Here is a 142,617-nt window from a genome sequence, read left to right as displayed (position 1 = left end):
GCAAGGATGAAGTTTCAGTGATTTGAGCCAATACAGCTGAAGAGGGCTGTCTGATACCATCCAAAAGCCATTTATAGAGCCAGGCCAGAGAACTCTGACCTTGGGCCCCTTCCACACGTGCTGAATAATGCACTTTCAATCCACTTTAAGTGCACTTTGCAGCTGGATTTTGCTGTGCAGAATAGCAAAATCCACTTACAGACAATTGTGAAAGTGGATTGAAAGTGCATTGTTCTGCATGTGCACTTTATTCTGCATAATGCACTTTCAATCCACTTTAAGTGCACTTTGCAGCTGGATTTTGCTTAATAGAATAAAGCAAAATCCACTGGCAGATTACCTTGCAGCGGATTGAAAGTGCATTGTTCTGGGTGGCACTTTATTCTTGTATAATGCACCTTCTACAATCCACTTTAAGTGCACTTTGTAGCTGGATTTTAAGCTGTGCAGTATTAATAGGAAAACCAAACTTACAGACAATTGTGAAAGTGGATTGAAAGTGCATTGTTCTGCATGTGCACTTTATTCTGCATAATGCACTTTCAATCCACTTTAAGTGCACTTTGCAGCTGGATTTTGCTGCGCAGAATAGCAAAATCCACTTACAGACAATTGTGAAAGTAGATTGAAAGGGTATTATTCTGCATGTGCAGAAGGGGCGATAGAGAGTTCTAGATTAATTCGCCAACAAAGAACTTCAGATGCCACTACCTTATGCCACCATAACACATGTACGTTAATTTTTGCCACCAGAGAGGCAAAGTTGAAGATGGAAAACACACTCTATAGTAATCAAAGAAAGTGTAGTATTGGATATTAAGTTACATTTTATAATATTGAAAACATTGAACTGTTGACAATGTATTGTCATTGAACGCATTCTATTGTATTATTGTTACCAACATTATTTACATTTAAATAAAAACTGCTCTTGAAAATGTTGTATATGTCTGCAGTATATATAGGAATTACCCTTATCGAAGGCTGTAGATTGTCTTTCACAAAAATTGTGATGCTGTACATTTTGCAACAAAACTTGCTCTTGCATTTTGCTCATTTTAAAAAGAAGAAAAAAAAGAATCTTGGGAGCGTATTTTCCCCCAGTGCTTCCTCAAGTTTCCCAGTAAAAAGATCTTAGGAACTGCCAACCGCCAGGTGGGGGATGGAGGTCTCCTAAGATCTCCAGGTGACGGAAGTCAGTTTCCCTGGAGAAAATGGCTGCTGTGGAAGGTGGAGTCTATGGCATTGTATCCCATCGAAGCCCCTCCCCTCTCCAAACCCTTCCTTCCTCAGGCTCCACCTCAATCTTTTAGGTATTTCCCAAACTGGCCATCCTAAGGGGCATACCTGGTTGCCCTAAGGTAGGGGTGGCCAACCTATGGTGCTCCAGATATTCATGGACTATAATTCAAATCAGCCCCCTTCCAGCATGGCTAATTGGCCATGCTGGTAGGGGCTGATGGGAATTATAATCCATGAACATCTGGAGCACCATAGGTTGGCCACCCCTGCCCTAAAGAGAAGATCCCCTGATGTTATTATTGATGTGGAGTGATTTGACCGGATTCATATTCTGCCTTTCTCCATAATGGGGACACATAGGGCTTTTTCGCACACGGTTTGTTCTTGATTTAATATATGAGGTCATCACGGTTTCTGCCTTTTTTTCGCACACACTTGAGCCGTAATGTGGCCCGACCCCTAATCTGCTTTTTGGGATGTACTGAATACGAACGTGAGTGCAAGAAGGCTCATTTCAGCCTTTGTCTCACATTTTTCCTGTCGCTCGATAATTGCGCAACTTTCTTGGCTAAAACGGATTCCCCCCACAATCTGGTGCCTAGGTGCAAAACGCAACTGGAACAAGCGACTGCAAGGGATCACGCCCACTGTGTGATGCGATTTCCTCCAACCAATCAGGATGCAGTAGAGCTTGCCAGTTGCACGTGCACATTTCACTGTTTCGTTTCCATCTCACTCTCCTCCCGCCCCTCCTCGCGGTCACTCATGCAGTGCATTGTTTCCAACGCCGCCCCGATATCTCGAGATAGCGAGTTCTCAACACAGTGGTACGCTGAGATAGTGAAATCACGCTGACTCGTTAGCTCGTTAGCTCGTGATGACGGGAGCCGAGCATCACACGGAACACGCCCTTGGACGGCACAACAGCCAATCGGAACTCTCGTTTGTACTGCATTCCAGGGCAATGCAAAACCAAGGGGTTTCTGAAGCAACAAGAACATCCACAACAACCTGGTGATGTGTGAATGATCTCAAGCGACGAAACAGCAACAAAAAGGTCAGGATGTCGATCCGGATTGCCTTAATTCAAGAACAAACCGTGTGTGCGAAAAAGCCCATAGCTGCTGACATCATTCCCTACCATTCCATTTTATCCGCACAACAACCCTGGGAGGTAGTTTAGGCCGAGAGTTTTTGATGGGCCTGAAACAGAGTGAGGATCTGAATTTGGGAATCCCAGATCTTGTTAGTCTAATGTCCCGCACTAGCATTCAACAATAACATTATGTTATCTTGAATGTAAATTACCATGAATATCTGGTTGAAGGTCAGGGAACAGCTTTTTAAAGTAAATAAAAGCATGATTTCATTGTCTACGAAAGTTGATGGACAAGTTAAAGCGCATACCCAAACAGAAACAAAAGATATTTGGGATGTACTGAATACGAACGTGAAGAATTAGATATTTTACCTACCTGGCATCACAGGATTGTTCCTTGATGAGCAAAACTGTGCTGATCTCTCTCTTCTTTGGTGGCACTCTGCTACCATCCAGTGGGAAAAAATAAAATTTCCTCACTTCTGTCTGGGAAGCCCAATCTCAGCAGCTCTTGGAAGCTAAGTATGGTCAGTTCTGGTTAGAACTTGGATGGGAGACCACCAAGGAAACCCACAGTGGCTACACATGGGCAGGCAAAGGCAAACTATCTCAGAACAGTGTACTGTCAAAGGTTTTCATGGCCGGAATCACTGGGGTGCTGTGTGGTTTCCAGGCTGTATGGCCGTGTTCTAGCAGCATTCTCTTCTGACGTTTCGCCTGCATCTGTGGCTGGCATCTTCTGGGGATCCTCTGAAGATGCCAGCCACAGATGCAGGCGAAACGTTGGGAGAGAATGCTGCTGGAACACGGCCATACAGCCCGGAAACCACACAACATCTCGGAACATCTCTTGTCTTCAAAACCCTCTGGGGTCACCAAAAGCTGGCTGAAACCTAGGGCGCTTTCAACCACTTTTGCACAATGGACAACTTATATACAGGTGGGATTAGCGGCTGAGGGGGGCACAACACACTCACCCACAGGTATCACCCTCTGTCCTCAATAATGTTCCTTGTAAGCTGTGCTGCCATGTATGTTGAGTGGCCACCCAGTAGGGGAGCTCCTGTTGGCAGGTCAGTCCTGCTGGATGACCTTTGATCACTCACAGTTCTCTCAAAACTCTCAGCCTCTCCTAAGTAGGAGGAGGAGCTAGCAGTATGGAGCCGGAAATTTCCAAGGCAGAGGCTGCAGTTCAAGGCTGGCCCCCGCCTGGCCAGGCTCAGTTTCAACTGTGGGCTTTAAGGCAGAGTTAACTGTTTAGAGCAGGGGTAGGGAACCTGCGGCTCTCCAGATGTTCAGGAACTACAATTCCCATCAGCCTCTGTCAGCATGGTTTAGCGCAAGACCTGCCCAAGTGCATCATAAATTGGTGCCCAGCCCTTGAACTCCCCTTGGAATTCAGGGGCAGGCCACACAGTTGAACGCTGGATACAAGCCCAGCCTTGAACTTCACCCCTCCATGTGTCAGGCTCTCGAACGTGGAAATAACAGAGACCGTAGGAAAGTCCTAAAGCAGTTTATTTCTACAACGCGTAGAGTAACAGAGAAAGCTGAATCTAAGCTCTCCCGCTTAGATCCAGAGATTATATCCTTCAATCCTTCCCCATTTGATTCCCGCCAAATGTGTTTCACAAAGTGTATAACATTTGCACTACAGAGCTTCAGGAAACCTGGGAACGTTCGCCCCTTCCCGCAGGAGGGCTGGCATCAGGGAATTGCCAGGGAGGGGAGAGGGAAACAGGAAAGCATTTACAGGAAACATTCGCAATTCTTACACAGCAAGACATCTGGGCACTGACAGGCTTGGACCTGACACCATGTGGAGTTTGGGGGTGGAAGCACAGTTCAATTGTGGGGGGGGCGCGCTCTGGGCTGCCTGGCACCACCCCCACTCAAGCTGCACCCGGGGCATAAGCCCTGACCTTCCCCACCCTAGATACACTAGTACTTCCAAGTACTGACCCTACTTAGCTTCTGAGATCTGACAAGATCAGGCTATAAAAGAGGAAAAATAAATAAGTGGAAGAATTGCATTTAAAGCTCTCCTATGACATTTCAAGCCCCAGGAGTCAAAGGGTGTCCTCTGACATGTCCCCTGCATGCGCAGGTTGGGATTCACCCCCTGGAGCAGCAGTGGCGTAGGAGGTTAAGAGCTCATGTATCTAATCTGGAGGATCCGGGTTTGATTCCCAGCTCTGCCGCCTGAGCTGTGGAGGCTTATCTGGGGAATTCAGATTACCCTGTACACTCCCACACATGCCAGTTGGGTGACCTTGGGCTAGTCACAGCTTCTAGGAGCTCTCTCAGCCCCACCTACCTCACAGGGTGTTTGTTGTGAGGGGGGAAGGGCAAGGAGATTGTAAGCCCCTTTGAGTCTCCTGCAGCAGAGAAAGGGGGGATATAAATCCAAACTCCTCCTCCTCCTCCTCCTCCTCCTCCTCCTCCTCCTCCTCCTCCTCCTCCTCCTCCTCCTCTTCTTCTTCTTCTTCTTCTTCTTCTTCTTCTTCTTCTTCTTCTTCTTCTTCTTCTTCTTCTTCTTCTTCTTCTTCTTCTTCTTCTTCTTCTTCTTCAGACACACGCTGAGTGTCTGAAGTGTGGTTGATGTTCATCTGAACCCTGTCTTCTCTTCCTAAATCCCAGGCAGCAGATCTATGGAGCCCAAAATAAATGTCAACAGAGATGAATGTAAGATTCAGGCAGAAAAAATTGAAATGTGCAGATATAGGATGGGTGACACCTGGCTTGAAGACACTACATGCGAAAGGGATCTGGGAGTCTTAGTAGACCACGAAGTGAACATGAGCCAGCAATGTGATGTGGCGGCCAAGAAAGCCAACTCAATTCTGGGCTGTATCAATAGGAGTAAAGTGTCAAGATCGAGGGATGTAATCGTATCTTTCTATTCTGCATTGGTTAGACCTCACCAGGAATACTGGGTACAGTTCTGGGCACTGCAATTCAAGAAGGATATTGACAAGCTGGAACGGGTCCAGAGGAGGGCAACAAAAACGGAGTCTGGAGTCTGGAGTCCATTCCCTACAAAGAGAGGCTTAGAGAGCTGGGGATGTTTAGTCTGGAGAAGTGAAGGTTAAGGAGGGATATGGTAGCTATATTTAAATATTCGAAGGGATGCCATGTCCAAGAGGAAGCAAGCTTGTTTTCTGCGGCCTCAGAGACTAGGACACGGAGTAATGGATTCAAGGTGCAGGAAGAGAGATTCCACCTAAACACCAGGAAAAACATCTTGACAGTCAGGGCTGTTCAACCTGGCATTCTGGAATACCTGGCATTCCGGGGGTGTTCCAGGATAAGATGGGGGTGTTCTGAGGCAGGACGGGGGGCGGAGGATGCACCGGTGCACCGGGAGCATTTCCCCCTTGCTCCGCCTCTGTCCATTTTGTCAAAAAAAAATTACATTCTAATCCTACATGATTGATTTGTTGTTGTAGGCCAGGGGTAGGGAACCTGCGGCTCTCCAGATGTTCAGGAACTACAATTCCCATCAGCCCCTACCAGCATGGCCAATTGGCCATGCTGACAGAGGCTGATGGGAATTGTAGTTCCTGACCCACTCCCCCCCCCCCCCCCCCCCCCCCCCCCCCACCCCCCCCCCCCCCCCTCCCCCACCCCCCCCACCCCCCCCCCTCCCCCCCCCCCCCCCCCACCCTCCCCTCCCCCCCCCCCCCCCCCCCCCCCCCCCCCCCCCCCCCCCCCCCCCCCCCCCCCCCCCCCCCCCCCCCCCCACCCCCCCCCCCCCCCACCCCCCCCCCCCCCCACCCCCCCCCCCCCCCACCCCCCCCCCCCCCCACCCCCCCCCCCCCCCACCCCCCCCCCCCCCCACCCCCCCCCCCCCCCACCCCCCCCCCCCCCCACCCCCCCCCCCCCCCACCCCCCCCCCCCCCCACCCCCCCCCCCCCCCACCCCCCCCCCCCCCCACCCCCCCCCCCCCCCACCCCCCCCCCCCCCCACCCCCCCCCCCCCCCACCCCCCCCCCCCCCCACCCCCCCCCCCCCCCACCCCCCCCCCCCCCCACCCCCCCCCCCCCCCACCCCCCCCCCCCCCCACCCCCCCCCCCCCCCACCCCCCCCCCCCCCCACCCCCCCCCCCCCCCACCCCCCCCCCCCCCCACCCCCCCCCCCCCCCACCCCCCCCCCCCCCCACCCCCCCCCCCCCCCACCCCCCCCCCCCCCCACCCCCCCCCCCCCCCACCCCCCCCCCCCCCCACCCCCCCCCCCCCCCACCCCCCCCCCCCCCCACCCCCCCCCCCCCCCACCCCCCCCCCCCCCCACCCCCCCCCCCCCCCACCCCCCCCCCCCCCCACCCCCCCCCCCCCCCACCCCCCCCCCCCCCCACCCCCCCCCCCCCCCACCCCCCCCCCCCCCCACCCCCCCCCCCCCCCACCCCCCCCCCCCCCCACCCCCCCCCCCCCCCACCCCCCCCCCCCCCCACCCCCCCCCCCCCCCACCCCCCCCCCCCCCCACCCCCCCCCCCCCCCACCCCCCCCCCCCCCCACCCCCCCCCCCCCCCACCCCCCCCCCCCCCCACCCCCCCCCCCCCCCACCCCCCCCCCCCCCCACCCCCCCCCCCCCCCACCCCCCCCCCCCCCCACCCCCCCCCCCCCCCACCCCCCCCCCCCCCCACCCCCCCCCCCCCCCACCCCCCCCCCCCCCCACCCCCCCCCCCCCCCACCCCCCCCCCCCCCCACCCCCCCCCCCCCCCACCCCCCCCCCCCCCCACCCCCCCCCCCCCCCACCCCCCCCCCCCCCCACCCCCCCCCCCCCCCACCCCCCCCCCCCCCCACCCCCCCCCCCCCCCACCCCCCCCCCCCCCCACCCCCCCCCCCCCCCACCCCCCCCCCCCCCCACCCCCCCCCCCCCCCACCCCCCCCCCCCCCCACCCCCCCCCCCCCCCACCCCCCCCCCCCCCCACCCCCCCCCCCCCCCACCCCCCCCCCCCCCCACCCCCCCCCCCCCCCACCCCCCCCCCCCCCCACCCCCCCCCCCCCCCACCCCCCCCCCCCCCCACCCCCCCCCCCCCCCACCCCCCCCCCCCCCCACCCCCCCCCCCCCCCACCCCCCCCCCCCCCCACCCCCCCCCCCCCCCACCCCCCCCCCCCCCCACCCCCCCCCCCCCCCACCCCCCCCCCCCCCCACCCCCCCCCCCCCCCACCCCCCCCCCCCCCCACCCCCCCCCCCCCCCACCCCCCCCCCCCCCCACCCCCCCCCCCCCCCACCCCCCCCCCCCCCCACCCCCCCCCCCCCCCACCCCCCCCCCCCCCCACCCCCCCCCCCCCCCACCCCCCCCCCCCCCCACCCCCCCCCCCCCCCACCCCCCCCCCCCCCCACCCCCCCCCCCCCCCACCCCCCCCCCCCCCCACCCCCCCCCCCCCCCACCCCCCCCCCCCCCCACCCCCCCCCCCCCCCACCCCCCCCCCCCCCCACCCCCCCCCCCCCCCACCCCCCCCCCCCCCCACCCCCCCCCCCCCCCACCCCCCCCCCCCCCCACCCCCCCCCCCCCCCACCCCCCCCCCCCCCCACCCCCCCCCCCCCCCACCCCCCCCCCCCCCCACCCCCCCCCCCCCCCACCCCCCCCCCCCCCCACCCCCCCCCCCCCCCACCCCCCCCCCCCCCCACCCCCCCCCCCCCCCACCCCCCCCCCCCCCCACCCCCCCCCCCCCCCACCCCCCCCCCCCCCCACCCCCCCCCCCCCCCACCCCCCCCCCCCCCCACCCCCCCCCCCCCCCACCCCCCCCCCCCCCCACCCCCCCCCCCCCCCACCCCCCCCCCCCCCCACCCCCCCCCCCCCCCACCCCCCCCCCCCCCCACCCCCCCCCCCCCCCACCCCCCCCCCCCCCCACCCCCCCCCCCCCCCACCCCCCCCCCCCCCCACCCCCCCCCCCCCCCACCCCCCCCCCCCCCCACCCCCCCCCCCCCCCACCCCCCCCCCCCCCCACCCCCCCCCCCCCCCACCCCCCCCCCCCCCCACCCCCCCCCCCCCCCACCCCCCCCCCCCCCCACCCCCCCCCCCCCCCACCCCCCCCCCCCCCCACCCCCCCCCCCCCCCACCCCCCCCCCCCCCCACCCCCCCCCCCCCCCACCCCCCCCCCCCCCCACCCCCCCCCCCCCCCACCCCCCCCCCCCCCCACCCCCCCCCCCCCCCACCCCCCCCCCCCCCCACCCCCCCCCCCCCCCACCCCCCCCCCCCCCCACCCCCCCCCCCCCCCACCCCCCCCCCCCCCCACCCCCCCCCCCCCCCACCCCCCCCCCCCCCCACCCCCCCCCCCCCCCACCCCCCCCCCCCCCCACCCCCCCCCCCCCCCACCCCCCCCCCCCCCCACCCCCCCCCCCCCCCACCCCCCCCCCCCCCCACCCCCCCCCCCCCCCACCCCCCCCCCCCCCCACCCCCCCCCCCCCCCACCCCCCCCCCCCCCCACCCCCCCCCCCCCCCACCCCCCCCCCCCCCCACCCCCCCCCCCCCCCACCCCCCCCCCCCCCCACCCCCCCCCCCCCCCACCCCCCCCCCCCCCCACCCCCCCCCCCCCCCACCCCCCCCCCCCCCCACCCCCCCCCCCCCCCACCCCCCCCCCCCCCCACCCCCCCCCCCCCCCACCCCCCCCCCCCCCCACCCCCCCCCCCCCCCACCCCCCCCCCCCCCCACCCCCCCCCCCCCCCACCCCCCCCCCCCCCCACCCCCCCCCCCCCCCACCCCCCCCCCCCCCCACCCCCCCCCCCCCCCACCCCCCCCCCCCCCCACCCCCCCCCCCCCCCACCCCCCCCCCCCCCCACCCCCCCCCCCCCCCACCCCCCCCCCCCCCCACCCCCCCCCCCCCCCACCCCCCCCCCCCCCCACCCCCCCCCCCCCCCACCCCCCCCCCCCCCCACCCCCCCCCCCCCCCACCCCCCCCCCCCCCCACCCCCCCCCCCCCCCACCCCCCCCCCCCCCCACCCCCCCCCCCCCCCACCCCCCCCCCCCCCCACCCCCCCCCCCCCCCACCCCCCCCCCCCCCCACCCCCCCCCCCCCCCACCCCCCCCCCCCCCCACCCCCCCCCCCCCCCACCCCCCCCCCCCCCCACCCCCCCCCCCCCCCACCCCCCCCCCCCCCCACCCCCCCCCCCCCCCACCCCCCCCCCCCCCCACCCCCCCCCCCCCCCACCCCCCCCCCCCCCCACCCCCCCCCCCCCCCACCCCCCCCCCCCCCCACCCCCCCCCCCCCCCACCCCCCCCCCCCCCCACCCCCCCCCCCCCCCACCCCCCCCCCCCCCCACCCCCCCCCCCCCCCACCCCCCCCCCCCCCCACCCCCCCCCCCCCCCACCCCCCCCCCCCCCCACCCCCCCCCCCCCCCACCCCCCCCCCCCCCCACCCCCCCCCCCCCCCACCCCCCCCCCCCCCCACCCCCCCCCCCCCCCACCCCCCCCCCCCCCCACCCCCCCCCCCCCCCACCCCCCCCCCCCCCCACCCCCCCCCCCCCCCACCCCCCCCCCCCCCCACCCCCCCCCCCCCCCACCCCCCCCCCCCCCCACCCCCCCCCCCCCCCACCCCCCCCCCCCCCCACCCCCCCCCCCCCCCACCCCCCCCCCCCCCCACCCCCCCCCCCCCCCACCCCCCCCCCCCCCCACCCCCCCCCCCCCCCACCCCCCCCCCCCCCCACCCCCCCCCCCCCCCACCCCCCCCCCCCCCCACCCCCCCCCCCCCCCACCCCCCCCCCCCCCCACCCCCCCCCCCCCCCACCCCCCCCCCCCCCCACCCCCCCCCCCCCCCACCCCCCCCCCCCCCCACCCCCCCCCCCCCCCACCCCCCCCCCCCCCCACCCCCCCCCCCCCCCACCCCCCCCCCCCCCCACCCCCCCCCCCCCCCACCCCCCCCCCCCCCCACCCCCCCCCCCCCCCACCCCCCCCCCCCCCCACCCCCCCCCCCCCCCACCCCCCCCCCCCCCCACCCCCCCCCCCCCCCACCCCCCCCCCCCCCCACCCCCCCCCCCCCCCACCCCCCCCCCCCCCCACCCCCCCCCCCCCCCACCCCCCCCCCCCCCCACCCCCCCCCCCCCCCACCCCCCCCCCCCCCCACCCCCCCCCCCCCCCACCCCCCCCCCCCCCCACCCCCCCCCCCCCCCACCCCCCCCCCCCCCCACCCCCCCCCCCCCCCACCCCCCCCCCCCCCCACCCCCCCCCCCCCCCACCCCCCCCCCCCCCCACCCCCCCCCCCCCCCACCCCCCCCCCCCCCCACCCCCCCCCCCCCCCACCCCCCCCCCCCCCCACCCCCCCCCCCCCCCACCCCCCCCCCCCCCCACCCCCCCCCCCCCCCACCCCCCCCCCCCCCCACCCCCCCCCCCCCCCACCCCCCCCCCCCCCCACCCCCCCCCCCCCCCACCCCCCCCCCCCCCCACCCCCCCCCCCCCCCACCCCCCCCCCCCCCCACCCCCCCCCCCCCCCACCCCCCCCCCCCCCCACCCCCCCCCCCCCCCACCCCCCCCCCCCCCCACCCCCCCCCCCCCCCACCCCCCCCCCCCCCCACCCCCCCCCCCCCCCACCCCCCCCCCCCCCCACCCCCCCCCCCCCCCACCCCCCCCCCCCCCCACCCCCCCCCCCCCCCACCCCCCCCCCCCCCCACCCCCCCCCCCCCCCACCCCCCCCCCCCCCCACCCCCCCCCCCCCCCACCCCCCCCCCCCCCCACCCCCCCCCCCCCCCACCCCCCCCCCCCCCCACCCCCCCCCCCCCCCACCCCCCCCCCCCCCCACCCCCCCCCCCCCCCACCCCCCCCCCCCCCCACCCCCCCCCCCCCCCACCCCCCCCCCCCCCCACCCCCCCCCCCCCCCACCCCCCCCCCCCCCCACCCCCCCCCCCCCCCACCCCCCCCCCCCCCCACCCCCCCCCCCCCCCACCCCCCCCCCCCCCCACCCCCCCCCCCCCCCACCCCCCCCCCCCCCCACCCCCCCCCCCCCCCACCCCCCCCCCCCCCCACCCCCCCCCCCCCCCACCCCCCCCCCCCCCCACCCCCCCCCCCCCCCACCCCCCCCCCCCCCCACCCCCCCCCCCCCCCACCCCCCCCCCCCCCCACCCCCCCCCCCCCCCACCCCCCCCCCCCCCCACCCCCCCCCCCCCCCACCCCCCCCCCCCCCCACCCCCCCCCCCCCCCACCCCCCCCCCCCCCCACCCCCCCCCCCCCCCACCCCCCCCCCCCCCCACCCCCCCCCCCCCCCACCCCCCCCCCCCCCCACCCCCCCCCCCCCCCACCCCCCCCCCCCCCCACCCCCCCCCCCCCCCACCCCCCCCCCCCCCCACCCCCCCCCCCCCCCACCCCCCCCCCCCCCCACCCCCCCCCCCCCCCACCCCCCCCCCCCCCCACCCCCCCCCCCCCCCACCCCCCCCCCCCCCCACCCCCCCCCCCCCCCACCCCCCCCCCCCCCCACCCCCCCCCCCCCCCACCCCCCCCCCCCCCCACCCCCCCCCCCCCCCACCCCCCCCCCCCCCCACCCCCCCCCCCCCCCACCCCCCCCCCCCCCCACCCCCCCCCCCCCCCACCCCCCCCCCCCCCCACCCCCCCCCCCCCCCACCCCCCCCCCCCCCCACCCCCCCCCCCCCCCACCCCCCCCCCCCCCCACCCCCCCCCCCCCCCACCCCCCCCCCCCCCCACCCCCCCCCCCCCCCACCCCCCCCCCCCCCCACCCCCCCCCCCCCCCACCCCCCCCCCCCCCCACCCCCCCCCCCCCCCACCCCCCCCCCCCCCCACCCCCCCCCCCCCCCACCCCCCCCCCCCCCCACCCCCCCCCCCCCCCACCCCCCCCCCCCCCCACCCCCCCCCCCCCCCACCCCCCCCCCCCCCCACCCCCCCCCCCCCCCACCCCCCCCCCCCCCCACCCCCCCCCCCCCCCACCCCCCCCCCCCCCCACCCCCCCCCCCCCCCACCCCCCCCCCCCCCCACCCCCCCCCCCCCCCACCCCCCCCCCCCCCCACCCCCCCCCCCCCCCACCCCCCCCCCCCCCCACCCCCCCCCCCCCCCACCCCCCCCCCCCCCCACCCCCCCCCCCCCCCACCCCCCCCCCCCCCCACCCCCCCCCCCCCCCACCCCCCCCCCCCCCCACCCCCCCCCCCCCCCACCCCCCCCCCCCCCCACCCCCCCCCCCCCCCACCCCCCCCCCCCCCCACCCCCCCCCCCCCCCACCCCCCCCCCCCCCCACCCCCCCCCCCCCCCACCCCCCCCCCCCCCCACCCCCCCCCCCCCCCACCCCCCCCCCCCCCCACCCCCCCCCCCCCCCACCCCCCCCCCCCCCCACCCCCCCCCCCCCCCACCCCCCCCCCCCCCCACCCCCCCCCCCCCCCACCCCCCCCCCCCCCCACCCCCCCCCCCCCCCACCCCCCCCCCCCCCCACCCCCCCCCCCCCCCACCCCCCCCCCCCCCCACCCCCCCCCCCCCCCACCCCCCCCCCCCCCCACCCCCCCCCCCCCCCACCCCCCCCCCCCCCCACCCCCCCCCCCCCCCACCCCCCCCCCCCCCCACCCCCCCCCCCCCCCACCCCCCCCCCCCCCCACCCCCCCCCCCCCCCACCCCCCCCCCCCCCCACCCCCCCCCCCCCCCACCCCCCCCCCCCCCCACCCCCCCCCCCCCCCACCCCCCCCCCCCCCCACCCCCCCCCCCCCCCACCCCCCCCCCCCCCCACCCCCCCCCCCCCCCACCCCCCCCCCCCCCCACCCCCCCCCCCCCCCACCCCCCCCCCCCCCCACCCCCCCCCCCCCCCACCCCCCCCCCCCCCCACCCCCCCCCCCCCCCACCCCCCCCCCCCCCCACCCCCCCCCCCCCCCACCCCCCCCCCCCCCCACCCCCCCCCCCCCCCACCCCCCCCCCCCCCCACCCCCCCCCCCCCCCACCCCCCCCCCCCCCCACCCCCCCCCCCCCCCACCCCCCCCCCCCCCCACCCCCCCCCCCCCCCACCCCCCCCCCCCCCCACCCCCCCCCCCCCCCACCCCCCCCCCCCCCCACCCCCCCCCCCCCCCACCCCCCCCCCCCCCCACCCCCCCCCCCCCCCACCCCCCCCCCCCCCCACCCCCCCCCCCCCCCACCCCCCCCCCCCCCCACCCCCCCCCCCCCCCACCCCCCCCCCCCCCCACCCCCCCCCCCCCCCACCCCCCCCCCCCCCCACCCCCCCCCCCCCCCACCCCCCCCCCCCCCCACCCCCCCCCCCCCCCACCCCCCCCCCCCCCCACCCCCCCCCCCCCCCACCCCCCCCCCCCCCCACCCCCCCCCCCCCCCACCCCCCCCCCCCCCCACCCCCCCCCCCCCCCACCCCCCCCCCCCCCCACCCCCCCCCCCCCCCACCCCCCCCCCCCCCCACCCCCCCCCCCCCCCACCCCCCCCCCCCCCCACCCCCCCCCCCCCCCACCCCCCCCCCCCCCCACCCCCCCCCCCCCCCACCCCCCCCCCCCCCCACCCCCCCCCCCCCCCACCCCCCCCCCCCCCCACCCCCCCCCCCCCCCACCCCCCCCCCCCCCCACCCCCCCCCCCCCCCACCCCCCCCCCCCCCCACCCCCCCCCCCCCCCACCCCCCCCCCCCCCCACCCCCCCCCCCCCCCACCCCCCCCCCCCCCCACCCCCCCCCCCCCCCACCCCCCCCCCCCCCCACCCCCCCCCCCCCCCACCCCCCCCCCCCCCCACCCCCCCCCCCCCCCACCCCCCCCCCCCCCCACCCCCCCCCCCCCCCACCCCCCCCCCCCCCCACCCCCCCCCCCCCCCACCCCCCCCCCCCCCCACCCCCCCCCCCCCCCACCCCCCCCCCCCCCCACCCCCCCCCCCCCCCACCCCCCCCCCCCCCCACCCCCCCCCCCCCCCACCCCCCCCCCCCCCCACCCCCCCCCCCCCCCACCCCCCCCCCCCCCCACCCCCCCCCCCCCCCACCCCCCCCCCCCCCCACCCCCCCCCCCCCCCACCCCCCCCCCCCCCCACCCCCCCCCCCCCCCACCCCCCCCCCCCCCCACCCCCCCCCCCCCCCACCCCCCCCCCCCCCCACCCCCCCCCCCCCCCACCCCCCCCCCCCCCCACCCCCCCCCCCCCCCACCCCCCCCCCCCCCCACCCCCCCCCCCCCCCACCCCCCCCCCCCCCCACCCCCCCCCCCCCCCACCCCCCCCCCCCCCCACCCCCCCCCCCCCCCACCCCCCCCCCCCCCCACCCCCCCCCCCCCCCACCCCCCCCCCCCCCCACCCCCCCCCCCCCCCACCCCCCCCCCCCCCCACCCCCCCCCCCCCCCACCCCCCCCCCCCCCCACCCCCCCCCCCCCCCACCCCCCCCCCCCCCCACCCCCCCCCCCCCCCACCCCCCCCCCCCCCCACCCCCCCCCCCCCCCACCCCCCCCCCCCCCCACCCCCCCCCCCCCCCACCCCCCCCCCCCCCCACCCCCCCCCCCCCCCACCCCCCCCCCCCCCCACCCCCCCCCCCCCCCACCCCCCCCCCCCCCCACCCCCCCCCCCCCCCACCCCCCCCCCCCCCCACCCCCCCCCCCCCCCACCCCCCCCCCCCCCCACCCCCCCCCCCCCCCACCCCCCCCCCCCCCCACCCCCCCCCCCCCCCACCCCCCCCCCCCCCCACCCCCCCCCCCCCCCACCCCCCCCCCCCCCCACCCCCCCCCCCCCCCACCCCCCCCCCCCCCCACCCCCCCCCCCCCCCACCCCCCCCCCCCCCCACCCCCCCCCCCCCCCACCCCCCCCCCCCCCCACCCCCCCCCCCCCCCACCCCCCCCCCCCCCCACCCCCCCCCCCCCCCACCCCCCCCCCCCCCCACCCCCCCCCCCCCCCACCCCCCCCCCCCCCCACCCCCCCCCCCCCCCACCCCCCCCCCCCCCCACCCCCCCCCCCCCCCACCCCCCCCCCCCCCCACCCCCCCCCCCCCCCACCCCCCCCCCCCCCCACCCCCCCCCCCCCCCACCCCCCCCCCCCCCCACCCCCCCCCCCCCCCACCCCCCCCCCCCCCCACCCCCCCCCCCCCCCACCCCCCCCCCCCCCCACCCCCCCCCCCCCCCACCCCCCCCCCCCCCCACCCCCCCCCCCCCCCACCCCCCCCCCCCCCCACCCCCCCCCCCCCCCACCCCCCCCCCCCCCCACCCCCCCCCCCCCCCACCCCCCCCCCCCCCCACCCCCCCCCCCCCCCACCCCCCCCCCCCCCCACCCCCCCCCCCCCCCACCCCCCCCCCCCCCCACCCCCCCCCCCCCCCACCCCCCCCCCCCCCCACCCCCCCCCCCCCCCACCCCCCCCCCCCCCCACCCCCCCCCCCCCCCACCCCCCCCCCCCCCCACCCCCCCCCCCCCCCACCCCCCCCCCCCCCCACCCCCCCCCCCCCCCACCCCCCCCCCCCCCCACCCCCCCCCCCCCCCACCCCCCCCCCCCCCCACCCCCCCCCCCCCCCACCCCCCCCCCCCCCCACCCCCCCCCCCCCCCACCCCCCCCCCCCCCCACCCCCCCCCCCCCCCACCCCCCCCCCCCCCCACCCCCCCCCCCCCCCACCCCCCCCCCCCCCCACCCCCCCCCCCCCCCACCCCCCCCCCCCCCCACCCCCCCCCCCCCCCACCCCCCCCCCCCCCCACCCCCCCCCCCCCCCACCCCCCCCCCCCCCCACCCCCCCCCCCCCCCACCCCCCCCCCCCCCCACCCCCCCCCCCCCCCACCCCCCCCCCCCCCCACCCCCCCCCCCCCCCACCCCCCCCCCCCCCCACCCCCCCCCCCCCCCACCCCCCCCCCCCCCCACCCCCCCCCCCCCCCACCCCCCCCCCCCCCCACCCCCCCCCCCCCCCACCCCCCCCCCCCCCCACCCCCCCCCCCCCCCACCCCCCCCCCCCCCCACCCCCCCCCCCCCCCACCCCCCCCCCCCCCCACCCCCCCCCCCCCCCACCCCCCCCCCCCCCCACCCCCCCCCCCCCCCACCCCCCCCCCCCCCCACCCCCCCCCCCCCCCACCCCCCCCCCCCCCCACCCCCCCCCCCCCCCACCCCCCCCCCCCCCCACCCCCCCCCCCCCCCACCCCCCCCCCCCCCCACCCCCCCCCCCCCCCACCCCCCCCCCCCCCCACCCCCCCCCCCCCCCACCCCCCCCCCCCCCCACCCCCCCCCCCCCCCACCCCCCCCCCCCCCCACCCCCCCCCCCCCCCACCCCCCCCCCCCCCCACCCCCCCCCCCCCCCACCCCCCCCCCCCCCCACCCCCCCCCCCCCCCACCCCCCCCCCCCCCCACCCCCCCCCCCCCCCACCCCCCCCCCCCCCCACCCCCCCCCCCCCCCACCCCCCCCCCCCCCCACCCCCCCCCCCCCCCACCCCCCCCCCCCCCCACCCCCCCCCCCCCCCACCCCCCCCCCCCCCCACCCCCCCCCCCCCCCACCCCCCCCCCCCCCCACCCCCCCCCCCCCCCACCCCCCCCCCCCCCCACCCCCCCCCCCCCCCACCCCCCCCCCCCCCCACCCCCCCCCCCCCCCACCCCCCCCCCCCCCCACCCCCCCCCCCCCCCACCCCCCCCCCCCCCCACCCCCCCCCCCCCCCACCCCCCCCCCCCCCCACCCCCCCCCCCCCCCACCCCCCCCCCCCCCCACCCCCCCCCCCCCCCACCCCCCCCCCCCCCCACCCCCCCCCCCCCCCACCCCCCCCCCCCCCCACCCCCCCCCCCCCCCACCCCCCCCCCCCCCCACCCCCCCCCCCCCCCACCCCCCCCCCCCCCCACCCCCCCCCCCCCCCACCCCCCCCCCCCCCCACCCCCCCCCCCCCCCACCCCCCCCCCCCCCCACCCCCCCCCCCCCCCACCCCCCCCCCCCCCCACCCCCCCCCCCCCCCACCCCCCCCCCCCCCCACCCCCCCCCCCCCCCACCCCCCCCCCCCCCCACCCCCCCCCCCCCCCACCCCCCCCCCCCCCCACCCCCCCCCCCCCCCACCCCCCCCCCCCCCCACCCCCCCCCCCCCCCACCCCCCCCCCCCCCCACCCCCCCCCCCCCCCACCCCCCCCCCCCCCCACCCCCCCCCCCCCCCACCCCCCCCCCCCCCCACCCCCCCCCCCCCCCACCCCCCCCCCCCCCCACCCCCCCCCCCCCCCACCCCCCCCCCCCCCCACCCCCCCCCCCCCCCACCCCCCCCCCCCCCCACCCCCCCCCCCCCCCACCCCCCCCCCCCCCCACCCCCCCCCCCCCCCACCCCCCCCCCCCCCCACCCCCCCCCCCCCCCACCCCCCCCCCCCCCCACCCCCCCCCCCCCCCACCCCCCCCCCCCCCCACCCCCCCCCCCCCCCACCCCCCCCCCCCCCCACCCCCCCCCCCCCCCACCCCCCCCCCCCCCCACCCCCCCCCCCCCCCACCCCCCCCCCCCCCCACCCCCCCCCCCCCCCACCCCCCCCCCCCCCCACCCCCCCCCCCCCCCACCCCCCCCCCCCCCCACCCCCCCCCCCCCCCACCCCCCCCCCCCCCCACCCCCCCCCCCCCCCACCCCCCCCCCCCCCCACCCCCCCCCCCCCCCACCCCCCCCCCCCCCCACCCCCCCCCCCCCCCACCCCCCCCCCCCCCCACCCCCCCCCCCCCCCACCCCCCCCCCCCCCCACCCCCCCCCCCCCCCACCCCCCCCCCCCCCCACCCCCCCCCCCCCCCACCCCCCCCCCCCCCCACCCCCCCCCCCCCCCACCCCCCCCCCCCCCCACCCCCCCCCCCCCCCACCCCCCCCCCCCCCCACCCCCCCCCCCCCCCACCCCCCCCCCCCCCCACCCCCCCCCCCCCCCACCCCCCCCCCCCCCCACCCCCCCCCCCCCCCACCCCCCCCCCCCCCCACCCCCCCCCCCCCCCACCCCCCCCCCCCCCCACCCCCCCCCCCCCCCACCCCCCCCCCCCCCCACCCCCCCCCCCCCCCACCCCCCCCCCCCCCCACCCCCCCCCCCCCCCACCCCCCCCCCCCCCCACCCCCCCCCCCCCCCACCCCCCCCCCCCCCCACCCCCCCCCCCCCCCACCCCCCCCCCCCCCCACCCCCCCCCCCCCCCACCCCCCCCCCCCCCCACCCCCCCCCCCCCCCACCCCCCCCCCCCCCCACCCCCCCCCCCCCCCACCCCCCCCCCCCCCCACCCCCCCCCCCCCCCACCCCCCCCCCCCCCCACCCCCCCCCCCCCCCACCCCCCCCCCCCCCCACCCCCCCCCCCCCCCACCCCCCCCCCCCCCCACCCCCCCCCCCCCCCACCCCCCCCCCCCCCCACCCCCCCCCCCCCCCACCCCCCCCCCCCCCCACCCCCCCCCCCCCCCACCCCCCCCCCCCCCCACCCCCCCCCCCCCCCACCCCCCCCCCCCCCCACCCCCCCCCCCCCCCACCCCCCCCCCCCCCCACCCCCCCCCCCCCCCACCCCCCCCCCCCCCCACCCCCCCCCCCCCCCACCCCCCCCCCCCCCCACCCCCCCCCCCCCCCACCCCCCCCCCCCCCCACCCCCCCCCCCCCCCACCCCCCCCCCCCCCCACCCCCCCCCCCCCCCACCCCCCCCCCCCCCCACCCCCCCCCCCCCCCACCCCCCCCCCCCCCCACCCCCCCCCCCCCCCACCCCCCCCCCCCCCCACCCCCCCCCCCCCCCACCCCCCCCCCCCCCCACCCCCCCCCCCCCCCACCCCCCCCCCCCCCCACCCCCCCCCCCCCCCACCCCCCCCCCCCCCCACCCCCCCCCCCCCCCACCCCCCCCCCCCCCCACCCCCCCCCCCCCCCACCCCCCCCCCCCCCCACCCCCCCCCCCCCCCACCCCCCCCCCCCCCCACCCCCCCCCCCCCCCACCCCCCCCCCCCCCCACCCCCCCCCCCCCCCACCCCCCCCCCCCCCCACCCCCCCCCCCCCCCACCCCCCCCCCCCCCCACCCCCCCCCCCCCCCACCCCCCCCCCCCCCCACCCCCCCCCCCCCCCACCCCCCCCCCCCCCCACCCCCCCCCCCCCCCACCCCCCCCCCCCCCCACCCCCCCCCCCCCCCACCCCCCCCCCCCCCCACCCCCCCCCCCCCCCACCCCCCCCCCCCCCCACCCCCCCCCCCCCCCACCCCCCCCCCCCCCCACCCCCCCCCCCCCCCACCCCCCCCCCCCCCCACCCCCCCCCCCCCCCACCCCCCCCCCCCCCCACCCCCCCCCCCCCCCACCCCCCCCCCCCCCCACCCCCCCCCCCCCCCACCCCCCCCCCCCCCCACCCCCCCCCCCCCCCACCCCCCCCCCCCCCCACCCCCCCCCCCCCCCACCCCCCCCCCCCCCCACCCCCCCCCCCCCCCACCCCCCCCCCCCCCCACCCCCCCCCCCCCCCACCCCCCCCCCCCCCCACCCCCCCCCCCCCCCACCCCCCCCCCCCCCCACCCCCCCCCCCCCCCACCCCCCCCCCCCCCCACCCCCCCCCCCCCCCACCCCCCCCCCCCCCCACCCCCCCCCCCCCCCACCCCCCCCCCCCCCCACCCCCCCCCCCCCCCACCCCCCCCCCCCCCCACCCCCCCCCCCCCCCACCCCCCCCCCCCCCCACCCCCCCCCCCCCCCACCCCCCCCCCCCCCCACCCCCCCCCCCCCCCACCCCCCCCCCCCCCCACCCCCCCCCCCCCCCACCCCCCCCCCCCCCCACCCCCCCCCCCCCCCACCCCCCCCCCCCCCCACCCCCCCCCCCCCCCACCCCCCCCCCCCCCCACCCCCCCCCCCCCCCACCCCCCCCCCCCCCCACCCCCCCCCCCCCCCACCCCCCCCCCCCCCCACCCCCCCCCCCCCCCACCCCCCCCCCCCCCCACCCCCCCCCCCCCCCACCCCCCCCCCCCCCCACCCCCCCCCCCCCCCACCCCCCCCCCCCCCCACCCCCCCCCCCCCCCACCCCCCCCCCCCCCCACCCCCCCCCCCCCCCACCCCCCCCCCCCCCCACCCCCCCCCCCCCCCACCCCCCCCCCCCCCCACCCCCCCCCCCCCCCACCCCCCCCCCCCCCCACCCCCCCCCCCCCCCACCCCCCCCCCCCCCCACCCCCCCCCCCCCCCACCCCCCCCCCCCCCCACCCCCCCCCCCCCCCACCCCCCCCCCCCCCCACCCCCCCCCCCCCCCACCCCCCCCCCCCCCCACCCCCCCCCCCCCCCACCCCCCCCCCCCCCCACCCCCCCCCCCCCCCACCCCCCCCCCCCCCCACCCCCCCCCCCCCCCACCCCCCCCCCCCCCCACCCCCCCCCCCCCCCACCCCCCCCCCCCCCCACCCCCCCCCCCCCCCACCCCCCCCCCCCCCCACCCCCCCCCCCCCCCACCCCCCCCCCCCCCCACCCCCCCCCCCCCCCACCCCCCCCCCCCCCCACCCCCCCCCCCCCCCACCCCCCCCCCCCCCCACCCCCCCCCCCCCCCCCCCCCCCCCCCCCCCACCCCCCCCCCAACCCCCGCGGCACCCCCACCCCCCACCCCCCCCCCCCCCCCCCCCCCCCCCCCCCCCCGCCCCCCCCCCCCCCTCACCTCACCCCCCCCCCCCCCCACCCTTTCTCCCCCCCCCCTCCGGCCCCCCCCCCCCCCCCCCCCCCCCCCCCCTCCCCCCCCCCCCCTCCCCCCCCCCCCCCCCCCCCCCCCCCCCCTCCCCCCCCCCCCCCCCATCCCTCCCCCCCCCCCACCCCATCTTCTTCTTCTTCTTCTTCTTCTTCTTCTTCTTCTTCTTCTTCTTCTTCTTCTTCTTCTTCTTCTTCTTCTTCTTCTTCTTCTTCTTCTTCTTCTTCTTCTTCTTCTTCTTCTTGGGGCGTGGCTGGGCGGGGCATGACGGGGGCATGGCTGGGCATTCCAGGGGCAGGGCATTCCTGGGCGGGGCTGTGGCAAGGACGGGAAACGAGTGCACGCAGGCGCAGGCCACCACGCACGCCGGCGCACCTCCTGCTAGACTGCTTTCAGTTCTGCGCGCTACTGCTGAGACGAGGGGCGTCACTAAGGCAAAACTCACATGGCAAAATCACCCATTAGTAACCCCCTCTCGGCACACACAAATAATGAGTAACCTACTCTCGGGAACCTGTGAGAACCTGCCGGATCCCACCTCTGACCGTGGGCATTTCTATAGCCAGTTAGCTAGCAGGAGTGGGTGTCCTCGTGTGCCTAAATACCTGGCCCTTATGACTACCTGGGGTACCACCTCCCCCTTGTCTTTCTCTTTCTCTCTCTTGCCTCCTCGGTTGCTCCACCCTCAAGGATTGATGGGCAGCAACATCAGCCTGTCGAGTGCAACCGGGGCCTAGTTTACTCCTCCATCCCCACCTTTCCTGCAGCCAGCCTATTGCAGAGGGCCTTCCCAGGGGACGGCTGTTTCCACCCTTATCTAGATCTGCTGTTGGAAGTGTAGGACTTTTGCACCATCTTCTGCCTCAGTGATAGGAGGGGACTGATTAGTGTAGTGGTGGCGAACCTATGGCACGCGCGCACAGAGTTCGTCATGTAGGGGCAGCGGAAGATCACTCCCCACTGCCAAGTGCATATTGTGTAACTTATGTATTGTGTGACGTGTCCTTGGTTCCCAGCCGGTTCGCGCCGAAAACTGCTCTTGGCAGGATGCCTGGGGTTCTGGCTGGGGCGTATTATCTAAGACCGTCGGCTATCTTTTTATGAATACTGACTGTGAGAATATGCCTTGAGAATATGCCTTGTTTTGCTATCTGAGGAGGAGTGTTTCTTACTTTTATATTCTAGCTGTAACTCTGCTGAGCCAGATATTTCCTGCTTTGCTTTCGAATACAACTTAGCCAGTGATTAAAGAACTGTTTGACGTTACTTAGCCTGGACTCAGTCTATTCGTTACACCCACACACACACATATCTAGGCTGGCCTTGCTTCTGAGTAAACCCTCCTAGGATCATGATTCACCCATTCGAAGGCTCATTCCGCACATGCAGAATAATGCACTTTCAAACTGTTTTCACTGCTCTTTGAAGCTGTGCGGAATAGCAAAATCCACTTGCAAACAGTTGTGAAAGTGGTTTGAAAACGCATTATTTTGCTTGTGCGGAAGGGGCCGAAGTGTTGCACAGTTGCTTCACCAAGCTTACTCCTGAGTAAAGCACGCCTCGGAGCAAACCGTTTATTTATTTATTTGTAACAGGCTTCTCTCTGTGAATCACTTTTGAAGATGCCAACCACAGATGCAGGCGAAATGTTAGGAACACGATCTACCAGACCGTGGCCACACAGCCCAGAAAACCCACCACAACCACTTGAATCCGCCCCGTGAAAGCCTTTGACAATACAATGAACTGTAAATGTTTTCATTTATTTCAAATCCCATCTTTGACAAGTTTCCTCTTTGGACCTGCATCACATCTCTCTGCATCTAGCTAGGGTGCATTCACTCATATTGAGAGCACATGCTCAATGGCTGACTGAACCACACAAAGCAACTTTGTATGGAAATAATTTATGTGCCACTGTAAATTATTCATCTGGCCAGATAATTTCTCTTTCAGATAACTTTGCCAATGTCACAGACAGTCAGTCATCACCAAAAATTCTGAAGCTTAGGAAAGTTTTGGAAGATAATCATCTCGCTCAATGACCTTAGTCTGTGATAGGATATTCTGAAGTGCCTCTGGTAAGACAGAATTGCTCTTATGCAATATCTATCTATCTATCATCGATCATCGATCTACCTACCTACCTACCTACCTACCTACCTACCTACCTACTGCTCTACTCTACTGACATCGAAATGAATTTCCGATCGATCGATCGGACCGACCGACCGAATCGATCGGAGTCGGACCGATCGACCGACCGAATCGAATCGCATCGACTAATCGGGACAACGACCGAATGTAATTCCATCGGGATCGGTAGTCTAGATCGACCGAATCGACCGATCTATTCATTCTATATCGATCTATCTATCTATCTATCTATCTATCTATCTATCTATCTATCTATCTATCTATCTATCTATCTATCTATCTATCTATCTATCTATCTATCTATCTATCTATCTATCTATCTATCCATCTATCCATCTATCCATCTATCCATCTATCCATCTATCCATCTATCCATCTGCCTGCTTACCTACCTACCTACCTACCTACCTACCTACCTACCTACCTACCTACCTACCTACCTACCTATCCATCTATCCATCTATCCATCTATCCATCTATCCATCTGCCTGCTTACCTACCTACCTACCTACCTACCTACCTACCTACCTACCTACCTACCTACCTACCTACCTACCTACCTACCTACCTACCTACCTACCTACCTACCTACCTACCTACCTACCTACCTACCTACCTATCTTTTGCCTTTTTCTTCTAAGAAAATCCGCTGGGTTAAAGAAAGAGAACTTTCAACACTATCATTCCCTGCCTTCTTTTGCACATGTCCCTCTAAGAACCCAGAGAGCTGGCACGAATCTGAACGCCTCACCACCCTGCCTCTGCTGCCTGACTGGGATAGCCTCCTTGCCCCAGTTCTTACCCAAGCCTTACCCAAGCCAGGACTGTGCGTGTCAACCAGCCTCATGGACAGCGAGATTCGCACTCTGGACAAGTTCTCGTCTGTGGAATGGGAAGGGTTAAGCCATCTTATACTAAAAAAACAAGACAGCAATTCATATAATTCTGATGTGCATTGAAAAGGGAAAGAGGGATTCCATTTGATCACCCCAAAAGGCTATGCTGGGGATCATTGGACCTGCATGGACATCTGTGTGGGTTGCGGACTGTGATGAGAAGGACAATTGCCACAGCAACGCGTGGCCAGGCCCCGCTAGTTATAAATAAAATTCCACTGAAGGTTCCCTACTAAAAGTCCACTGAGGGGACACTGCCTCAGTGGCTCCTTGCTAAATCCCTGTGATTGGCTGGGTCAGAAGGTACACATCTTGGGTTTCCAGGGTCATTTTAACTCCCCCTGCTGCCCCAGGTGCAGAGACGGAGGGAGAAGGAACTGTGCCCAGGGCACGAACTGCCTACATGCGCCCCCTGCCCTCACCCTGCCTCAGCTCCCATCCCCACACTGCCACGATCAGCCCCTGCCCCGCCCCTGGGAGGGAGGTCTAAGGGGGCGATTTTTCACCCCCACGTGACGCCAATGGCACGCTCCCGGGGCGCAGCACCCCCTGTCCCATTGCAGCTTCACCACTGCCCAGGTGTGTATGAAGCCACACCTACTGGAGGGTAAATGGCAAAAGTGGGCGTGTTTGCCAATCAACTGGAAACAAGACAGAAGATTAGACCAGGCCAAGGGCTGTTAAAGTCAAGGGCGATTCGAAAGGACAGGGGAACCAGCTAAAAAGGGGAGAAAATGTCGGATGCTGTAGCAAGCAGGTTTCTGTGTTATGAATGTCAACAGAGCCGTGGAATCCTCCATGCAGGAAGAAAGCCCTGCTTGTTCAGCTTGGGTAGCTGATGCCGTTCATGTGACTCTCCCCAGTGCTCCACAACACACACACACACACACACACACACACACACACACACACACACACCCGCCTTCCGTCAGTTATAGCCTGCAAGTTCTTCTGGAGAATAAGAATGGGGAGTCATTGCTGCTGCCTCTTTTGTTGGAGGACCCGAGGTCCAGAAGTCTCCCGGAATTACATCTGATTGCCAGGTTACAGAGATGGAGAAAATGGCTGCTTTGGAGGGGTGGACTTTGTGGCGTTCTGTTCCAACGAGATCTTTCCCCTCCCTAAATCCCATCCTCCCCAGGCTCCGGCCCCTCCCAAAATCTAGAAGGAGAGTTGGATTTATATCCCCCCTTTTCTCTCCTGTAGGAGACTCAAAGGGGCTGACAATCTCCTTGCCCTTCCCCCCTCACAACAAACACCCTGTGTGGGTGGGGCTGAGAGAGCTTTGAAGAACTGTGACTAGCCCAAGGTCACCCAGCTGGTGTGTGTGGGAGTGCACGGGCTACTCTGTTGGCATGCAAACCTATAGCCAGATTTGGGGGGCGGGGTTAGGGAAGGGGAGGGATCATTTCATCTGGTCGAGGCCCACCCACCCTGAGAGATGGAGAGGGAGTGGGAGGGGTACAGCATCTGGTCATGGCCTACCCACCGTGGGGGGAAGGGGAGGGTGGGGGAGGGGGTCTGTCATCTGGTCGTGGCTCGCCCACCCTGGGAGGAAGGGGGTGTCCAGTCGTTTCTTGGTGTCATAGGCTCTTCCACACACGCAAAATAATGCGTTTTCAAACCACTTTCACAACTGCTTGCAAGTGGATTTTGTTATTCCGCACAGCTTCAAAGAGCACTGAAAGCAGTTTGAAAGTGCATTATTCTGCATGTGCGGAATGAGCCATAGACAGGCCAGACTCATGGAGCAGGGTAAGGGTAAGATGGATGCCAACCATTATCCAAGAGCTTTGATATCAGGTGGGTTTGCCTGACGCATGCTTTCCCCCTCCCAACTCAAGCATCCACAGCAGCAAACGATGGCTTCCCTGAAGGCTGAGCCACTAACATCTGGATAACAGCAGCACAGGTGTGAGAAAGCACACCTGTCCCCAGACTTGCAAACGACCGCTACCTGATTCCATCAGCAGACCAGCTCCATCGCTCATCCCCTTTTCCAAAATGTTAATTTAATTTTAAACCTCCTGTCCAACCTGTCAGGTCCATGCCTGTCAATGCCCAGATGTCTTGCTGTGTAAGAATTGCAAATGTTTCCTGTAAATGCTTTCCTGTTTCCCTCTCCCCTCCCTGGCAATTCCCTGGCGCCAGCCCTCCTGCGGGAAGGGGCGAACGTTCCCAGGTTTCTTAAAGCTCTGTAGTGCAAATGTTATACACTTTGTGAAACACATTTGGCGGGAATCAAATGGGGGGGGGGGGGGTTGAAGGATATAATCTCTGGATCTAAGCGGGAGAGCTTAGATTCAGCTTTCTCTGTTACTCCACGTGTTGTAGAAATAAACTGCTTTAGGACTTTCCTACGGTCTCTGTTATTTCCACGTTCGAGAGCCTGACACAACCATCAGTAACTTTCCAGAGTTTCTTTCTTGTAACTTTCCAACCTCAACCAGACTTTGAATGCTCCTGGTCTTAATTTCATCCGCATCGCCTAAAACTCATTAAGAGTTGGGTGCTCCAAGGTCTCGTACTGTGTCTGGGAATAGAACTTTCCTTTGCTCTTATCGTAGCCAGAGGGTCAACTTTTCCTATAACAAACTATGGTAATTTACCCTTGGCCTTCTATCTTTGTGCCCAACATTGTTTTCTGGTGAGCAGTGTCGGCCATGCTGGCAGGGGCTGATGGGATTTGTAGTCCATGAACATCTGGAGAGCCGCAGGTTGCAGACTCCCATTCTAGATCTTCTGGATCAGTAAATATTGTCCTTCCCTCAATGGCCTCTTTTATTCCCTCTGTCAATCACCCCTCTCTATATCTTAGGTTTTTCAAAACTCTGTGTGAGTGTTTGCAACTTGTGTGTATTTTTTTTTTGTTATTTTTAATCTTTAGTAAAATTGGAAACATTCTCCTTAATTCTGAGTTTTGTGTGGGTTAGTAAGAGGAGTGACCTTTGTATAAATAAATAGGTGTAAATCCCCTTTTTATAACATCTGTGGACCCTGCCATCCCCCCCCTTTTTTTCTTAGGGGATTTATTAGTAGGACACCATCTGTATATCTGATATTAGGACGCTGCATTTTAATAGGGTTGGTTTTTAACATGTATAGAGCCACTATTTAATGATTTATTTAATTAATTTTGATATTATTGATTTTATTTTGTGCTCTATTTATATGTTCTGTTCACCGCCCTGAGCCCTCCGGGGGACGGCAGTTTATAATAATAATAACAATAACAACAACAACAACAACAACAACAACAACAACAACAACAACAACAACAACAACAACAACAACAACAACTCTCTTACCCGGGTCTCTCAAATCGCAGGTCTGTTCCCAGCTCATTCCCCAACCAAAAGGGAACAGACAGGACTAATTTGGTTAACACCCCTGCCATTTCCTGGTTGATATATAGGCTCTCTCTGTACAGGTCTCCTAAAATGTTTATAAAACATTTGTAAAACATTTTAAATCCCTCCTTTTGTTCTCAGTCACCACCTTGAAATGATTTTGGACCACCATTTTGTGATTTTTTCCCCTTTTTTGAGTTCTGTGTTGAATCGATGCTTCAATACTTCATCGATGCTTCAGTAATTCTATACTTCTCATACACTCAATGCATGGAAGATCCCCCCCAATTAAAAAAAACCCAGAAATGCTGCAAATTAGCAGGCAAGAGGGAACTGAGTGGGCTCAGAAAATGGTGTCAAGGAGGAAGTTCAGGGAAGCAAAGAAGAAGAAGAAGAAGAAGAAGAAGAAGAAGAAGAAGAAGAAGAAGAAGAAGAAGAAGAAGAAGAAGAAGAAGAGGAGGAGGAGGAGGAGGAGGAGGAGGAGGAGGAAGAGGAGGAAGAGGAGGAGGAGGAGTTTGGATTTATATCCCCCCTTTCTCTCCTGTAGGAGACTCAAAGGGGCTTACAATCTCCTTGCCCTTCCCCCCTCACAACAAACACCCTGTGAGGTAGGTGGGGCTGAGAGAGCTCCGAGAAGCTGTGACTAGCCCAAGGTCACCCAGCTGGCGTGTGTGGGAGTGTACAGGCTAATCTGAATTCCCCAGATAAGCCTCCACAGCTCAGGCGGCAGAGCTGGGAATCAAACCCGGTTCCTCCAGATTAGATACACCTTTTTAAAAACCTTTCTACAAGGCCTACAGGCAGAGAATCGCTTTAAAAGGAGATCCATTTAAAGCGCGTTGATGCTGGAAATAAAACGTTTTGGGGGTAAAGACCGTGCAAAACTGCACGGAGGAAACATTTTATTTCCTGCCTTGAAACGTTTTACATGAATTGTGTGGAAAAGCCCATAATGATGCATGCAACGTCTTGCCCCCTCCGTGTCCCTCCCCCTAAACCTCTTGCCAGAACACCTTGGCAACTCTAGCTGTGCACGGTGTGACTGGCCCAAGGTCACATAGTAGGTTTTCATTGCAGAATGGGAATTCAGACCTGGGTGATAAGTGTCCAAGGTGGGAATTTAGCAGCTGCAAAATTAAAGCTAAAGGAGAACTTTGAAAAGCGGGGCTGGAACTTTACTTGCAAAGCTTTGGGACAGTATAGTTGCTTCTAAGCCACAGTAGGTCAACAAGATGCAGTCTCCCTGTATAGACACACTTTAATGTCATGAGGTGTACTGCCTATCATGTAGGTCAAGTAGATAAGATAAACATATCAACAGTGAACAAGAACTTTCCAGGTGAATGGTTATGTGACTGCCACATGCACAGATCCACTGATAGGAGGCTTGCCGCACAAAACCATTCTGTTTTCTGGAGGAACGCTTGTCGAATAGGACGTGGTTAGGTTTTATATTTACCCGTATATCTCTGACGGATAGAAATTAAATGTTTGGGCATTATATAATGTTGATGACAGCAGTGTTAAAGGTACTTCTAAGAATTGGTGGCTTGTTTCTGTGGCCATTTACTCACCTTGGAGTGTATGTTCCTTACAATTTGGATTCTCAGATGTGCAGTGGCGTAGTGCCCAGGGGACAGGGGGGCCTCTTGCCCTGGGCGCGTGCCAGTGTGGGAGAGTGGCATGGCTGTTCTGAGGGTGTTCTAGGGACAGATGGGGTGTGGCAGGGACACAGGGCACACACGTGCCCCGGGCGCAGTTCCCACTCACTCCGCCTCAGAGGATGTGCGCACGTTTTCCCCGCTTTGGAGGCCTCTGCACTCTCAGATCAGAAAATCTCCTCAGTTGCCAAAAGCTCTTGAAGTGTGATTTTTTCTCTCTCCCTCCACAGGAAAGTGAAGGAGATGCATATGTGTTAGGCTCGGGGGGGGGGGGGCACCTGGAGAAGGAGTTGTCTCCGGGCCCCCTCCCCCCCTCCCCACACACACATACGCCTCTGCCTGTTGTGGAGAGAGGGAAGGAAAGAGGTTTGTAAGCCACCTTGAGACTCCTTACAGGACAGAAAGGTGGATGTGTATCTAATCTGCTCGTGTATCTAATCTGGAGGAACCGGGTTTGATTCCCCGCTCTGCCGCCTGAGCTGTGGAGGCTGATCTGGGGAACTCAGATTAGCCTGTACACTCCCACACATGCCAGCTGGGTGACCTTGGGCTAGTCACAGCTTCTCGGAGCTCTCTCAGCCCCACCTACCTCACAGGGTGTTTGTTGTGAGGGGGGAAGGGCAAAGAGATTGTCAGCCCCTTTGGGTCTCCTGCAGGAGAGAAAGGGGGGATATAAATCCAAACCACTACTCCTCTTCTTCTTCTTCTTCCTCCTCCTCCTCCTCCTCCTCCTCCTCCTCCTCCTCCTCCTCCTCTTCTTCTTCTTCTTCATCATCATCATCATCACCATCTTCTTCTCCATTAAATAATTTCCCTTTATAGGAGTGGAACTCATCTGTTTGAAGAGCAACCTCTGCCATCAGCCAATACTCTATGAAGACAGTCATAATCTGCTTTGTGCTGTGATTAAAAAACAAACAAACCACTGTCTGTGGAAAGCAAAAAACTATAGGTTTTCTTCTCTGGAGGACAGTATATAATATTGGATTTATTTGCTATTATCACCCTCCGGTTCTTCCTGCCTTCCTTCATGTACCGCATTTCAGTCTGGATACCAGATTATTGTTCCCCAAATGTTTGGCTTTTTGCAGTTTTTTCCTGGCTTGAAATCACCATAGTTACTGTTTGTACACCTGTTCCTTTCTCCTCTAAGGAATCTGTTGAGTAGGATCAATTCCCATTAGATGTGGAACGACTCTGACAGTTAATTACAATTGGTGCCAGAATAAAATGCATGTTATTTTAGGTGGGCAGTGCCCAACATGGCAGATGTGTGTCCCTCGGTGTTATGATACGTGGCAGGCATTGAGTGTAGTATCTAGATTCAGTCTGCTGAGAAAAATATGAACCACTTCTTTCTGTTTGGAAAAGACACCTTTTCCTATTTCAAACTGTGTGGCACAATCAACAAAAGAGCTTAACATAGCCCCGTCTATGTTGTTATTAAGATAAACTTCAATGTTTTACTACATACTAATCTGGGTAGAGTTGCTCTTAGAGTCCACTGCTCTACACCACACTAGCTCCCAAAGCGTACCTTGCCAGTCATTCATTTCTAGTATAGACTCAGAAGAACTGGGCCACCCTTATAAATAGTCTCAGTGGTGGGATCCAAAAATTTTAGTAACAGGTTCCCATGGTGGTGGGATTCAAACTGTGGTGTAACGCCAATGGGGCGGGGCGGGGCACGATGGGGGCGTGGCCGGGCATTCCTGGGCAGGGCTGTGGCAAGGACGCAGCCACTGCGCCGGTCCTTGGGCGGGAAACAAATGCACGCAGGCGCAGGCTGCCACTCACGCCGGTGCACCTCCTGCTAGACTGTTTCATGTTCTGCGCGCTACTGCTGAGAGGAGGGGCGTAACTAAGGCAACAATCACGTGGCAAAATCACCAATGAGTAACCCCCTCTCGGCACACACAAACAATTAGTAACCTACTCTCGGGAACCTGTGAGAACCGGCTGGATCCCACCTCTGCTCAGATGTACAATACTGAACCCACGCTCTGTCAGACCTCAGGTGATTATTTCTAGTCTTCTCAAGAGGTGATGCTCATGAGAGTTTGAATGTGTGTGGGACCCAGAGGCATAGGGGGGTGGGAAATGGCGCCCGGGGCAACACTTGCTCCGGGCGTGCCCCCTTCCCACTGCCCTGTGCCCCCCCCCCCGCACACCACTTACTTTAGCTAGTGTGAGTAGCCTGGCTGGGCAGCTTCCGCGCGCTCCTCAGCCCCTCCCCACCAGGTTGCTCCTCCGCCAATCAAAGGAGCAGCCTGGTGGGGTGGAGCTGAGGGGAGGCGTGCTCCGGAGACATGTGACCCTACATGTCCCTGTGAGCGCTCTGCCTCTGATGAGACCTTTTTAACAGGGTAGGTGTATACAAGTCACTGTAACAATAACTTCACCTTGGTGTACAAAAGCTCAATACTTGAGTTATAAACAAACGATTTCCAATTGTTCCAATTGATTTATCATTGTGACAATCCCAATTTTCACTAATGATACATCCAGGGATACTTAAATCCAACAGGTAAAGTAACAAGAAGGTTATGTAAAGGCTTATAGAGGCTTAGAGGCTATAAATCTTCCGGATTAGGTTTTATTTCGTATTTCTTTGTCAAGCCAATTGGTAAAAATAAGTATAATACCACAAAATAATTAACTGAACTGTGTTCAGTTCTGGTCGCCACATCTCAAAAAGGATATTGAAGAGATAGAAAAAGTGCAGAGAAGGGCAACGAGGATGATTGAGGGACTGGAGCACCTTCCTTATGAGGAGAGGCTGCAGCGTTTGGAGAGGAGATGTCTGAGGGGGGATATGATTGAAGTCTATAAAATTATGCATGGGGTAGAAAATGTTGACAGAGAGAAATTTTTCTCTCTTTCTCACAATACTAGAACCAGGGAACATCAATTGAAAATGCTGGGGGCGGGGGGGGGGGGAGAATTAGGACTAATAAAAGGAAACACTTCACGTAACGTGTGATTGGTGTTTGGAGTATGCTGCCACAGGAGGTGGTGATGGCCACTAACTTGGATAGCTTTAAAGGGGGCTTGGATAGATTTATGGAGGAGAAGTCGATTTATGGCTACCAATCTTGATCCTCTTAGATCTGAGATTGCAAATGCCTTAGCAGTCCAGGTGCTCGGGAGCAACAGCCGCAGAAGAAGGCCAATTGCTTTCACATCCTGCACGTGAGCTCCCAAAGGCACCTGGTGGGCCACTGCGAGTAGCAGAGAGCTGGACTAGATGGACTCTGGTCTGATCCACCTGGCTTGTTCTTATGTTCTTATGTTCTTATGTTCTAACTTTGTAACATGTTTTAAACATGTTTTTTTAGATGCTCTCCCTTGAAAACTTACTGGATATTGTCAATAGCCTGAAATAAAGTAATATTTCAATTGCAGGCTCTTCTTCTGTAAAGGTAAAAATATTCAGTCAATACACCTCGTCAATAAACCTAGACACCATTATCCATATACAAAAAACATAAGTGATATACAAATACTAGGAAAAGTAAACCGACAAAGACCTAAAGCTGTTCTCTTATGTCAGCAGGTTCTATTCAGAGAGCAAAGTGAAATTGACACAGCAGCGGTTAAGTACTTTCAAATAATAGCCTCTAAGCCTCTATAAGCCTCTACATAAACTTCTTGTTACGTTACCTGCTGGATTTAAATATCCCTGGATATTCATTCGAAGAAGTGAAAATTGGGACGGTCACAATTATAAATCAATTGGAACAATTGTAAATCATTTGTTTATGACTCAAGTATTGAGCTTTTGTACGCCAAGGTGCAGTTATTGTTATTGTGTCTGATGAGACCTTAGCACAATGTAGACCCTTCTTCATCTTTTCCCCTAGTTGAGCTGCTGAGCTATTATTTCAAGAGATATCTTCAGGGTGTGCTTTTCTTAGCCATTGCTGCTCACGTGATGTGTGAAATTTCAAGATTGGCCAGTGGATTTCATCCTTCGACATTTCATTCAAGTGTCAATAATACATTTTTATTTGGGTGCTGGATCCTCTGAAGATGCCAGCCACAGATGCAGGCGAAACATCAGGAGAGAATGCTGCTAGAACACGGCCATACAGCCCGGAAACCACACAGCACCCAAGTGATTCCGGCCATGAAAGCCTTCGACAATACATTAATACATTTTTAATTTTTGTCCTCTCCATCTCTATGTAAGAGAAATAAAATGCTGCTTCGGCCATTACCTACTTCAGTCGTCCCCAGCCTGGGTTACGTATACCTCCAGGAGTACGCGGCAGAGAGTTTGGGGGTACGCAGGACAAAATTACATAATGGGTTTGCTAATAGGGGGGTATAATTTTTGGAAAATGGGCTGTCGAGGGGTTCAGAAGTGAAAAAAGGTTGGGAACCACTGACCTCTTCTGTGGATCTCTGCAATTTAAAAAAAGACCAATTTTTCATCTCAGATCCTGAATCTTGACAGTAATTTCAATGATCCTGCAGGTAGAGTTTTATCTGAAATGAAGGCAAATCATTACTCAGTCATCTCTGATGTTTTAACGCAGTGATGGCGAACCTTTTTGACACCGAGTGGCCAAATTGCAACCCAAAACCCACTTATGTATCGCAAAGTGCCAACACGGCAATTTAACCTGAATACTGGTTGGCTCCGAGGCGTGTGTTACTCGGGAGTAAGCTTGGTGGTAGTCATTAGCTTTGCTTTGAAGCAACCATGCAACTCTTCGAACGGGTGAATCACAACCCTAGGAGGGTTCACTCAGAAGCAAGCCCCATTGCCAGCAACTGAGCTTACTCCCATGTAAAGGATCACACTTTAGTTCCTTGTATGAGAATTAGTGGAGTTTAACAGTGCTTAACAGGGTTACCTACACTGATTCCCCAAAACTGGGTCTTAGGTTTAATGCTAATAATCAAGCCCAGCAGCCCAGGCTAGCCTAGGTGTGTGTGGGGTGTGTGTGTGTGACTCCCCCCCCCCACATGATGAACTCTGTTTGCGCGTGCCCACAGAGAGGGCTCTGAGTGCCACCTCTGGCACCCATGCCATAGGTTCGCCACCAGTGTTTTAACGCCTTCATTTTCCTCCCACTTAATGGTGCATGGCGTTATTGCAAAGGGCCCAATTTTTTTTTTTGTTGCCATATGCGGTTTGTTCGTATCATGCATCTCTTATGCACGTCCCAGTTAGTTAGGTTATCAAGGTCAAATAAACCAGGGAAGGAATTTACGATTACTGATGGTTGCGCAAAAGTGCCCAGATGTGTTCTAAGAGCTCAGATTTCTCGGCCCATAAAATGGAGTGAGTTCCGTAAGGACATAAATTACGATACTAAGATAAACATTCGTGGGCGCGATAAGTTGTGCCATTTGCTATGCAGTGATGTTTAGAGTAAAGGTACAAAGTCCTGAGGATATCCTCTCCGAGGTTCCCATTGGCAGAAGTATGTGCTGCATCAGGGGTGTAACAAGGCAAACTGGAGCCCTGGGCAAAACGTGATGCCCCCCCATGGGCGGCTACCCCACCACAACCAAAAACATTTTTTTGCACCAGGTCATTGGTGCCTTCAGGGGGTGCATTTTTAGACATATCACCACCAAAATAGCAGCGTATCATCAGGAGACTGTCCTTATGCTACCCCCCCAGGTTTGGTGCAGTTTGGTTCAGGGAGGCCAAAGTTATAGACCCTCAAAACTAGCCCCCATCTCCTATTAGCTCCCATTGGAAACAATGGGGGATGGGGGCACCCCCTTTGGGAGTCCATAACTTTGGACTCCCTGAACCAAACTGCACCAAACCTGGGGGGTAGCATAAGGACAGTCTCCTGATGATACGCTGAAATTTTGGTGCTGATATGTCTAAAAATGCACCCCCTGCAGGCCAAAAACGGAAAACCACTAAAAATACCCCAAAACAAACCCTGCATTTTTGGTGCCCCCCACAAGGTGATTCCCTGGGCAGCTGCCCACCTTGCCCAATGGGCATTACGCCCCTGTGCTGCATGCACACAATTTGACAACTGTAAATATTTCTAGGAACTGCAATGGCGACCTTTCCCCTAGAAGGGCTTTTAACAAACCTCACGGCAGGTAGCAGTTCGGCAGGGGCAGCAGTTTATCTGGCCAGAGGTGCCATGCAGTCGCACGCCTTACCGGTTGAATTGGTTCCTGTCATTGCTGTGCAGTGGCCACTCCTTTATCCCTCCTGCCCTCAAATTTTTCAGTGCCAAAGTCGCCTCGAGATTGCTTTTTATTGAGTCCCACCTGGGGTGGATTCAAGCTATCGCAACCACTCCTTCGAATTCTCTTCAATCCAAATTTTTCACAAGATAATCCGGACTCCCAAATTGTGTGCCCTAAGTGCAAGCCTCCTTTGTCTGGAGTTAGGTCAAAACTTCCTGGAATCAGCCAGCCATTGAGGACTTTTAGATTCTGGCTGGGCGTAATACATCTCTTCTCAATGGACTGTAATTCCCTGGTCCACTGCTCTGCTCTCTCGACACCCATTCCAACCCCTGGTTTTCCATAAGTGAAGAAGAAATAGCCTCCATTGGACTATCAGTGGATTCACTTTGACCTTGGTCCTATTCAGAAGCTTATAGGCAATTAAAAGGTCAACTATTGGATAGAGAAAGTTCTCTACCCTACCCACCGCAGCCAAGGTAAAACGCGCTCCCCGCAGTACCCTTTCCTCCTCCCATTTGAACGGGGCCACTTGGCATGCACCACCTGTATTGCTTAATGTAAACGTTCCTGTTCAAAGCGAGGGCCATAATGCTCGCCAGGTTTAATGTAATGCCTTCTGCCCTGTTACATGGCAGCAGATTTAATAAGCAAGAAAAGGCTTAAAAGGTTGAAAGTTCTGCCCGTGTAATCGATGGCTCGAAGCTTGAATTTCTGGCCCACCAATCACTTCACTGTCTCAGATTCAAGGAAATCAGATCCAAGTATGTGAATCTCACTCCCTTACATTTACCCTTTCTCCCCGATTTTAATTAGATTACACTACTTGTTGAACAACCCTGATCCTTCTCTCTGTATGATAGTGGCAGACTTTCTCCTGGAAATTACTAAATGCCAGTAGATTTCCTTCGTCCTATCATGTATATCCTGTATTGTATATGCTTTTTAATCTGTTTTTATTATTGTTGTACTGCTTTATGGCAATAAAGGCTTGCTATCTGTCATTGCTGTGCCCAACAGAAGCCCAGACAGAAAAAGCAGCTACAGGGCCATGACTAAACTTATGAATGGAAGGGGGGGGGGGGGGGAAAAATTCCCAAGCCAGCAAATCTAGAAAGAAGCTGCTGAAAAGAATGAAAATATCCTGGGAAGCATGCATGCATGTTAATTCCATCAGAGTGGCTGCTAATATCCGGCCTGGCATTTCTTTAAAAGCTGGAAAGCAGAGGGTTTTTTCTTTCTTTCTTAAAGTTCAGTTTCTGCGCAGCACTGAGTGCTGAGAGCCTTTCAAAATGAATAGTCACCCTGTTTCCCCGAATATAAGACATCCCTGGAAAATAAGACATAGTAGAGGTTTTGCTGAAGTGCGAAATAGAAGGCGTCCCCCGAAAGTAAGACGTAGCAAAGTTTTTGTTTGGAAGCATGTCCGGCGAACAGAACACAGAAAAAGAAGACATCCCCTGAAAATAAGACATAGAGCATCTTTGGGAGCCAAAATTAATATAAGACACTGTCTTATTTTCGGGGAAACACGGTACTACTAAGCTGGAAATCCTGTTTTTAGCTGTATATTGTAACTCTGAAACAGGCTATAGAAACTTAACTAAAGTGATGAAGGTCGAAAGTAAAAGATGTTATTCCCTGTTTACTGCTCAGCCCATCAGAATTACTATTTTTTGTAATTTAAAGCATGCAAGACTTAGGTCTGTAAATTATTAGGTTAGCAACTGCTACTGTAATTTTCCTTTCGGTTTTGTTATCCCAAGATATTTTTTTTCACGCCCCTAAATATTCAAGAGGCTCTGACCAAATTGGATTAACGACTTGTCGCTTAACTGCTGTGTTGAATATTCGATCTAGCACGCACATTTTTCCATGCATCTATTTAATTTCCTGCTTTTCCCGGAAGGCGGCAGCACGTTGGGGGACACGTCACGAAAGTCACTTGTATCCATGGTAACCTCCGTGTGACATTGCAGCTGTCGGTTCCAGTTCTAACACATTTTGAAACAGGAATAGAAAGTGCCGGCGACGTAGCATGTGCTCAAATCAATGTCCAACACGTTAACTGTTTTAGGTGCCAGTTCTCTTGCTGGCACTCATCGTATTTCCATTTTGTTTTGATGGCAGAAAAATATAAGACACCGTTTCCTTACTAAGTTTTGGGTCCCTTCAACGCAGGAATCCATAGAAGAGCTGTAAAGGCTCTAAATAAGGCCAACTATGAGTAGGGAAATAAAGGCAGATTTTGTGGGGGGAGCTGGAGTGGGTGGGATTTGGGGAAGGGAGGGGCCTCGGCAGGTAATCTACCCTCCAAAGCATCCATGTTATATAGGGGAACTGATCAGGGATGGAGCAAGGGGGAACTGCGCCTGGGGTACGCTGTACCCTGCCAATACCCCGCCTTTGAATGTCCTCTCCCGGAATATCACCCCTCTCGGCCAGCTCCCCGCGACCAGCGCAAAGCCCTCCCTCCCTCTCCGGCGTAGTCTCGGGTGCCGTTTGCACCCCACCCCACCCCCTTGGCACTACACAGTGGTGGGATCCAAAAATTTTAGTAACAGGTTCCCATGGTGGTGGGATTCAAACTGTGGCATAGCGCCAATGGGGCTGGGCGGGGCACGACGGGGGCGTGGCCGGGCATTCCAGGGGCGGGGCATTCCGGGGCGGGGCTGTGGCAAGGACGTAGCCACTGTGCGGGTCCTTGGGTGGGAAACGAATGCACGCAGGCGCAGGCTACCACGCACGCCGGTGCCCCTCCTGCTAGGCTGCTTCAAGTTCTGCGCGCTACAGCTGAGAGGAGGGCCGTAACTAAGGCAAAACTCACGTGGCAAAATCACCAATTAGTAACCCCCTCTCGACACACACAAATAATTAGTAACCTACTCTCGGGAACCTGTGAGAACCTGCTGGATCCCACCTCCGGCACTACACCACTGGAACTGATCTCTCTAGTCCAGGACTGATCTCTGTAATTCCAGGAACTCTCCAGGCCCCGTGTGCAAGTTGTCAACTCATTCTTCACAAGTGCTATCAATGTTTTGATTTGGGGCGGGGGCAGCTTTTCTGCTTCTGCTACAGTTTTTACAAGATTGAGTCCAACATAACTGACCTTTTCTGTTTTCATAGGAAACACTGGCCCTTTCCACACAAACCTTTGAAATATTTTCAGGCAAGAGATAAAACATTTTCTGCACGGTGTTCCACATTCTCTTTTCCCCTTTGGTTACCAAAAACGTTTGGTCCAAGTCCCCCTTTAAAAGAATTCTTTGGTTTGAAACATTTTCAAGACATCTTCCCTTGAGCAGCAGTGGCGTAGTGGCTAAGAGCAGTAGCTAAGAGCAGGTGCATTCTGATCTGGAGGAACCGGGTTTGATTCCCAGCTCTGCCACTTGAGTTGTGGAGGCTTATCTGGGGAATTCAGATTAGCCTGTACACCAGCTTGGTGACCTTGGGCTAGTCACAGCTTCTCTCAGCCCCACCTGCCTCACAGGGTGTTTGTTGTGAGGGGGGAAGGGCAAGGAGATTGTAAGCCCCTTTGAGTCTCCTGCAGGAGAGAAAGGGGGGATATAAATCCAAACTCTTCTTCTTCTTCTTCTTCTTCTTCTTCTTCTTCTTCTTCTTCTTCTTCTTCTTCTTCTTCTTCTTCTTCTTCTTCGTCTTCGTCTTCGTCTTCGTCTTCGTCTTCGTCTTCGTCTTCTTCTTCTTGATGTGCAGGCATATTGAAAATGTTTTATCTTTCCTGCTGCCATTTTCAATGTCCCTGTGCCATCTCAAACTTCCTCCTTGGCATCCATTAGCCTCTTTATTTTCATCATTTCTGTGTGTCCCCACCCCCACCCCCTTGAGGTTAAATCTTTGAACCATCAAATACAGGTAGCTGCAGAGAACCCCAGCTGGGAAGCACTGAAGCAATGATGCATCCATTCAACCAACAACCAAAAAAAGGAGAACACTGCTCATGATGGGGGCAAATGTGGACAAACATTGTGGTAAGGGGGCGATCGAAAACGATTTGCAAACATTTTTGCAAACCTTTTAGGTGCCTTGAGTAGCAGGGATCACCGATAAAAGGATCTTGCTCAGACCAATATTCTCTGCTGCTTTTCTGCCTTATTTTCTTCTCAGGCGAGAACGTTTTGGTGAAATGTGCAGGAGCTAAGACAGCAAGTCTATAAAGGAAGAATTCTTCACTAGAAATAAGAATGTAAAAAACGTAAAAGACTACAGGAAGGGGAAATTAAAAAACCATAATGTTGCGAAGTCTAACATCTCTGTCAATAGAACATCTAGGGGGCTAACACATATCGAATTACACCGATCCTATACCATCTGCACTGGCTGCCGATTGAGTTCCGGATTGTGATAAGGTTCCCAAAGTGTTGGTTTTTGACTCTTCAAAGCCATTCTCAAGGCGGTCTCGGACTCCTCGTGCATACCTGAGGGACCAATTCCTCTCCCTCATATATATTGCCCAGTCGTAGGATTCCTCCACTCCCTCGGAGGAGGGACCTTTCCTACCTGCAAGTGATCCCCCCTGGCTCAAAAATGATCAGGTTGGTCCCTCAAGCAGTAGGTGGCAGGGTTTTTCAGCCCTGGCCCCTACCTTTTTTTTGGTGGAACAGGCTCCCTAGGGGAGATCATCAGGGTCCCGCGGGACTTACAGAGCTTTCCCACCAAGAGGGCCTGTAAAGGACTTGACCCTGTTCCGGGCCAGGCATGCTGGGCCAATAGCCTAAGCTTAAAAAAATGCATCTTACCATGTCATCTGGTCTGCCGTGGGCACAATGTGGGGGGGAGTGGGGGAGCCAGACGCCGTCCACCAGAGGCGTTCCCTCCCATTGGGGCAAAGTGGGCAGTTGCCCTGGGCGCAGCCTCCTGTGGGGGGGCGAGGTTCGCTTTGTGGGATTTTTTTTGTATTTTGTGTGTTTTTTCCATTTTTTTTGGGCTGCAGGGGGCGCGGTTTTAGCGCTAGCAGCACTTTTAAAATTTCAGGAATTCTTCAGAGAGACTTTCCTGATGATACCACTCCAGGTTTGGTGGAGGTTTGGTTTAGAGTAGTTCAAAGTTATGTGGACTCCCAAAGCGAGTGTATTCCCATCCTCCATTGTTTCCCGTTTAAATGGGGAGCTTATAGGAGATGAGGGCTACACCTTTGAGGGTCCATAACATTGGACCCCCTGAACCAAACTTCACCAAACCTGGGTGGTATCATCAGTAGGGTCTCACAAAGATACTCTGAAATTTTGGTGCTGCTATCTTAATAATTGCTCCCCTGACAGCAGGCACCCCCTAAATTTCCCTAGATTTTCTTTTTAAATCCACCCCCTTCCTGCCAATGCTTGTTTTCTTTCTTTCTTTTATTCTCTCACTGCCTAATAAAGGTTGTTGTTGTTGTTGTTGTTGTTGTTGTTGTTGTTATTATTATTAAATCCATCCCCTTCAGCATAGATTTAAAGGGAGAATCTGAGGTCCCCGGTTTAAACATTGAAAGTGATGCTGTTTCAGGGTGGGGGAGAATCCACCCCAAAAAGGTGCTATAACTTTCTTAATGTTAGCGAATTCGTGACCCCAGATTCTCCCTTTAAGGTGGATTTAAAAGGAGAATCTGGGCTCCCTAGTTTAAACACCATTGAAAATAATGCTGTTTGGGGGTGGATTCCAGCATCACTTGTTTAAACTAGGGAGCCCAGATTTTCCTTTTAAATCCACCTTAAAGGAAGAATCTGGGGTCCCCTGTTTACATAACATTGAAAGTGATGCTGTTTTCCCCAATTGGGGGGATTGGATACAACGGTAATAAAACATTTCGAAAGCATTTTGAAAATGTTTTCAAAAAATATTTCTGCTGTGTTCAAATTTGTGAGTTGGGGCATGTTCTATAATGTGATGGTGACTTTGAAACAACCTGGTGGAAAAATCATTGTTTGGTTACCATTTCGGAGAGGCTGGTCACCATTAGGGGTGGGGCATCAAACTCAGGTTTGGGTACCCAGGGCTCCCAGTTTCGTCCTAGGTCACTTCCCTCGGCCGTCCACATTTTTAATGGGTTCTGTTTTTATGTAATTGGTATTTAAATTATGTTTTAATGTATGTTTTAACCTGTTGTGAACCGCCTTGAGCCCTCAGCTGGAGGGCGGTATATAAAACAAACAAACAAACAAACAAACAAACAAGTAAATAAAATATATCCTACCAGTACAAGGAAGCAGCTAAAGTCCCCCTCCGCATAACTACTTTATATGTTTTTTAATCATTTCTTTTAATTGTCATAGTTTCCTTCGATAAATAATAGCCTTCTCTACAGCTGCAGATCTGGGAGGAGTGGGGTTCGATTTTATGTGTTTTTTTTATTATTTATTTTAATTGTCACAGTTTTATTAGTTTATTGACAGTTCGACAGGTGTCAAACTCATAGGGAGGTTTCCTCCAGATGGCCCATAGATTCGTTACAGTTCCTTATCATCCCCTGCCAGCATCATGCTGGCAGGGGATGATGGGAACTGTAGTCCATAACATCTGGAGGGCCGCAGAGTTTGACACCTGTGGTCTAAACAATGATTATTTTAACTGTTTTAATATACTTATATGATCTCGTGATTGTTTTAAACTGTTGTTGCCGCCCTGAGCCCCTTGGGGAAGGGCGGGGTACAAATCTACACATAAATAACATGTAGTTGTGATGATGTTTTGTTGTGATCTTTATTGTCTCGTGATCCTTCACTGGGATCTTTTCTTGCTCAAGAACTGGGGGGATGAGGCAGGGCGGACATATTTTATGAATAAACCCAAATAACCCAGCGAGGCCCCATGCGGGAGCGAGGCCGGCCGAGGCGGGAAAGCCACGCTCCCCTCCTCCGCACGGCCGGGCTCCAAGTGCGCCACATCTTCCACACGCCCGGCGGGGGCGGGGCCAGGCGCGACGGGCGGCTCCGGCGGCCAATGGGCGCGGCCAGGAGGCGGCGCCGGCGCGGCGGCGGGCCAATGGGGCGGCCGGCGGGGCGTGGCAAGGAGGGTGGGCCGCCGGCCGGGCCGCGGTGCGCCTCAGAGACGGAGGATGCTGCAGCTGCGGCGGGCCCTGCTGGCGCTCGGGGCGGCCGGCCTGGGCTGCTGCTGCCGCCGCCTGGTCCTGAGGAGGCTCCCCGCCGCCTCGCCCGGCCGCCGCGCCTTGTGCAACCGCTCCGAGGGCGCCGGGCCCAACGGCTCCGAGCCGCCCAAAGAGGACGCCGCCGCCGCCGCCGCCGCCGCCGCCGCAGGGGCCGAGAAGTGAGCGCGGGGCGGGGGGGGGGGGGGAAGCCGGGGCTGCTCGAGGCCCTCAGCCGGGCCCTTCCCTCCTGGCCGGCCGAGTGCTGGTTTCGCCTGTGGCTGCTTCTTGCAACAACAGCCCTGTGGGGTGGGCCGGGCGGGGAGAGGATGGCCCGGGGCGGCAGGAAAGGCCCGTGGTGCTTCTCCCCTCCTCCCCGGGTGTCTTCACAACAGCCTTGTGAGGTAGGGGAGGCAGAGGGAGGAGGGACGGAGCGAGCATGTCACAGCAGCCCTGCGAAGTAGGTTTGGTTGAAAGAGAGGTCCAAGGTCGGCAGGAAGCGCCCGCGGCTCCTTTTCCTTCCCTCGGGTATTTCCCAACAACCCTGCAAGGTAGGTGATGCAGAGAGAGCATGGCTGGGTCAAGATTCGCCTTTTCCTTCCCTCGGGTATTTCCCAACAACCTTGCGAGGTAGGTGATGCAGAGAGAGCGTGGCTGGGTCAGGATTCGCCAGGGATGTCACAGCAGCCCTGCGAAGTAGGTTTGGTTGAAAGAGAGGTCCAAGGTCGGCAGGAAGCGTTTCCTACGGGTTCCTTGTCCTCCTCGAGCATTCTTGCAACAACCCTCAAGCAGGTAGGTGATGCAGAGAAAACATGGCTGGGTCAGGATTCGCCAGGGATGTCACAGCAGCCCTGCGAAGTAGGTTTGGTTGAAAGAGAGGTCCAAGGTCGGCAGGAAGCGCCCGCGGTTCCTTTTCCTTCCTTGGGTGTTTCCCAACAACCTTGCGAGGTAGGTGATGCAGAGAAAACATGGCTGGGTCAAGATTCGCCAGGGATGTCACAGCAGCCCTAAGCTTGGCGCAGGTTTGGTTGAAAGAGAGTGTCCAGCGGTCGGGCAGGAAGCTATTACGTTCCTTTTCCTTCCTTGCAAGTGTTCCCAAACAAACTCCTATGCGAGGTAGGTGATGCAGAGAAAACATGGCTGGGTCAAGATTCGCCAGGGATGTCACAGCAGCCCCACAGCGGCGCAGGTTTGGTTGGAAAGAGAGGTCCAAGGTCGGCAGGAAGCCTCATGCGTTCCTTTTCCTCCCTCGGGTATTTCCCAACGACCCTGCGAGGTAGGTGATGCAGAGAGAGCATGGCCGGGTCAGGATTCGCCAGGGATGTCACAGCAGCCCTGCGAAGTAGGTTTGGTTGAAAGAGAGGTCCAAGGTCGGCAGGAAGCGCCCTCAGAGGCTGTGAGTTCCTTTTCCTCCCTCGGTATTTCTCCTAACGCAATTCCCAAGCGAGGTAGGGTGGATGCAGAGAGAGCATGGCCGGGTCAAGATTCGCCAGGGATGTCACAGCAGCCCCGCGCGGCAGGGTTTGCCCCCAGTTGGAAAGAGAGGTCCCAGGTCGGGCAGGGAAGCCAGCTCATGTTCCTTTTTTTCCTCCCTCGGTATTTCCCTCTAACGACCACTCTGGCAGGTAGGTGATGGTGAGAGAGCATGGCCGGGTCAGATTCGGCCATGGGGATGTCACACAGCAGCTCACTGGGCGCTGTGTTTGGATTGAGAAAGAGAGGTCCAAGGTCGGCAGGAAGCGCCCGCGGTTCCTTGTCCTCCCCTCGGGTATTTCCCAACGACCCTGCGAGGTAGGTGATGCAGAGAGAGCATGGCTGGGTCAGGATTCGCCAGGGATGCCACAGCAGCCCCGTGAGGAAGGTTTGCTTGGATGAGAGGGAAGATGACTGGCCCAAGGTCAGCAGAAAGGGTCTGTGGTTCTTTTTTCCCTCCTCCTCAGGAGTTTCTGCAACAGCCTTGCGAGGTAGGTCGTGCAGTGAGAGGGTGGCCAGCCCAAGATCTGTTCGGAGTATCCATGATTCTTCCTATCTTATCACCTCAACAGCTATGGGGTAGCTCTGGTTGAAAGAGAGGGAGCAATTCTGACCTAAGGTCAGCAGGAAAGATCTGTGATTCCTCTTCTCTGCCCCTCCCTGTTATTTCCACAACAGCCCTGCGAAGTAAGTTATGCAGAGAGAAGGTGGCCAGCCTAAGATCCGTTAGAAAGGTCCATGATTTGACCTGATTTATCCTCAGCATAGCCCTGCGGGCTGGGTTAGCCTGAAAGAGAGAAAAGTCAGTTTGTTTTTTATTCCTCTTCCTTCTGTTTTATTCTCACAACAACCCTTTCAGGTGGGTTGGGCTGAAAGGGAGGCAGGATGACTGGCCCATGTTTAACCAGGTGGTTCCTTTTCCTTTCTTTTATGTTCCCTATAACCCTGTGAGGTTGGCAAGGCAGAGAGAGATGCACACACTCAATCACTGGCCTGTGGTCAGCTCGAAAGGTTCATTTTCTATCCAAGCCAAGTTCATTTTCCTCCTGCTTTATGTTCCCTATGGACCTGTGAGGTAGGTGAGGTGGAGAGAGATGCACAAAGACTAGTCCCGTGGTGGCGAACCTTTGGCACTCCAGATGTTATGGACTACAATTCCCATCAGCCCCTGCCAGCATGGCCAATTGGCTGATGGGAATTGTAGTCCATAACATCTGGAGTGCCAAAGGTTCGCCACCACGGGACTAGTCCAAAGCTAGCCGGGAATGTCTCTGGTTTTTCCTTCTTCTGTTCTGCCCCCACATCAACCTTGTGAGGTAGATGATGCTGAGGAAGAGCACATGCTGAGGACACTCACACATTTCACGGAACAATGGGGGTTTGGGCTTCAGGCTCCCCAGTTGTGTTACTGTGTTCTACCCTTCTTGTTCCTTCAGAAAGAGACTTGGGTCCACATACGCGGCTGCCGTCTCTTTTATCCTCCCAACAGTCACCATTAATGAGGTTGTGGTGAGATTGTAGCCGGCCCAGGTTCACCTGGGAAACTTTGAGGCAGGAATTTGAACCTGGATCTATCTAATCTTGGTAAGTTCTAAACTATCGTTGTCAAGCACTTGGTTTGATCCTGCTTTGGCCTTTCCTTCGAGAGGTGAAGGTTTTCTAGGAAGTGAAGTGTGATGGGTTTTTTCCCCCAGTTAATGTGTTGTGTTTGAATCATTTGAATAATTGTTGGTCTGTTTTTCCTTTAAGGCTCAGGTGTCAAACTCGCGGCACCATGCTGGCAGGGGATGATGGGAACTGTAGTCCATAACATCTGGAGGGCCGCGAGTTTGACACCTATGCTTTAAGGGCATCCAGGATAGTTCACAAGGTCCTCTTCTGTATGGCATCCTCACAACAACCCTGTAAAGTAGGCTGACAGGGAGGGGGCTCAAAGTTGCCCATTGTTTTTCATGGCCGAGTGGGTGTTTGATTCCCGGCCCCTTGCACTATACAGTGTGGTACTCTAACCACGCTGGCTCATACGTTGGCTTTTTCCCTTCCTTTTACCCTATTATTTTAAATTAAGAGGTAAAGATACCGTGTTTCCCCGAAAATACGATAGGGGTTTATATTAATTTTTGCTCCAAAAGATGTGTTGGGGCTTATTTTCAGGGGATGTCTTATTTTTTCCCCATAATGTTGCACTCCCCCACATGACCAGATCAGTTGTGCCAGGAAATCTGTAGCTAGGGTTTATTTTTGGAGAAGGCTTATATTTCAAGCATCCTCCAAAAATCCCGAAAAATCATTCTAGGGCTTTGGGGGGTGGGGGGTGGGCTTATTTTCGAGGAAACAGGGTTTCCTGTTCAAGCATTGGGTCATTATTGACCCATGGGGTGACATAACATCACAGCGTTTACTAGGCAGACTCTACTTACAGGATGGTTTGCCCATTGCCTTCCCCAGGCGTCTGCACTTTCCCCCCAGCAAGCCAAGTACTTGTTTTACTGACCTCAGAAGGATGAAAGACTGAGTCAACCTTGTGTTGGCTACCTGAAACCGACTTCTGTTGGGATTGAACTCGTGTCTTGAGCTGAGCTTGGACTGCAGTCCTGCAGCTTAGCGCTCTGTGCCACAGGGCTCCTATGTTATTTTAGATTACCACCCAACACCCATTCACAAATGGCATTTGCAACCTGTAGTCCAGGGGTCTGCAACCTGCGGCTTTCCAGATGTTCATGGACTACAATTCCCATCAGCCCCTGCCAGCATGGCCAATTGCAGACCCCTGTTGTAGTCCAAGCACTGGATGTTGTCATCTAGCGACATATGTATTTTTCAAAATGTGAGTAAGTTGGGGAATTTCAGTGTAGGAGTCCCAGGTGCCAGGGCAGGGTCTTCAAATCTACGGGTAGCACTTGAGTATTCAGCCTTGGAAAACTGTCAGTGCCACCAAGCACTGTAGTAGCTAGAACATAAGTCCTGTGTCTCCTTAAAGGGTAACAGGATTTGTTCTGGCATCAGCTTTTGTGAGTCATGGCTCACTTCGTTAAATAGCAGGTAGAAGACATCACATTAAGTATGCTTAAAGGAAAAATTACGAGAGAGAAGAGGAAGGTATAAGGTAGGGGTAGAGAGGTCTGATCCCATCGTAAATCTTTCAGGTGGGATTCTGTGTGTAAGGGACTTGGGCAGATTAATAGATGCAATCCTGTGCAGAGTTACTGCAGTCTTGGCCCATTGACATGAATGAGTTATATCAGAGATGTTCCAGTCTCTCTCATAGGGTACGGATAAACAGAAGGGCAGTTGTGTTGGGTAAACAACAGTGAATTCAGGAAGAAGTCTGAAGCTATGAAAAAGTTAACTGACATCCATAAAGGGTTGTAATACATTTACAAAGTGTTTTAGAAGAGCCAGTTGAAGTTTGGAAAAAGCAAGTCTTGAGCAATTAGAAGTTATAGAGAGTAGAGAAAGGTCAGATATACTGTGTTTCCCCGAAAATAAGACAGGGTCTTATATTAATTTTTGCTCCAAAAGGTGCGTTAGGGCAGTGGTGGCGAACCTCTGGCATGCATGCCAGAGGTGGCACTCAGAGCCCTCTCTGTGGGCACGTGCGCACAGAGTTCGTCATGTAGGGGGAGCAGAAAATCACTCCCATACACACACATCTAGGCTGGCCTTGCTTCTGATTAAACCCTCCTAGGGCTGTGATTCACCCATTCGAAGCGTTGCACAGTTGCGTCACCAAACGTACTCCCATGTAACACACGCCTTGGAGCAAACCGTTTTTTCTAAACTAAAACCTCAGTATTCAGGTTAAATTTTGAGTTGCAATTTGGGCATTCGGTCTCGAAAAGGTTCGCCATCGCTGCGTTAGGGCTTATTTTCAAGGGATGTCTTATTTTTTCTCCATGATTTTGCGCCCCCCAGGTGATCAGATCAGTTGCACCAGGAAATCTGTAACTAGGACTTATTTTTGTAGGGATATTTCAAGCATTCTCCAAAAATCCCAAAAAATCATTCTAGGACTTATTTATAATTACCAGATCCATAGCAGTCCTTTCGAGTATCATCCCTGGAAGATTTATGACACGATTCGCACCGAGCCCCTCTTTTCTTTGATAATTTTCCCTTATAACAATGTGGAATAGATTCTCTTTATAACATCCAAAGAGTCGAGCTCTGACTCATGGTAGCTGTTGCTGTAATAGAGGTTGTTTGCCTTTCATGTAGCTCCTGTTTTTCATTTTGCTGCAATAATCTAACGTGGCCTACCCCGTCGCAATTAATTGCAGCTAACCCCTGTTTTGCTAGGATTTTTAAGCGTTGGGGCTTGTAGGTCAACAGACGAATCTAGTTTCATGTTAGATTCCATGACTTCCTCTCGCTGTGAAAATGAGGCACTCCTATTCACATTTCCTTCCTTCCGTTGATTTGTATCCACTCACCTTGACAAAGCTGACTCAGAGTGGCTTGTATTTTAAAAAACCATGTACAATACATCTGGTATCCTTAAAACTCCAACCAAGAGTGGAACATTTTGTAACTTAAAACATTCCCCCCAACCCCTGTGCCACACAGTCAAAAGAGGAGGGGAAAGGAGGCCAGTCAAGATGAATCATACCCCATTGCTGCCCTCAACCATATTCCTGGCGGAACGTCTTACAGACCCTGTGGAATTGAGATAGATTACCACAAGGCCCTACTCTGGCTGGACAGAGTGTTCCACCAGGCTGGGGCCAGAGTTGAAAAGGCTCTGGCTCTAGTCGAGAACTATCAGACACCTCTTGGGCCACGGATTGAGCATGTGTTCGAAGTAGCTCATTGCTGGGTGCTTACTGCTAGCGTATCTGTTGCAACCATAATAAGGTGACTGAAAGAACAGTAGAAACGTGATTCTGAATGCTGTCCCTTCTATAGGCTCGATTCCAAGCATTACGTAGAATAATGCACTTTCAAACCAAGCTTTCAGTGCTTTTTGAAGCTAAAAGGAACAGCAAGGCATCCACTTGCACAAACAGTTGTGAAAAGTGGTTTGAAAACACATTGTTTTGCAAGTAAAGAAAGTAGCCTTTATGGACTCATGTCTGGGGAAAAATGTTGTCTTGTACAGGTCAAAGTAGTAACGTAGAAATAATCTATAAGTGTATTGTGTGCTTCTCATCTGATCAGTAGCCATCCGCTGCCACCCTCCCGTCTGTCTTCTCATCTTCTCTGCTTCAAGTGGCACTGGGTGCTGGAAGGGATTAGGGAAATAACACCCCCAAATGTCATGCTGGCTGCCATGCTGCCCTCCACCCTCTTTGAGGAATCCTTCCCTCTGCCAATTCCCAGACTCAAGAACTGAGCTTTGCTATAACATAAGACAACACTTCTGGTTTTGTCTTTAATGACAGGATCCTGGTACGTATCCATCTGTTGCTTTGAGCAAAATTTGAGTCTTCCGGCTATCTGAAGCGCCTGCCTCCATTGAAGGAAGAGCCACTTTCTTATGTTGTAGAGCAGTGGTGGCGAACCTAAGGCACGGGTGCCAGAGGTGGCACTCAGACCCCTCTCTGTGGGCACTTGCAGTGCCTCCCCATTTCAGTAGGGCTGGCTCCGGAGCTTAAAGCTGGCCGTGATTATTAGCATTAAACCGAAGACCCAGTTTTGGGGAAGCAGTGTAGGTAACCCTGTTAAGCGCTGTTAAGCCCCACTGATTTTCATGCGAAGAACTAAAGCACGATCCTTTACCTGGGAGTAAGCCTCAATTGCTGCAAATGGGGCTTGCTTCTGGAAGTAAAACCCTGTGGGTCGTGATTCACCCATTGGAAGAGTTGCACGGTTGCTTCAAAGCAAAGCCGCCGACTACCACCAAGCTGACTCTCGAAAGTAACACGCAGCCCACGGAGCCAACCGCTTTTTTTCTATACTGAAACCTCAGTATTCAGGTTAAATGGCCGTGTTGGCACTTTGCGATAAATAAGTGGGTTTTGGGTTGCAGTTCGGGCACCCGGTCTCAAAAAGGTTCGCCATCACTGGTCTATACTGATGCACAAGACAGGCTGTGAGCCACCTTAGCAATGAACCGTGGAGTCTCTGAGGTGCTACAAAAACGTCATGGTTGTTGCTCTTCTTAGGAAATTGCGTGTTGCAGGGAATATATTGCCGCCCATAGAAACGTTCAGCAATGCCTGGCTTGTTTCCACATCGGTTGTGATGCTTTCTGTGTCGATTTCTCTCTCTCTCTCTTGCTGCTCTCGAGAAATTACATGTGACAGTTGGTAATAGTAGATTATGTGTTTGTACTAGCTGCTTATCTCAAGGCCGCGTAGTTTTCCATCCAGAGAGCTGAAATGGTATAATTTTCATTGCTAGCGTAGGTCACTGTTTCTGGAAGGAAATATTTCTCCCGAGTTTGTCTTTAGAGCTTGCTGAGCTCACTTATTTTTGCTGTGGTGGGATTGTAGAAATGCATTATCCACACTGGAGTCCCTGTGAAAACTAAGCCAGAACTTGAGGCAGTCACAAGCTGGCTGCAATAGTTGCATTCAAGCCTCCTTCCACACATGCTTTTCTAGAATACCAAAAGCGTTCCTAGACAGAAGAACTGATAGTGGGGTGAGCTCAGGACTCAACTCAAGCCTTCTTCACCCCAGCTCTTTTCTTTTCAGCCTCCAGACTAATAAACCCCTTAGGGCAGGTAAAGTAGCAGTAGACGTGGTTGTCTTTCAGCTAGTGCAGGGTAGGGAACCTGCGGTTTTCCAGGAATACCAGGAACTACTGTTCCCATCAGCCCCTACCAAGCATGGCCAATTGGCCATGCCGACAGAGGCTTGATGGGGTCTATTGTAGTTCCTGAACATCTGGAGAGTCAGAGGTTCCTCATTCTGTTAGTGGGAAAGGGTAAGATTGGCCAGAGTAGTGTTGAGAACATAAGAACAAGCCAGGCTGGATCAGACCAGAGTCCATTCAGTCTAGATTAGACCAGGGTGCCGGGAGCCAGCAGCAGCCTGAGAAGGCTCTTGCTTTCCCAACTCCTGCACAGCTCCCCGGAAAGGAGCACCCGGTGCAGCCACTGGCAGTAGCAGAGTCAGCTGGACTAGATGGACTGTTCCCGGCCCGATCCCAGCTGGCTTGTTCTTGCCTGTTCCTAGCCCTGCCTCAGTCTTGCCATCGGCACTAGCAGAAGACTCACTGATTTACCAGCCTTTTACCCTGTCCCCTAAGAAAAAAAAAAAAAAATGCTGTGGTCATTTGACCGTGGGTTCATGTTTTTGAGCTGGCATGCTGAGAGATTGAATGGAGAGGGTCTCCGACGGTGGCTAAGTCCCTTCCTTCCTTCCCGTATCATTGAACAGTTCATAGCACCAATGCAAGCTCAGTGCAGCCTACAACATCTCCTGCAAAGACAAAGTAAAGTGCTCTCGCATGGGACCGTGTCCAAACCAGCCTATGGGAAACCTCTGAATTGTTGCAGGCAGAATTTCTAGAAATCCCTCCAGTCTGGCACGAATGTATCTACTCCTATGGCGAGAAGATAAATCAAGCAGACTCACTGTTCAGAACGTCAGGGGATAAAGCCTGAGTAAAATTCAATGCCTGTAGGCGTCCAGCCATTGCTACTGCAGCCACGCCCTTGTGCCGCCTTCTGGACAATTTGATGCCCAGCAACCCTGAATGTCTCCATCTGTTGCTCTGCTTTTTGTTTTAAAGCCAGCATAGGTCCTGCAGTGCCCAAACCTGGACATACGGAATACATTTGGCATCAGAGTTCTAGCTTCTGAACAAATGCACAAAACCAAGAACCTAATTCTGAGTGGAATGTCTGATATCAGCGCGTTAATGACTTCCTTTGTACACTTGCTCGACTGGCCTTTGTGTTGGGCCCTCTAAGTGTCATGCCCGTGATTTCATTTCCGTTCCTCCCAGCAACTTTCCATCAGTGCCACCTGGGAGGGGGGCAGCTGCCCCGTGCTGGGTGGGGGTATCCGTGAGTTTCATCTCCACGGTTTGCTGAGCAGCAGCTGGCTCTCAGGAGGCAGAACAAAAAGCCAATCCTGGGACCTGGAGTAGTAGTGGCACGGCAGCGCCGGTGTGAAGGGTGCGGGGCAGGGGCCCTGACTGGCAGGAAGACTGCTGTCTGGGGCGGGGGGGGGGGAGTGGGCAGAGGAGCGGGGAAGGAGAGAGTTGGTAAAGCCAGCCAAGGGGTAGAAGGAGACAGAGGGACTCCCAGCTGCTGTTTGACCCCCCAGCCCTTGAAAGGGATGAGAAGGCCAGGGACAGCCTGAAATCCAAGGAGAGAAAAACGATACCCCAGAGAACAGCGCCAACCCTCCCATGATAGCCAACCCGGCCCCCAAAAATGAGGGACTTGCCCCAGCGTGTGTCAGTCAGTGGGCCCAGAAAAGAGTCGCATCGACCCAGGGAGCACGCTCTTGTGGAAAGGGTCTTCGGAGGCAGCTTCATCGAAGAAGGGAACTCGATGGGGCCAGCTTGACTTCTTGCAGATCCAGTTGCCATAACTCCTGTTTTTCTCCTGGATATTGAAGTTTGGAGGCTCTATAACAGGGGTCCCCAAACTTTTTAAACAGGGGGCCAGTTCACTGTCCCTCAGACTGTTGGAGGGCCGGACTAAAAAAAACTATGAACAAATTCCTATGCACAAATGATTGTAAAATGTTTGATTTCACCTTTCAGCCTTTCTGTCATGGTCTATTTTTAGAACAGTGACCAAAGTATGTCAAGTACAGGGTGGGCTCCAAATATTGTTGGGGAGGCTGTGGAATACCTTTCCCTGTAAAAAAAAGCAGAACTTTCCCAATGAAGCATTCCATCTAACCCAGGATCAGGTATCTTCCTGGGTTCTTTTCCTCCTCCTAGCATGCCACAGTGAGCGATCTCGGCCAAAGCCTGGACTGATGCCAATGGGAGTGAGGCGGAACAGAAAGCCTGAGAGCAACACATGGAGTAGCCAAGAGGGAAGAGCGGAGCAGGTATTGCCACATGTAAGGCTTCCAACTCTGGGTCAGAAAATGCATATGGAGATTTGGGGGTGCCATCATGTAACTGCAATCAACGGCCGTTGGGGCCAGTTCCTCCTCTCCCTCGAGCCCCCACTGCACATGAATGGAGCCATCATTGCCATGCCTGGTGGGCCGGATAAATGCCTTCAGGGGGCCACATTTGGCCCCCGGGCCGTAGTTTGGGGACCCCTGCTCTATAATTTACTCTGAGGCATTGAAATGGAGTTAACAAGATTGTCTGACCTGTAGCGAGTACATCATTTTTGTCAGTGAACTTTTAGACAGTTTTTTTGTTGACATCCCTTTTAATTCTGTAACCGTTGTGTGTTGGCATCATTCATCAGATTTCTTATGCTGTCTGAATTGTTTTCTGCAGTCTGTAATCTGCCTTGAGTCTCAGTGGGACAGGAGGGCTACAAATAAAGCGAATGAACGACTTTGTCATAAAGCAGTGGTGGCAAACCTTTGGCACTCCAGATGTTATGGACTACAATTCCCATCAGCCAATTGGCCATGCTGGCAGGGGCTGATGGGAATTGTAGTCCATAACATCTGGAGTGCCAAAGGTTCGCCACCACGGTCATAAAGTCTTGGAAGGTACGAGTGGGACCCTGTAAATGCTTGAAGAGAGGACAGGAATTCTCTCCATGTCTTCTCCCATCTATTTTCCATATAAGCTCAGTATAAAGATGGGAACCAGGATTATTTCGAAGGCAAATGTACCAGAAAACTCAGCTACACCGTTTCCTTCAGCCATTGTATGAGCTTGTCTTTGCCTCAGGGAAAGAAGTGTAGCAAGTTAACGCTTTTTGCTTGAGTAAGATTTGGCATATTGAGAATGCAGATGCTTTTCCTCCCAGCATGGCCCATTGGCAGAGCTGACGGAAATCATAGTCCATGAACATCTGGAGGGTCATAGGTTGGAGACCCCTGATGTAGACCTTATTTTGAGGAACCCTGTGGTGCAGAGTGGTAAGCTGTAGCACTGCGGTCCAAACTGCCTACAACAAAAGTTCGATCCCAGTTGAAGTTGGGTTTCAGGTAGCTGACTCACAGTTGACTCAGCCTTCCATCCTTCCGAGGTTGATAAAAGGACTGCAGTTTGCTGGGGGTAAAGTGTAGACAACTGGGGGAGGCAGTGGCAAACCACCCCGTTAAAAAAAGTCTGCCTGGTAAATGTCACCCCACAAGTCATCAGTGACCTGGGTACCTTTACCCTTAGATCTTACTTGAAATGGTGGTGGAAAGTGCCATCAAGTCACAAATGACCGAGAGTGATCCTGCAGGGCAGGGTTCTCCAACCTATGCCCCTTCAGATGTATATGGACTACAATTCCCATCAGCCCCTGCCAGCTGGGTCAGTTGGCGGAGCAGATGAAAATCAGAGTCCAGGAACATCAGGAGGGCTGTAGGTTGGAGGCCCCTGCTGGAGGGTTTTCAAGGCAAGAGGGGATCAGAGATAGTTTGCCATTGCCTACCTCCATATGGGCTGAGAGAGTTCTGTGACTGTCCCAAAATCTCCAAGTTGGATTCTTGTGGAGAAATCAGGGAATTGAACACAGTCCTCCAGCTTAGAATTCGCCGCTCTTAACCTCTACATTCTAGGTCTGGGGCAGTGATGGCGAACCTTTTCGAGACCAAGTGCCCAAACTGCAACCCAAAACCCACCTATTTATCACAAAGTGCCAACACTGTAATTTAACCTGAATACTGGGGTTTTCATTTAGAAAAAACGGTTGGCTCCAAGGCGTGCGTTACTCAGGAGCAAGCTTGGTGGCAGCCAGTGGCTTTGTTTTGAAGCAACGATGCAACTCTTACAACGGGCGAATCACAACCCTAGGTTTGCTCAGAAGCAAGCCCCATGCCACCAACCGAGCTTACTCCCAGGTAAAGGATCGCACTTTAGTTCTTCGCATGAAAACCAGTGGGGTTTAACAGCGCTTAACAGGGTGACCTACACTGCTTCCCCAAAACTAGATCTGAGGTTTAATGCTAATAATCGAGCCCAGTGGCCCAGGCCAGCCTAGATGGGGCACTCTGCGCGTGCCCACAGAAAGGGCTCTGAGTGCCACCTCTGGCACCCGTGCCATAGTTTCTCCACCACTGGTCTGGGGTGTCCAACTCTGGCCGTGCCTGCAGGGGCTGATGGGGATTGTAGTCCATGAACATCTGAAGCGCCAGAGTTGGACACCCCTGCTCTACACTAAGCTGGATTTCATTATTTGAAATAGGTAGTTCCATTTTGCAAAAGGGATGGCAGAGGATGAGAAGCCGTGCAGCCTCGTCGTAGGTGTTCTAGCACTTTTTTGTTGGTGACCGCCATGTGGCTTATCTCCAGATTTATTTATTCATTAAGATCTCACCTTTGCAGAGAACAAACACTTCCCGTAGCTGTTATCTTAGTATGACAGTCCGAAAGCGGACTTACTATCTGAGTTCTTTTTGGCATATGCTGAATGTGTGTCTTTTGAAGTGTTTAATAGTCCTGAAACACTGCTCTTAAATCTGAGCAAACATTACATAATGTTATTGACCTGAGAAATTGGGGGAGAAAAAAAGCTTATACTGCAGTTTAAACTGATAAGCTTTATCCAAGAATAGTCCATTTGGAGCGGGTGGGGGGGTCTTCTGTCTGTGAAGCGAATATTGCCTGTATTTGCTTTGTCAACTAGTTCAATGTCACAGCTAAATATTGAACTAGTCTGCCTGATTTAACAGGAGCAGATGTGGAAGATATCTCAGAAAACTGCGCGTGGATTAGGTTAATGTAACAGCATTGAATATTTGGAATTTGGAATGCTAGGCGCTACGGTCTTAAAAGGCACTACGCTTCGTTCAGCCGAAACTAGTATCAGTGGCTTGCGCTTGTATTTATTGTTCCATTGCATGTCATCACCTGTCACCTTCCAACTTTTCTCCTTGGTGGTTTTGCTGGTGGTGTATCTGTTCAGGCTTGGGTTTTGGGGAGTGGGGGTTGGATATGCCTTTCAATCCTTTAAGTTGAGACCAGAGTTAATAATGCTCACCAATTTAGATCTTGCAACCCTCTTTTTTTTTAATTTTTAAATTTTATTAAGATTAAAATAAATACATATTGTATAAACATATTACAGTAAATAACAATAAAAAGCAAGAAAAGAAAAAGAAAAGTAAGAGTCTTATTCTCTAGCATCTTTCCTGCAGTCCAACACGATTCCTAATTAAATTTATACAAACTGATTCTTATCTCGTTAAACTAATGTGACTTCACAAGTGAACTCTGTTGACTTTATCTTCGTCCAGTACATTGTTGTTGTTATCTGTCGTTCTAAATTTTAAAAGGAAAACAATCATATTTATGGCTTCTATCTCTAAAAAAGAAAGATAACCTCCTCGAATATCCCTTGTATGTCTTCCTATCTTAACTTACCATAATTTTCACCTATATATCTCTTAATACAATACAGTTTTCATGTATATATATATATATACATCTCTATCTAATCTTCCCATCCAAGTACAAAAGATACGTTGCAACCCTCTTTTACCAAGTAGATTGCATTACATGCTTCTGCTAACTTCCCCTTCTACAGAGAGGGTCTTACTGTAACGAAGCCTATCTTTTTCCAATGGAGACGTGCTTCTTTGGATGGAAAGACTATCTTGGTTGGAGGAAGCAAAACCTAGTGGAAGGGAGTCACAAGATTCAGCCCAATTTTTAAAAATAATTTGTGCGTAGTTTTACTCTTCCCTGTGGCACAGGGTGGTCAACTGCGGCCCAAGCTCTGCTCATGACCTGAGTTTCAATCCTGACAATCCCAATAGAAAAAGTGCAGAGAAGGGCAATGGGGGTGATTGAGTGATCGGAGCGCCTTCCTTATGAGGAGAGGCTGCAACGTTTGGGACTCTAGTTTGGAGACGAGACGTCTGAGGGGGGATATGATTGAAGTCTATAAAATTATGCATGGGGTAGAAAATGTCGACAGAGAGAAATTTTTCTCTCTTTCTCACAATACTAGAACCAGGGGGCATTCATTGAAAATGCTGGGGGGAAGAATTAGGACTAATAAAAGGAAATATTTCTCCATGCAATTCATGATTGGTGTTTGGAATATGCTGCCAGAGGAGGTGGGGATGGCCACTAACCTGGATAGCTTTAAAAGGGGCTTGGACAGATTTATGAAGTTGATCTGTGACTACCAATCTTGATCCTCCTTGATCTGAGATTGCAAATGCCTTAGCGGACCAGGTGCTCGGGAGCAGCAGCAGCAGAAGGCCATTGCTTTCACATCCTGCACGTGAGCTCCCAAAGGCACCTGGTGGGCCACTGCGAGTAGCAGAGTGCTGGACTAGATGGACTCTGGTCTGATCCAGCAGGCTCTTTCTTATGTTCTTATGACAGAAGTCGGTTTCATGTTGCCACTGAAGGTTTTCTCAGCCTTTCATCCTTCTGGGGTGGGTAAAATGAGTAGTCAGCCTGCTGGGAGTAAAGTGTAGAGGACTGGGGAAGGCAGTGTCAAACCACCCCATAAACAAAGTCTGGTTAGTAAGTGTTGTGATGTGATCTCACTCCATGGATCAGTAATGACCCGGTGCTTACCTTTATTCTTTAGCTTACCTGGCAAATGCTCTTTTTGAAGCACTGACTGCCCTTGGCTTGACATCTCTTCTGCTGATTGGAAAAGAATAATGGCAGATATTTTAGTAGTGTTGTATCCCACTTGGGTTTAAGCATTTGACTGTTAATAAAACGAGTTAATTGAATTGTTGTCGTTACAAGAGAGAACTTAAAAGAGTAGCTGAAATGGTGGTCAGATTTACGAAAGCAAACCGGCGGTAAACCGTTAAGCACGTGAATGGCATTGAAGTTGTTTGCTTTGTCACCATGAGTTCCTTGTCTTGTTTCTTTTCAGTAAGACAAAGCAAGGCCTTTTGCCGAGTTTGGAGGACTTGTTGTTCTACACCATCGCAGAAGGGCAAGAGAAAATACCAGTTCATAAGTTCATTACGGTAAGTTAAAAATAATAATAATTATGCCACCCACTTAATTGTATAGTTGGATAATTTGTGAATCCCTTTCAAGTACACACTCCATGTTTTCTAATGACAAACGGGTTGGGGGAATGGTCAGCTAGGCATTCCTGAAAAGATGACATAGTTTGCTTCCTATGAATAATTCAGTGTTATTTTGAAACTAAAAGACATACTAACAGGAGTCACTAGCAGGGTGCCCATGGGGGCACATCGGCGTGGAGTGTTGGGGCTGAGTTTGATAGAAGAAAGCCCAGAAACTGGATTGGGTTTATGCAAGAGGTGCAATGGCTGAAGAGATCAGAAAAAAGGTTTGAGTTTCCTAACACCCTTCTACAGTCACAGCCTAGACTCGAGGCACCTTGTTGCTGTTGTGCTGGAAGAAACACTTTGTCCAAAAAGATTAAGCAAGTCAATGAACCAGGCCACTGCATTAAACTTGCTTTGGAAAACGTGCTGCAGCGTCAATATAGTCATTTGGACAGCGCGTTGAGAGTCACTGTTCACACTTACTGCCCAAGGTCACGCAGAGTTTAGTTACGTTCTTAATAATTCCTTCTGCCAGGCATGTCCATGGCTTGATCAAAACTATTGTCAAGCTCCTAGAAATGCAAGCACAACAGATGACCAAAAGTGGGGAGGAGCAACTAGGGCAGGGGTCTGCAACCTGCGGCTCTCCAGAGAGAGACAGCCGCAGGTTGCAGACCCCTGAACTAGGGGGAATGACATGATGCCCACGGACTCCATCGCCCGCCACAGTCCCTTTCCTGGTGTGTGCCAAATGTTTTTAGAAAGCGGGCTTTCCTGCCCAGGGGGCCTTCTTATTGGTCATTTGGAGATCTGACTATGTCGATTCAAAGAGCATTGTTTCAGCGGCAACTCTCACTACAGTGTTGATTTTATTTTTTTCCTCTTTTCCAGTTTTTATACAAAAATAACTCCTCTGTCCTTGGATTTCTTTTGTGAGGTGGTGGGTCTGCCTCTGATGGGGGCCGTTTTGTGATTGCGCCCACCGCCCTGTGTTAAAATTCCAAAGATGCTGGCAAGTTCAAAAAGCTGAGGGATTGCCCCTAAGTATTTCCCCTGTGCTCTAATCAAGCAGATTGCAAGAATCCTTTACAATGCCTCTCCCACTTTCTGACAGAGATAAAAGGACTCAGATCTCCATTCCTACTCATATCTGATGAAGGGAGCGTTGTCTCTCGAGAGCTTATAGCCTGAAACTCTTGTTGGTCTCCTAAGGAGCTTCTGACCTTGATCAAACCGCATGCTAGCATGTTCTCAACCATGGTTACGCTGGGGTATTAAAGAACAGAGGTACCCCGTGGAAATGTTTATCTGGCAACTGCATTGTGTTGGCGGAGTGAGGTCACCGAGTTCCCAAGCCAGAGTTGTGTGTTATCTGGAAAGAACAGGAAACATCCACGATGTGGGGTTTTTTTGGTTTATTTTCAGGCTCTCAAATCTACGGGTTTACGTACCTCTGATCCAAGGCTGAAAGAATGTATGGATATGCTAAGACTGACCCTGCAGACAACCTCCGATGGCGTCATGCTGGATAAAGATCTCTTTAAAAAGTAAGTAACTTAGTGTTTGGCAACTGTGGCCTGACACTTTGCGGCATTCCATGCAGGCAGAGAGGTGAAAAGCAAGCTCTCCCTGTCGCGTTGCCTTTCTGAGGTTGGTGTGTGGAGGCAGGCACTAAGCACTGCAGTGAAGAAGAAGAAGAAGAGTTTGGATTTATATCCCCCCTTTCTCTCCTGCAGGAGACTCAAAGGGGCTTACAATCTCCTTGCCCTTCCCCCCTCACAACAAACACCCTGTGAGGTGAGTGGGGCTGAGAGAGCTCCGAGAAGCTGTGACTAGCCCAAGGTCACCCAGCTGGCGTGTGTGGGAGCATACAGGCTAATCTGAATTCCCCAGATAAGCCTCCACAGCTCAGGCGGCAGAGCTGGGAATCAAACCCGGTTCCTCCAGATTAGATACACGAGCTCTTAACTTCCTACGCCACTGAAGAGGCTCTCAGTATGGATTGCAGGAAAAATAAGGTAATAGTTTTCAAGAAAAGACCCCACAAGTATCGATGAAGTATTCATGGAATCTACATTTCACAGCATAATAGTCAGGAGTAACTTTTAGTGAAAAACTAAGCTAGAAACCACGTATAACAATCATGACAGTCACACCGTTAAAATCATTTGGAGCATCTTGCAGTTTTATTTTACTAGAGGTGGTCTTTTAACACCATCAGCAATAAAGCTATACTTGAGAACGGCAGTTTCCCTGCTTTTATGTGGAGTAGCAATTTTTCCTTCAGGAAAAATTATTTTGAATTACTTCTACTTCTAATTCAAAATAATTTTTTCTGAAGGATCTTGGCCTCCCGGGGCTCCAGCAGTCATTGGTACAGGCCAATCTCTGTCAGTTGTTGCATCCATATTGCCTTTCTGCAATTCTGGAAGAAAACAAAGCACTATTGGAAGAAAACAAAGGTAGGAGTTAGTAAGGTAGAAGTAACGTTAGTAAGGTAGGAGAGCTAGCGTGGTATAGTGGTTAAGAGTAGGTGCACTCTACTCTGGAGTACCGGGTTTGATTCCCCGCTCTGCAGCTCGAGCTGTTGAGGCTTATCTGGTGAACCAGATTAGCTTGTGTACTCCCAACACATGCCAGCTGGGTGACTTTTGGCTAGTCACAGTTTTTGCCAGCTGGGTGACTTTTGGCTAGTCACAACAAAAATGTTTGTTGTGTGGGGGTGGGTGGGAGGAAAAGAAGATTGTAAGCCCCTTTGAGTCTCCTTACAGGAGAGAAATGGGGGATATTTTTGCCTCTTACATACAGGACTAAATATTTGGACAAATTGCTCTTAGACAGTGCTGGTCTGGTAGATAAATTGGTCATGCTTTTATCTGACAATGATATTTTTATTACTCACAACATCTTTTTGCGCTGGCCACCAAAAAGGTAATAGTCAAATAAATTACAAAGTGCTGAATGTCTTTGATAGTTATTTGATTTTTGTGAGATTGTAGCACTCTTTGAGATATACCGGTTTAATTATCTGATTTTTGTGTTTTTAAATTTAGTTTTATAGTCTTGTGGGTAATTGTAAAATGGCCTGTAGCCAGAAACAACAAATGTAACACGACTTGAAGTACTGTAACCTGTGAACTTTTGGGGTGGGTTGGTAGGAGTCAATAAGAGCCAGCAGACAAAGAAAATTTGCCAAGACTTCAGAGCAGTGTTACTCTTGAGCAACTTTGTTTTATTGGCAGATTGCTGAATAACCTTTATAGTAAACCAGACGGAAAAGGATCTAGTAAAGGTCTCCTGCATGTGACGTGAACGACCTAACAACTTAGAGAGCCTCTGCCTGTTAGCGTAGACCAGGGGTCTGCAACCCGCAGCTCTGGAGCCGCATGTGGCTCTTTCAGCCTTATACTGCGGCTCTGCGTGGCCTGGAGGTCTGAGGGTAGCGTGGCCGTGTCCCTCCAGCCCTCCAGAGCAGCGCTGGAAGGAAAGGTGAATGGAGGGGTCGGACTGGAGGCGGCTCCATGCGTGAGGGTGCTGCTTTTCATGTCCCCTCTACTCACCTCTCCTTCCAGCACTGCTCTGGAGGGCTGGAGGGACATGCCCACGCTGCCCTTTGACCCCAGAGGTCGGAGGGTAGTGTGGGCATGTCCAGATCAGCCGCCATCCCCCCTCTGCCCCACGGAGCAGGCAGCTGCCTGCTCCGTCAGGCAGACGGGGTTTCCCTGCCCAGTGCCACTGCCTCCCAGTACTGGAAGGAAAGGTGAGTGGAGGGGCCAAACCAGAGGTGGCTCCGTTCTCCGGCTCAGTAGATCATCGGGGCCGTGGGAAATGGGTCCAAATGGCTCTTTAGGTGGTAAAGCTTACCGACCCCTGGCGTAGACAGTACTGATCTTGATAGATCAGTGGTCTGACTTGGTTGTGTCTTAACGAAATGGTGACTTCTGAACTGGGGACAGACATCTGATTGGTTGTTTACCGTGCCTGTAAGTTTGTGCAAAACTGTTCAGGGTTTTGAGGCCTAAACTTCAAGTTTCTTTCCTGTGATGTTAGAAGAAAAAATTTTTTTTTCATGTGCCCATCTTGAGGGCTTATATAAAGTAATCATTCTTCGTAGTTTCATTAACATAATATCTTTTTTCATATTTCCCAGGTGTGTTCAAAGCAATATCGTCTTGCTTACTCAGGCTTTCCGACGGAAGTTTGTGATTCCAGATTACGTGTCCTTTACCTCTCATATTGATGAACTGTACGAAAATGCTAAAACGCAATCTGGGGGAAAGGTAAACAATCTGAACGTGGCTGTGTTCTGTGGATCTCCCATCGTATAAGAGCTATGCCTTCTTGTCTGAATCAAAGTCCTCCTTGAGGCAGCTTATGCTGCCTTGTGTTTGCTTTTTTTGCTTATTGATAGTGGCCAGCAACAAGTAAAGCTCAGCAGCCACGTGTAGTAGATTCCCTAAGTGCACAGTAGGAAGTTGGCAGAAATCCATACTACTATGCAGTCTCTGAGGTCAGCCTCTAATTTCCTCCACTTCTAGCAATGCCTGGAACTGTGTGGGGTAGTTTGTAGGGCACAATGCATTTTTTTGGTGGCTGTTGTGGGTTTTCTGGGCAGTGTGGCCCCGGTCTTTTAGTTTTTACCTGCTTCTATTGCTTGCATCTTCAGAGGCATATCACGCTAAGATGTGTTTCTCTCTGTGGTACATCTTACCGTGATATTCCTCTGAAGATGCCAGCGATAGATGCTGGCCAAACATTAGGAGCAAAAACGACCAGACTGCGGCCACACAGCGCAGAAAATCCAAAACATCCAGTTGATTCAGGCTGCGAAAGCCTTCAACAGTAGATTAATACATCCCCCCCCCCTTTTTTTTTTCCTAAGGAGCTCAGGGTGGCATGCATGATTCTCCTCACTCATGTAACAGCTCTTTTTGGAGGGACTCTTTAGTTTGGAGAGGAGACGTCTGAGGGGGGATGTGATTGAAGTCTATAAAATTATGCATGGGGTAGAAAATGTTGACAGAGAGACATTTTTCTCTCTTTCTCACAACACTAGAACCAGGGGGCATCCATTGAACATGCTGGGGGGAAGATTAGGACTAATAAAAGGAAACACTTTTTTACGCAACGTGTGATTGGTGTTTGGAATATGCTGCCACAGGAGGTGGTGATGGCCGCCAACCTGGATAGCTTTAAAAAGGGCTTGGACAGATTAAATGTATAGGATTGAAGGGGCTTTATAGTCCTGATTGAGAGAAAGGTTACATTGCGCAGAACTTGAAGGGGCTTGGATTTGATCTTTCTTTGGCAGATTCTTGCAGCTGAACGTTTTCCTGTAATTGGTTATTATATTTCTGGGGTACTAACCTCAATTAACAAAATTGGTCTTCTCCAAAATAGGTCGCTGATTATATTCCTCAACTGGCGAAATTCAGTCCTGATTTGTGGGGAGTGTCTGTTTGCACAGTGGACGGACAAAGGTAGGTTAAAACATTTTAAGTATCTGAGCTATCCATGGAATTGCAACAATAGTTACAGAGGCTGGACCTTATCTGTGAGCAACCAAGATTGCCACGGTGGCTTCGTATTCATTGTGTTGCTAGTTGGAAGTCTTATTTTTTCAAAGTGTATAGTCAATCCCCCACCCCAATCGCCAAGATTTGGCGTAGCCTTTGCTTAGCTTAAATTCTTGTTGAACCCCTTCAGTTTGTTACTTAGAGTTTAGAAATAACATTTTGAGTTAATTCTGCTCAAACTAACTGACAGATATTTTAAAAGCGTCATTTGATGTAAGTCACTATAGTTACCGTGTTTCCCTGAAAATAAGACAGTGTCTTATATTAATTTTTGCTCCCAAAGATGCGCTCTGTCTTATTTTCAGGGGTTGTTTTATTTTTCTGTGTTCTGTTCGTCGGGCATGCTTCCAAACAAAAACTTTGCTACGTCTTACTTTTGGGGGATGCCTTATATTTCGCACTTCAGCAAAACCTCTACTACGTCTTATTTTCAGGGGATGTCTTATATTCGGGGAAACAGGGTAATAGTTGGATATAATATAATTCTCAGCGCTAGCAGTGGGTTATTGGAATGAGTACTACCTGTGGTGTTTTAGGAAAACTGAATTCTAAAGTTGCAGGACTTCTGAGGTGTTAATCAGCAGCAGTTGGTAGCAGTAGTTCCCTCTCTAAAAAGGGAATAAAATAAGGAACAAAACGGGTTCTCAACCTTGGGGTCTGGAGGCACTTCTGAAATCCTGACATTGCACGGTGGGCGCTGCCACAAAATGGCTGCTTTAAGGAGGCGGAGCCAGTCACAAAATGTCTGTCGCAGCTTACCTTCAGTCATGTCGTGAAGATTCATGTGCTGTTGTGGCCGCTGTTGCCAAAGCAGTGTTTTTAAAAATGTGCTCAGCCAATCGAATCCCAGTTGTTGATCCATATCTGGCCCTGACCGCTTTCTAAAAACACTTTCTGGGTGCCACAGGGCGGGACTCTTGAATAAAGGAATAAGGGATTTAAAAGCAAGGAATTACAACTGCTATCAGTATGGTATTTCTCTAGTTTTGGAATGTCTGAGCAACAGCACCTTTCAGATGGTCTCTAAGCATCAGAAAAGACTAGATTCTTATTTTAAGGAAGGGGAAGAAAAAATCAAAACAGATGATCTTTGGGTATACATACATTCACTCTCTTGCTCAATAGCTATCTAATTCTGCACAGGGCTCCAAACTGCAGATGAAAAAAAGTATGGAAAGGCATTTGAGCAAAATGCACAAGGTTATCATGTGGAATTAGTGTATCCTCAATTGTGTATATTTTTCTTCCTACTAGCACTGGTCCCTAATTTTGTGTTTTATTTATTACTTTATTATTACAGTGAAACATTCCATCCAACAATCTTGTAATGCAGCTTCATTATCTGTATTGGCATGTTCTTTAGTTGTGTTGATCGTGTGACTTCACACTAGTGCAGTGGTTCTCAACCTTCCTAATGCCACAACTCTTTAATACAGTTCCTCACGTTGTGGTGACCCCCCAACCCAACATTTATCCATTTTACAGATGGAGAACATTGATACAGAGAGTCTTAGGTGACCCCTGTGAAAGGGTCGTTCGACCCCCAAAGGGGTCCCGACCCACAGGTTGAGAACCGCTGCACTAGTGCGTCGATTTTACTAGTGTAATTCACTTTGAGTCACAGTGAGGAAGGTGGACTATAAATGAAGTAAACAATTAAATTAAATTAAAACCCCAAATCACAGAAGCACTGGCTGCAGCTTTAAGTTAAAAAGTCCTTAATGAGATCTTGCATCTGGTGTGAGATTTTGGTAAAGGTTCAGGGTTGGCTATTCGGGACCGCATTACCCCATATGTCCTGGGTCGACCTCTCCGTTCAGCAGAGGCCAATTTACTGGAGATCCCTGGCCCCTCAATGACGCAGCTGGCCTCCACTCGGGCCAGGGCCTTTACGGCTCTGGCTCCTGCCTGGTGAAACACTCTACCACCAGCTGTCCGGGCCCTGCGGGACCTTGGAGATTTCCGCAGGGCCTGTAAGACCGAGTTGTTCCACCGGGCCTTCGGAGAGACCAGCCGCTGAGGATGCCCCGCGCCCCCCCTTGCTCCACAGGGGTCCCTAATATCATCGGGACCCACTATTTTCTCCTGGGAGGGTTGCATATGGGTTTTGTGGGACATTGTTTTAGAACAGTGATGGCGAACCTTTTCAAGACCGAGTGCCCAAATTGCAACCCAAAACCCACTTATTTATCGCAAAGTGCCAGCACGGCAATTCAACCTGAATACTGAGGTTTTAGTTTGTAAAAATGGTTGGCTCCGAGGCATGCGTTACTCAGGAGTAAGCTTGGTGGTCGTCGGTGGCTTTGCTTTGAAGCAACTGTACTACTCTTCCAACGGGTGAATCACGACCCTAGGAGGGCTTACTCAGAAATAAGCCCCCTTGCCAGCAACCGAGCTTACTGCCAGGTAAAGGATTGCGCTTTAGTTCTTCGCATGAAAATCAGTGGGGCTTAACAGCGCTTAACAGGGTTACCTACACTGCTTCCCCAAAACTAGGTCTTTGGTTTAATGCTAATAATTGAGCCCAGTGGCCCAGGCCAGCCTAGATGTGTGTGGAGGTGGCACTCTGTTTGCTCGTGCCCACAGAGAGGGCTCTGAGTGCCACCTCTGGCACCCGTGCCATAGGTTCGCCACCACTGTTTTAGAATGTTATTGTTTTTAACTTATATGTATGTACTGTTCACCGCCCTGAGCCCTTCGGGGATAGGGCGGTATATTAAATCAAATAATAAATAAATAAAATAAACCAGAAGGTAAAATCATGTTTGAAGTGAACTTAAACTGACTTGCATTGGCAATGGTTAAGGAGAGGAATAGGAGGAGGAGTTTGGATTTATACCCCGCTTTCCTCAGCCTTAAGGAGTCTCACAGCAGCAGTCCCTCTGAGAAGGAACCCTAACCCTGTCCTCGGCTAACTTAAGAGAAAAGGTGCGTGAAGGAGGGCTTCCAGTTGGCAGGTTTACTGATAAAGAAGAAGAGTTGGTTTTTATAGCCCGCTTTTCTGAACCTTTAAGGAGTCTCAGAACAGCTTACAATAGCCTTCCCTTCCCCTCCCCACAACAGACACCTGGTGAGGTAGGTGAGGCTGAGAACAACTTGAGAGAAGTGTGGCTAGCCCAAAATCACCCAGCAGGTGTCACGTGTAGGAGCGGGAAAACAAGTTCCAGTTCACCAGATAAGAGTCCGCCGCTCACGTGGAGGAGTGAGGAAACAAACCTGGCTCTCCAGATTAGAGTCTCTCGCTCTTAACCCCTACCCCGTGCATCACCGCTGCACCAAACAAGTCAATTCAGCCTTTAATGGCATATACCCCCCACAACCACCACCAAACAAATCATAGGCTCATTCCGCACATGCAGAATAATGCACTTTCAAACTGCTTTCAGTGCTCTTTGAAGCTGTGCGGAATAGCAAAATCCACTTGCAAACAGTTGTGAAAGTGGTTTGAAAACGCATTATTTTGCGTGTGCGGAAGCGGCCATGGTGAGAGCGCAACCTGCTTCCACTCGCTAGGAGAAGAGAGCCTGCAGCGTCCTCCACCTTCGTGTGTGGCTTACCCTTACAGGAAGGCTTCCCTATCTGCGCCTACGTTACAAACTCCAGCAGGCATTAGCCATGATGAATTGTTGGCCCCGTTTCCGGGGATTTCGTGGTTCTTATCTCACCATTGAACTATTGGTGGATATGCACTTCACCCTCCTTTTCCTGCAATAAAGCATTCATCTCAGTGGTCTCCCTTTTCTTGCATAAAAAAAATCAATTATGAAATAGACACAGTCTTATAGCTCACTGTCAAAAGAGGTTGGAAAGAGTTGTAACTAGATTTGCCCTAATCTGAAATATTTTTTCCAAAATAAATCATGATCCACCAGGGAACCATTAGTGGAACCCTAATTGAGAAATCCTGATATTGATGAATGTAACAGTTGTCCTTCCTCGAGTGGAAGTTTTATTTGAGAACATCCATTGTAGATAACAGAAGGTGTTTAGAGCTTCCAAGCTTTGTTTCCCAGCTGCCTTGGAAATAGCCAGTGGTGGGATCCAAAAATTTTAGTAACAGGTTCCCATGGTGGTGGGATTCAAACTGTGGCGTAGCGCCAATGGGGATGGGCGGGGTACGACGAGGGCGTGGCGTCGCATTCCTGGGCGGGGCTCTGGCAAGGACGCAGCCATTGCGCCAGTCCTTGGGTGGGAAACGAATGCACGCTGGCGCAGGCTGCCACGCACGCCGGTGCACCTCCTGCTAGACTGCTTCAAGTTCTGCGCGCTACTGCTGAGAGGAGGGCCGTAACTAAGGCAAAAATCACGTGGCCAAATCACCAATTAGTAACCCACTCTCAGCACACACAAATAATTAGTAACCGACTCTTGGGAACCTGTGAGAACCTGCTGGATCCCACCTCTGGAAATAGCTATTATGAAATAGTTTATGTAAATCATTAGACTGCATTAATGGCATCCTAAGGACCAAGAAATTGAACGGTAGTACTTTATCAGGTTTCTGTCAGAGATGCTCTGCTAGTTTTATCTCTCTAGAGGCCAACCTCTGCATGCAATCTGCTTTGCTCTTGAACTGTATTTGAAACTGTCATTAGATAACTTAGTTTTGTCAACATTTGCTTATACTTAACTTGCACAGAGGTATTTGTGATAAAGGTTTGAGCTAATCAGTTCACAAACTTACTCCGATAATGTTTTTCAGTTGACTTTGTGTCTTTATGTATATGTGTACTTCCTGAATCAATACATGTCGGCCTGCTGGATTTTTCTGTTTTGTGATTGTTACTCTTCTGTCGAGCCGTTTGCTCTTTAGGATAGGTGGCAGTCGGCGGTTTATTGGAACCTGGGCGGGCTGAGATCAACTCTGGGAATTACAAATTGGTCTGGTCTGGTTGCTTAGCTCTAAAATTTGTTGTGGAGCTTAGATCGATACTTTTCTTTAAGACTAATTTTTAGATGGCTACATGGTCAGATTTAGTTGAACAGAAGCATAAGAGCCTCCGGAAGTTTAAATCAATGCGCTAAATGGGTATTCCCTCAACTCAGTATCATGACACTTTCTTAACACAACACCTCAGTTTTTCTTTCTGCCAACTGGGGTAAAAACGACAGACACAAAAAAATCTGTATCTTTGGAGTTGTGTAATATACCGTTCGTTATATGGGAAGGTGATAAAACAACTGTAGGAAGCTACCAACTTGTTGCCTCTCTTAGCTGATAAAATACAAAAGGATTCTTCCGTTTCTTTCTGCCCCCCGCCCCCTTCCAGTGGTTCAATTTAGGGACTTCCCTCACATTGATTATTTTATCCAGTAAAATATCTACTACAGTTTAACTTAAAATTAACATCTTGTGTAAAGAATTTGAAACAAAATACTTGGATTAACAATTGGGATCAGAACTCTTGTGAACTGTTTCTAAAGTGCGGTACTCGCAGGGAATATATTTGCCTCATACCAGCAAGTTGGGAACTAAATGGTTGGTTTTTGTGCTGGCTCTATTTATAGTAGAAAGTGCCAGGTTCGTACCGCTGTGAGGGGGTTCCAAGTGCTTATTATTCATGCTGCACTGTTTGCAATACGCCCCTCAAATACATCTAGCTGTTCAGCACATCCAGGTGTTCTTTGTTAGTTGAATAAAGTGGATAAACTGGGGTGTTGTGGGGTTTCTGGGCTGTATGGTCGTGTTCCAGTAACATTTTCTCCTGACGTTTTGCCTGCAGGAACACGGTCCCATAGCCTGGAAACCCCACAACACCCCAGTGATTTCTGGCCACGAAAGCTCTCAACAATACAAAGTAGATAAAGCATCACTTTTTCCCTGATGCCTCGTAAGAAGCAAAGAATAATGCTAATAGACTACTTTCCCTGTCAGACGACATGACTATATCTTTGTCTCCAAGCAACTCTGGCAGTTCTGTTAGACGTTTGATATCTGTCATATTTGTTTTTCGCAGACATTCCATCGGAGATACCAAAGTCCCGTTTTGTCTTCAGTCCTGTGTAAAGCCTCTGAAGTACGCGATCGCTGTGAACGACCTTGGCACTGAATATGTACACAGATATGTTGGTAAAGAACCGAGCGGACTGCGATTCAACAAATTGTTCCTTAATGAAGATGGTATGTTACCTTTCTATGCATCATCAGTTACAGAATATTCAATTCCAGGGCAACAGTAGAGTGTGTAGGGTTGATGGAAGAGGGAGAGGAGAATTTACTGGCCACGCTTCCCATGAACTCTCACATATCTTGTCTCAGTATGAGATGTTCTATTTGTCGCTTGAATATGAGATAGGGTTAAACAAAGCAGCCTTTTTGTGAAACGAAACATAAGAGAAGGTTCCAAGTGTTTGTGACGGGCAGAAATGTCAAGTGGCTCATCAACTTCTGAAAATTCCCAGGCTTCATTCTCGCTGGTTGTTTTCCTGGACCAAGATCCTGGGGGAAGCTGTTGCCATTTCTGCCGCTCCTGGGCAGAGTGGTTAGTTAATTTTATTTAGTCTGGGATTTCTTGCCATGAAGCAAATTCTTCTGAGAAGAACCCCTCCTGCCCTTGGCAGTCTATATTTTCCGCCCCCCCCATGCCCCCCCCCCGCGGCTCCTTTCCTTCCCCCCACCCCCTCCCCACACTTAGTTCCTTTCCTTTTTCAGGCTGCGAAAGGCCTGTTCTCAGTAAAAATGGCCTGATGGGAACTATACTTCCCAGGAGACCTTGTGAGCCCCAAGGTCTCCTGGGAACTGTAGTTTCTCAGGCTGTTTTTACTGCGAACAGGCCTTTTGCAGCCTGAAAAAGGAAAGGAACTGAGGTAAGTGTGGGTGGGGGGGCGCCGCAGGGGAAAGGGGGAGGGACCTGGGGCGATTTTCTGCACCCTCCAGACGTGCACCCAGTGCACGGCGCAACCCCCCGTCCCCTTGTAGCTCCGCCACTGACTAGCAGGCAGCTGTGGCAGATTAAAACAGGAGTTGTGTTCCTGGAAGCCTTAAGTGTCAATTTCAGGGTTCTGGCTTCTATTTCAAACTAAAACTCTCCTTCCCTAAATTACAATGTGTATTTGGAGGGGTGGGGGCGATGGAGAATAAGGACTTGTTCTCAACCCTAAACATTATATTTAAAACAGAATCGAATTATGTTCTGATAATGCATTGTGGTGTTGAAATGAAGCATTGGACGTTGTTAGTGCAAAATGCCCTGTGGCTCTCACTTGATAAGACAAGAGAAGTGCTCTGTTGCTATGATACGGAATTAATTTTTAATAGAATGGGAGTTTTGATGTGGCATTTGTTGACCATGTGATCCATTAACTGAGGAATGGCTTTGCTGTGGCATTGGAGATGAAGTGCCACTTAGGCTTTAGTTGACCTTACTACTGTTTCAGACAGTGATTCCAAGGTACTGCACAGAACCAGAAAGGGTTATCTTAATTTTCACAATCTCTGAACCGTGCAGACCACTCTGTTCAAATGCTAACTGTTCCTACTTCTGTAGCCTTAAATTGTGGCCTTCGAGTTGCCTGGTTCGCAACTCCTGGTACATTTGTTTCTAAAAACAGAAGGTGCTTCGGTAAGAGAAATTCCAAGGCCTCTATAAAGCATATACATTTAATTGGAACGGGGGAAGAACATTTAGTTCTGTTGGTCCTTTTATTCCGTCAATACTGAATGTAGGTTTAAAGGACACAGATTTGCTAGAACGTAAAACCACTCATAACTTCCAGAAGCTCCAACACAGAACAGAAACTTCTCTTATGCCTGACAGCTTCAAAACAAAGATTAGTGCCAGCTGAAATCTGTATGGTATAAAAACAATCTTTGTATGCAGAGGTTCGCCAGTTCAGTATTATTTGTCTCAACTTCATTCCTTCTCTTTTGGTTTTGGAACCATGTGTGGCATAATTAGCTCTGGACAAAGTAACTTGGTCTGAATGTAGATGCGTCTAATTTTGAATGGCTGGCTCGAGTAATCCTCTCCATCCAGAAGTTGATCCCTTAATACAAAGGAGCCGATCTACTGTAGTGTCCTTGGTCCAGTTCCAAGCTCTAATCTGTGCCAGAGGCAAAACGCGTCGACTGCGGGGTCTAAAGATCACTGTTGCCTAGCTCAGTGTTTCATTACTATATAGTGTTTGTACTTACATTGACTGTCCTAAATATAGTCTGTCAATGACACCGGATTGCCAACGTTGGAGTGCTTAAAATGGTTTCAAGTTACAAGCTGTTATTCACAGGCCCTGAATTTATATATTCTTTCCTGTGTTTGTACAAGTTTTCGAGGGCATTTTGTATTAGGTGGCTTGAAAATTATGGATCTTGTATTTGGTACAGCTTTTTCCCCCTTCGGTCTGCAGAATAAAACGAATGAGTGAATCCGGCACAAAATGTTCATAATTGGAATATTTAGGGAGAGGTCATTCATAGGTAGCTTATATATAGGACCTGGCCACTGTGATCCATGCAACGGTCACCTCCAGGCTAGACTATTGTAACTCGCTTTACGCAGGCCTTCCCTTGCGTTTGATTCGGAAGTTAAAGCTGGTCCAGCATGCGGCGGCTCGTCTGCTCACAGGAGGCGCCTTTAGAGACCATATTCAGCCTGTGTTGTGCCAGCTGCACTGGCTTCCAGTCGAATTCCGAATCATTTTCAAGGTGTGGGTTTTGACCTTTAAGGCCTTGCGCGGCCTGGGACCCTCGTACCTTCGGGACCGCATCACCCCATATATCCCTACTCGGCCTCTGCGATCAGCAGAGGCCAATTTGCTGGTGATCCCTGGCCCCTCTATGATGCAGCTGGCCTCCACGCGGGCCAGGACTTTTACAGCACTGGCCCCGGCCTGGTGGAACACCCTTCCTCCAACTGTCCGGGCCCTGCGGGACCTGGGTGAGTTCCGCAGGGCCTGTAAGACTGTGTTGTTCCACCGGGCCTTTGGAGTGTCTGGCCGCTGATATGGTGCCCCCTACTGCTCCTTATTGCCCTCTGGTTTTCAGGGCTGTTACATCAGGGTCCCCTCATATTGAGGGGCCTACCGTCCCCCCCTTTTTTCTGGGGGTAGGTTTTAAATTTGAGGTTGGACGCCTGCTTTTATGCTTTTATGTATTAATTTGTTTCCGCTGGTTTTAGGTTATTTTAGTGCTGACATGAGATGGAGCTTATGTCTTTATATTGTATATGTGTTTTGCTCCTGTTGTCTCTGAATCCTTGCTGTTCACCGCCCGGAGCCCTTCGGGGATCGGGCGGTATAAAAGCCGAATTAATAAATAAATAAATAAATAAATAAATAGTAACTTAGGGTTTAAAAAATTTTTTTTGAGGGGGCAGGGTAAAGACTATATTTTAAATGTAAAGTTATATTTGTAATGTTTTGTTGTTACGGTGTTAGGGAGGAATAATTAATACATTGACTGGCTATATATCTGACTTTTTTGCCCATGCAAGCATAAGTCCACCGTTGTATTTGAGAATGGTCCAAGAATTCATTAGGGCAGCGGTTCTCAACCTTCCTAATGCGGCAACCCTTTAACACAGTTCCTCATGTTGTGGTGACCCCCAACCCTAACATTTATCCATTTTACAGATGGAGAACACTGATGCAGAGAGTCCTAGGCAACCCCTGTGAAAGGGCCGTTCGACCCCCAAAGGGGTCATGACCCACAGGTTGAGAACCGCTGCATTAGGGGATCCAGAAAATCCATTCAGTACCTTCCCTGATGAAGAATAAGTAAGAAGATCCTTATTTGTTCTGTCTCAAACATTTATAAGCTGCTTTTCTCCCCTAGGAAGCCCAAGGCGGCCTATAATACAAAGAAAATAAATGAAGCTCATAAAACTAAATTTAAAATAACAGTTCAGGAATGCTTCATCAAATGCAGTCCTAAATAAACCCATCTTCAGCTACCTCCTAAGATTGAAATTGTGGGCAGGGGGGGGGGAGTGTACCTCCTCGGGGAACCTGTTCCATAATTGTGAGACTGCCCCTGAAAAGGCCCTTTCTTGTGTGCCCCACCCAGTGAGCTTTTCTGACCAATGGGATAGTCAGAAACGCCTCCGCTTCTGAATTTAATTCTTGGGCAGGAACATGAACACAGAGCTCTTTGGAATTCGGTCATTTTTGTACAGGAATCGTGCTGACTGTCAGTCTGCAAGGCCTCCCTAGCTTTTCTGAGATGCTTTTATGCCAACAAAGCCAGGTTAGAGGTGGCAGTCGTTGACTTCAGTTACTTAAGCTAGCTCAGTGGTGGCAAACCTTTGGCACTCCAGATGTTATGGTCTACAATTCCCATCAGCCCCTGCCAGCATGGCCAGCACGGAGCTAGCATATAGGGAAGTTCTGTGCTTGTCTACTAGAGACTCCGGGAGGGGGGTGTCATGGCTAAATGATAAAGATGATAATGCGGCGGGCTGTGGGGAATTCAGGTTAGGAAGAAATTGGAGCCGATCCCAGCTGGCCCAGGATCAAAACTGGGGGGGGGGGGGGATTATTAAATTAAATTAGATGTATACTGTATTGCTTTTAAGTTTAATGAGATGTATTAGGGAAAGTAGTCTGTATTGTGTGTTATCAGGGATTCAGCCCTTCTCCCCCCACACTAGCCCAAAAAAGTTGAATGAAATGAAGAATCGAAACCTCAACTTGGAAATGCAAGACAAGGATGCTTTAGGATTTAGCAACTAGGGTGATTGTGGCTTGTCACTCGTCAGCTGATTCTTGAAAGTCGAAGAAGTGCTAGAATGTATTCCAAAATACAAGAGGTTGCTTTTTTCTGCGTGTGGAATCCATTGCTTTCTAAGGTTTGGTGACTGAATAAACTTCTGTTTTGCAGACAAACCTCACAATCCTATGGTGAATGCTGGAGCGATTGTGGTTACCTCCTTGATCAAGGTAAAACGTTTACACTTAGTTTTCCCGAGAGCTGTTTTCTAAGTGTTTGTGTGTGCGCGCGCATGTGCGTGCAGGTGTGTGAAGAGCTGTGTGGTATAGCTGTAGCTTCTGTACATACAGAAACTTGAAACCCAAACTGCTCGCTCCTCTAGAGAGATGTGCAGACAAACTGCTGTTCTTGCAGAATAGTTTAAATCCAGAGGGGCATGTTTACATCTGAAGCTTTTTCCATAGCATTTTTCTTAAAAGTTGTTATCTCTCCCAAAGTCTAAACTACCTACAGATCTGGTGTACAAGTGTTTTAAAGTTAAAACATTGCCTGTGTGCATGTCTTCTGTTTCTCTTTGCATCCCCCCCCCCCAATCTCCCAACTTTCCCTTCGAAAAGTTCTTGTTCCATATCCCAGATTGTTTTTTTCAAATTAAGGGGTCAAGGAGAAAAGACCCTTTGGGCACCCTTCCGCAAAAGCTGACGTTAAAAGCGGTGCGTGTGTACATGCCCTTCTGGATGTGCTCCAAAATACTACGAAATAAAGAATATCAGAAAAAAAATCTTAATTACTTCTGCTTAGCACATACTGGAGCATGCAACTAACTTTAAAAGCATTTTGATAGAATTTTTTTAATGTGCAGAGCATCAGTTTTTTAATGCGCAGAGTTCTTGAGGTGGCTGAGCTCCTGAAGGGGTTTTGCAAGAAAAATGTCGAATTGTGCATCACAGTTGATAGCCTGATAGTTTTATGAGACGCGCTGCCTAATCCCTTGGCAGTTCTTTAAATATGAAATATACTCACAGTGTATTGTGTTCCTATTTGCAGCATTTCTCCCTTAGATAAATATATTTGGAACATCACTGGCTTAGTAGTTTAACCAACACATGGCCACTAGATATTTTGTAATACATGGCATGATTGTACTTAATGTATTACCCATTTGGATTTTGGCATCACTGATATGCCTTAATTACTGCAAATGCCGTCTTTATTGTGAGAATTTAAAATCTCACTTTGCAGCTGTGGAGCTCTAGAAATAAATGTCTTCTAAGCAACATCTCACACTGTAGCTTTGAAGTAGAAGATTTCTGAAATGGATAACTTTTATGATCATGTTTGCATCTTAACCTCCATGCGTTTGTTGCAGAACTTTTAGTTGTGAAAGGCTGTTTCTTAGACTTGGCTCACGATTTTCTGCTTTTCTTTATATTGAAGAAAGTGTAAGAACATCCTGCTTAAAACATTTATCTTTAATAGCTGTAGGTGAAGGAAAATGGCCATAAGTATGACAGGTAAATTTATTCATGTTTAATTTTTTTTTTAACCCTGTAGGTTTAATTAACTTTGAAATTCACGTTGACAATGCATTTTAAACAGTAGACAAATGATCAGAGATTGTGAGTGCTGTTCTTGCCACAGTGTAGGCCGGGGGTCTGCAACCTGGGGCTCTCCAGGTGTTCAGGGGCTGATGGGATTTGTAGTCCATGAACATCTGGAGAGCCGCAGGTTGCAGACCCCTGGTATAGGCCAGTGGTGGCGAACCTTTGGCACTCCAGATGTTATGGACTACAATTCCCATCAGCCCCTCCAGCATGGCCAATTGGCCATGCTGGTAGGGGCTGATGGGAGTTGTAGTCCATAAGATCTGGAGTGCCAAAGGTTCGCCACCACGGGTATAGGCAATCTAAAATGGGATCTTATGCACTCACTTAGTTGCAGGAAAGTTCCATTGAAATTAGTGAGGTTTTATTTACAATTCAGTGCCTTGACCCCAGTCTTTATGAGTTCGTGGAAGGGATGTGCCACTTTTCTGATGCAGATGCCATCCCCAGCCAGGCAGAAGACCCCCCTCAAGAACGGCATGGGTTGGCTGGAGTGGGTTTTCCAGGCCTGTGTGGGCGTGGTCTGTTAGATTCAGCTCCTAACATTTTGCCCGCAGCTGTGGGGTGAAATGTTAGGAACTAAAACTACCAAACCATGGCCACACCAGAAAGCTGAAAATGAAGAAAACTTGTACCCACAGGCTAACAATGAAGACTTCAAAAAATTAGTTCTCCCACTGGAGTAGCAATTTACTTTTAAGTAACCAAAATAAATTTATAATTTTACAAACAGTAACCAAATGTTTTGGGAAATTATTTTCATTCTCCCATTGGAGTAATATATATAAACATAAGCTAGAACGGCACGGCAAAGTAATCTCAATGTAAATATAACAGCTAGCCAGATTCTAGATAATTAACCAACTGGCCTCGTTAAACTTCACGGCTGTTAAAGGCAGGTCAGGGTTTTTCAAAATACAATAATGGTTACAATCAGTGAGGACAACGCTCTGCAATTGGTTTGTTCTTATGCCTCTCGAAATGTCCTTATTTTGGTTACTTAAAAGTAAATTGCTACTCCAGTGGGAGAACTAATTTTTTGAAGTCTTCATTGTTAGAAGAAGAAGAGTTTGGATTTATATCCCCCCTTTCTCTCCTGTAGAAGACTCAAAGGGGCTGACAATCTCCTTGCCCTTCCCCCCTCACAACAAACACCCTGTGAGGTGGGTGGGGCTGAGAGAGCTCCGAGAAGCTGTGACTAGCCCAAGGTCACCCAGCTGGCCTGTGTGGGAGTATACAGGCTAATCTGAATACCCCAGAGAAGCCTCCACAGCTCCGGTGGCAGAGCTGGGAATCAAACCCGGTTCCTCCAGATTAGATACACGAGCTCTTAACCTCCTACGCCACTGCTGCTCCTTAGCCTGTGGGTACAAGTTTTCTTCATTTTCACTTTTGTGCACACCAGAAAGCTGACAGCAGCAAGTTGATTCCGGCTGTGGAAGCCTTTGACAATACAATGTCATAAACGTTGGGGAAGTGGTATAGCATGATTGGGACAATCAGACCCTCCCTTCCCCCCCAACAAGCATCTTCGTTTGCAAGAGTGAGACTATTTCTGCAAGTTCCCTCTTTTGACTCCCAGACCCCTTCTGTTTGTGGAAAGGTCGGCTCGGACTTAATGTATTTTTTTGTTGAGCTGAAATCAGGCATTACTATGTCACAGTAGCAGTGTAAGTGTCACCCTATTGCCATGTGCCGCAGCTTAATTTTTACTGCATGCCGTTTTGATAGCGTTACAAAGATATTGTTAACTCATTCTCTGGCCACTACTGGATTGCACTGAAACTTTGCATGTCAGTTACCTGCATGTCCAGCAGTCCTCGACCCCTTTATTGCATCCTTCGTTGAGAGACCATTTCATGTGCTACATTGACGAGGATCTACTGATGAAAGCCAGAAGTACAATCCTGAGGATTACGTTGAGAATCGGAATGTGGAAGGGTTTTTTGGTTTGCTTCAACTTTGGTGAAAGTCTCTGGAGCTAAAGCTGTCGGCCTGCAGAATTCAAGCTCGTTTTTAGTGACGTCCTTAGGAGCAGCCCGCTGCTCTGTTTTCATTGGAAGTTGGCCTTAACTGTGCTCTGTGGGATGTAAGAAGAAGAAGAAGAGTTTGGATTTATATCCCCCCTTTCTCTCCTGTAGGAGACTCAAAGGGGCTTACATTCTCCTTGCCCTTCCCCCCTCACAACAAACAGCCTGTGAGGTAGGTGGGGCTGAGAGAGCTCCGAGAAGCTGTGACTAGCCCAAGGTCACCCAACTGGCCTATGTGAGAGTGTACAGGCTACTCTGAATTCCCCAGATAAGCCTCCACAGCTCAGGCGGCAGAGCTGGGAATCAAACCCGGTTTCTCCAGATTAGATACACGAGCTCTTAACCTCCTACGCCACTGCTGCTCCTGTACTCCCCAGTAAGCGTGAGTAGGGCTGCAGCAGACTGATAAATAGAAGGAGAAGAAGAAAAAGAAGAGTTTGGATTTATACCCCACCTTTCTCTCCTGCAAGGAGTCTCAAGGTGGCTTACAAGCTCCTTTCCCTTCCTCTCCCCACAACAGACCCCTGGTGAGGTAGGTGGGGCTGAGAGAGTTCTGAAGAAATGTGACTAGCCCAAGGTCACCGAGCAGGAATGTAGGAGCGTGGAAACATGTTTGGTTCACCAGATAAGCTTCTGCCACTCAGGTGGAGGAGTGGGGAATCAAACCTGGTTCTCCAGATTAGAATCCACCTGCTCTTAACCACGCTGGCTCTCAGCGTGTCCACTAGGTCATCTAAGTGTCCCATGATGAGAATTTGGGCCTGAAAAGGATAGTAAGAAAGGAAACTAGTCTCGTCAATCTTCTGTGCTTGATTTGCCAGAGTCTGTTCTTGCTCATAGGAGGTGAGCAGGTGGCTTTCTGTTTCCATGTCAGTACTGAGCCTGTAATTGGATTTCTTGATAATAGGTATAATCTTGAGAATTGAGTAGCTGGGTAACTTAAATGTGTACTTAGTTTGCGACACGCCCAACACAGAATGAAGGAGGAGTCAGACCAACCGTTTTGAAATTGCCGCTTGTTTGAGGATGGGTATTTTGCTTTGGTTACTTAAAAGCAGTATCACGTTGCAATCGGTGAAGTCAGTTAAAAGAACACTGGATTGCATAATAGTCCATTCTGAGTTCTGTGGGTCCTGGGCAAATGGGGGCCTACGATGACTCAGATTCTTAAACTGCAGTTTGATGCACTTTTAGTAGACATCAAAGCTGGGCTGAAAAAAGAGAGGGCAAAGGTACCTTCAGGAGTAAACCAATGGATACCTAAAATTTGCTGTGTACATTATACAGCTTTGTTTGAGAAGGAATGTTTGGGTTTAAACCACACCTTTCTCTCCTGCAAGGTGGCCTGCAAGCCCCCTTCCCTTCTCCCTGCAGCAGACTCCTTGTGGGGTAGGTGGAACTGAGAGAGTTTTGAAGAACTGTGACTGGTCCAAGATCACCCCAGCAGGCTTCATGTGTAGGAGTGAGGCAATAAATCCAGTTCCCCAGATAAGAGTCTGCCACTCATGGGGAGGAGTGGGGACTCGAACCCTGTTCTCCGGATTAGAATCCACCTGCTCTTAACCACTACCCCACTCTGTCTCCATGCATGCAGGGGTATGAGGTAGCACAGAGTTGACTTTTTTCCAAGTACCCAACCTTTTTGAGCCTCGAGGAACATTTCGAATTCTAACACAGCATCGTGGGCGCAGCAATTTGATCTTTATTCCAGTCTTTGACCAGCAGTAAAAACGTACAATTACTGTTTAACTTCGAAGCCATTTACCTAATTTTGAACGGATTTACTAGTTTAAACAGTAATAATTAATTAATTTGGCAACAGGAAACTACTTAATTTAAAACACCGTCTGCATTGGAGAATTTAATCCCCCGGGGGAGCTGTTTGTGGTTTCCGAACTTTGTACCTGGAAACTTGTCTCACAAAGGGCAAATAAGCTCAGAGTGAGCCACGTTATAATATGGGCAGAGAGAAAAAATGTGCTCCAGCGACTCCCACTTTCCCTGACATAGATGGACAGAGCCTTTCTGGGGAGGGAATTTTCCTAAATGTACCCCCCCTCCCAGAACTGATTTGTAGGGATAGCTTTAAAGTATGTTCCTCCCTTCCTGACTCTGATGTTTCCTCATTTATCCTCATTTATCCACACTTCTCAGTGCATAGAGTAAAGCAAAAGGATGAGGTATTGCTAGGAAACTGATTGTCTCCTGGAAAGATAAATCTTCAGTCCAACTTAGTTCTGTTACATTAATGACTAGGAATTCTTGAATTCATTCATGCTCTGACATGCCATTGACACGTTCAAGATGCGCCCGCTTGGAGTGGATCTGATGTTATGCTGGCCACAGAGGGAGTTCCCGGAAGTGCTTTCATTGGCGGGAGCCCATGGAAACTTCCGTGCATGAGAGCTACTGGCCTTGTGGGTTTCTCAGTCTGGGTATCTCTCTGAGCATGCAAGCACAGTTTTATCGGAACAAACAAAAAGTCCACATCTGAACACCTCCAAGGCTGGCAAAGTGTCACGTTTCTCTTTGTTGCTAATCGCCTAATGAAATTTATACTACTTCTTTTCTTAGGTCCTTAATTTGCGCATTTTGACTTGGAGCCTCACCTTCATTTCCACTCATTCTAGGTCAAGAGGTCTGCAACCTGCGGCTCTCCAGATGTTCGTGGACTACAAATCCCGCCAGCCCCTGCCAGCACAGCTAATTGGCCATGCTGGCAGGGGCTGATGGGATTTGTAGTCCATGAACATCTGGAGAGCCGCAGGTTGCAGACCCCTGTTCTAGGTTCTTTGCTTACTGAAGAAAGGGAGGGCCATTTTGGCTGATCCCCACTGCCACCTCTGTCTTTCACCCCTCATGGTGTTCCTGGGAGTCCATTGGCCCAGAGGGGCACAGGCTCAGGGGCTATAGAAGACTACAGCAGGAGGGGGTGACATTTGTTTCTTATGCATTGCATCTCTTATTCTGCAACCATCAAAACCATCCATCCTGTATTCCATCCACATATACCACAAAACTGAACTCAGAAGGAATCTATTTTGAGGATGCTGCCAGCCCAAAGATGTGTGTATGGGTGGGTCAGAGCAGTGCTGCCACATTCATGAGTAAATGAAAATACATTGGCAGTAAACTCCCGGGGGGGGGGGGGATCCCATCTTTCCCACACACCCCCCCCCCACTAAGTTTGCCACAACAACCAGCTGCCTGGGGTGGCTACAGTTCCCTATTTGCCTGGCTTATGGGGTGGCAGCTCTGGTTTCCTCCCCCCCAGTTGTTTGCCTACCCGCCACATTTAGTGGCAGTAGCAGCTCCATCTCTCCCTCCTGCGCACCTGGAACACCTGGCAGTGGCTCTGTCTCTCCTCATCACCTCCCGTGGCTTAGGCTGTGGTTCCTGCTCCACCTGCACCATAGCCACCCTAAAGGGCACCTGGAGCCTAACGTTCATTTCCACTCATTCTAGGTCAGAGGTCTGCAACCTGCGGCTCTCCGGATGTTCATGGACTACAAATCCCACCAGCCCCTGCCAGCACGGCTAATTGGCCATGCTGGCAGGGGCTGATGGGATTTGTAGTCCATGAACATCTGGAGAGCAATATTCCTCTCTTAGGAGGTTTAAGCCCCACCCCCCCTTCATTTTGGGGAGGGGGTTCACACTTGGCAGCAAACCTGGAAGATGTCCCCAATTCTGCAGAAGAATATTCCCCTCCTCCCCCAATCTGAACCTGGCCCAGTTCTCTGCGTTTTTCAATCTGTTCAGATTCCAGGTTCTAATTCGATATTGCTGTGTGGTGGCCTTTTTACTGTGTTCAGTGTTTTAATTTTGCAAGTTTTGTTGATAATTATTTATTCGGGAACTTTTAAGAGTCCTCCTGAACGCAGCTTAAAATCAAAAACCTCCGTATAAAAATAGTCTTTGAAAAATACAATTCATTTGACATATTGGTGTCAAAACTATCTGTAAAGCTGAACACATCATTAACAGCTCATGAAGTAACCCCCCTAATTAATAGCCTTGATAAAAAGATACATTTTAGCCTGGGTTCCTCAAGGGGGAAGGTGTTCCAAAGGTGCGAAATATACAGAAGGTGTCTTTCCACACACAGAAGAGTTTCTTGCTCCTGTCCAGTCACAGGAGAGCAGACAGGTGGTTGAGCAGGTTACACAGCTGCCACTTGTCTTTTCTCAGTACGTCAAATTAGTATGTCTTAGAAACGTTTGAGTTTTCCTTTAAGGAAGTACCAATGCAATCTGCCATCTGATTGCCCGTAGGTTCGTTCCACCTCCATCTTTCATTTATGTAGCTCTTGAATGTCGAATGGGTGGTTGTTTCCATTTCAACAGCCTTTGAAAGAGGCCACCTCTGCTGCCCCGGAAGGTCGGAACAGAACCAGTGGGATTGTATGAAATCAAAACAATTTTCGGCTGAGCCTTAGGAAGAAGGTCTTTACAAGTTAGAGCACTTCCCCAATGGAACGGGCTTTCTTGAGAGAGGCGGCCTCTCCTTCTTGGGAGGTTTCTAGGCAGAGGCGAGATGGCCATCTGACAGCAATGCCGATTCTCTGACTCACTAGGAATTTAGACAGATGGTGAGAGGGAAGACAGGAAGGGATGAGTCAGCGCGTGGTTGTTGAGAGCCTTGATTATATGCCCCGGGTAATGTCAGTAGGCACTTTCAGGTCAGGAAGGAATGTTCTTCCTGGCCCGATAAGCCCAGGGATCCTGGAAGTTCTTTCCTTCCTCTGGGCATAGAGCCAGGGTCACCAGGCAAGGGGGCGGGGAAGGTAGTTGTTAATTTCCTGTGATGTGCAGGGGTTGGGCCACATTACCCTAAGGCAGTGATGGCAAACCTTTTCGAGACCGAGTCCCCAAACTGCAACCCCAAACCCACTTAATTATCACTAAGTGCCAACATGGCAATTTAACCTGAATACTGAGGTTTTAGTTTAGAAAAAACGGTTGGCTCCAAGGCGCGCATTACTTGGGAGTAAGCTTGGTGGTAGTCAGTGGATTTGCTTTGAAGCAACTGTGCAATGCTTCAAACGGGTGAATCACAACCCTAGGCGGGTTTACTCAGAAGCAAATCCCATTGCCAGCAACCGAGCTTACTCCCAGGTAAAGGATCACGCTTTCGTTCTTCCCGTGACAATCAGTAGGGTTTAACAGCGCTTAACAGGGTTACCTACACTGCTTCCCCAAAACTAGGTCTTAGGTTTAATACTAATAATCTCCCTGAAATAATTACACTATTATCACATGATGAACTCTGTGCACACGTGCCCACAAAGAGGGCTCTGAGTGCCACCTCTGGCACCCGTGCCATAGGTTCGCCACCACTGCCCTAGGGCAGGGGTGTCCAACTGTGGCATCCCAGATGTTCATGGACTACAATTCCCATCAGCCCCTGCCAGCATGGCCAATTGGCCATTCTAGTAGGGGCTGATGGGAATAGTAGTCACGTCTGGGGCGCCGCAGTTGGACACCCCTGCCCTAGGCTCCTTGCCAGCTCGGTGCTTTCTGGGTTTCCATAGCTGTGATCTGCCCAAGTTTCCGAGCAAATAAGAAATCAGTTGCTGGGATTTCAATAAAGTGCCTTTGTTCCAGGTTCAAATATTTCAAAGTATGAGGGCAGAATGGAAAAGGAGCCATTTTAAAATGTAAAATATTATCACACCAAAAGGCATGTTGTTGCATAGTGCAGTCCATACGCACGGGAAAATTTTAATGCAATTTTTGCTGATCCATCAGTTGCTCGAAACACAGAGAGGTTTCTCTTCTGCGTTGCATCCTATCGCCCCTGTCCACATCTATGGTCCAGCCTCAGTTGGAGTGCCGTGTGCAGTCCTGATCCGTGTATCTCAGACAGGGGCTGGGAAAAGCACAGATGGAGATTTAAAAGGTTGGAACCCTTTCCTAGGAGCCGTTGAAGAGTTTGGGGCTCAGGGTGCAGAAAGTGGACAGAGATATTCTTCTCTGTCTTTCAGAGTACTGCAGCAGTAGATTCAGGACAGACAGAAGGAAATAATTCTTTACTGAACAGGTGGCTTAAAGGTGGAATTCTCTGCCAGAGGATGTAGCGATGGCCACAGGCATAGACATCTTTAAAAAAGGGTCAGGCAGATTCATGGAGGGATAGGTCTGTCAGTGGCTACTAGCCATGGTGACTAAAGGGAACCTCCACAATCAGAGGCAGTCAGCCTTTGAATCCCAGTGCTAAGAGGCAACATTGGGGAAGGCCTCTGTCTCTATGCCCTGTTGTTGGCCCTCCAGAGTGCTGGACTAGAAGGACTATTAGTCTGACCCAGCCTGTTATTCTTCTGTTGGCTCTATGATCACAGTACCGACTTGCCTTAGCAGACCAGGTGCTCGGGAGCAGCAGCAGCAGAAGGCCATTGCTTTCACCTCCTGCACATGAGCTCCCAAAGGCACCTGGTGGGCCACTGCGAGTAGCAGAGTGCTGGACTAGATGGACTCTGGTCTGATCCAGCAGGCTCTTTTCTTATGTTCTTATGAGTTCTGAGCTTTTCCTGATACTGAAGTAGTGGGGTTCTTTTTTGTATACGGAGTTCTGGTTGTATATACGCAGGGTTAAGGTTCATGTCATTAGTTCAAAAGGCTAGTTGCTTGAAAGGGTCGTTTGACCATTTTGTGTTGTATTTGATAAGATCCACAATATCGATGACTTCTTAAACGGCCGCTAACTTCTAGCATAGGTGCCACCGAAGTGCAGGCTGTTAAGAAATACGTTGATGTTTTCTGCCAGGGGATGGTACTGGTACAGAAGTCTGGAAAGTCCAATGCGAACAATAGTATTAGCAGCCGGTAATTCATATATATCAGTGATGGCGAACCTTTTCGAGAGTGAGTGCCCAAACTGCAACCCAAAATCCAATTATTTATCACAGAGTGCCAACATGGCAATTTAACATGAATACTGAGGTTTTAGAATAGAAAAAACGGTTGGCTCCGAAGCGTGCGTTACTCAGGAGTAAGCTTGGTGGTAGTCGGTGGCTTTGCTTTGAAGCAACTGTGCAATGCTCCAAACGGGTGAATCACAACCCTAGGAGGGTTTACTCAGAAGCAAGCCCCATTGCCAGCAACCGAGCTTACTCCCAGGTTGCGCTTTCGTTCTTCCCATGAAAATCAGTAGGGTTTAACAGCACTTAACAGGGTTACCTACACTGCTTCCCCAAAACTAGGTCTTAGGTTTAATGCTAATAGTCTCCCTGAAATAATTACATTGTTATCACATGACAAACTCTGTGTATGCGTGCCCACAGAGAGGGCTCTGAGTGCCACCTCTGGCTCCCGTGCCATAGGTTCGCCACCACTGATATATATGTTAGGGCATCATGTACATGGCAAAACTGCAGTCATTCAGTTTTAGAAATCTTAAGAGTTGCCAAGAGCCTCTTTCCCGCCAGCAAAGCTTCAGTGTAAATGAAACGGGGGCCCAGCCTCTCGCTAGCAAGTGACCTTGGTTCTGTTTCAAGTTGTGCGTGGGTGAGGAGGGCGTGTGCCATCAGATCTTCTCAAACTAGTCTGTGTCCCTTGATGTGCATTTGTATATACGCAGCAGCGTGTGTATATACACATAAATATACATGCAAGCATGCACACAGCAAGTGTATAAATGTATATCTTATGTTGTGTGAAGCTACATTTTGCATGCTACGTTGGTAGATTTTGTGTGTAAAAATTTTGTTGGTGAAACCCAGGAGACTTTAAAAACTGGAAAATTAGTCCCTTGCCAAAAAAATGAAAACATTCAAGAGAACAAGAACTGCTCTGTGTTCCACCATCAGATGGCCAGGGAAAATGTGGTCATGATTGCCAAAGGGGGAAAATAACCCGAGGCTTTGTGTCTTGTTCCTGTTGGTTACAGTGACTCTACCTACCCAGTTACATCTGTTAAAAAAAAACATATGCACAAACTAGCCAGACAAAGGTCTGTCTCCCACAAAGTTCTCTCTCCCACGTAAGGTCTACGCTTAAGATCTTTGCAAGTATTGTCTTTAAGATGTAGAGCTTTGGAAGCACCAGCATTTCAGTTGTTCTATAGAAGATGGTATGAAAAAGTCGGGTTGACCTCCATATGTAAAATCTTGCTGCAATGTAAAAAAAAAAAAAATCCCCCGAATCTCTGTATTTAATAAATGCTGAAATAAGTTTGCTTCAATATGTGGTCAGGTGCTTGTTTGCTATGTATATTTTGCTAAAAATTGCAAACTTGTAAGGGTTCTTTTTTTGCAGCGAAGGGGGCAAGAGGCAATCAGAGTATTCTGTCTTCTCGCATTAAGCACCTCTCTTCTCCCTTAAATGTAGGGGAGGAAAGCAAAACTTGTTTCAGTTTCACTGTCTTAACCATAACCATACAGCAATAACCAATACAGCCTCCCATAACTAATGCCCACCCATGTTTCCTAGAGAGACATTCACTGTGCATTTAAAAGGTTTTTTTTTTGTGGTTTAAATGTTGTTGCATATTTTACAGCATTAGGATCTTTGGAATATTTTGACAACTGCAACAGTTCAATGAAGTTGGTAATTTCTTCTTTTAATTATTTTTCATTGAACAGTTTTGGAGTTACTTTTTTTAAAAAAAAACTTGTTTTATTTTTCTCTAATGCATTTCAACTCAATGCTTAATACTTTTGGCATACTTTTAGATAATCATTGACTCTGTGGGTAGCAGCCGTTTGAATTTATTGGTGCATAACCTTGACACAACAGTGTGGTGTGTTCTTTCAGCTGGTGATCATGCGTGCGTGACTGCACATCACTAGATGAACTGGTGCGTGTGGCTTCACAGGTTATCTGCGACACCCTAATCCACTTGTAGAATGAGAAATGAGGCTGGCTTTATGCATTTCGTTGCGTAGCATGCTCATCAGGGTTCGTTTTCCTTCCGTTACACTAAATATAGCACGACTAATGTTTCTCGGATTCTTTTGGGGCAACCTGTTCAGATGACAGACCTAACCAAAACTTTAAAACAGATGTTTCTGGGGCAAGGCCTATTAAATTGAGGCATTCTGTTTAAAAAAAAACACACAGAGAAATTTCGGCAACTACCTCTTTGGAAACATCTAGCCAGATGGTTCTTCACCTAGCGCCCTGTAAAACTCAATAATCTCTGACTTTATGCCACGGCAGCCTCTCTCTGTGGCTCTTCCCAGCTGCGTTTTCATGGAATCGTTTCCTTATTAGCAGTTTGGTGTCACAGCTCTAGATATTCTTGCAAAATTCGGCACTAAGTTGTGGGGGGGAAACCCTAGCCGAAGGCCCGAAATCCGTATGGAAATAATGAGTTTTCTCAAATGTGTCTGTGACTTCTGTATACAGTTCCCAGTATGAGAAGAAAACTGCACAGCTACCCTGTTTCCCCGAATATAAGACATCCCCTAAAAATAAGACATAGTAGAGGTTTTGCTGAAGTGTGAAATATAAGGCATCCCCCGAAAGTAAGACATGGCAAAAATTTTGTTTGGAAGCATGCCCGACGAACAGAACACAGAAAAATAAGACATCCCCTGAAAATAAGACATAGTGCATCTTTGGGAGCAAAAATTAATATAAGACACTATCTTATATTTGGGGAAACATGGTAATAGAGCTCTCTGCAGTTGAAATGGCACCCTCTCCCCCTCTTGTGTATTTTGGGGCAGGGTCAGGATTTACAGGCGCAATGTTACAATGCCGATACTTTACATGTTTCTGCAGGAAGCCCTAGGGCAGCGTTGGTGCTTCCGTCGGCAATTGTGACGTGCTAAAAACCGCCCCTGAATCTCCAGAGCATATTATTGTGCGGAACAGGAGAGACCTTAAAAACCCCCAGCAGAGAAAGAAGGAGATGAGGATCGTGTCCAGTCCTTTACATCATAGCCATTTCAAACTGGACATTTCAAACTTAATACTTGCCATTTTTTAAAAAAATAAAACCCTATATTTCAGAGACTGGCCTTAGCTGGGGAAAAAAATATTTCTGCTAACGATAACTTTGTGCAGTGTGGCAGTACGGCTCCCGGATTGCCTTTTCCAACCACTGTCCGTTCTGCTCTGTTGGAGGAGCCCCCTCAATCTTCTGCACTCAAGGTGTAGGACAGGTTTCCAACAAAACTCTTTTATCCCAGCTAATTCTTCTAAGGCCCCAGTCCAGAAAGGGAGGGCCCAGCTCCTTTCTGGAGCCTGTGCAGTCTTACGCCAACATGGGCGTCCACCCTGCCAGTGCAAGTGGAATGCACCGGGGGGGTGGATACGTGGGTCCCAGGAACCACATGGCTCTGCGGTGCCCGACCTCGGAAATGGCCATCATGTCCCAGCCCAATCAACTGGACCCTGGGCAAGCATGGTAGAGGGCGTTTCCAGGGGTAGAAGTGGCCTTAGTGCCCCACCCCCTGGCATATGACCATGTTTCCATGGGCCCAGTGTAGAGCTTTCTGGCATCTGTTTTGCTTTCTCCCTCCTTGAGGTAGCAGAAGGCCCTCTGGAGGAGCACAGCAGTGTTTCGGGGGCGCTGTCCCTGGCCGCCTAGGGCTCTGGATTGGGCTGCCCACGTAGTTGTCTTCAGAGAAGTGTGCCATACCCAGTTGGAGCCTGTCTAAACCCAGCTTGTTAGAGCTTAGAAGCTAAGCAGGGCGGTCCTTGATTAGCACTTGGATCAGTTCCGCCAAGGAAGACAGGTTGCTCCGCAGAGGAAGGCTGCAGCAAGCCACTTCTGCTCACCTCTCGCCTTGAAAACCGTACAAGATTGCTGTTAACTCAGCTGTGATTGGGCGGCACTCGTCATGATTAATACTGCACCCAACTGACTGAGTTGCTGGCCATACACAACTGTGAGTCTAATCAGTGGATTTTGTGGGTACCTGGCATAATGGAAAGTACAGAGTAGGAAGTAAAGTGTATCCACTGATTACAGTAAATTGTAAAGACGATTCCTATGCCCGTTCTTAGCAAATAAAGAGCATGTAAAGCTAGCCATCTCTAATGTTTAGCCCTGTTCCTTACATAGTGGAAAAATATTAATTAAAGCTTTCTATAGTATTCTTTGAGGCTAATGTATGCAATTTAGTCTCCTAACTTTAGGTAATTAGATTTATAAGTAAAAGTTATAATGTCTAATATTAAAGTAGCAGTAGATAGATGATTTAGAGATTAATTAAGTTTGTTTTTTTAACTAAGTAAAACTAAATCAGAAGCAATTCCTTGTATAAACAAACCTTGTAAATATGTTTTCTTTCCTTTCAGCAAGGAGCAAATAATGCAGAGAAATTTGACTATGTGAGTGAGTCTTGCACGTTTTAAAGTTTATTTCTGTGTATAAGTATGTAGTCTGCATTTCCCCTTCTCTTCTGATATGTTCAGACACTGGCTGCCAATCAGAACTGGGGTGGCAGCAGCAGGAAGAGGCTTTGCACCCCTTCTTCTGGGTCTCTTGGGGGCATCTGGTTGGCCGCTGTGAGAAACAGGATGCACCACTAGATGGACCGCAGATGTGATCCTGGGGCACTTCCTCGGGGCTTGTGAGACGAAGACGTTCCTCCAGCTCTGTGGTTGAGGTCCCATCATTGCTGACCTCCCTGCCCTTACCCTTTTTATGTTATGTTTATTTGTTTGGTTCCCTTAGATGGTTTGGTTTTTCTGTTTCCTCCTTATGTCATTCCCTCCTTGATGTACCATCCTGGGTAACGTGAATGAAATGAAATAACTGGGGAGGTGACAGGGTTTTTAATTGAGGAGGTTTTAAACTGTATCATGTATTTTCATTGGTTGTGTATTTTTATGTTGTTAGCCGTCCTGAGCCTGCCTCCAGTCAGGAAAGGGTGGGATACAGATCTAACCATTAAATAAGCATGATGAGTGTGTGTATATATATATAATGGTGCCATAGGTTCGCCACCACTGATATATAAGATTGTCATATTTAGACTGATTAGCTGAGCACTATAGAAAATAATATAGCATCGATTAAAAGAGAATTGCCTAGCCTATGTGTAACATGTGTTCTCGTTTTCCGGAAGATACCAGAGGATCCCACTGCAGGAGAGAACATGTACATGTTCTCCAAGCTCTCTGGACACAGTTCCAACATATTGTTCTGGACTGTCAGTTGCATATAGGTCCACACCACACCACAGTATTTTTCTCCTTCCTTTAGTTCGTTGTAAAGATCTCATGAACAATGGTAGCATTATCCAATTTCTGTCAAATGAACACACTCCTGAAATCAATGGTTCGGCTACTAAGTTTTCTGCAAAAGTTGTTAGGAGTTAGAACGCAGTTTTTATTTTGATCTTGCCTGTTGGATATTGTTTCAATGCCGATAAAGAGTGAAGAAGGAACGGTGGGCTGCTTTGTACCTTTGAAAAAGCTGTGGTGCTTCTTTAACAGGTGATGCAGTTCATGAATAAGATGGCTGGAAATGAATATGTCGGGTTCAGTAATGCCACGTAAGTATGGTTTTTTGGTTTTGTTTTAAAGTTGTCCCCCCACAATATTGGATAGTGAGGAACTGTTGTGTCCAAATACTCTTTTTCAAATGGCCTGTCAGAACTTTTACTTTGTAGGCTTCCTTGTAGCCAACACAAACCACCCACCCACCCACCGAGAGAGTGAGTGAGTGAGTGAGTGAGAGAGAGAGAAAGAGAGAGAGAGAGAGAGAGAGAGGGACTTCAGGGTCTCTGTCCTCTCTTTCCTCTCATGCCTCTGCGCCAGTGACCTAGCCAATATCCCAACCTGCTTTGCACGGCCTTTGCAGTGGTCCAGACTCCCTTGGCATTGGCCACCGGGAATTTCACTTGGCCATCTATGGCTACTCTGAGCGGGCCGAGCAGCCCCCAGTTCCTTAACCGGGGTTAATTGAATTAAGCCATGGCTTCACATCTGCCTGAACCAGCCCTCGACCACACAATATTTTACAATTATTTAAACTTAAGTTGTAACATTTTCCAAAAGAAATTCCAGAAAGTTTTCCACTTTGAATTTTTTCAGAAATTTCACATCGCTGAGCAACATGGAGGAGAACTAATAACTCCTCCTTTTATTTTTCTTGTCATGCTGTTTTTCTGATGTGGTCTGCAATCGCTTAATAAAAATGTCAAAGTACAGGGGTAGTGATGGGGATACGTGAACGCTGCAAGAAACTGAATTTTTCAAATGAGTAGCTATTTTTTCAGTCTGAAAAGTTACAGGTAGCTAACCTAGGAGGGCATCACTTGCGTCTGAACGTTCAATATTTTGTCCACTTTTTAAAGTGCATTTCTGTACCTTAGGTTCCAGTCTGAAAGAGAGAGTGGAGACCGGAACTTTGCTATAGGCTACTACCTAAAAGAGAAGAAGGTAAGTTTTGGATAAAAGCGGTGGTGATTTGCAAGATGATAATGTATCTCCGTTTCCTTATAAGTTAAACAAAATCCAACTTTTGCTGTATACAGTCTATAAAATGAAGTATAAAGTTGATTCTGTAACAGGACATACACAAACAAACAGAGCTGCAGTTACTACTCTGAAACTGAACTCAGTGCCGTCTGGTCAAGTATACCTTTTATTTTTATTTATTTATTTATTTTTTAAGCTTATATACCGCCCCATCCCCAAGGGGCTCTGGGCGGTGTACAACATTAAAAGACAATATAAGCAATTAAAACATTTAAAAGCAGCGAAAACCATAAGATATTTCCAATAATATAATAAGCTACAGTAAAATAGATGGCGTTGTAATCTGCTATTATAATTCTGTCCCTTCCCTAAAGGGGGAAACAGCATCCCACATTCCGATCTAAAAATCCCTCCCCCTTCCAAAAGGGAGGAGTGGCGAGTCTGAGATGACAGCTGGCCCCGGTATCAGGAGCCGGGGGCAAAGGGCAACTGCTAATCGGCTGAAGTTCCTCCGAAGGCCCGGCGGAACAGCTCTGTCTTACAGGCCCTGCGGAACTCACCAAGGTCCCGCAGGGCCCGGACAGTTGGAGGGAGAGCGTTCCACCAGGCCGGGGCCAGAGCTGTAAAGGCTCTGGCCCGTGTGGAGAGCCAACCACCGTATCGCCGAGGGGCCAGGGGACCACCAGTAGATTGGCCTCCCACCTCGATCCCGAAGAGGCCGTGCGAGGGACGTGACATGGGGTGATGCGCGGTCCCGAAGATACGACTGGTCCCCCAGACCAGCGTAAAGACGCCTTAAAGGTCAACAACTGCCAGCACCTTGAAAGTGGATCCGGAATTCCACCGGGAGCCAGTGCAGCTGATGCAGTATAAGAGCTGGATAGCTGTGCCCAGAGAGTAGCGCGCTGCCTGTAAGCAGGGCGGCCGCTTGCTGCATCGCTGGACCAGTTTTAATCCTCCGGATCAAAGCGCCGAAAGGCTCAGCGTAGAGCGAAGTTACAATAGTCTAATCTGGAGGTGACCGCTATCGTGGATCACAGTGGCTAAGAATCCGCTTGGGAGGAAGGGCGCCAGCCGCCGGGCCTGACAGGAGATGGAAAAAAAAGCAGCCGGGTTGTATGGGCCACCTGGGTCTCCATTGATAGAGACAAATCCAGGTGGACCCCCCGAACTAGGCTTGAAGCGGAGAGAGTCGGCGCCTATGACCCCCTCCCACACCGGGCGGCTGGAAAGACCCTCCCCCCCCTTCACGTGGCCAAGCCAGAGGATCTCCGTCTTCGATAGATTCAGTTTTAACTCTGCTCCTGCCGCAACCAACCAGCGACCGCCTCCAAACAGTGCTGTAGAGCCACAGGGGCGGCGGTTGCTCCCCCCTCCATCAACAGAACGAGCTGTGTGTCATCTGCATACTGATGACAAACCAGCCCGAAACTCCGTACCAGCTGAGCAAGAGGTCGCATGTAGATATTAAATAGCAGCGGGGATAAAAGTGCCCCCTGGGGTACACCGCATTGGAGCGGGCACTTCCGGGAGGCTTGATCCCCGCACCTCACTTGCTGACTCCGGCCCCGGAGAAACGAGACAATCCATTGAAGGACAGTGCCTCGCACTCCGGAGGCAGCCAGGCGGTGGGTCAAAAGGTCGTGGTCGACCACGTCAAACGCTGCGGTGAGATCTAACAACACCAGCAGCGCCGATCCGCCTCGGTCAAGCTGAATACGGAGTGTGTCTGTGACAGCGACGAGAACAGTCTCCGTCCCATGCCCAGCACGGAAGCCGGACTGGAAGGGGTCGAAAGCCGATGCGTCATCCAGAAAACCTTGAAGCTGCTCCAACACCACTCTCTCAATTACCTTCCCCAGAAACGGTGCTGATCAAGACTTATACACTAGTCAATAAGTTTTCCCAGTTTTTTGTGGTAAAATTAGGTACCTCGACTTATATGTGGGTCGACTTATACACGAGTATAGACGGTACATTGAAGTGAAAGGCTCCCATGAACGTGACCAGTTTGACAATCATTTATGTTGGCTTAAAATCGATGTTTGTATTCTGATCAATTTAACAAGATACCTTGTTAACTTCTGTTGAAGTTAAGCCAATGGGCCTCTTGGAAATATTACTATCATGGTTTGGGGTGTCCCTTGTAGCATGACAGAGAAGCATTATTTAAGAGATTAAATTAAAGGTTTCAATTATCCAAGTCTGCGAGGTTACTTCTAAACAACAGTGACATTGTACAACTTGAATTTTTTATTGGTATCTATTTTTATTTTTATACAAGCTCAGTCAGTTCTGCAATATCTGATGATCTTCAACTAAGATTTGTTGAATTCCTTGGCATATCCCAGTGTATTAAATTTGCTGTGTTCTTTTCCAGTGTTTTCCAGAAGGGACAGATATGGTCGGCATCCTGGATTTCTACTTCCAAGTAATGGCTCAGTCTTCATCACTTCTGTAATCCAAGAAAAACTGTTCATGTCCGGGAGCACTTCAGAGATGGACAATCTTCCCAGATCCAAAGAAGTGAATTTGGGACTAAACAATCCCCCCCCCCCCCCCACTTTTCCCCTGGAAATTTTTGTCTGTCTGTAAAGGGCTCCTGTTTTGTTCTGCTTCTGCTGACAAATGTGGCAACCCAACCTGAAAGAAAAGCATCCTTTTATTTGATTGATTGATTGATTGATTGATTGATTGATTATTCAAATTTAATATACCACCCCAACCCTGAAGGGCTCTGGGTGGTGTACAAATCAATACAAAAACAATCACAATAAAATTCCAATTAAAACAGTAGGTAACAACTACTCCAATCTTAACTCTAAAATCAGCAGTAAAACTCACCAGGTCAGTCAGACACAATGAATGTGTACTCCAAGAATAGAGTATGGAGTGCTTGGAATGCAAGAGATGGCCCCCTCAACACCTGACCTCCCCAAAAGCCCGGCGGAACAACTCCCATCTTGCAGGCCCTGCGGAACTGTTCTAAGTCCCGCAGGGCCCGGATGGTGGGGGGAGAGCGGAGGGGCCCGGGGCCACCAGCAAATTGGCCTCTTCCAAACTCTGCAAGTGTGATGTTGACTAAAAGTTTAATGGTACAGTTGACATTAAATCCTGTCGCAGTGCCAGTTTTGCTACACTGCTGATTCCTATTAATTCCTGGCTTCTCTCTTTGTGAGTCCCACTCTAGGGAGATTATTATAACCCAAGGATTCTTCTCCCACTTAACTTGGATTCTCTGCAACCAGCATAAACGTGACTGTCTCCCCACCTCAACTACTATTCCATCCGCATCCCAGGAAATGTAGCTTTAGTCCACAAGTGTCAAACTTCCCATCATCCTCTGCCAGAATGATGCTGGCAGGGGATGATGGGAGCTGTAGTCCATAACATCTGGAGGGCTGTGAGTTTGACACCTATGCTTTAGTCAACTAAGCACAGCTTTGTAGCACAACAGTGCAGCGAGATTTTTCTTTGATTGCTGAATTTCCAACGATTTATGTTGAAGTTCACTTACCGGTATTCGCCCATCACTCCATGTGGTGTTATGGTTAGGAACAGGTGGACCCAAACTGTAGAACCGGGTTTGATTCCCACTCTTCCATGTGAGCGATGGGCTGTTGTGTGGTGAACTGAATTAGTCTCCCCACTCTTACACATGAAGCCTGCTGGATGATGAGCTTGAGCTAGTCACAGTCCTCTCAGAACTCTCTCATCCCCACCTACCTCACAAGGTATCAGTTGTGGGGAGAGGAAGTTGAGAAATGTGTAAAGCCAGTTTGAGATTCCTTACAGTTGAGAAAAGCAAGGTATAAATCCAAACTCCTCTTTCAAGTCTGGAAGAGGTCAGTGTGTCCCCCAGCCTTGCACTGTACAACTTGGGGTCTGGACTTGATAAGTCCCTCCTGGCTCACTTCTGCCCAGACTTCAGTCACCAGGTCGACTGTACCACACCGCTGGATTACTGAGGCTCAGGGGCCAAGTAAGCAGGAAGTGATTTCTCTAGTCCAGCGGTGGCGAACCTTTTCGAGACAGAGTGCCCAAATTGCAACCCAAAACCTACTTATTTATCACAAAGTGCCAACATGGCAATTTAAATGAATACTGAGGTTTTAGTTTAGAAAAAAACGGTTGGCTCTGAGACGTGCGTTACTAAGGAGTAAGCTTGGTGGTAGTCGGTGGCTTTGCTTTGAAGCAACCGTGCAACTCTTCAAACACGTGACTCATGACCCTAGGAGGGTTTGCACAGAAGCAAGTCCCATTGCCAGCAACCAAGCTTACTCCCAGGTAAAGGATCGCGCTTAAGTTCTTCGCATGAAAATCAGTGGGGTTTAACAGCGCTTAACAGGGTTACCTACACTGCTTCCCCAAAACTAGGTCTTAGGTTTAATAATCGAGCCCAGCAGCCCAGGCCAGCCTAGATGTGTTGGGGGGGGGGGGGGACTCTGTGCATGCCCACAGAGAGGGCTCTGAGTGCCACCTCTGGCACCCGTGCCATAGGTTCACCACCACTGCTCTAGTCCCAGAGGTCATCTGTTTTGCTTATTCCACTGGACTGGATGGGGCACTTTTCAAATTGTTCCTTTCCTTTGATGCCTTGCAGGCCCTGAATGGGTTGTGGGGTTTTTTTGCTAATGTTAATTTGTCACGATTCTGCCCTAAGGTGGCCAGCTTGCTCTCTAATGAAGGCTGTATGTTGGGAACAAAATGGGATTCACCTTAATGTTAGCACCGTGGTCAGCGTTGTGCTTAATAAAGGTTAATAAGAGATTTCCCCCATTTTCTAGGAGGCTGGCAAATTAAGTGATGTCAAGACATAACTGACTTAGCTTACTTTGTAGGGTTCTCAAGGCAAAATTGCTCAGAGATGGTTTGCCATTGCCTGCCTCTGGGCAGAGAGAGTTCGGAGAGAACTGTGACTGGCCCAAGGTCACCCAGCAGGCTTCATGTGGAGGAGTGGGGAACCAAACCTGGTTCTCCAGTCTAGAGTCTGCCGCTAAACCACTACACCACGCTGTCTCTCCATTAATATTTACCCTGAACAATTTAAGCAAGCAGTGTTCCTTTTCATTAAAATATTTTCTTGTCATCAACTGAGAATGCTCAAGTACGAACTTCTTCCTGTAACAGTGGTGCTCGCAAGACATTGCAGTAGCTCCTTGTCCACAGTATAGTTTTGACCATTTGTTGCGTGAAAGTTGTGCTTGTAATTTGGAGCATGAGTGCAAATGCTTACGCCGAGCTTTCTCCTTCCCAAGCTGTGCTCCATCGAAGTGACCTGCGAGTCAGCCAGCGTAATGGCGGCGACGCTGGCCAACGGAGGATTCTGCCCTATCACTGGCGAGAGGGTCCTCAGCCCCGAAGCGGTTCGCAACACCCTCAGCTTAATGCATTCCTGCGGCATGTACGATTTCTCAGGACAATTTGCCTTCCATGTAAGTAACTTCCCCCCCCTCCCAAAAAAAAACCTTTCAGTTTTTAAGGGGACTGCACTGAGGTTCAGTCAGGTGGCTAACTTTTATTCTCTACAGCAGTGGACTCTAGTATGTGTGTGAGATCGGCTAAACAGTGTCATATCCCAGAGCAGTGGTGGCGAACCTTTTTGAGACCGAGTGCCCAAACTGCCACCCAAAACCCACGTATTTATCGCAAAGTGCCAACACGGCAATTTAACCTGAATACTGAGGTTTTAGTTTAGAAACAACGGTTGGTTCCAAGGTGTGCGTTACTCAGGAGTAAGCTTGGTGGTAGTCGGTGGCTTTGCTTTGAAGCAACCGTGCTACTCTTTGAATGGGTGAATCACGACCCTAGGAGGGTTTACTCAGAAGCAAGCCCCATTGCCAGCAAACAAGCTTACTCCCAGGTAAAGGATCACACTTTAGTTCGTCGCATGAAAATCAGTGGGGTTTAACAGCGCTTAACAGGGTTACCTACACTGCTTCCCCAAAACTAGGTCTTAGGTTTAATGCTAATAATCGAGTCCAGCGGCCCAGGCCAGCCTAGATGTGTGGGGGTGGGGGGGGGCGACTCTGCGCGTGCCCACAGAGAGGGCTCTGAGTGCCACCTCTGGCACCCGTGCCATAGGTTCGCCACCACTGTACTAGACACTCCTAGGTTGATCCAGGAATGACTTCGAGCAGGGGTGGCTAACCTATGGTGCTCCAGATGTTCATGGACTACAATCCCCATCAGCCCCTGCTGGCCATGCAGGCAGGGGCTCATGGGAATTGTAGTCCATGAACATCTGGCACACCATAGGTTGGCCACCTCTGACTTAACGTTTACTGTGCCACCGAGTTTGCGATGTCCATTCCTGGAGATGTGCCCAGGTCTGTTGTCTCAGTGTTCCTTAAATACTGGAGCACCTGGGAAGCTAGATAGTTACCTGGCATTCAAACTGCTGACTTGCTGGTTTCCAATGTGTCGGAATGTAGCCCCATGTTAGCAGGGAAGACCTGAAGAGGAACAGTTTGGATGTATTGAGAGAACTTAAATTCTCCTTTTATGCTGCCCCGCCTCCGGATCCCTATCTATCTTCTCTGCTCTTTCCATTGGCACATGTGCCATTCACAGCAGAGCAAGGGTTTCTCTTTGCTCCCCCTCTTTTGCCAACCAAAGGACAGACTTGCTCTGCTCCTATCAAAATCCTATGCTGTATATCTCCCAAGGGTTTACTTTTTACTTTGTTCATGAGAACATAAGGAGATCTCAGCTGGATCAGACTGCTGGGCCATGTAGTTCAGCAGCCAGGTACTCTGGAGAGCCGACAACAAGGCACAATGATGTTGCCTCTTGGCACTAGTATTCCAAGGTTGACTGCCTCCGAGTGTGGAGGTTCCTTTTAGTCATTGGCTAGCAGCCAGTGATGGATCTCTCCTCCGTGAATAGTTCTAATCCTCTTTCAATGCCATCTCTGCCTGGGCCATTTACCCCCCTGCTGTGGTAGTGAATCCTACATTTTAGTCACTTACTGAGAAGTATTTCCTCCTTGGAGTGTCGTGGGGGTTTCCAGGCTCTGTGGCCGTGTTCCAGTAGCATTTTCTCCTGACATTCCACCTGCGTCTGTGGCTGGCATCCACAGATTCAGTGATTCCGGCCGTGGAAGCCTTCAACAATATATTTCCTTCTTCATCACCTCAATTCATAGCTCATTTCTTGAAAACCAGCAAGCAGGCCAAATATCTGAGTGTCATCCTCATTTGCAGAGGAGCACGATTACCCCGGTCCCTACAGTAGTATTGCAAGCCCTCTGAACATCACTGATCGACGCTGTCGTCCACTTCTTCACAGGTCGGTCTTCCTGCAAAGTCAGGGGTCGCCGGTGGCATTATCTTGGTGGTCCCTAACGTGATGGGGATGATGTGCTGGTCACCTCCTCTGGACAAGATGGGCAACAGCGTGAAAGGAATCCACTTCTGTCATGTAAGCAAAACGTCCTTGGATTTCCCTCCTCCCAGGCCAGAACTATTGCTTAGCCAGTCTGTATTTTGCGCAGGCCAGAATTCTGCATTTGTCTTCCGGCTTGTATGCTGGCCTCCAGCCTGCTCCTTGGTCTTTCTGATGATTCGGGAATGCGTTTCTGTCCTAAAAGGGCAAAAAACACCAAAAAAAATGGCGTTGGGGGCATGTAAAGGTTTCTCAGAGTTCGCCTAAGAACTGCAGCTCTAGAGCTCTGTTGCCTCGCATGCCGCCAGGCTGCTGAGGTTTGGGGACACATGTTTTTGGTGCACAGAGGGAAGTCTTTTGTGCTTTGTTTTCTGCAGTTGTCCCACTCCTACGGGCTGGCAAATGTAACCCCCTTTGCTGGTCACACAGTCAGTGTTGTTGCGAGTGATTCTGAGGTGGCTTCTTGGAAGAGGGGCAACACTTAAAAATTGCGGTGCTGGGCAGCAGACAGCTCGGTCTGGAGTGCTGTGATTACTGCTGGGTTTTAAAAACGCATTTATTTCCTATATTAATAATACACCTTTCTCGCTAAATTCCCCACTCCTCCACCTGAGTGGCGGACTCTTATCTGGAGAACCGGATTTGATTCCCCACTCCTATAGTCCTGCTGGGTGACCTTGGGCTAGTCACAGTTCTGTCTGAATTCTCTCAGTTCCACCGACCTCGCAAGGTGTCTCTCCTTTCAGGAGAGAAAGGCAGGGCATAAATCCAAAATCAAAGCAGATTAATGCAGTTTAAATCAGTTCATTCAGTACGCTGGGGCATCTGGTAAGCATGTCCCAGGGTGACAAAAATCTGTACAAAAATAGAACTGTACAAAAATAGAGAGAGAGAGAGAGAGAGAGAGAGAGAGAGAGAACGAGCTGGACATTATATGGCCCGCGGGCCATTATCAGACCTGGACATTATACGGCCCGCGGGCCACATCCGGCCCGCCGGATGACCCTGACTGGCCCCCTTGCCGTGATGGGGAGCGAGGCGTCTTTGAAAGCCCCGCAGAAGCTGGTTGCCTTGGCTGCCGGCTTCTGCGGGGCTTTCAAAAGCACCTCGCCCCCCTGCCTTTTGGCCCGGCCCTCCACAATATTTTCTGTTTCTTATGTGGCCCCATGGAAAAAATAATTGCCCACCCCTGAGATAGAGAGATAGCTATAGAGATAGCTATAGATATGTATGTATGTATGTGTATGTATGTATGTATGTATGTATGTATGTATGTGTATATGTGTGTGTATATATGTGTGTGTATATATGTGTGTATATATGTATGTATGTATGTATGTATGTATGTATGTTCAGACCTACCCCCAAACAGGTGTCTCATGGCATCATATCTAAAGTTCTATTTTTGTACAGATTTTTGTCACCCTGGGACATGCTTACCAGATGCCCCACTCATATATATGTGTGAGTGTGTATTTATATTTGCATTAAATACAGATACTGTAGGTATTCCCTTCTTTTCCTTCCTCTCCCTCCAATTCAGTTCAGCCTTAATTACATCTCACACTGTAAATTATTTTGGTTGCCCACAAATTTGGACAGTGCATAATGTCAAGATAACTGGGGCTTTTCTTAATGGTGAGGAAGATAATCCTTATAATTTGTACTTGGTTGGTGGGTAATGCTCAGTTAACATGGGGCTTTTTTAAAGGGTGAGGTAGTTATGCTTCCTAGGGCAATGGATCATGGTAATCCTTAGGTGGTGGAAACATAATACTGTATATGCGGTTTTGCTGTATCAAATAATATGACGGTCTGATCACTGCAGGAGCTGGTTTCTCTGTGCAATTTCCACAATTATGACAACTTGCGGCATTTTGCAAAGAAGCTCGATCCTCGCCGAGAAGGGGGTGATCAGCGGGTGAGTCCCAGGGATTTAGCGATGCCTCAGGTGTCGCATGCATCCTAGTTGCTTCCTGTTCTCTGTCGTCAGCTTGCTCAATGACATGTGCTGCATCAATACTTTTGTCCTGAGTGTACAGACACCCCTTACAGCAGATGCTGCACATGTTGTGTCAGCCGCTGGCTTTTATTGCGCTGCCGCCTTCAACGGCAACCTGGCTCCAAATCCAAATCCAAAACCTTTACTAGGCATAAAACCAGTGTGTGTCAAGAATTCCAAATACAATAAGAAGATCGTTATTGCACAACTTGCAGAACACAGAGTAAAAATATAGCAACAGCTTCAGAGCGTTATTTAGAAGCTTAGCCATTTTTATCTTATCAGAAAGGAGCATAAATCCTGTGGGTAATACAGTTCTCAAATCAGTTCGGCAACCTGGCTCAAGGCAGCACTTTTTGCCACGCGCGTGGGCTAACTTGGAAGAAATCCGTGACAGGATTTCACTTGGCCACGCAGCAGATTTAACTTCCTCCTGGGTCATTGACCGCAAAGAAAACGGGCGAGGCCTTCAGTGTGCTCTGGGTACCTCACGCGGCATTAATTTGTAGGGTTGGAGTGGAAAGGCCCTTCACTGAGTTTTGGTTGGGAACTTGAAACAATATAACAGTGATGGCGAACCTTTTCGAGACCGAGTGCCCAATTTGCAACCCAAAACCCACTTATTTATCGCAACGTGCCAACATGGCAATTTAACCTGAATACCAAGGTTTTAGTTTAGAAACAACGGTTTGCTCCGAGGCGTGTGTTACTCAGGAGTAAGCTTGGTGAAGCAACCGTGCAACGCTTTGAACGGGTGAATCACGACCCTAATAGGGTTTACTCAGAAGCAAGGCCAGCCTCGATGTGTGTGTGTGAGGGGGTGTGTGATTTTCGACTCCCTCCCATGATGAACTCTGTGAGAGCGTGCCCACAGAGATGGCTCTGAGTGCCACCTCTGGCACGCGTGCCATAGGTTCGCCACCACTGCAATATAACATTCCTTATAGAACTGTAATAAACCTCAGGAATTCTTCACTGACAAGATTGTCCCAGAGACGGGCGAGAAAAGAGCCTCGGGACTTTTCTCAGTGCTCAGTTTGGCAGCGGTGAATGATCTTCTCCACCCTCTGAGATTCCTAACTGCAGCCTGAAATTGCAGTAAGAATAAAAAGAACAGAAATTAGAAAGAAATTAAGGTGCTTGTTTGGTAAGGAGCTGGGAATGGAGGTTGCAGTGAAGGATGAAAGGGACTTTGAACTCAAAAGTATTGGCAGGCTGCTCCTCCGTAGCGTTTGTGTTCGTGGCTTCCAGAATAAAGACCAGAGGAGCGGCTTTGGAAAAGTTCTGTAACTGTGTCGGAAAAAGCCTTATGTGTCTGTTTCAAACGGTGAAGAGGCAGCGGAGGGTCACTAAGCCAGCTAGCCCTCCCTGCTAAATATCAGTAATACTAGAATTTCCGCTGGTAAACTAATAAATCATGTATGTTGCTTGAACAACTAGCATTCCTTTGGACCGCTGGACCGCGAAAGCCTACAGTTCGAGCTTGCCTTAAAAGAGACTGTGTGGAAAAAAGTGTCACCCGAGTCAAACGAAGACATCTCCACTACTGTAGTCTATAGAATGGAAAGTCGGGGAGAGCAGAACTAAAGGAGTCAGCTCTGGTTTCAGAGAGTTCATTTTTACTCTTTCAAACGTGCTCCGGTTCCTCTAGGTCAGGGGTGTCCAACTCTGGCGCCCCAGATGTTCATGGACTACGATTCCCATCAGCCCCTGCCAGCATGGCCAGAGTTGGACACCCCTGCTCTAGGTCATGGAGCCCCAAATATTTGGGTTTGATTTTTCACTTTGTTTTTGTTTGATTTGTAAATAATGTTTCAGATACCAAAAATTCGTATCTAATTTTATACAGATTTCTCTAATTGCTTTTTCAGAAAGTACGGTGGGGGGGACCCTGAAAATATGTCCAGTTATGTCTTTTAAAAAATTTAAGCATGTTGTGTTTGTAAGGAATAAACTAGAAAGGGAGTTTCTGTAAAATACTTTTTAAAAATTCAAGTGCAGCAGAAGAGGTGTAATCATAACAAATGGCAGCAGTAGGAAAATAGGAAAATCAGTTCCCAAACAATGGAGGCTACATTTTTCAAGTTGTGAGGATTTTCTGGTTCATTTGGCAAACCATATTCTTCTTGGGAATTGGAGAGCCAGCATGGTATAGTGATTAAGAGTGACAGGCTCTAATCTGGAGAACCAGGTTCGATTCCCTGTTCCTCCACATGAGTGGCTGGCTCTAATTGGCGAACTGAGCTTATTTCCCCACTCCCACACATGAAGCCTGCTGGCAAACCATATTCTTCTTGGGAATTGGAGAGCCAGCATGGTATAGTGATTAAGAGTGACAGGCTCTAATCTGGAGAACCAGGTTCGATTCCCTGTTCCTCCACATGAGTGGCTGACTCTAATCGGCGAACTGAGCTTGTTTCCCCACTCCCACACATGAAGCCTGCTGGCAAACCATATTCTTCTTGGGAATTGGAGAGCCAGCATGGTATAGTGATTAAGAGTGACAGGCTCTCATCTGGAGAACCAGGTTTGATTCCCTGTTCCTCCACATGAGTGGCTGGCTCTAATTGGCGAACTGAGCTTATTTCCCCACTCCCACACATGAAGCCTGCTGGCAAACCATATTCTTCTTGGGAATTGGAGAGCCAGCATGGTATAGTGATTAAGAGTGACAGGCAATCATCTGGAGAACCAGGTTTGATTCCCTGTTCCTCCACATGAGTGGCTGGCTCTAATTGGCGAACTGAGCTTATTTCCCCACTCCCACACATGAAGCCTGCTGGCAAACCATATTCTTCTTGGGAATTGGAGAGCCAGCATGGTATAGTGATTAAGAGTGACAGACTCTCATCTGGAGAACCAGGTTTGATTCCCTGTTCCTCCACATGAGTGGCTGGCTCTAATTGGCGAACTGAGCTTATTTCCCCACTCCCACACATGAAGCCTGCTGGCAAACCATATTCTTCTTGGGAATTGGAGAGCCAGCATGGTATAGTGATTAAGAGTGACAGACTCTCATCTGGAGAACCAGGTTTGATTCCCTGTTCCTCCACATGAGTGGCTGGCTCTAATTGGCGAACTGAGCTTACTTCCCCACTTCCACACATGAAGCCTGCTGGCAAACCATATTCTTCTTGGGAATTGGAGAGCCAGCATGGTATAGTGATTAAGAGTGACAGACTCTCATCTGGAGAACCAGGTTCGATTCCCTGTTCCTCCACATGAGCGGCTGACTCTAATTGGCGAACTGAGTTTGTTTCCCCGCTCCCACACATGAAGCCTGCCTGGTGACGTTGGGCCAGTCACAGTTCTCTCCGAACTCTCTCAGCCCCGCTCCCCTCACAAGCTGTCGGTTTTGGGGAGTGGAGCGGAAAGGGGTTGGCAAGCGCTTTGAGTCTCCTTGAAGGTAGAGCTAGGAGCCCCGTGGCACAGAGTGGTCAGCCACAGAACTTCAGTCAAAGTTCAACTCGCGTCTCAAGTTCAGTCCTGACAGAAGTCGGTTTCAGAAAGCCGGCTCAAGGTGGACTCAGCCTTCCACCCTTCCGAGGTTGGTAAAATGGGGTTAGGTGTTAGACAACTGGGGAAGGCAACGGCAAACCGCCCCATAAACATAACCTAGTAAGCGTTGTGATGTGACATCGCCCCACGGGGTAATGACCCAGGCACTATCTCTGTCTTTTTACCTCTAAAAGTCGATACAAATGGGAGATAAAAACAACTCTCCTCCTTTTTGTTGAACTGTCAACGGGGAAAAAATGTAATATCTTGCTCCTAAAAAAGTATTGAGACACTTCCCTGAGTAGGAGAAAACCAGCTACTTGTGTTTGTCTTCAGACATTTGCACAAAGGTTCGTAATATTCTGTACCAGTTTCTCATGGCTTCCGTTTTCATGAGCTCCTGTGCGCGAGAGTGTGTGATTCCCACTCTCCCTTTTGGTACCTTCTTTAATGGAGTCTTTTTTTGTAAAGAGACTAGAACTTCCCTGTGCGGAAGGGGCATCTCTCACCCATTCCTTCTCCAGCAAGTTGCTGCCCTTGGCAAATGCAGTTCAATGTAGCAAAATGCAAAGTGATGCACATAGGGGCAAAAAATCCAAACTTCACATACAAGCTACAAGGGTCAGTGCTATCCGTCACAGACCAGGAAAGGGATTTGGGCGTCTTAGTTGATAGTTCCATGGGAATGTCAACTCAATGCATGGCAGCTGTGAAAAAGGCAAACTCTATGCTGGGGATAATTAGGAAAGGAATTGATAATCAAACTGCAAAGATTGTCATGCCCTTATATAAAGCAGTGGTGCGACCGCACTTGGAGTACTGTGTCCAGTTCTGGTCGCCGCATCTCAAAAAGGATATTGAGGAGATAGAAAAAGTGCAGAGAAGGGCAACAAGGATGATTGAGGGACGGGAGCACCTTCCCTATGAGGAGAGGCTGCAGCGTTTGGGACTCTTTAGTTTGGAGAGGAGACGGCTGAGGGGGGATATGATTGAAGTGCACAGAGCAAGGAATGCAGACAAGACAAGAAACAAACCACAATGTTGCTGCCACAAGCTAGCTCAGCTGCAACCTCTCTTTTATAGCCAGCCTCCCATTCCTTGTGCAGCAACCTCTTGCAGCTGGGTTACTCTAGTCTGGCTCCTGAAAAGACTCTGCATCTACTCTAGCTCGCCCCATAGCTGCCAGTCTGCTGCTGCATCTCCTCTACTGTAAACTAGCATGCAGTCTCTTCCTGTGTTGCTCCTGGAGCTCTCGAGACACTGGGGGGGGAGGGGGGGTGTCAGGGAACTGTCAGAGTCCCCTCTGGCTCTGTATCAAGGGGCTGAACAGTCTCAGAGCTAAGTTCTTTCTTGGGAATCTCAGAGCTTGGACCTGGCTGTGGAGCCCAGCCTGAACCTGAGGACCTGGTTCTGCAGGAACGTCTGGGTGCTCAGTCTCTGCATCTACAGGTAGTGCCTGAGATTCTGGAACCAACACTGTCCCTTCTTCTCTCTGACCAGGCTGAGCCCTACAAGAGGTGGGGGGGGGGTAGGCTTGTACCCTGCGGTAGTTTACAGTGCAATTCTAAGCAAACGAAGTCCAGTCGGCACTCTTCAGAAGTCATTTTCTCCTCTCCTTCTCCCACCTCTCTTTCGTGGAGATGGATTCTTCCCAAAGCATGTTTCCTAAAGCCGGCTATTCTCCTACTGTGAGTTGGGACCCAACAGTGTGTTGTGGCTCTTATAGGCGGGTCCGGAGGAGAGTGGGAGCGGCAGAGGTTGGTTTGTCTCTTTACAGAGAGCAAAATGGCCAAGAAATAGTCTTGCATATTTAGAAATACAGAATAGAAAACATACATTGAAAAACCTGTTAATCCAATGTGAGATTCCCGTGTTTTGTGTCGTGGTGGGGGGAAAATAGTGTGGAGTTCCTTCTGTTTTCGGCACCTGCTCACGAAGCAGCTTTAGAAGGGCAAATTCTGATCTGGAGGACGCAGTTGGATTCCCCACTCGTCCACATGAGCGGCAGACTCTCATCTGGTGAGCCCAGTTTGTTTCCCCACTCCTACGTATGAAGCCTTGGACCAGTCACAGTTCTTTGAGAACTCTCTCAGCCCCACCTGCTTCACCAGGTGTCTGTTGTGGGGAGAGGAAGGAGAAGGAGTTTGGAAGCCGCTTTGAGATTCCGTAGCAGGAGAGAAAATCGGTGTAAAAATCCAAACTCTTCTCATTCAAGAAGTTTGAAATCTTCTGTCTTCGGGATCCCAGCCCAGCTCTTTGAAGAAGCCTGCTTGGCAGTCACCCTGGGAGGCAAGGAGAGTTGGCACGGAAAGTTTCTAGAAAGAAATCAGGCTCTGACCACATTTCTAGTAACGTCAGAGTGGGGAAGATGGCTTCCTTACCCTTCATCTCAAAGTGTTTGGCGGAGGCCGGCCTTGATGGCATAGGGAAGTTGCATTCGGCAGAAGAAATGCCCTCCCACTGATGTGTTTGCTGATAGAGCCGATTATTTGCCTTTCCTTCACATCTTAAATTTCCGTGTTGTCGTCCCGGCAACAGCCCCTCCAGCAAAACGGCGTCTCCATCTGTGGAGGGCTGGAGGGAGATTTTTGCTGGTCTCCCCTACACCAGGGGTAGCCAACTTATGGTGCTCCAGATGTTCATGGACTACAATTCCCATCAGCCCCTGCCAGTATGCTGGTCGGCAGGTGGTGGGCGTGGCGCACCTGGGAAGAAGTCGCAGGTTTCCTTGCTGACCCTGCGCATCCTCATGTTCTTGTGAGCTCATCTGGGTCCATCGGTTGGTTAGACAGACGGCATAAAGCGTCTCTTTTCTCTTCGACAGTTGATTAAATCAGGTCCAGAGATTTCAGATATTTTGCTTCTTAACTGAGCTTAAGAGTGATGCGGGGGGGAAGAATTAGGACTAGTCAAAGGAAACACTTCTTCACGCAACGTGTGATTGGTGTGTGGAATATGCTGCCACAGGAGGTGGTGATGGCCACTAACCTGGATAGCTTTAAAAGGGGCTTGGACAGATTTATGGAGAAGTCGATCTATGTGGCTACCAATCTTGATTGTCTTTGATCTGAGATTGCAAATGCCTTAACAGACCAGGTGATCGGGAACAACAGCCGCAGAAGGCCGTTGCTTTCACCTCCTGCATGTGAGCTCCCAAAGGCACCTGGTGGGCCACTGCGAGTAGCAGAGAGCTGGACTAGATGGACTCTGGTCTGATCCAGCTGGCTTGTTCTTATGTTCTTATGTTCTTATGTTCATAGCCAGTTGGCCATGCTGGCAGGGGCTGGTGGGAATTGTAGTTCGTGAACATCTGGAGCACCATAGGTCGGCCACCCTCCCTACACTGTTGGGCCCACTGACCTGGAGAGCCGCAAAGATGGCTTGAGACGGTGGCCCAGGAGGATACTTGGTGGGGGAGGAAATTGCCTCCCCGTAATGGCACTGCACTCTCCCTGCTTAGGATCCATGCCACGGTGCACATCCCCTCACAGACATGCACGATTCCATACAGGTGTGGTTTTCATACCTAAAGGCGAGTGAGCATCCCTTCTGAAGAATGGCAGTTTGCCCAGAGAGCTCACTTGAAATTTTGAAGCAGGCTTTTTTTATTCACAGTCAGAGTCAAGGAATGCTCGGTCAGAATCGATTGAAGCAAGAAACGCTCGACGCTTTTTCGCAGGAAACGGTCCCCTAAAACACCCCTGTAGAGTAGGATGTGAGATTAGTCTGCTAATGGCTGCATTCCAGTGAGGATCCATTTTGTTTTATGATCAAGCCCACAATCATGGTGTTCACGTTTGGCAGGACAGTCAATTTTTTTGGTCATTATATCCTTAATAAATCTTCAGTGAACATTTGTGTTAATGGTAACTTGTGTTCGTGCTGTTCAACCAATTTATTTTGTTGTGTTTTTTCCCCTCCCTTTGTCGGCATTGTTAGTGCTCCCCTCAAATGTAACCTTTGTTTTGGCCCGCGTTGTATGCTTTTTGCCTGGGTTTCAGCCGTCTGTTGTGTGTTCGTACTTCATTTGCATTGTCATGTTATTCATGTATCCTCAGTGTGCAAGCTGTTGTATTATAATAAATTTATTTTAAGCCGATCCATTTGTATACTTTTTTCCTTTTTAACCACATCTTGAAGCATAGCTTGCAGCTTGGAATAACACCCTTGCCGGATTTTTTTTAACGTTACTGATTTGATTCTTTATAAAATCCTGTGTGAATGTGATCATTGGGGATGTCACATTTAATTTTCAATTACACTTGAGTAAGAATTCAGTTGCTTGTTAGTCTGATTTTGATGTCATCTGTGGCCCTTTTCAGGGGTTTCTGTTTTTCCATGTAGCCCAAGGACCGTGTGAAATTTCCCGTTCCCTTTTTTTTTCTGTTCCCTTCTTACCACACCCCTTTTTACCACACCCCTCCCTAAACTAGCCCTGAAGACTGGGGCAAACAGCTGAAATGGTATAGAACAGTGATGGTGAAACGTTTTGAGACCGAGTGCCCAAACTGCAACCCAAAACCCACTTATTTATTGCAAAGTGCCAACACAGCCATTTAACCTGAATACTGAGGTTTTAGTTTAGAAAAAAAGTTGTCTCCAAGGTTCGCATTACTCAGGAGTAAGCTTGGTGATAGTCGGTGGCTTTGCTTTGAAGCAACCGTGCAACGCTGCGAATGGGTGAATCAGGAGGGTTGAGAAGCAGGCCCCATTGCCAGCAACTGAGCTTACTCCCAAGGTAAAGGATTGTGCCTTAGTTCTTCCCATGAAAATCAGTGGGGTTTAACAGCACTTAACAGGGTTACTACACATTGTGTCCAGCGGCTCAGGTCAGCCTAGATGTGTGTGGGGCGATTTTCCACCCCCACCCCTCCGACGAACTCTGTGCATGCGTGCCCACAGAGAGGGCTCTGAGTGCCACCTCTGGCACCCGTGCCATAGGTTCGCCACCACTGGTATAGAATATGGGGAGTGGGTATGTAGACAAATCAGTTCTCTTTTGTGCCTGAGCGGAAATGTCTTCTGCTTGCAAGCCAGACTCTCTGGTGTTGTATGAATCAGCGTGTTGCCACTTGGTTCATAGGATTCTGAGTCGAACCAAGCATCCGCCTGGACTTATGTCATCCTCCAAGGAAACAACATTCACATGTGAGCAAGAACTGATCACACAGATGAACAGTCCCTTTTCACGTGTTGTTGAAAGCTTTCACGGCCAGAATCAACTGGCTGTTGTGGGCGAAACATTAAGCACAGAAACTGCCAGGCCACAGCAGCGCAGCCCGGAAAACCCACCATAGCTGATCCCTTTCCACTTTGAAGAATGTGTTAGTGAGAAAGAAAAAAACACACACACACACACACACACACACACAAGCTCATGAAAGTGAGCGAGAATTTGTGTGTTTGACAGAAGCGGCTGTGATGAAAATCCTTCCCCCCCCCCCCCAGTGGTCAAATGTGCCTTTCATCTGTGGGCATTTCCCAAATTAGGACCATTTCTGTATACCCCCTACTTTGTTTTAACAGACTAGATCAGTGGTTCTCAACCTGAAGGTCAGGACCCCTTTGAGGGGGTCGAACGACCCTTTCACAGGGGTCGCCTAAGAGTCTCTGCATCAGTGTTCTCCATCTTTAAAATGGATAAATGTTAGGGTTGGGGTCACCACAACAGGAGGAACTGTATTAAAGGGTCGTGGCATTAGGAAGGTTGAGAACCACTGGACTAGATGTAAATGAAAGCTGTAGCAGAAAAGATTTGTCAGAGATGTGGAAAATGGCGTTAGTGAATAGAAGAGGGAGGAGATCTAAGGAAGGCAAGATATATTCATTTATTGGATATTTTCCTAGGTCTTGATACATACATGTCATTGAATATTGTGGCAATGAGTGTGCTTAGTCACTCTCTCTGTTGTGAGTATCTTAAACAATGCTTTAGGAAGTATATTTCACAATATAAAGCTGTCCTTCCCCAGTAAAAACTAGAGGCCATCCTCTACAAAAAAACTGAGCATTATATCCTATGGTATCAATATCATTTTCCATTGTTCACTGGATGATGTTTAAAGATGTATTTAAACTGCGGAATTTACAATTTAAAGAATTTGTAGATGGTGATCAAAAATGAAAAAAAAAAACAACTTGGTGGCTAAATCTGTGGATTCTTAAATCCAGAGGGTGGTGCCAAGGACAGACAAGACACATCTTTCTACAAACCCGAAGCACTCCCCAGCTTTGCAGAGAAATCCAAAATCTCCAAAAACAAACATTGAGTTTAACACATCCCCAATCATAAAAGTGGCACTTGCAGCTTTATGAAACAGATGCCCTCCGCGGCCGTTGCTTGGCGACAACAACAGTATTGCTTGCCTTCAAGTCTTACTGTCTGTCAGAAAATGATCGAGGGCGAGGGAGCGGGTTTTTTTTTAGGTGTGTTTTGGGTTTGGGGGAAGAATTTGTCTGGGCCAGGCCTGTCAGCAATCCCAGGGGCAACTTGCTACCGCACGACTTGCCTAGACCTGACGGCTTGCATACTGTTCAGCAACAACAACACCGTGAAAACCAGTGTTGCATATCCATTAGAGCAGGGGCGGCCAACCTATGATGCTCCAGATGTTAATAGACTACAATTCCCATCAGCCCCTGCCAGCGTGGCCAATTGGGGAAATTAGCTGCCCCCACAAGTCGTTGCAGTTTCCCCATCGCTCAACAGAGCTTGGCAGCCAGCAGTGTCCCACTGGGTCACAGACTACCAGGGAATGCTGAAGGCAGGGCAGATAAGGGAAAATTGGCTTGTGGGTGAGGAGGAGGGAAGAAAGCAGGAAAGGGGGAGAGACCATGGGGCTTGCAGGAAAGGGAAGAAGGAAATACTGGCAGGAAGGAAAACGAGGTATCTCCCTCCTGTAATTCTTCTATTCCTGAATTGTATTACATTTGCAGAATATTGGAGAGCATAATTTAGAGTTGCCCCACTTTAGTAAAACTCATTTGAGGCCCACTTCTAATTGCACATGTACACCAGCTTGTTCTAAATTCAAGATTTTGGGTTCAATGAATTGCCTCGGAGATCGGTTGTATCATCATAAACCGGCCAAGTAAGATACCGCAGTCTTTTCCTGTTTGGTACCTGTCTCTTCACACACAGTCTGTATTTATAATCTCCCAGGTAAGTTTACTGATCTTGCTTGACCGTGACTTCTTTGTTCGGAAAATGGGAAATCGGTAAAAGCAGCGCACACACAGTGCTTGGGATTACTGAATGCAACTGACATCTCAAAACGTGTGGGGATTTCCAGCCATCCAGTTGTGCCTCAATATCTTAAATGTCACAAAAGCTCTTCCAGTGATTTGAGTCGTCAAGATGCTTAATTCTTATGTTTAGGACATTTCTCTTACGATGCTATGAGAAAATATCTGCTCATTTTTCTTCTAAAGCTGCCTCTTTCCTGTCCTCCTTCTCACTTTGTTCCCCTGCTTTCTGGAAAGGCATTTGGACAGCTGCAGAGGGAAATGTTAGGCCCCTTCCGCACAAGCAAAATAATGCATTTTCAAACCACTTTCACAACTGTTTGCAAGTGGATTTTGACATTCCGCACAGCTTCAAAGAGCACTGAAAGCAGTTTGAAAGTGCATTATTCTGCATGTGCGGAATGAGCCTTAGATAGTTGTATTATGATCGCTTTTGGGTCGCAATTCATAGGATCCAGCCAAATTGCTTGGTTACCTGAAAATGCACGGTGAAACCTGCCACTACAAAGGTCTCTTCTGGAATACTTCTGCCAAAAGTTCTTTTCATTCTCTCTGCTCACGAAAGCATTAAATCTATGTTCTTTTCACCCGCACAGTTCTATTTCTCTTGTAGAAAACCTCTTATGTCTACATCTTTGAGTTCCCTCCTTTGATCCTTATCTGAACGTTAATAACATCTGTTCGCTTGTTGAACACAGCTTTTCCAGACTTTGCGTGGTCTTTCTTCACTCCTGACTGTGTGTTCACGCACAACACTTCCTCTTTGACTCAGTTAAGAGAACTTTCCCCCTACGTGTTTGAGGTGGAGTTTTTTTAATTATGGCGTTGGTTTGAAATAAATGTAGCGAGGGGAAAAAGGAGGGGCCCTATTGGCTTTTATTCTGACCGCTAACCACAGAGGCGTAGCTACAAGGAGGCCGAGGGCTGCGCGTTGCACCGGGCTCACACCTGGGGGGGGGGGCAGCAACAATTTCAGATCAATCTCTGCCTCAAGTACAAGGGCTGCAGCTTAATCTCATAGTTTTAAAAGGCTTTCACGCTTAATACGACGTGAAACTTCAGCCGTTTGGTTACAGCGTTGAGGACGGGCTGCAGAATCCAGCGGGCTTCTCCTTAGCGTAGGCGGTTTCAAGATGGGCTCGTAGGCGGGCCCTGATTTGGATGGCCTGGGCTAGCCCGGTCTTGTCAGGTCTCAGAAGCCAAACGGGGGTCAGCCCTGGTTAATACCTGGATACGAGACCACCGGCACTCCCCTCCAGCTGCATTTGTGCGCGGCTGCACAGTCACCGTATTGGGGCCGCACAGCAGGCTCCCCCAGGTGGCTCTCAGTTCTGCTCAGCGTCCGCGACATTCCGCACAGAACCTGGGGAAGGATTAGAGGGGCTATTGGGGACCACTGAGAGAGTCCAAGGTTGCTACGCGGAGGCAGGCAACAGCAAAACACCTCTGTTTGACTCTTAGCTTGAAAACCCTACAGGGCAACCCATAAATTTATTTATTTATTTATTTATTTATTTATTTATTTATTTATGGGTTTTATATACCGCCCTACCCCCGGAGGGCTCTGGGCGGTGCACGACATAATTTCCGTTTCCAACCCATACAAACAAACCCCATCAAATTAAAGTTAAAACAGCGATAAAATGTAACCATTAACGAAGATGACGTCAACGCAATAAAACCCCAATTAAAACCCTCCCAGAGAAGGGGGGGGGGGAAACAGGACGGAAAGGTGGGTCCCATAGACGGCAGCGGGAACTCCAAACCGGAGGAAGGGGGTCACCCACTCAGCGTCACTGGTCAAGCTTCAAAGCGCCCGTGGAACAGCCTGCCTAGTCTTTACAGGCCCCCCCATGGAATTACACCCAGATCCCATATAGGCCCGGATACAGCTGGGAGGGGAGGGGTGGCTGTTCCACCAGGCAGGGGCCAAGGCTGAGAAGGCCCTGGCCCGAGTGGACGCCAGCCACATCATTGAGGGGCCAGGGGTCTCCAGTAAATTGGCCTCTGCTGAACGCAGAGGCTGAGTAGGGACATATGAGGTAATGCGGTCCCGAAGGTATGACTGCACCATAGAATTCAGCCTGTGCTACGCGGCGGCAGGTCAGTGTGACCCAATAAATATAGCAAACTGTGGTCCCCGTCCATTCCAGACGATGGCTTCGAGAGCGTCTTTCACCACCTCCAACGACTGAGTTACACCCGATAACGAGGCTGTTTTGTGGTGAGATCTTCACGTCCTGGCGATTGTGGTGACGAGTCCGCCTTCGTGTCTGGCTGCCCTCTCGAGGAACTTGAAAGAAATTTGCTCTCTGGTGGGAACACCGGCCCGGCTTCGCTGCAAGCCTGTTCACCTTGCGCAGAGACTATTTTTGAGTATTCGAGTTAATCCCCCGTTGAGCCGGATTAGCGAGGGCGCATCCTGTGAACAAGAGGTGCAGAGGCCTTCTAAGGACAGCAGCTGTTGCCACATTCTACTTGTGGGCGCTTTCCCTCGATGCCGTTTTCCAGTGGCCACATCAAATCAAACAGCACCCTGGGAAACAGGTGGAGAAAATCCTCTGCATAGCAGCCGTTTCAGTTAATTGTCACTATTATACAGCACCATTCGTATTCATTGCATTATGTGGAGCACAAGAAAAAGAGATTCCCTGCCTTATTTAATTACATTTTTATTGTCCTACCAATAGAAGAAGAAGCAAGCCTTTATTGGCATAGACAACAGTACAACAGTAATAAAAAAACAGATTAAAAAGCATATACAATACAGGTCGAAGGAAATCTACTGGCGTTTAGTAATTTCCAGGAGAAAGTCTGCCACTATCGTACAGAGAGAAGGATGAGGGTTGTCTAACAAGTAGTGTAATCTAATTAAATCGGGGAGATGGGGTAAATGTAAAGGAGTAAGATTCACATACTTGGATCTGATTTCCTTGAATCTGAGACAGTGTAGTAATTGGTGGGCCAGAGATTCAACTGAGCCATCGTTACATGGGCACAATCTTTTAGCCTTTTCTTGCTTATTAAATCTGCCATGTAACAAGGCAGAAGGGATAACGTTAAACCTGGCGAGCATCATGGCTCTCCTTTGAACAGGGTTTATTCAGCAATACAGGTAGTGTGCCAAGTGGCCCCATTCAAATGGGAGAGAAAAATACAGGGGGGAGCACGTTTTCTTGGCTGCGGTGATTAGGGTAGAGAACTCTCTATCCAATAGTTGACCTTTTAATTTCCTATAAGCTTCTGAATAGGACAAAGGGCAAAGTGAATCCACTGACAGTCCAATAGAGGCTTGTCCTACCAATAGAAAAAATGCAGAAAAAGGAAAGAAATAAAGGCAGACACAGCATCAGAACAACCATAATGAAAAATAATTATAAACACATAATATATTTTTAAAGAAAAAATGGAGGAACGGGGGGGGGGGGTAAGAAAAGAAGTGAAAACAGCTTTTAGGACAGGTGTCTGCAACCTGTGGCTCTCCAGATGTTCATGGACTACAAATCCCATCACCCCTGCCAGTATGGCCAATTGGCCATGCTGGCAGGGGCTGATGGGATTTGTATGGACAGACAACTATGGACAGACAACGGCCCCAGACACTAAAAATGCAGGAAGGGAGAGAGGGCTTGAGTGGGCTGACCCCGACCTTCACACAGATTGCTGGACCACCTTGCAAGGGCGGCCACGTGGATTAAGTGGCTGCTCTCTCCCTTCCCGTGATCAGCTGCGTTCGGGAGGCAGCCTTGATGAGGGCAGGTCTGGGGCGCGTGTCTGGCAAGTTCTTCTGCGTGCCTTGATGAGAATGGGACGTTCCTGGCTGTCTTGGGGTGGAGCCTGGAGAGATTTGGATGGGGGATAGACCTCAGCGGGGCACAGTGCCATACAGACCACCCTCCAAAGCTTCCGTTTTCTCGAGGACACAGGTGTCAAACTCATCAGCCCTCCAGATGTTATGGACTACATTTCCCATCATCCCCTGCCAGTATGATGCTCTAGGATGGTGGTGGCGAACTATTTGGGACTCCAGATGTTATGGACTAGAGTTCCCATCATCCCCTGCCAGCATGATGCTCTAGGACAGTGGTGGTGAACCTTTGGCACTCCAGATGTTATGGACTACAGTTCCCATCATCCTCTGCCAGCATGATGCTCTAGGACAGTGGTGGTGAACCTTTGGCACTCCAGATGTTATGGACTACAGTTCCCATCATCCCCTGCCAGCATGATGCTCTAGGACAGTGGTGGCGAACCTTTGGCACTCCAGATGTTATGGACTACAGTTCCCATCATCCCCCTGCCAGCATGATGCTCTAGGACAGTGGTGGTAAACCTTTGGCACCCCAGATGTTATGGACTACAGTTCCCATCATCCCCTGCCGGGGCTGATGGGAATTGTAGTCCATAACATCTGGAATGCCAAAGGTTCGCCACAACGGCTCTAGGAGAATTGACCTATGCTGTAGGAGAACTGATCTCTGTAGTCTGTACGATGGCAGGAGATCTCTGGGCTCCACCTGGAGGCTGGCAACCAAATGCAGGGCACCCTGTAGACAACCAGGCGATCACGTAAAACCAGGGAGGGTTCACCCTGCCGACACGTGCTCTCCTGTTAGATCCCTGGAGTTTGACCCAATAAACAGTCTCTGAAATGGTATTCTGCAGCGTTTGTTGATGAGGTAGACCAGTCGTAATACAGCAAAGCGAATTCTGACTAAACTGGCATCCTAGGTCCCATATATCCCCACCCCTTGGGTCCCCCCTCCCAGATTTCCAGAGAAAGCATTTGGTGTCTAGACTACGGGTGGGCCCAGCCTCAAGGTCAGCAGCCGATAGCATTGGAGCCACCTGGTGTCCCACGACAAGATAACCGTTGTAACTCTTTTCTCACGGACAGGCGTGTCAGAGGAGGCCTACAAGCATGCAAAGCCATAAAGCTCAGGCCAAGGGAAGAATGCATAGGTGGCAGCGGTTGCATATAGCAGAGCTGGTTACATGTATCAAGAGAATCATTTGGTTACATATCAAAGCCGTTGACATGACAGACACTTTGTCTTGGGAGACCTTCGCCTTCAGCAGATAAGCACCCTGACATCTCCTTCCTTACACGTTCAATGACAGACAGACAGAAAACCTTTCTTAGCGTATAAGACGTACCAAATAACTATGATCGAACTGTAAACAAAATTAAGGGTAAGCCATCATTACAAACAGCAGTCTGTCTCCCAGTCTTCTTTGCCCAGCTTTTGTAGCATCTTTCAAAGACTCGGCCAGGTGTCCTTTTGCCGCTGTGCTATAGAGAGCGTCTTAACCTGCTGCATCTGTGTACGGTTCTCCAGTTGCACAGTGGCAGATAGGAAGGCGCTCCAAAGGGTGATCACTCCTGCACAGAGGATTATCGGCTGCCCTCTCCCCTCCTTGGAAGAACTCTATCATTCCCGAAGCCTAAAGAAAGCCCAAAATATTCTGAGAGACCCGTCTCATCCAGCACACTCTCTTTTTGAACTGTGACCATCCGGCAGACGATACAGGTCTATCAAAACGAGGACCAAGAGGCTTAGAGACAGCTTCTACTCTAGAGCTGTGGCGATGCTGAACTCCGCGGCTTCGTGTGGATGTGTTTGGGGCTGTGTAGGGATGGGTGGAGGAAGGGGAAAGTGAGGATGGGGGATGAGTCTGAAATGGTGTGCATCGAGGAATGCTGCTGTAAATTTCTTGCATCGAGGAATGCTGCTGTAAATTTCTTGCATCGAGGAATGCTGCTGTAAATTTCTTGCATTGAGGAATGCTGCTGTAAATTTCTTGCATCGAGGAATGCTGCTGTAAATTTCTTGCATCGAGGAATGCTGCTGTAAATTTCTTGCACGCACAACGACAATAAAATGCTTATGCTTACTTTCTCGTTCGTTTCAAGATTGGAGTTATTTGAGAGAAGGAACAATGTTCAGTGAGTGTAGGGGGATGCCGCTGTTTGAACTATCCGTCGCTGCAGTCATGGTCGATTAGGTCAACATAAGAGTTTTGAGAGCATCTTACGTATTTATGTTGCTGTTTAACCTTTCCCAGAAAAAGGAGAAAGAAATTCAATATATATTTTTTTCTATTTGCAGGTGAAATCTGTCATAAACCTCTTGTTTGCTGCCTACACAGGGGACGTATCAGCACTGAGGAGGTAAAACTGACATTTATGTAGTGCCGTGGCAAATGACGTAGGAGGCGCGGGGGTCAGTGTCGGACCCGAGCGGCTGGAAAGGGGGTTCGGCGCTTGCTGGACCCGTGCAAAAAATAGTTTGGTTGCTTATCCAGCTGTGAAAAAGGCAAACTCTATGCTGGCGATAATTAGGAAAGGAATTGATAGTAAAGCTGCAAAGATTGTCATGCCCTTATATAAAGCCGTGGTGCGACCACACTTGGAGTACTGTGTCCAGTTCTGGTCACCGCATCTCAAAAAGGATAACGAAGAGATAGAAAAAGTGCAGAGAAGGGCAACAAGGGTGATTGAGGGACTGGAGCACCTTCCCTATGAGGAGAGGCTGCAGCGTTTGGGACTCTTTAGTTTGGAGAGGAGACGTCTGAGGTGGGATATGATTGAAGTCTGTAAAATTATGCATGGGGTAGAAAATATGGACAATTTTTTCTCACACACAATACTAGAATCGGGGCGTACCTTAAAAATGCTGGGGGGAAGGAAACATTTCTTCACGCAATGCATGATTGGTGTTTGGAATATGCTGCCACAGGAGGTGATGATGGCCACTAACTTGGATAACTTTAAAAGGGGCTTGGACAGATTTTTGGAGGAGAAGTCGATCTATGGCTCCCAATCTTGATCCTCTTTGATCTGAGATTGCCAATGCTCAGGAGCAGCAGCAGCAGAAGGCCATTGTTTCCACCTCCTGCATGTGAGCTCCCAAAGGCATCTGGTGATAATCCAAATCATGTTCACTCTCCAGATTGATAGCAAACACCAGGGACCTCAGACTAGGCCCGTGGTGACGAACCTTTGGCACTCCAGATGTTATGGACTACAATTCCCATCAGCCCCTGCCAGCATGGCTAATTGGTCGTGCTGGCAGGGACTGATGGGAATTGTAGTCCATAACATCTGGAGTGCCAAAGGTTCGCCACCACTGGACTAGGCCATACAAACACAAGGTTTGCATCCAGAGTTTCTCTTCTGCAGATTAAAGAGTGCTTCACTTTGTCAAAAGGGTGCATTTGCAGACGCACCCTTTGGATGAGAACTGATTTAACCAATTCCCCAATCTCTGTGGTAAAAATCACCGGGATCAGGGGAATTCCTAGAGCAGTAATGGCGAACCTTTTTGAGACCGAGTGCCCAAACTGCAATTTAATCTCAATACTGAGGTTTCAGTTAAGAAAAAATGGTTGACTCCAAGGTGTTCGTTACTCGGGAGTAAGCTTGGTGTTAGTCGGTGGCTTTGCTTTGAAGCAACCGTGCAACTCTTCCAATGGGTGAATCACGACCCTAGGAGGATTTACTCAGAAGCAAGCCCCATTTCCAACAAGCAAGCTTACTCCCAGGTAAAGGATTGCACTTTAGTTCTTCTCATGAAAATCAGTGGGGTTTAACAGCACTTAACAGGGTTACCTACACTGCTTCCCCAAAGCTAGGTCTTAGGTTTAATGCTAATAATTGAGCCCAATGGCCCAGGCCAGCCTAGATGGGGGGGGGGGGGCAATTTCCCCCCCACATGATGAACTCTGTGCGTGCCCACAGACAGGGCTCTGAGTGCCACCTCTGGCCATAGGTTCGCGATCACTGTCCTAGAATATGTGTTACATCCCCCAGAAGCATCATCACTGTGTCATGTGACTTCCCAGCCCCTTTTGCTCCTCCGGCTCTATTGAGCGAGGGCGAGAACCAGAGCAGTGGGGGGGATATTTGCTGCTTCCTTCTCTTAAGAAATCCTCCATGTCATACCTCATGTAACTGTGGAGCAGTGGGAAGCGGGAACCTCTGCACGAGGTTTCTACAACCCTTAAACCTTAAGTGTTTATTATACAAGCAACATGGCCTGGCTCCAGTAATATGACCAGGGGCGTACTGCCCACGGGGATTGGGGGGGGTGTCAAATGACTCCAGGCACAACAGCGGGGAGGGGCACAAGATCGCCCCGATCCCCCTCCTTCCCCACTCCAACCAGGCTCAGAAGAGCTGGGTCGGTGCAGGGGAGGCACCTGAAGATAGCCGCGGTGCCCATCTGAGCCGCCTCCTTCCCTCTCCAGGCCCTCGGGGGGGGGGCAGGGCATGGGGGGGGGCTGCTCAGATGGGCACTGCAGTGATAGGCCAACTCCTGAGCCTGGGGAAGGCAGGAGGCAGCCTGCCGGGGAGGGGGGGCTCGGACAGGCACCCAGGAGCCCCACCCCAAACCCCACTCCAAACACTGGTCACGGGCGGGGGCGGGGTGCAGCTGGAGCAGATGTTATCTGTGGCCACCATTTCCTCCCAATACACCTCTGAATATGACCCTCTGTTTTTTGTTCTGCTTGTTGTGTTTGGGTTGGTGCATTAAATCAGAAAGGACGCATTGACCTCTTCTTTTTTTCCGATCTTCCCCATTTAGATTTGCATTGTCAGGCATGGACATGGAGCAGAGAGACTATGACTCCCGGACGGCGTTGCACGTCGCTGCCGCAGAAGGTGGGGACCGTGAATCACGAGCGACGTTGCAGCTGCCTTTAGCGTGTGCTAATAGCACAGCGAGGATATTAAAATGTCCCTCTTGTATTGCAGGTCACGTAGAGGTGGTTAAATTCCTGCTGGAAGCCTGCAAAGTGAACCCTTTCCCCAAAGACAGGTGAGCATCTGTGCTTAAAAGTCCCGGGCAGGAGGAACCGTCAATCACATCGTGCCCACCTGCTTCAGAAGCAAAGAATGATTGTGCCGAGAAGCTGGAACATTGGAAAAGGAACCTGCTGAGAATTCTGAATGGGGTTTAGCACAAACCGTTGCCCATTTTTAAGCAAGCCATCTGTTCGTTCTTTTTGGGGGGGGGGGGGAGTTCTAGGCTTGTTCCCAATATATCAATTTAGTTTATTCTATATCCCTCCCTCCCCCTCCCCCTCCCACCTAAGCCAAGCTCAGGGCAGCTAATCTGCACAATTAAAATCATGCAAAAGTCAGATAATTAAAAATGGAGACAACTCATAAATAGTACAGCAAATCCTAACAGTAAGCAGTGAATTCCAGGTGTCGATTTAAACCTAGTCACATTGCCCATACAAACCCAACTTCACCCAGTCCTAGAACTTTTATTCACTGAAGATGCCAGCCACAGATGCAGGCGAAACGTCAGGTGAGAATGCTGCTAGAACACGGCCATACAGCCCGGAAACCACACAGCACCCCAATCTAAATTTGATTGTTTTGAAGGCCTCAGTAGCAGAAAGCTCTTCTAATGAATCCATGTGTAAACCAATGGAGCTAATTTTTTCTTTCAGTAGAGGCTAACGCGTTACGAAGGTTGGATTCAGAGCATCTGATAAATGAGGCTAGAGGGATCTAGGTTGTAGTGAATTCTTAGCCAGTATTTAAACATTCTAAGCCACACTATAGTTTCCAACCTATTCTGACCAGTTTCAGTGCAAAGAAATACATATGGAACCCGTCTTGGCATCCCCGTGATTTTATGCAAGAATTTTGATTGAACACAATCCAGGGAATTATTAACCACTGCAGTCCATAGTGGGATTACAGTTGATTCTGCCAGTTGATTCTGCCTATGAAAGCCTTTGACAATACAAAGCTCTCTTCATCAGATCTCTGGTATCTAACAAAGGGACTCTCGAGAGCTTATACTCCCAAAACCTTGTTTAAGGTGCTACTGGACTCTTTTATGGCAGACCGACAGGTCTACTCACTGAAACCACCTTAGATAAGAGAGTGTATGTGTGGGCAATGATCACATTTGTTCAAGAGTATTTCTTTGTCAGAACTTGGGCCTCTTCTGCACAAGCTTTTAATCCACTTTCAAGCTGATTTTTATTGTGTGGAATAGCAAAATCTACTTGCAAACAGTTGTGAAAGTGGATTGAAAGTGCATTATTCTGCAAGTGCAGAAGGGGCCTTAGGTACTCTCGATCCTCTTGTTTGCAGATACTTCTTTCCTTGAAATTGTGTCTTGTTGCAGATGGAACAACACTCCTATGGATGAAGCTTTACACTTCGGCCACCACGACGTGTTTAAAATTCTTCAGGAGTATCAAGTCCAGTACACGCCTCCGGAAGACTCCAGCGACGGAAAGGAAAATCAAACTGTACAGAAAAACCTAGACGGTTTACTATAATAACCCTCTTTCTTCTAGATCCAAGAATCAAATCACCTATCTTATTTAATTGTGGAGAATTGATTATGGAGAGCGTGTGTGTTTCTATTTGATAGTGATGTGTATTTTACAGAAGTATCTCTTTGTTTCAGTGTTTACTGGAGTTTTCTTGGTTTATGCACATGGGGACAAATATCATTCTTTCTCAGAAAAAAAAATAAAAACACAACAAAAAATCCCCCTCCAAAAACCTCTCTCCATGTGAGCAATATTACCTCCTGCCACACGTAACCGATAGAAGTACTAACCGTTTGTTTGTTCTGCGCACAACTTTATTTTATTTTGTGGTCGTCAGATGAAGCTGTCCTCCGTGGTCAGGAATTCCCCCGCTTTGCTTGCTTTTAAAAAAAAATGAATGAATGAAACACAGTCTGGAAAGCGTACTTGTGTGGATCAGCGTGTGAGCGTCTGTGTGGTCTTGCTAGTTTTCAAGAGCTGGCGCCCCCGTGGGCTTCGTGTGTGTCGAGCCCTTAATAGTTCCCCAACCCCTTTTCTCGATACTTCTTGGCATCATGTGGCCTCCCCTTCCCCCCCCCCCAAAATAAAAGCTAGTAGTTTAAGTGGTCTAGGTTTACCTTTTCTTTGAAAAGCATCGCATCAGGGAACCTGCTCAAAGGTTTGCTTGACCAAAAAAATGTAGAGTAATATAGTTTGATCATCTTACGTTAGACACGTGGACGATGTTTGGTTGCAGCCCTCTTTGTCCCTCTAGTGGCACGTGTGTTTCCCTGCCACCATAATTGTTTCTTAGTCGCTGGCACCTTTTCTTTCAACTTTACACACTTGATTTTTGCTTAGTTCAGGGGTCTGCCACCTGCAGCTCTCCAGATGTTCACGGACTACAATTCTCATCAGCCCCTGCCTCGCCAATTGGCCATGCTGGCAGAGGCGGATGGGATTTGTAGTCCTCGAACATCTGGAGAGCCACAGCTTGCAGACCCCTGGCTTAGTTGTGCCTCATGCCATGTTGGCCAACCTGCCTCACATCCATCCTTGAACAGAGGAAAAATGGCACCTAAGCTGCTCTTGAGAACCATCATGTAAAAACACTCAATATTGTTAATTTCTTCTCAAGCTGTTGTGCGGGTAAAGACAGTGGTGGGAACGGACAGCTGACAGCAGTGGAAATTGAGGCTGTTGCCGTGAAAAGCGGTCTAGTAGTATTCGGGGGTTGGTTTAGCTCACTGCGCAAACGTTTGGTGGGGGATTCGGTTCCTACTGCATCAAGGCTACAATGAATGATGTTCTTTGTCCATCCTGAGATCAAGGTCAACATTAGCATACCAGCCTCTTGTCTGTAGGTAGGAGTTAGACTAAAACTTAAACCTGGAAAACATCAGTGTTGTTTACAACCCTGGCTGTGGAAAGCAGGTGACAGCAAGTTGCCCTTGGCCACCTCCTGCAGTGCCCAGATTCTCTTGACAAATAATGAGGAAGAGGATACCAGCGTTGACTTTGGCTTAGGCACTGCACGCAAACACATGGGGGAGACGTGGAGACGGAGCCTTCGAATCAACTCGTGACCGAAATACCTTGTTGAAGTACCGGAACCCAGGACTTTTCTTCACCGACACAAATTCGGGTCTAGCTATTTTGTTGCCCATTGTCACTCCTCGGGATCTCCCATCACCCTTCCCCCCCCCCCCCCCCCCTAATTGGGAGTGAAACATACGCAGGTCATGCGCCCTTGGTCACCTTGCTCAGAACTGTACGACCTGCGGGTTCAGGCACGGAAGGCGTAAAGCCGGCAAGACATTTTTCGCTAAAACCAACAGTTCAGATTTCATCCTGCGCCTCATCTGTTCACGTTTCAATTTTGTGTGTTTCCAGAACGTCTGCTTTTTCTCAACCGGTAATGTTACGAAGTAGGTTATTATGTTACGCATACATGTATGCATATATTACCGTCACATCTATATTACACATATATATGCAAATAAAGCCATTTTATCCGAACGTGTATATCCTTCCCCTTCCCGGAGCTACTTCGACAATACCCTGTTCTGCAAAAATTGCTTTAAGTCTGTCTCACTGTGAAACGGAAGTTATGTTTTGTAAAGCTTTAGTGTACCTTGTTTGGAAGTTCTTTTAAAACGTATTATGCACCATTCCTCCGTTCTTCTGTATATGGTGGTTTAGTTAGCCAATTTGTTTTGAGTTACCCAAAGCTGACATTGTTTTACTCCAAAGAACCCCACTATTAAAAGCAGGGGTGTCCTATTCTGACCCTCCAGATGTTCTGACCCTCCAGATGTTCAAGGACTGGGGCTGGTGGGAATCACAGTCCATGAAAATGTGTGTTTATCACAGCAACTAGAAGCAACTGAGTCAACTTTGTGCTTCGTCCGCAAATATTACAAAGGACTCCGAATCACCTGTTCCATCTTTTTGTGGGTAAATATGTTGTATTGGGCTGATGTCCTTTTTGTTAGATGCGGAGCTGGACTATCAACAACTGTTGTGGTGACCCTGATTGTGATCGATTTGGCTTGGTTTTGACGAGGATCTTTTATCGTAGAGAATTCAACCACAATGAATGTATTTGCTTCTGACAAATTTCCCGTGACCGACTAAACTTAACAATACTTGAGCTGTAACCTGTTCTGAAAATGAGAGGTTATTTTCAGGATGACAAATGAGATGGTGTTGCTTTTTACAACATAATAAACAGGAATACCAGAAAGAAAGAAAAACCTCCAGAAGTCTTGGTTTTGATTAGTTGGTGCTTGTCTTTGCTGCTGTGAAACCAAACGCACGTCTCGGTGGTACTCAACCTTCTAAGCCCATGGGCAGAGCGAAGAGCAGTAGTAGGTGAGTGAAGATCAGTAAACACAAGCGCTAGCCCCAAGGTGTGTGGTCAGGTACACTTGCCAGCTCAAATAGGCAACACCCCCCCCCCCTTTTCTGATTTGGTTGCTGCCGCTCCTCAGCTTTCACTATAACAGTAATAGCGAACCTTTTCGAGACCGAGTGCCCAAATTGCAACCTAAAATCCACTTATTTATCGCAGAGTGCCAACATGCCAATTTAACCTAAATACTGAGGTTTTTAGTTTAGAAAAAACGGTTGGCTCCGAGGCATGCATTACTCGCGAGTAAGCTTGGTGGTAGTCGGTGGCTTTGCTTTGAAGCAATTGTGAAACTCTTCCAACAGGTGAATCACGACCCTAGGAGGGTTTACTCAGAAGCAAGCCCCATTGCCAGCAACCAAGCTTACTCCCAGGTAAAGGATCGCACTTTAGTTCTTTGCATGAAAATCAGTGGGGTTTAACAGCACTTAACAGGGTTACCTACACTGCTTCCCCAAAACTAGGTCTTAGGTTTAATGCTAATCATCGAGCCCAGTGGCCCAGGCCAGCCTAGATGTGGGGGGGGGGGGGGCGACTCTGTTTGCGCGTGCCATAGGTTCGCCACCACTACACTATAACCTTGACCTGGGTGCTTTTTCTCTCTCCCTCCACCACCACAAGGGTGTCGCTGCTCAGTACTGGGAACAAAGGCCAGAATGGTGGAGTTCAGTTAAGAGTGTCAGACTAAGATCCGGGAGTGCTAGATTCGAATCATCATTCTGTCATGGGAGATGGCTGAAAGACCTTGCGACCGTCACATTCAGTCAGCATAACCTACCTTGCAGGGTGGCTGTTATGAGGATAAAGAGGAGGAGTAGAAGAAGAGTCTGGATTTATACCCTGCTTTCCTCAACCATAAGGATATCAAAGCGGCTTACAAACTCTCCCACTTCCTCTCTTCACAACAGGCACCTTGTAAGATAATGACGCTGAGAGGGTTTGGAGAAAACTTGACTAGTACAAGGTCACCCAGCAGACTTCATGTGTAGGAGTGAGGAAACCCAGTTCACCAGGTTAGAGTCCACTGCTCATGTGGAGGAGTGGGGAAACAAAGCTGGTTAGAGTCCTCCGCTCTTAACCACTACACCACTCTGGTAGGGAAAGCAATATTCTAACAGCTCAATCTGGTGTGTGTGTGGGGGGGGGGGGGGACTTATGCCAACACAGGTGCCCACCTCAGTGGTACAAGGGGCAAATGTACCGGTGGAGGGGGGGAAAGGGGGTGCCAGGTGGGTACCACACAGTTCGGCAGTGCCAACCCAGAAGTATCCGGGGCCTCAAGAGCTGCACAGGCCTAAACATAGCCATCAGCTTCCACCGGGCTTTCATCCCAGGGACATCTCTGGCATAGCTCTTGGAGATACGCTGCCCGGAAGGGAGGTGTAGGTCTGTTTTGGGCTACAGGGCTTTGGAGGTGGCTGGGGTTTTCAATATCCTTGCTGCCCTGCCCGAAAGCCCTCGGGGTGGCAGGGGTGCTGTTCTGAGCTGCCCGAGCCCTCTGCATTGGGTTGTGTATCACATGATGGCCCCACTCTAGAGAAACGTGGGGCATACATAATTTTAAAAAGCAAACTTGCCTTCTCACCACCAGTGCTTGTAATGGCCACCCCATCCCCAGCAAACTTCCTGGTTTCTAAGTGTTAAGTGTTCTTGTGTTAAAATTCGGTCCCTCCAGAGAAAGCAGCAAGAATATTTCCATTTCGTCAGGTTAACACGCAGCGGCTGAGGAAAGCCCCCTTTATTTTTGAAGTGAATCGCCCAGCCGATAGAACTCAGACAAAAACTTAACTGGGAAAAGAAGAGGCGGCGGCAGCAGAGAGCGTAACAGTTAAAACCTACTTACTCGACAACTAATTGTGGAAAGCAAATCGAGTATTCTGTTTTTGGAAGCTGTTCTTTTGACAAGTGCAGAGGGTGGAGCCTGGCAGGTCTGACGGTTCCCTACAGCCACACTTTGGTGGTCGATGCTGTTTGCAGAGCCCAGCTGAGGCCTGGTTTAGAGACAAACCAGGACCTCAACTAGCAGACAGGAAAGTGACTGATGCGTCTATGTAGACTCCCAAAGAAGCACTTAAGGGTCACAGTTGGAATACATCTGGAAGGGAAAGAAACAGTTTTATGTTAATCAGTTCAAAAAATATACTAACACGCTACGTAGAATTTTTGTGGTCAACCAAACAAGAAACGCATCTCTCCCAACTGTAGCGTTTCTGCTGTCACATGTCTAAACTGTGGAGCGCTTGGCTGCACGCACATGGGAATGAAATCACATATAGCACAGGGTTCCTGAATCTGTGAGGGCAGCTTTGGAATGTGAGAAACGGTGGGGAGCACGCAGAAGCAAAGCGAGGGGAAGCTGCGCCCAGGGTGTGCGCGCACTATGCATCCCCTGCTGCAACGCCATCCCCGGCTCACCCTGGCCACACCTCTGCCGAAGCTCCGCCCGGGGCCTTGTGCCCCCCTGCCCTGTTGGCGCTACGCCACTGGGCACACTACTCCGAAACAGGAGATGGAGCCAAACCCAAAATGGCTGCCACGGGAGGTGGAGTCAAATAGAATACCTTCCTTATCACGTAAGGAGGAAATCTTGAAGGGAGAAATGGAACCACGTGCTGCTAGGAAAAGGCAACCAGACCTCCTCCTCCAATCGAAATCTCTTGTGTTTGAATGAGGGCAACCAATAACCAGCCCTGCCTTACAATAGCTCCACCCACACACTGAAAAGTTTGGCAGGCACCAAAGAGAGTACTGGCTGGCTCCATGGCGCCCACAGGCACCATGTTGGGGAATGCGGCAACAATATGACAAACTACCAGAACCGGGTGGAATCTTCTGCTATCAGCTGCAATTGACAATCAACTGGATGCTAAATCTGGACAGGGGAGATCTTGGGTCTACACCCCCACTCTGCAAGGAAGCTTAGGAGGGGGAGGAGGAGGAGAAGAAGGAGGAGTGGGAGGAGGAGCAGGAGGAGGAGCAGCAGCAGGAGGAGGAGCAGGAGGAGGAGCAGCAGCAGCAGAGCAGGAGCAGCAGGAGGAAGAGAAGGAGGAGGAGCAGGAGGAGAAGAAGGGGGAGGAGGAGCAGGAGGACAAGAAGAAGAAGGAGAAGAAGAGGTACCATGTGAGGTAGGTGGGGCTGAGAGAGTTCCGAGAGAGCTGGAACTAGCCCAAGGTCACCCAGCAGGCTTCATGCATAGGAGCAGGGAAATAAATCCAGTTCACCAGCTAAGAGTCCATCACTCATGTGGAAGGAACAGCAGGGAATAAAACCAGGTTCTCCAGATTAGAGTCTGCCGCTCTTAACCGTAACACCACGCTGGCTCACTTTGTGGCGATCACCAAGCCTCCCTTACACCGCTGTCAGGGTCGCGACCCTCTCTTAAATTTCTGGTTCGTGTTAAGTTTCTGTTTCCCCAGTTATCCCCGTTCCCGCCACTGGGAAGGACCGCCCACTTCCACCCATATATAGACTGGAACTGAGGGCAAGAACCCTCAGTTCCAGCACCCTGTAGTATAGGGCAACACATATCAATAACGTTCGTTTCTTTGTTCCAAAGTCGACTGTGTCCGAGTGTGTCCAGCCTTACACACAGCGGCAAGAATAAAATAGGGAGACATGTCCTTATATATGCTGCACTCTGTTCTTGGGAGAACATCTAGATTCCAGAAGCAGCAAATATATTCACGGCAGAATGTTCCTTCGAGAACTAGACCGGAGGGGTGCGTACACGCACCCAGTGTCCGAATGTTTTTAACTCACCATAATTTCGGCAGGGCTCACCACCCGAGAGAACTCGTCAAAATCCTCTGCGGATAGGGGCAGGAGGTTGGCCGGAGTCTGCAGTCTGGATGAGTGGCTGGGAGAGAGAGGAGAGGAGAAGAACAGTACAGCTTTTATGAGCGCACGGCAGAAATCGGACAGCCCTCTTGGGTTGTCGTTTTCCTCCGCCCCCTGCCCGAAACGGGCATGCTTAAACATATCAAGGCCGAGGCTACAAATGTCCACCAAAAGCAAGTTAAGCCTGTTAGAATGCCCATTCATGGATGCCATGGCCGTGGCCCCACAGTTGTGAAGGTAGAAAGAACGACACGCCGCACATTAGAATTGTTCTTTGCAAGAAACTCAGTCTTTTCTCCAGGGCTCACACTGTAGCACAAAGCGTTTCGAAGGGCTGCCGTTGGGAGAATCGCCGCTCGGGCCTAAAATCACTGTCGTAGGGGATAGAAAGGTCACAACTGCCTCCCCGCACATGAGGCAGAGACACTCACTGGCCACAGAAAAAATAGTATGACCAGGAAAACAGATGCAGCTGATACCCTCCCTAGTTAGTTTTGATAATAAAACTGCAAGGATTGTCATGCCCTTATATAAAGCCGTGGTGCGACCGCACTTGGAGTACTGTGTCCAGTTCTGGTCGCCGCATCTCAAAAAGGATATGGAGGAGATAGAAAAAGTGCAGAGAAGGGCAACGAGAATGATTGAGGGACTGGAGCACCTTCCTTATGACGAGAGGCTGCAGCGTTTGGGACTCTTTAGTTTGGAGAGGAGACGTCTGAGGGGGGATAGGATTGAAGTCTATAAAATTATGCATGGGGTAGAAAATGTTGACAGAGAGACATTTTTCTCTCTTTCTCACAATACTAGAACCAGGGGGCATCCATTGAAAATGCTGGGGGGAAGAATTAGGACTAGTAAAAGGAAACACTTCTTCACGCAACGTGTAATTGGTGTTTGGAATATGCTGCCACAGGAGGTGGTGTTGGCCACTAACCTGGATAGCTTTAAAAGGGGCTTGGACAGATTTATGGTGGAGAAGTCGATCTATGGCTACCAATCTTGATCCTCTTTGATCTGAGATTGCAAATGCCTTAACAGTCCAGGTGATCGGGAGCAGCAGCCGCAGAAGGCCATTGCGTTCACATCTTGCATGTGAGCTCCCAAAGGCACCTGGTGGGCCACTGCGAGTAGCAGAGAGCTGGACTAGATGGACTCTGGTCTGATCCAGCTGGCTTGTTCTTATGTTCTTAGTTAACAGCAGAATATCTCCAAACAGCTGTCACAAGGTAGTTGTGGCTTTACATTAAAATCCTGGAAAGGGCAGTTGCTCTGAAGACACACCACAACACACTGGGGTGACCCGGAAGAATGCTGAAGAATGCACTTCTTTCCTAACGCGCTTTCTAACTTCATGTGTCACACCACAACTTAATTATACAAGCGCCTGCTGCTATATGGCAAGCAATATTACGCTGGAGAAGAGACTAAGAACTGAGCCAGTGTGGTGTCGTGATTGTGAAAAGGTGGACTCTAATCTGGAAAACTGGGTTTGGTTCCCCGCTCCTCCACATGAAGCCTGTTGGGTGACTTTGGGCCAGTTGCATTCCTCTCTGACCCCACTCAGCCCACGCAGAGGAAGGCAACGGCAAACCACCTCCGACTGTCCCTTGCCTTGTTGGAGCAAGTCAGCTGTGACCAGTGGTGGGATCCAAAAATTTTAGTAACAGGTTCCCATGGTGGTGGGATTCAAACAGTGGCGTAGCGCCAATGGGGCTGGGCGGGGCACGACGGGGGCGTGGCTGGGCATTCCGGGGGCGGGGCGTTAATAATTTCTCTGTTACTGTAAAAAACTCTTACTGTAAAAAAAAAGTTCCTAATTTCCATCTGGTATCTTTCTGTCTTGCATGATTGCGTAAAACTCATTATAGGAAAAGTCCTATCGTCTACCGCCAACAGAAACGGTTTCCACTCTCCTCCTCCTGATTGACTGCCTGTCAAATCAATACTTAATACTTTCAAATACTTAATTTTGTTTCTAGAAATCAAAAGAAGGATACTTTCCTTAAACAAGGAACTTTACCATATTTCTAAAACATGTTTTTAAAACAGCCCAACAGGGAGAATTGTCCCGTTTTCTACCTTCGCCAATCAGCCACATAGGAAACAACAAGACTTTATGATTTTGGGACCTAATGGAATTTCTAACGGAAAAGCGGACCCAATTACTCACCCCCTCTCGGCACACACAAATAATTAGTAACCCACTCTAGGGAACTGGTGAGAACCTGCTGGATCCCACCTCTAGCTGTGACTCGACAGCTCTTTCACCCATGTGCTGGGAATCAATACACAGGCCTGCTTTAAGCTGACAGCCCCAGAAGTATTTGGTTTATAAGAGCATCTTTGTGGTATGCTGATTATTTTGTCCTGAACCCATTCTGAGGAGCTTTTTAGTGGCCTGTAAAATAACATTACGAAAAGTGAGCAGTGATAACACACTCCTCCCCCTGCAAAAATGGACACAGGCTCAGCCTTTAGGCTCACAATCTACGAAACAAGCACAAGAAAAATTCAAAGAGTCAAAGGGAAGTCAGGAGGTTAATAAATAAACAAATAAATCCAGCGGTGGGATCCAAAAATTTTAGTAACAGGTTCCCATGGTGGTGGGATTCAAACAGTGGCGTAGCACCAATGGGGCTGGGTGGGGCACAACGGGGGCGTGGCCGGGCATTCCGGGGGCGGGGCATTCCTGGACGGGGCTGTGGCAAGGACACAGCCGCTGCGCCGGTCCTTGGGCGGGAAACGAATGCACGCAGGCGCAGGCTGCCACGCACGCCGGTGCACCTCCTGCTAGACTGCTTCAAGTTCTGCGCGCTACTGCTGAGAGGAGGGGCGTAACTAAGACAAAAATCACGTGGCAAAATCACCAATTAGTAACCCCCTCTCGGCACACACAAATAATTAGTAACCTACTCTTGGGAACCTGTGAGAACCTGCTGGATCCCACCTCTGAATAAATCCAACAGGTTGGGACTGCGGATGAGGAAACAAAGGACGAGGTTATCGTGGGAGAAGCGAAACCGAGAAGGGGTGTGGAGGGAAAAGCACGCACAGATCATACAGCAGGCATACAACACGAACGAGGACGCCGGCACAGATAGCGCAAATGGAGTGGAACAGTGAGTGAAACAAATGCAATCAGTGGCGGCATTTAAAGCGGGGAAAGGATTGCCGTCCCCCGCAGAGAATGCGAGCCTGCCCCGCGTGGACTGTGAGCGCAAGAGGAGACCATCAGCGGCCTATGTTCACTACAGACTTCCCCCCCAATTCCAAGGAAAATGATTCCTTCTGGAAGAAGCTGACTCAAGCATTCCAAGGATACCACTCTGGCCAGCCCGCCTTTCCCTTTCTGCAAGGTGTGGAAGGCGCCACTGCTCTGCGGAACTATTATAGCCTACTTCAGTGGTGGTGAACCTTTGGAACTCCAGATGTTATGGACTACAATTCCCATCAGCCCCTGCCAGCATGGCCAATTGGCAGGGGCTGATGGGAATTGTAGTCCACAACATCTGGAGTGCCAAAGGTTCGCCACCACGGGCCTACTTGGACAAGCCAGCATGGTGTAGTGGTTAAGAGCCGGTGGATTCTAATATGGAGAGCAGGGTTTGATTCCCCACTCCTCCACCTGAGTGGCAGAGGCTTATCTGGTGAACCAGATGTTTTCCTGCACTCCTACATTCCTGATTGGTGACCTTGGGCCGGTCACAGTTCTTCGGAACTCTCTCAGCCCCACCTGCCTCACAAGGTGTCTGTTGTGGGGAGAGGAAGGGAAAGGAGCTTGTAAACCACCTTGAGTCTCCTTACAGGAGCGAAAGGTGGGGTATAAATCCAAACTCCTCTTCTGCCACATGAAGCCTGTTGGGTGACCTTGGGCTAGTCACAGTTTTCTCAGAACTCTCTCAGCCCCACCTACCTCACAAGGCGTCTGTTGTGGGGAGAGGAAGGGAAAGGAGAATGTAAACCACCTTGAGTCTCCTTACAGGAGAGAAAGGCGGGGTATAAATCCAAACTCTTCTTCTTTTTCTCTTTGCAACTTCTGGCCTCCTTCCTTTTTACTTCCGGCTCACCCCCCCCCCCCAGCCACAAATCCTCAGTAGGCAAAAACCGCTACCCTACCCCACCCCGCTCGAAGGATCCTCATCAGCCTTTCCACTGCATTCAAGTAAAGAAGCACATTATACTGATGGAGAACATGGAGCGTTTATTTTTTTGACAGCTGGAGGTGTTTTCAAGGGCTAGGACGGGGCGGGAGGAAATAGCGGTGGAGTTCGGAGAAGTGAGGGGATCTCCGAGCGGGAAAAGGGAGGAGGGGACGGCTGGTCCGCATTGCGGCTTCCAGAATCAGTGCAGAATTGGAACCCAGCGAGGCTTCAAAGCCGGTCGCTAGAAGCCGCGTGGAGCGAGCAGGAAGACGGGAAACCTTCCATCCCAACCCCCTCGTTCGTCACCGTGCAGCAACAGCAAACAAAAAAACGACACCGCGTTTGACATATCATGCAGCCGTCTTCTCGGCAAACTCAAAACTCACACTTCGGACACAGAGATTAACTCAGTTTTGATGTAATGCTTTCCGCTGCCCTCCACGTCCATGGGTTCAGAAGCTGAAATGGAACAAATGCAGCTTTTCAGGACTGTAGAACTAGCAATTGTACAGTTATCCCTTCCACCTCGCGACTTTCCTGACCGTGGCTGTGATATATCGTGGGTGGGCGTAAGAAATCAAATGAGAATTTTGGGGGAGTTTTGCGGAAGTCGCACACAACATATCGAGGCCAGCAATGACACTGGAGAAATTTAGAAACTCAGAAATGCATAGTCTGATAGTAGGACTCTTATACTTCCAGGATCATAATTCCCCATCAGCCCCTGCCAGCATGGCCAATTCTGGAGTGGCCATGGCCAATTGGCCATGCTGGCAGGGGCTGATGGGAATTGTAGTCCATAACATCTGGAGTGCCAAAGGTTCGCCACCACGGAACTATAGTATAATATTGCATAGCATTAACATACTTTATCATCTAATTGCATAAAAAAGATAAAAAGCCCTTCGGGGGAGGGGCAGTATATAAAATTGATCATAAATAAATAAATATACACAATATCTTTTTTAAAGATAAAAGAAAAGAAAAAAATAAGACTTATTCTCTGGTATGAAAGGAGGAATCACTCCTTGGAATCACTCCTTATGCTCACAAAGGTGGAAGCCTTCAGACTAGTTAAGAATAGGCTCTTGGATCTTGATTTTCATCATTTGACTCGTGCTGCCAAGACAACCTGTTCTTCGATTACATTATTAATCCCATGCGAGCGTGGAATTAGGGCAGCATATCTTCGTCTGCTGATCAATCCCACCCAGAGGAGAGCCTTGGCTACTGCAAGATGTAATGTGCTGCCATCAGCTCTGCTGGAGGGAAGATTTAAGAATATGGAACGTTCTAAAAGAGTTTGTTCATGTGATATGACTACGGTGGAAACACTTGACCATTCTCTGTTTCTATGCCCTAAATACAATCAGATACGCACGAAATACATGAATTCCATTTTCTTGCAATGTTCTCAGTGGCATGAGCGTTATAAGATACCCAATCTCCTGAACAGCTCTGATGTGCTCTTTTGTGAAACTGTTGCAAATTTTATACTGGAAATTAATAGTTTTAACTGCATTTCTTAACCTTGTTTTGTTTCAAAATTTTGTCCTGTTTTGTATGCCAACAAAGGCTTGTGTTGTGATATGAAGTATGGAGAATCGCAGCAAGAAGCTGGGAAGTCTTGAATCACTGATTCATTTAACTGAACTAAAAAAGGGGGGTGGAGGAATACATAATGGCAGCCATGAATCATTTCAAGGAGGTTTGTGTGGACATACATATTGGTAAGGAGGTTTGTGTGGACGTACATACTGGGGAGCAGCAGTGGCGTAGGAGGTTAAGAGCTCGTGTATCTAATCTGGAGGAACCGGGCTTGATTCCCAGCTCTGCCGCCTGAGCAGTGGAGGCTTATCTGGGGAATTCAGATTAGCCTGTGCACTCCCACACACGCCAGCTGGGTGACCTTGGGCTAGTCACAGCTTCTCGGAGCTCTCTCAGCCCCACCCACCTCACAGGGTGTTTGTTGTGAGGGGGGAAGGGCGAGGAGATTGTAAGCCCCTTTGAGTCTCCTGCAGGAGAGAAAGGGGGGATATAAATCCAAACTCTTCTTCTTCTTCTTCTTTGTGCGGAAAGGGCCTATATTTGGGGTCAGGGGATGGGAGAACTGGCACCTTCAAATTAGTCTGTCGTCGTAGAAAATGAGTAAGCAAATACATAGGAATACCCACGTCCCCAACTTGCATAAAAATTCTGACTTTCAACTGAAAGACGCTCACTTACTCTCTTTGGGTCGGGAGTAGTATTTTCCGAAGGCAAGGTCTTTGGGAATGTCTGGATAAAGGAATTTCAGCGGGTTTTCGGGAATATTTTCAGCCGCCATCACCTTGTAACTACGGATGATATCAGGCACAGTTATAGCACCGAGCTCCTTCTTCGTGTAGGGTTCCACGGAGTGGTAGCAGCGGTCTGGACAAAAAGATAGAAGAGGATGGGCCCGCAGTGCACGAGGCAAACCAAAGCTTCCCTGCCAGTGCGGTCGACGAAATGGTGTAGGATTCCCAAATGCTGTTGGACGCCCTCTCCCACCTTCGGTCAGGGCTGCCAACTTTTCCCATCGCTCTGCCTGATAAGCAAAGGAGGTTTTCCCCAACATACAGTCATTATGATGGAAAGACATTCACATAGGGGGTGCTGTGTGGCTTCCGGGCTGTATGGCTGTGTTCTAGTAGCATTTTCTCTGTGCAGGCGTAGCAGTGGCGTAGGAGGTTAAGAGCTCGTGTACTCTAATCTGGAGGAACCGGGTTTGATTCTCCGCTCTGCTGCCTGAGCTGTGGAGGCTGATCTGGGGAATTCAGATTAGCCTGGACACTCCCACACACGCCAGCTGGGTGACCTTGGGCCAGTCACAGCTTCTCGGAGCTCTCTCAGCCCTACCTACCTCACAGGGTGTTTGTTGTGAGGGGGGAAGGGCAGGGATATTGTAAGCCCCTTTGAGTCTCCTGCAGGAGAGAAAGGGGGGATATAAATCCAAACTCTTCTTCTTCTTCTTCTTCTTCATCTGTAGCTGCCATTTCCAGAGGATCTGATGGCACGAGAACGCGGCAATACAGCCCGGAATCCACACAACCCCCCAGTGATTCTGGCCATGAAAGCCTTCGACAAGACATTGGACATTTATGTATCAAACCTCTAACAGTGTGCAGCTTTAGCATGGATTTTTTCCCCAAAGCCCTATTTCAGCTTACCCCATGTGTGATGGTTTTGAAAGGGACTAGGAAAAGCGGAGGAGACAAGAGGGGAACATTGCTGGGTTTTGAACGGCTTTAGATCAGAACGGGGGGTGGGGGGTTTCAGAACCACACAGTTTTCATTGTTTGCTTCGGTTTTCGTCGGCGCACGCGCCAGCAACCCATACATTTGAATTGCTTGCCAGTGGAAGCCTCGGTTTTCATCGGTTTCGGATTTCGCCACGGTTTCCCGGATGGATTACCACCGAAAACCGAGGTTCCACTGTATTACGGAATCAACATGTTCATTATAAGCACTGAAGTTAGAGTTACTCTAGTCGACGATGAGATCGCTGGAAATCACTATAAGGTGTGTAACGGGTTGTGTTTTGTCTCTCTTTCTATGTTTATGTGTTTTGTGTGCTGTTTTTTAGGTGAGAAAAAAATTTTTATGTAGCAAAACCAACAGGAATTAACATGTCAGCATCCCTGTGGTAAAAGGCATCTTCTGCTAGACCAGGGGTCCCCAAACTACGGCCCGGGGGCCAAATGTGGCCCCCTGAAGGCATTTATCTGGCCCGCCAGGCATGGTGGCGATGGCTCCATTCATGTGCAGTGGGGGCTCGAGGGAGAGGAGGAACCGGCCCCAACGGCTGTTGATTGCAGTTACATGATGGCACCCCCAAAATCTCCATGAATTTTTCTGACCCCAGAGTTGGAAACCTTACATGTGGTAACGCCTGCTTTGCCCCTTCCCCAGGGCTACCCACATGTGTTAAGCTCTCAGGATTTCTGTTCCGCATCACTCTCATTGGCATCAGCCAGGGCTATTAATCGCTCGCTGGCTGTTAGGGAGGAAGAACCCAGGAAGATACCTGATCCTGGGTTAGATGGCATGCTTCATTGGGCAACTCCTCCTTTTTTTTTTTTTTACAGGGGAAAGTATTTCACAGCCTCCCCAACAATATTTGGAGCCCACCCTGTACTTGACATACTTTGGTCACTGTTCTAAAAACAGACCATGACAGAAAGGCTGAAAGGTGAAATCAAACATTTTACGATCATTTGTGCATAGGAATTTGTTCATAGTTTTTTTTAGTCCGGCCCTCCAACAGTCTGAGGGACAGTGAACTGGCCCCCTGTTTAAAAAGTTTGGGGACCCCTGTGCTAGACCAAACGTCGGCTAAAGCACACAGGAGCAGGGGCCACGGAGAAACCAAAACATCACACCCAAGTTGGAAAGTAGCTTCACACAACTTGTGGGATTTATTTCAGGCAGCAAGTTTGAGACCTGTGAGCAAATCCAAAGAAGGCTTGGCAGGCTTGTTTCCTTTCTTTAAACTTTTGTTAGGCTTTTTCATGGAAAAAGAAATGTTTTTTGCTTACCCTCCGGTGGTCCTTCTACCCAGGTAAAGGTGATGGCTCCTTCCCTGCTGCTTTCACTGAATCGCAGAAGAAATGTCCCGTTCTCCTTATCCTTCAGGAGGGCCCGCTCTCGTTCCTTGCTGATAAAGCCCATGATGCTTCTACAAGGTCAGAAAGAAAGACATGTCTGGAACGGCCTGCCAAGAGGGACCTATGTATAGATTTGGATACAGGATCCCCAAACCGCACTGGCAGCTCAGTTCAACGAACACTTCCTGTCCACTGAACACTTCCTGTCCACTTAAGGATTCACTCCCATCGCAATCATCGTGAGAAATCCTTACCCATCATTCCAGAGGCACAAGAGGTGTTTTTTAATGAGTTCCAGGATTCCTTCAATCCACAGCCAGAAGGGAAAGTTCTTATCATTCATATTTTCCTGAAATGGGACAAAACAAGTTGGAGCCATTTCAAAAGTTACCACAATACCTGCCTTCCAGCAGAAGCCGCCTAGTCCATCAACCATCTCAAGGACTTTCTAAAAAACTGTACTGGTTTTTGGTTGCCTGGATATTTTGGATCCCACTCGCTGATTCACCTACTTTTGTCAGATACTCAGGCTAATCCATGGTTCTCTCTGATAGAAAGAAAGATTGAATCACTTGGTATATCTCTCGACTCGCTTTTCCCGCTATCTAGTTCAGAATCCTACAACTTGTTAAAACAAAAATTGTTGGAAAGCGAATGGATTAATTTATTTAGGGCTGCTATGAAAACTTGTTCACCCTGACATCTTTCAATACCCCTCTATCAAAACAGGATGGCTCCCTATTTGTATTTTTTGACTAATCCAATGCAGAGAAGAGCCCTCACAACTTGCTCGCTTCAATGTTTTCCCCTCCACTTTATTGCGTGGCAGATTTAACAACTTGGAAATGAGCGAAAGGGTGTGCTCTTGTGGTGAACAACAAATTGAAACATGGGCACATCAACTGCTTTGCTGCCCTAAATCTGCTAATGTCAGATCAAAATTTTCCAATATTCTTTCTAGTATACCGAGTGAAATGGGAGAATCAGGTAGACTCCCTTTCCTTCTGGACAATTCTGACAATGAAACTTGTGAAATGGTAGCACGGTTTTTACTGGAGGTGATGCACCATCAATAATTTATATTCTATCTTAAACCTTTGTATTTGTGTACCTTTTATCTCAGGTTTTTTACTGTGCTATGATTATTGCTATCACCAACTACCTTTAAGAGTGCAATGTCAACATTAACCCAAACAAATTCAAAGATACACACGTTGCACTCTGGCTGTGTCACTCTTATATATTGATCTTATATTAAATTGATCCACTCAACACTTCTATTAATATTTACATTTCCTTATAAATACAACATCAGTCTTTCAACTCTTATAATTAAACATTAATAGTCACTAGTCCATTCAGTTCTCTATTTAGACAACAAACTTCAGTTTCATATATTCATACATTCAGTAACAAAACTTCAGTTTCATATAGTTCAGTTTCATATAGTCCATATATAGTCCATAGAAACGTCTCGCACGTATAGAACGTTTTTCGTGCGTCTTCCTCAGTATGCCCATCTATTCAAACAACTTCCATCAGTTCTTTGAGGCTCCTAATGGGTATATTGGCTCTCCCATCTCTGCCTTCCGTTTGTTTTTTTGCTGACTCATGTTTTTTGCTGACATTTTTTGCTGACTCATGTTTTTTTGCTGACTTTAAATATTAATAGAAGTGTTGAGTGGATCAATGATTATTGCTATGCCAAATAAAGGCTTATTATTATTATTATTATTATTATTATTATTATTATTATTATTATTATTATTATTATTATTATTATTATTATTGTTATTGTTATTATATTTTGGATCCATTCTTCTGGGTATTCCACTCCTAAAGAAGCTTCTGTGATATTCCCCTGAAAATGTGGCCAGACAACAGTGAAGCAAGCAAGGAGAAGGGGACCTTATGCTTTCTGAAAGCGAAGACCTTAGTGTGGAGAGCATCTGCCAAGAGCAACTTCTGAGCACGCATCATGGCCGGCCAGATCCCCGTGGCTTCTAGACAGAAACTATTTGTAAGGAATTCTGAAGAGCAGAAATAAAAAGACTTTTTGACGAAAGATCCTTTATTCAGACATCTCAGAAAGCTCATACACGCAGCATGTCAGGAATGGGTTTTTCCCGCGAAAAGCCCAGCTATAATATCTTTCCCTTTTCCCCACCCCCAGTCGGTCCGATCCCATTCTCATGGGAACGGAATGCTCATCTCTCTCTACAAGATAAGCCCTCCAACAGCGTATGGGCGCTGCAGAGTTCCTGGCCCCAGCACCCGTGCCCAAGAACTCAGTCAAGGCCAAGCTACTGTAAAGAGAGTCAGCCTCACAGAGACTCTTTACACTTCTGCCCCTCCTAAAGAGACACCCTTCCCACCCGGGCTTCTGGAGGAAAGGCACGGATGGAAAGCCGCAATGAGGGAGGCGGCCTCTATATTCTCGGAATACAATCCATTGATTATGGCCGGAAGAATACCCCAAATTCAAGAAACTAAATACCGTAAGCGATTGCGATTAATCACGATGAGTCCAGGATAAGCCGTCAATTTCACTTAGTGCTTGTGGCGTATCGAAATTATGGTCACGTGAGGTATCTCCGGAGGAGTCGTGCCAAGCATGTCAGAACCGGGAGCCTCCTTGAAGTAAATCTGGAATGGAAAAAGCGGGATGAATATTACTTAAAGAATTAGATCAGATCCAGGCGAGCAGTCACATCATTAATCACTTTTGTAATCCTAAAAGGCCCCACGAATTTTTTGCCTAATTTCGAGTACTTATGAACATCCCGGAGGTTCTTAGTAGACAAATAAACCCAGGCTCCCACACGCAGCGGGAAGTCCGAGCGGTGCTTATCCGCCTGGAACTTTTGGGACTCTTTCGCTTGCAGCAAGGCGGTTTGAACTGTTTTCCATCCCTCGGCCAGGGAGGAAATCCATTGTTTGAACTCAGGGGGGTGTAGCGCTTCTGTGGGAAGTTGGGGTAATGGTGGGTAGGAACGACCAGACACAATTTCAAAGGGAGTCTTTTATGCTACTATGGATGGCGCGGTATTGTAGGCATACTCCGCGAACGGGATCAAGTCACAATTCACTATCCTGGTGGTAGTTAGTGTAACAACGTGAAATATTGTTCTAGAGTTCTATTCGTCCTCTCCGACTCACACTTTGAACGCGGTAGGGGGCGGTATTGACCGGGGCGGACCCCAACAACTCGAGAAAAGCCTTCCAAAACTTCGAGCGAATTGGGGCCCGCGGTCTGAGACCGCCTTGGCGGGAGAGGAGTGTAGGCTATAGATATGTTGTATAAACAAGCGCGCCAACTTGGGAGCGGGATGGGACGGTAGAGCAGGGAACAAAATGCTCCAGCGAAAAAAACAACAGGATCCACTTCACTTCACCCAATAAAACGGTGTTGCCCTGGCTTTCCGGCAGATCTGTAATAAAATCCATTGAAATAACTTCCCAGGGCCTGGATGCCACGGGAAGCGGCTGTAAAAGACCATGGGCTTTGCCAGGAATAGTTTTAGCCTCAGCGCAAACCATACATCCCTTGATGTAGGCTTCAATGTCTTTTAGAGATAGCTGGCCACCAAAACTGGCGACGAGCCAGATGCAGAGTCTTGAGAAAACCAAAATGTCCAGCCGACTTGGCATCGTGGCAGGCTTGGAGAACCTGCTTACGGAGTTGGGGGGGCACATACCAACACCCACCCCTCTTCCAGACACCTCCCTCCAACAGAAGTTAAGCGTCCTCCTCCTCCGCTGGCGGTTCGTGGCAGACCCGGCCTCGAAGTTCCCGTGAGGGAAGGAGGAGACTACACCAGGGATGTATGGAGGAGGAGCAGCTTTACGATCGAAAGTGACAGCCAAACTTTAGTTGGGAGGGGGAGAGGATGGTGCGCGGAATATCCCGTAAGGAGGCGAGGCAAATTCCGGCAGACGCAGATAAGGCGTCAGCTAAGCTTATTAGTTTTTTCCAGGAAAGAAATGGACTGTGAAGGTGAAGCGGGAGAAGAAGTCAGCCCAGCGGAGCTGCTTTGCGGACATTTTGAGGGGGGTTGAGAGGGCAGCTAAGTTCTTGTGATCCGACCAAACTTGGAAAGGATGTTTAGCCCCCTCAAGCCAGTGGCGCCAGGTGCTAAGAGCCACCTTGATCGCAGCAGTCTCCTTGTCCCCCACAGTCCAGTTGAGTTCAGCGCCCTTTTTTCGACAAACAAGCACAATGCACAAGTCTACCATCTTTATTTCTTCTGCAGGTGAGTTGTTGCCGAGCGTTTTGTCCTACGCGGCCCACGTGAACGGTGAAAAGGGAGGTCGGGATCGGGATGTTTTAGGATAGGCTCAGAAGTAAATGCTGTTTTTAAACGTTGGAAAGCTAGTTGACATTCTTGAGACCAAGGGAGGGGGGCCCCGGGCTTGGTCGCCTGGGAATCTTTTCCCTTGGTGCGTAAAAGATCAGTCAATGGGAGGGTCAGTTCAGCAAATTGAGGTGCATGAAATCCTCGGAGAAATTAGCAAAGCTGTTGAAGCGACTGCAGTTCCTTTCCTATTGAGGGAACTGGCCATTGTAGTACCGCTTCTATTTTTTTGCTGGATCCATTTCCAAACCATCGGAGGACGATCCGATAGCCCAAATAGTCAATGGAGGACTGATGGAAGCAACATATCGAGAGCTTTGCAAAGAGGGAATTGTTAAGCAAACGCTGCAACAATTCCCTAACTAGGGATTCATGTTCTTCCAAAGTATCTGAATATATTAGCACGCTGCCTAAGTAAAACGACCACTCCTTTATACAATAAGTCATGAAGTACTTCGCTGCTGATTAGAGCTGGCGAACGCTCACTCCATTTAACCTCGGAAGGGCATTATTAAATCATTCATACTGTCCAAATTTGGTATTAAACGCAGTCAAGTGTTCATATCCCCTCAGCAATCCTGACTCTGTAATATGCCTCCCCTTAGATCCAAATTTGGTAAAGATCCGGCCCTTGCCTTAGTGCAGCATCTAAGAGGTCCTTTGGATCAAAGGCAAGGGGTACTTGTTGGACATGGAGACAGCATTAAAACCACGCATAATCGGCACACAGTCTTAGCTACTTTAACCATCTTTTTTCTTTACAAAAACGACCGGGGCAGCATGAGTGTGTTTGGTAGCTCTCCGTGATAAATCCACGAAGCTAGGTTCTTATCTAGGAAGGCACGGAGCCTCTTCTCCTCGGTGGGACTCATGCGGTAGATCCTGCCCTTGGGCAGTTGGAGCTCTGGGTTGCAATATGATTTGATACAATCGGTATCCCTATGGGGGGGCAATTGGTCGCACTCCTGTTCCTGAAAACACCCTAGCCAAGTCCTGGATATACTGACGGAATGGCTATGGGGCTGGTAGCCATCGAGGTGCTTAAAGCCGCGGAAACTGGCGGGTTAGGTTCATTTATGTTAGTTCTTTTCCCGCCAGTTTATATGCTCCCCGCAGGGAGGATCAGTAAATTCCAAAATACGCTCCTTCCACACAAAATGTGGTTCATGTAGTAGTTCATGGCAATGCCTAAGACAATAGGAGTGTTTGGCAACAGGAGCAAGGATGAAGCTAATTCTCTCCCAGTGATCAGCGCGAACGGATAGTGACAGGTTATGCTTTGAATCGAGTGCCGGACCCTCGAAGCAGCTTCAGGGGGCTCTGGCCCATTTGAGTAAACGGAATAGGTTTTACTAAGGGGATCCGGCCTGGGCTTTCAAGCTCCTCAGCCACTTGGGGCCGCATTAAACAGTGGGGAGCAGCCGGAATCAACACCAAGAGCGAGGGCCAAAAAACGCGCGTATGCTTAGCGGGGT

General features: G+C 51.8%; 2 protein-coding genes across 4 annotated transcripts; one reads left to right on the top strand and one right to left on the bottom strand.

Annotated features, from left to right (window-relative positions):
• The first annotated feature begins 42,051 nt into the window (after positions 1 to 42,051).
• Positions 42,052 to 124,025, top strand: GLS (glutaminase). 3 transcript variants are annotated; one of them, XM_048486848.1, is made up of 18 exons: positions 42,052 to 42,296; positions 57,470 to 57,566; positions 59,043 to 59,164; positions 61,768 to 61,897; positions 63,018 to 63,097; positions 69,151 to 69,314; positions 74,010 to 74,068; positions 88,722 to 88,754; positions 89,865 to 89,923; positions 90,746 to 90,812; positions 93,232 to 93,282; positions 96,110 to 96,286; positions 98,142 to 98,273; positions 100,066 to 100,158; positions 117,093 to 117,154; positions 119,571 to 119,647; positions 119,741 to 119,804; positions 121,137 to 124,025. In XM_048486848.1, exons 1-18 carry the CDS (start codon positions 42,088 to 42,090, stop codon positions 121,291 to 121,293), a joined length of 1,833 nt encoding a protein of 610 aa, XP_048342805.1. In that variant the 5' UTR covers positions 42,052 to 42,087; the 3' UTR covers positions 121,294 to 124,025. The 3 variants fall into 3 exon arrangements, with proteins under 3 accessions (XP_048342805.1, XP_048342806.1, XP_048342807.1); XM_048486849.1 differs by lacking the exons at positions 117,093 to 117,154; positions 119,571 to 119,647; positions 119,741 to 119,804; positions 121,137 to 124,025 and adding an exon at positions 101,680 to 102,895; XM_048486850.1 differs by lacking the exons at positions 42,052 to 42,296; positions 57,470 to 57,566; positions 59,043 to 59,164; ... (2 more) ...; positions 69,151 to 69,314; positions 74,010 to 74,068 and adding an exon at positions 85,994 to 86,018.
• Positions 124,026 to 125,888: 1,863 nt separating this feature from the next.
• Positions 125,889 to 137,132, bottom strand: STAT1 (signal transducer and activator of transcription 1). The gene is made up of 6 exons (XM_048485539.1): positions 137,042 to 137,132; positions 136,719 to 136,858; positions 134,386 to 134,571; positions 132,546 to 132,618; positions 127,940 to 128,036; positions 125,889 to 126,275 (listed from the first exon to the last, which is right to left on the bottom strand). Exons 1-6 carry the CDS (start codon positions 137,128 to 137,130, stop codon positions 126,252 to 126,254), a joined length of 609 nt encoding a protein of 202 aa, XP_048341496.1. The 5' UTR covers positions 137,131 to 137,132; the 3' UTR covers positions 125,889 to 126,251.
• Positions 137,133 to 142,617: the final 5,485 nt, after the last annotated feature.

The sequence above is a fragment of the Sphaerodactylus townsendi genome, linkage group LG02 (genome assembly GCF_021028975.2).
Source record: "Sphaerodactylus townsendi isolate TG3544 linkage group LG02, MPM_Stown_v2.3, whole genome shotgun sequence".
Taxonomy (NCBI): Eukaryota; Metazoa; Chordata; class Lepidosauria; order Squamata; family Sphaerodactylidae; genus Sphaerodactylus; species Sphaerodactylus townsendi.
Note: the sequence above shows the minus strand (reverse complement) of the source record. Positions and strands in the feature narration are given on the sequence as shown.

Coding starts and splice junctions, on each gene's coding strand:
- GLS (XM_048486848.1), top strand. CDS start 42,088: ATGCTGCAGCTGCGGCGGGCCCTGCTGGCGCTCGGGGCGGCCGGCCTG. Junction 61,898..63,017: donor AAACGCAATCTGGGGGAAAG/GTAAACAATCTG, acceptor TCTCCAAAATAG/GTCGCTGATTATATTCCTCA. Junction 88,755..89,864: donor ATGCAGAGAAATTTGACTAT/GTGAGTGAGTCT, acceptor CTTCTTTAACAG/GTGATGCAGTTCATGAATAA.
- STAT1 (XM_048485539.1), bottom strand. CDS start 137,130: ATGAATGATAAGAACTTTCCCTTCTGGCTGTGGATTGAAGGAATCCTG. Junction 132,619..134,385: donor CTACTCCCGACCCAAAGAGA/GTAAGTGAGCGT, acceptor GTTCCATTTCAG/CTTCTGAACCCATGGACGTG. Junction 126,276..127,939: donor TGAGCCCTGCCGAAATTATG/GTGAGTTAAAAA, acceptor TTTCCCTTCCAG/ATGTATTCCAACTGTGACCC.